This window comes from Lissotriton helveticus, chromosome 8 (genome assembly GCF_964261635.1).
Source record: "Lissotriton helveticus chromosome 8, aLisHel1.1, whole genome shotgun sequence".
Taxonomy (NCBI): Eukaryota; Metazoa; Chordata; class Amphibia; order Caudata; family Salamandridae; genus Lissotriton; species Lissotriton helveticus.
The window spans coordinates 13,723,554-13,867,732 of record NC_136069.1 but is presented as its reverse complement, the minus strand read 5'-3'; the positions used below and the strand labels follow the sequence as shown (position 1 = coordinate 13,867,732).

General features: G+C 44.5%; 1 protein-coding gene across 1 annotated transcript; it reads right to left on the bottom strand.

Annotated features, from left to right (window-relative positions):
- Window positions 1-24,804: 24,804 nt before the first annotated feature.
- MAB21L3 (mab-21 like 3) lies at window positions 24,805-142,411 on the bottom strand. The gene is made up of 7 exons (XM_078655881.1): window positions 142,337-142,411; window positions 128,629-128,769; window positions 120,660-120,731; window positions 66,078-66,369; window positions 61,969-62,150; window positions 27,307-27,501; window positions 24,805-25,038 (listed from the first exon to the last, which is right to left on the bottom strand). The coding sequence occupies exons 1-7, from the start codon at window positions 142,409-142,411 to the stop codon at window positions 24,805-24,807; spliced, it is 1,191 nt and encodes a 396-aa protein (XP_078512007.1).
- Window positions 142,412-144,179: the final 1,768 nt, after the last annotated feature.

Genomic DNA, 144,179 nt, shown 5'->3' with positions numbered 1-144,179 from the left:
TTGAGTGGGTGACGACAAAGCTACATGTCCAAGCTCTAACCCGCTGGCTGCGGTGACATGTCTGCATCTGCTGTACACAGCACAATGTAATGTCATAGGTCCCAGGGCCCCCATGCATACAACAAAACAACAGGGACACACGCAGATATTATGTTGAACTGTCTACGGGAACGTGCGCCCAGCCCCTTTATTGGCTGGGCCACATGTACAGTGACGCCTGTGCTGGATGTGTGTGGGGTGAGTGTAAGCCAGCCCACACGGAGTGCTTGGTGCTGGCAACAACCTGAACAGTGGACACCAGTGCAACAGAAACATAGAAAACTGCATAACAGAGTCAACTGCTGAGCAACATGGAGGGAGCCAGAGCAAGTACAGAGGTCACCCACATACAAACAGAAGTGAGTTGCAGTGCACTGAGGTTGGGGCACTAGAGCTGAGTGCGCTCATGTGAAGAAAATTACTAGGGTTGTGTCCCTTTGGGATATTCCTGATGCTGACACAGCGGGGTGTGTTAGACCTGCATCGTCTTCCACATCAACATCCCAGCTCTCCCACACTCCCTGAGGTGACATTGCTGCGCATCCTCTCCACAGCACAAAAACTCAATCATTGACGGTCCATGGGTTGTGGTGCACTGAGTCAGTGGCACCTGGAGTTCTGAGCAGGGTAACAGGCAGATGATGGCATCCACGACAGGTGTGAGCAACTCCATTAGTCTGTCAGTACCACTATTTCGACTCTGGCAGATCGCGGTTGGAGATCGTCCTGGCAATTGTGGTGTGTGCCTCCTGCGGTGATGCCACATCCCGGCCGGTCAGGACTCGATTGGATGTGTGAGCCCTGGTGGACTGCACATGAGGCCAGAGGCAGTGGACAGCGCAGGGCCACAGACACATGGTGTTGACGACCCCAAGGCCATCGTCTCAGAGGCCATCAAATATTGAATCAAACAGGGTCCCAGACTTGAGCTGCACAGAGTTAGTGGCCCCGGATGCACAGCGGCCGGCACAGGCACCCTCCCATGGGACGGCGACTTGCGGTGCACTGAGGTAGGGTCACACGGACTGGGCGATCCTCATCGATGTCGAAGGTAAATGTGGCGGAGGGTCATGGGGGACAGTGGAAGGTGTCCTCCAGGGCATGATGCGGAAGGTCTGATTTTATCCAGATATTTTTTGCGGGTGCTATCGCAGGTAAACTGGTGCTATGGGCTGTCAGCACCAGCTTGTGAATGGGGTGATAAATTTATCGCAACTTTGGCTGCGATAAAGTGCCGTTAACTTGGCGATAGCTCCTCGAGAATATGCCCCTAAGATGTTTGGTACCAATGACATGGACAACAGGACTTTAACTCTTGCCATCTAAGCATTGCACCATTTACAAAGAGACATGCATGGGAGGGAGTTGCCCCAGAGCAGTAATGGTATAACAATTGGTGATCGAGGCTCCCCCAGTGACAGACTGGTTAGTGTATGTCATTGCTGCCCATTCTCACCTTCATATTGTTTTTGTGTGGTTTCCTACAAGTGCGGGTCTGAGGTATGGGGTAAATGATGTAATTGAGAATTCAACTAGAGGGGGGAATGTTAATATTGATGTTGATGTACGCAATAATACATGCATAAAAATGAAATCGAATCACTGTTGTCAAAAACTCCGGATGCGACCTCTCCATCAACCCTGAGTCTGAAATACGTGGTCAAGCAGGCCCTGCGACCTAGGCCTGTGGTAACAGATTGACAGATCACAGGTGGGGTGACACATAACCAGCAGAACAAACGTGCAAGCAGGAAAACCCCAGATTAATCCCACAGATAGTCAATGACACCACAATGGTCCAGGGAGATGGGGCCCCAATAAACTGCACATGGCCGGAGGCATAAGGATTCCCAAAACACCATAAAGTTAAATGCCACATGAAGTTAAGAAGACTCAGTCAATCAGGACACCGCGCATGCAGTGATCACATGCTTCCCATGATAGACATCTGGACACGTTATCCAATGGCCCTCATTCTGTCCGTGCAAGGTCGAAATAAGCCAGTGGAAGGACACGTCTGAGAGGACCAGATGTCAAAAGATGCCTGAGGCCATTTCAACCTCCACCATGACATCCAGTGGAAGGACATGTCTGAGAGGACCAGATGTCAAAAGATGCCTGAGGACTGCAGGCAGGCCCTTTCAACCTTCACTGTGACAGCCACTGCCACTGGAGAAAGGGTTCAAAGGATAAGACTTTAAAGCAGATGTGGACTTGCGGGCAGAATCCACTCATTTCCTACAGCTGGCAGAGGAAAGGGAGGTACTGCCACTAAGGAACAACCAGACGATCACGTTGTCTCCTCCTTACAAATTTGCGTGTGCCAAGGGCATAGCAGAGAATCTCTCAAGCAGAGTGATAGGAAGGACAGATGTGGATTTGAAGGATCTGCAGCGAGATCTGCTATTAATGTTAATGTTAATGTTATGGGGCATTTGTACAAGCGCACGGCTACTCCGAGGAGTGTCCCGGCGCTAAGGAAAGAAGAAAAGACCCTGGAAAGAGTGACACCGTAATTCCCACTCATACATAAATCACATTATTGCTGAAACAGCCAGGTCTTAAGTTGGTGTCTGAAGCTCAGGAGCTCTGTTTCTTGTCTCAAGGGTAAAGGCAGCGAGTTCCATAAGCTACTCACTACCACCTGGAAGGAGCGTCCCCCCTTCCTTGCCCTACAGAATTTAGGCATTAACAACAGATGTTGGGTTGATGACATCAAGGTCCTAGCTGGAGTGTAGGGAATAATTCTTTTTCTAATATACTGTGGCCCACTGTTGTGCAGCGCCTTAAAGGCCAACACCAAAGATTTAAAATCAACTCTGTTTTTTACTGATAGCCAATGCAGTGATCTCAAGACACTCGCCATGTGTGTTCTTTGCCCGTCCATAGAAATTGCTCTAGCGGCAGAATTCTGAAGAACCTGGAGACGGTTCAATAAGTTCTTGGGGATTCCTAAATAAAGCACATTCACATAGTCTAGCCTAGACATTATCAAGGCTTGGACCGCCGTCTTTCTATGGGTCAGTGGCAGCAGTGGGAGGAAATTCCTCATCATTTTTAACAGCCTAAAGCATGTACCAGCCACTGACTGCACCTGTGTCTTCATAGAAAGATCAGAATCCAGCATAACTCCAATATTTTTAACAGTAGTGACAGGGCTGGAAGGGGCCGGTTGATCCTGAGGCCACCACTTCCGCCATTCATCATCCAAGATATGTCCGAAAAACATAATTTCGGTCTTGGCGGAGTTGCAAGATAGTTGATTCTGCCGAAACCAGTCGAACACAGTCTGTAGACATAAATGTATTTGGCCTTCATTAAACGGCACATCTTTTTCATAGGTAAACAGCAGTTGGATATCGTCTGCGTAGTTAAGAACCTTGGCCCCAAGATTCTCCGCTAAAGATGCAAGAGGTGTCATATAAATATTAAAAAGAGTGGGGCTCAAAACTGAGCACTGAGGCACTCCAACATTTAGCGGAGGGATGTCAGCTGAATAAGGTGGCACCCAGACAGATTGTTGATGGCCTTCCAAAAAGGAAGAAAACCACTTTAAGACTGTGCCCCCCAGGCCGCTTTCCCCCAGCCTCTGAAGGAATCGCCCATGGGGCACGGTATCAAAGGCCGCCGAGAGGTCTAGCAGTACTAAAACTGCCTTGCCTCCTCTATCCAGGATGTCTTTGATACTTTCTGAGACCTCGAGTAGGGCTGTTTCTGTACTATAATTGGCCCTAAAACCCGACTAACTCGAGTGGAGGGCATTGGTAGCTTCAATAAAATTCGAGGTGATCTTATTTACAAGCTTCTCCAAAGTCTTAGCGAAGAAAGGGAGCAATGTAATTGGCCTATAGTTACTGGCTACGGTTGGGTCCGCTGAAGGTTTCTTCAGAAGAGGTAAGATTTTACCCTATTTCCATCTGGTCGGGACCTGCCCACTAGACAAGGAAAGTTTCAGGACTTTATTTACGGCAGGGTTTAGAACTTCAGCAACAGATGCTAATATTTTAGCTGGACATGGATCCACAGGGGACCCAGATTTAAGTGCCTTCATAATGGAGAGTGAGGTATCCAATGACATCGGAGGGAACTCCAGCAGAGAAACTCCCATCGGGTCGCCTCCTCAGAGAACACCCCTCATTCTGATTCTGGGAGACAGGTGTAACAAAGGTTTCCTGGATGGCCTTAATCTTATCATAGAAGAAATCAGCACTCTGAGTGGTCCATTCATAAGTGGGGACAAAGGGACTCTGAATAGCTTTGGGAGAGGAAAAGTCCTTGACAATCTTGAAGAGTTCCCTGCTACTATTTCTACTATTAGGTTCTGAACCTTCAACCACATCTGCACAGAGATCTCCTGGTGGATCCTGAACATTCTACCACACTCACAAAGAGGTCCACTATTGGCTTCTAAACCTTCAGCCATGACTGCAAAGAGATCTCCTGTTGGTTGAAACTTTCTAGACATTCTATCATGTCCACAAAGAGAGATACTATTATCAACTATTGGATTCTGAATCTACCCCCACATCTGCAGAGAGCTCTCCTGTTGAGTTCTAAAAACTCTGCCATGTCCACAATGAGATCTACTAATGGCTTCTCAATCTTCAGGAGCGTCTGTAAAGAGATCTCTTTTTGCATTCTCAACATTCTCCCACACCCATAAAGAGATCTGCTATTGGATAATGAACTTTCAGTCACACCTGTGATTATGTATACTACTCAGCAGAGGAGCTGTAAGGGTGAAAAAAGCCCTTCTGAGATGATATACCCGCATACTGTCTAGTCGTCGTAGCTCGATCACCAAGTCGGCAACCCAAATTCTACACACATCATTGGCTGGAAGCACAGCCTGGCCACTGATCTTGACCCCAGGGCAGACTATTTGTTTATGGAAGACGTAGACACTTTTGGTCATTGTAACCATGAAACTGTCAGATCCTTCTTCTTCAGGTTTCAGGTTTTAAAGTCTTTATTTCGATTCATAAAAAATCATAAAAGACAAATATTGACAGACATTACTTATTTAAAAATACATAGTCTTTAGTTACATAAAACTAGTATTAAATAACATAGAAGACAAACCTGAAGAAAAATTACTAAGATAAAACACAACAATAAAAAAACGAAGGAGCTTACAGTTAAATTCCAGACAGCTTTCGATAGCATATGCAAAAATGGACAGCCTGTTTTTGTGATGCTCAATACATCATGGTGGAGCATTTACATAATCAATACCACGGTTATACTAAGGTTTCGACCTTATTATCCAGGCCCACCCCAGGTATTTAGCCAGGCACACTGAAATGAACTCAGAGGTGTTAGTTGTTAATACACAAATGGCTTCTTGAGATTTTCTTATGGGCAGGCGCTGGAACAATGGCTTTAACCATTTGTCTCTAGGTGCCAAGTATCTAGGACAAGCAAACAGAAAGTGAATGGAGGCGGAGGGAAGGCAGCCAATGACAGTGAGCTGAGCTGGATCCTACCACTTCCCCACCCCTCTGTAATCTACTAGCACCCGTCATGATAACCAGTCGGGCATGGTGAGGGTACCACATTGGGCAGCGGGAGCCACCAGTGTATATACCCCACAGTAATGATGACAATGAAGAATATCTTATGAAGCACAAATGGCGACCCTCAGGGGTTTCCCCGCCAAGACACAGAAACTCAGTGACAGCTGTGCAAAGGGAGGTCGTCTCCCTGAAACCGTCATCTTCACTTCAGTCCTGGCAGTCTGCTCTCCAGTGCACAAGTGTGGGACCCTGCCGCGTAGTCCTGGAGGAGTCACTAATTACAAGGAACTACACATGGTCACTGCTGTCTCAGGCCTCAGCTACTGTTGACCTTCAATGGAATAACCCAGTTACTCCCTTCAACACTTGACTCTCCACAGGTAGTGAGTCGAGTAGCCAAGGGGTCTCTCCAAGAGGTGGTAGAGGATGGGGTATAGCACAAGAACCTAAGGGTGGAGTATTGCAGAAGTAAACACAGATTTGGTATACCACAAGTAATTATAGGTAAAGTACCGCTTAAGTAATATGGCTGGAGTGTTGCAGAGGTACCTACAAGAAAAGTTCTTCCAATTACAGGTATGGCATCAAACATAGGTGTTTCAGTAAAAATATTGTCTCATCCTTTCTGTTGCTGTGATAAAACTGCAATCACAAATTCAGCACTTACACACTTTAAGGCACCACATTTACAAGAATATGGAGTGCTATTGTCACTTTTATCCTATGTTGGAGGCTCCAGGTACCCTGTAAATGTAAATGTATTGCGACTTATATAGCGCACGTATCACCCGAAGGCATCAAGCGCTTGCCTTGGGAACCCGTCCTAGCTTTTCCCTGTGAGATAACCCCTACTGGGTATCCCCAGGGTGAAAGCCAGGCATCCCGCAGCGGGTGGGTCGCCGTAGTGGAGATTAAGCAACTATTGCCCAGAGTTGCAGCGTGGGACCCCATGATTAGAATAGGCACCGAGGCGAGAATTATCGAGTCCGTGGAAATTTTGGGCTCAGGACCCTGCCGCGTCGGGAATTGAACCCTGGTCCCGGGCCAGACCTCTGCATCAGGGTCTGCCGCTCTAATCAGTGAGCCACACCCCTCAACTGTCTTTCTGGGTGTGAGGTTTCACTACAGACTGATCAAATGTATCAACTGTTTGAGTTGTCCTTGCATCACACAGGCAAAATGAGGATAATACAAAGGCTTCAGTTCAGCCACGCAAGGGTCGATTACCACTCCTTTGTGTGACTTTGTAAACAATGTAACGCAACGCAGCAGCTCTTTCTGAGTTGCGTTGGATTTCAGGCTGGGAGGCGTTCCTTGGGTGGAGCATGGACGTACCTGTGCATCCATGAATAGATTTTGCTGCACTTCAAGATTTAAAGCTAGTAAACCTGGGGATGCGTCAACATGCTAGCCCTTCCCCAGTGAGGCCTAGTGAGGAGAAATATCTTTATTTCACCTTGTTATTTACTATTTTCACATTCTGCTGTACAAAGAGAAAGAGGAAAATGCTTCTAAACATTGTTTTTGTGCAGGAAGGTGCCACTACCTCCACAAAATCTATCCTGCCGGTAATGCAGGCACCCTTACACTGTGCTCCCCACACGCGCATAACAACAAAGAGCTCTTCAGCATCATGTACATGTAAATGTGTGGTACTTGTATAGCGCACAAATCACCCATGGGCATCTAGGTGCTTGTCCGTATACCGCTGTGGAACCCTTCCTGGATTTCCCTGTGAGATGCCCCCTCCAGGGCACCCCCAAGGTGAAGCCAGGCATCCCAGCGCTGTTGGGGCCGTTGTGGAGATTAAGCAAGCTATTGCCCAGAGTTGCAGAGTGGGACCCATGATTGGAATAGGCACCGAGGCGAGAATTAGCAGGTCCGGGGAAATTGAGTCCAAGACCCGCCGAGGCGGGAATTGAACCCTGGTCTCGGGCCAGACCTCTGCATCAGGGTCTGCCGCTCTAACCATTGAGCCATGCTTCTCCACTTCTCATCAAAGAGTTTGCCTAACTCACCAGCGAATCTACTGACATCCCTCCCTCACAAGACCTCTGCAAAAGACTCAGCACCATCTTCCACCACAAGCTCAAGAATATCTACAACAACTTCGACAAAGACAACCAACACAACAAACCCTCACCAGCCACCCCAACACCCTAAAGCCAACAATTGACAGATGGACACACCTCACCACCGAAGATAAGCTGAAGACGATGAAGCCAATCCACTCTGGGGCCCCCACGGACCCCTGCCCCCACCACTTCTTCAACAGAGCTGCCAACACCATCGCACCCATGCTCTGCCACACCATCAACAGCTCCATTGAAAACGCCTTCTTCCCAGAGAACAGGAAGCACGCTGAGATCAACGCCCTCCTGAAGAAGCCCGTGGTGGACCCCACCGACCTCAAATACTACACACCCATCTCCCTGTCCCATTCCCAGCAAATGTCATTGAGAAAGCCATCAACAGCCAACTCGCCACCGCTGTCGCTCCTTCCAATCAGGCTTCAGGAAAAACCACAGCACAGAAACCCCCCTCCCCGCCACTACAGACGATATCCTCTCTCTCCTGGACAGAGGAGAGACAGTAGCCCACATCATGCTCGACCTCTCAGCAGCCCTCGACACAGTCTCTCACCTCAACCTAACACGCAGACATCACGACGCAGGGATCCGGGACAAGGCCCTCGACTGGATCCACTCTTTCCTCTCTGGCAGTGGGACAGACTTCCTCCTTTCCTCTGGGACCCTACACAAACCACCTGCCGAATACCCCAGGGATCCTCCCTCAGCCGCATGATGTTCAACGTCTCCATGGCTCCACCCGCCGCCATCATCAGAACCCACGGACTCAACATTGTTTCATACTCAGATGACACCCAACTCATCCTCTCCCTATCCAACTAACCCAACACAGCCAAACACAACTTTAAAGAAGGCATGGAAGCTGTCGCCAAAAGGATGAAAAGCAGCTGCCCACAACTCAACACTGACAAAATAGAAGTACCCACCATGGGACCACACCCCAACGGCTGGAACGACACCTGGACGCCCACCCACCCCCATGCACCACGCACACAACCTTGCTATCATCCTGGACTCTGAGCTCAAAATGGACCACCAGATCAACTCTGTCACATCCTCCTGCTGCCACACCCTGTGCCTCCTAAGCAAGACCTTCAAATGAATCCCCCTTGAGCACAGAAAGACCGTCACTCATGCCCTCGTCACCAGCAAACTTGACTACAGCAACGCACTCTATGCCGGAATAAACAAAAACATTACCGGCAAGCTTCAAAACATCCAGAACGCAGCCGCAAGACTGGTCCTCAACCTGCCAAGACACTGCCATATCTCCCAGCACCTGTGCACACTCCACTGGCTCCCCGTCGAGGCGAGAATCACCTTTAAGATGCTCACCCACGCACACAAAGCCCTCCACAACACTGGACCAGCATACCTGAACAGCCAACTCTAATTTCACGCACCCCAAAGGGCCCAGCTCTCCTACGCCATGGTCCCCAGCACCAGGAAGTCCAGATTGGGGGGACGCTCCTTCTCCTTCCTCGCAGCCAGAGCCTGGAATGCCCTACTGCTCCACCTCAGACAGATAACATCTCTCCCCATCTTCACGAGAAACCTCAAAACATGGCTCTTTAATAGAACTCCTCCTTGATGGACTGGAACCTGCACCTACCCTCTTCCCCAGCGCCTTGAGACCCTCACGGGTGAGTAGTCATGCTCAGCAAACCCATGATTGGTTGATTGGTGCAAGGGTGTCTGCATTGGCGCCAGGCAGCAAACAGAGCCAGTGCAAAGTGAGAGCAGAAATGCTCTGTATCTTTGTAAATGTGGAACATTCCTGCACTCTCCCATTCATGCAACACAACGCAGCAACTTCGTAAATATGCCCCAATGTTTACTGTGCCACTGCAGACGAGGTACCTGACAAAATACTACTATACATAAGCGTGGCTATGCTGTCCTGTGCCCTGGTTTCTCGGGTGCAATGTGTGGAAGGCTAGGTAACTCAGTACACTGGAGCTCAGGTTTCAGGGAATCCAGTAAGATGGTTGGAAAACCAAGTAACACAGACACCCACCACCCAAATATGGGCATCACCTAATGTGTTGCACTGGACACATAAGGAGCATCCATAAAGGACCACACGAGAGCCTGGGGATGACTATCAGCAAAGGCTTCAGCATGCTTTAGAGGAAATGGAATATATTAAATCTAACTCATTCCAACTGGAAGCTTGAGTTGTTCATGTACCTTCAACCAGCTGGTCACCAGGGCATTGCCAAAAGCAGGTAGGAGTCCACCATTTGCAGTCCAGCTGATTCTACCATTGTTTCAGTATATTCGCTTGTGCACAAGTTTACATAGCTGCACCCACTTGCTTTACCCATCCTTTAACCATCACCTAAATCATGCTAGAGGGTTTTGGTTCAAACCTTCATGTACTCACACTTTGACTACGGCAACCCTTTATACCTGGGGCCTTCCAAAGTGCCTAACCTCTGGGCTGGACGTGATCCAGAGCAAGGCTCTTCGCCACATTTTATGACTTAACCAACATATTTAGATCTTGAGCTACTAAGAGAAGGTCCATTGGCTCCCACCATATCGACCTGCGTCCATCATAAGGCGAACACTATTATTCTCCTGAACACACTCTGGGGCATATTATCAAGGAACAGCGCTAAAATTATCTCCACTTTAGCGGCAGGAAACTACCGCTAAAGTGGCGATAATGGTCTTGATAATATGCCCTTATGAATTCCCATAGAAGCCCATGTTCTTTTGTGAACCTGGGCTTCTATGGGAATTCTCAACGGCATATTATCAAGCCAATTATCGCCTCTTTAGCGGCAGTTTCCTGCTGTTAAAGCGGCGATAATTTTAACGCTGTTCTTGATAATATGCCCCTCTATGCTTTACTTGTCCTGACTTACTAGTTCATCTTAAAATACGTTAAGGTTTGCTGGGTGCCTTCCCATTTGTTTAAACTTTGGAACCACCTTCCGCTTCTTAAACATACTTTCCTACACATTTTGTTGATAATATTATACTAGACCCCCATGTTGTAGTGAGCACACACCCAGTTTCCTTAGATAATCTACTGTATAGTCCTACGAGAAGCACCCTTGCCAGAATTTGAGGTTACGACGGTGAAACGGAGAGACCAGAAGGTTCCATCAAAAGCAACTTTCCTCGGATGCGTATCCTCCTAATGTGAGGACATAATCTTAATACTTGGAAAACTCTGCCCCCACTGAGTGCTTTACACTTTCTTTGTGTTTATTTACCCTTGGTGTCTCCGGAGTGCATTACACTTTCTTTGTGTTTATTTAACCTTGGGGTCTCCGGAGTGCATTACACTTTCTTTGTGTTTATTTAACCTTGGTGTCTCAGGAGTGTGTTACACTTTCTTTGTGTTTATTTACCCTTGGGGTCTCAGGAGTGCATTGCACTTTCTTTGTGTTTATTTAACCTTGGAGTCTCAGTGTGCTACACTTTCTTTATGTTTATTTACCCTTGGCGTCTCCGGAGTGCATTACACTTTCTGTGTGTTTCTTTAACCTTTGAGTCTCTGGGGTGGGTTACACTATCTTCGTGTTCATTTACCCTTGGTGTCTCCGGAGTGCATTACACTTTCTTTGTGTTTATTTACCCTTGGGGTCTCCGGAGTGCATTACACTTTCTTTGTGTTTATTTAACCTTGGTGTCTCAGGAGTGTGTTACATTTTCTTTGTGTTTATTTACCCTTGGTGTCTCAGGAGTGTGTTACACTTTCTTTGTGTTTATTTACCCTCGGTGTCTCCGGAGTGCATTACACTTTCTGTGTGTTTCTTTAACCTTTGAGTCTCTGGGGTGGGTTACACTATCTTCGTGTTCATTTACCCTTGGTGTCTCTGGAGTGCGTTACACTTTCTTTGTGTTTATTTACCCTTGGGGTCTCAGGAGTGCATTACACTTGCTGTGTGTTTATTTACCCTTGGGGTCTCCGGAGTGCATTACACTTTCTTTGTGTTTATTTACCCTTGGGGTCTCAGGAGTGCATTACACTTTCTTTGAGTTTATTTACCCTTGGTGTCTCAGGAGTGTGTTACACTTTCTTTGTGTTTATTTACCCTTGGTGTCTCAGGAGTGTGTTACACTTTCTTTGTGTTTATTTACCCTTGGTGTCTCAGGAGTTTGTTACACTTTCTTTGTGTTTATTTACCCTTGGGGTCTCCGGAGTGCATTACACTTTCTTTGTGTTTATTTACCCTTGGGGTCTCAGGAGTGCATTACACTTTCTTTGTGTTTATTTACCCTTGGGGTCTCCGGAGTGCATTACACTTTCTGTGTGTTTATTTACCCTTGGGGTCTCAGGAGTGCATTACAATTTCTTTGTGTTTATTTAACCTTGGAGTCTCAGTATGTTACACTTTCTTATGTTTATTTACCCTTGGCATCTCAGGAGTGCATTACACTTTCTTTGTGTGTATTTAACCTTGGAGTCTCCGGAGTGCATTACACTTTCTGTGTGTTTCTTTAACCTTTGAGTCTCTGGGGTGGGTTACACTATCTTCGTGTTCATTTACCCTTGGTGTCTCCGGAGTGCATTACACTTTCTTTGTGTTTATTTACCCTTGGGGTCTCCGGAGTGCATTACACTTTCTTTGTGTTTATTTAACCTTGGTGTCTCAGGAGTGTGTTACATTTTCTTTGTGTTTATTTACCCTTGGTGTCTCAGGAGTGTGTTACACTTTCTTTGTGTTTATTTACCCTCGGTGTCTCCGGAGTGCATTACACTTTCTGTGTGTTTCTTTAACCTTTGAGTCTCTGGGGTGGGTTACACTATCTTCGTGTTCATTTACCCTTGGTGTCTCTGGAGTGCGTTACACTTTCTTTGTGTTTATTTACCCTTGGGGTCTCAGGAGTGCATTACACTTGCTGTGTGTTTATTTACCCTTGGGGTCTCCGGAGTGCATTACACTTTCTTTGTGTTTATTTACCCTTGGGGTCTCAGGAGTGCATTACACTTTCTTTGAGTTTATTTACCCTTGGTGTCTCAGGAGTGTGTTACACTTTCTTTGTGTTTATTTACCCTTGGTGTCTCAGGAGTGTGTTACACTTTCTTTGTGTTTATTTACCCTAGGTGTCTCAGGAGTGTGTTACACTTTCTTTGTGTTTATTTACCCTTGGGGTCTCCGGAGTGCATTACACTTTCTTTGTGTTTATTTACCCTTGGGGTCTCAGGAGTGCATTACACTTTCTTTGTGTTTATTTACCCTTGGGGTCTCCGGAGTGCATTACACTTTCTGTGTGTTTATTTACCCTTGGGGTCTCAGGAGTGCATTACAATTTCTTTGTGTTTATTTAACCTTGGAGTCTCAGTATGTTACACTTTCTTATGTTTATTTACCCTTGGCATCTCAGGAGTGCATGACACTTTCTTTGTGTGTATTTAACCTTGGAGTCTCCGGAGTGCATTACACTTTCTTTGTGTTTATTTAACCTTGGTGTCTCAGGAGTGTGTTACACTTTCTTTGTGTTTATTTACCCTTGGGGTCTCAGGAGTGCATTACACTTTCTGTGTGTTTATTTACCCTTGGGGTCTCCGGAGTGCATTACACTTTCTTTGTGTTTATTTACCCTTGGGGTCTCAGGAGTGCATTACACTTTCTTTGTGTTTATTTAACCTTGGAGTCTCAGTGTGTTACACTTTCTTTATGTTTATTTACCCTTGGCATCTCAGGAGTGCATTACACTTTCTTTGTGTGTATTTAACCTTGGAGTCTCCGGGCTGTGTTACACTTTCTTTGTGTTTATTTACCCTTGGTGTCTCCGGAGATCATTACACGTTCTTTGTGTTTACTTAACCTTGGCGTGGCCAAAGTGCATTACACTTGCTTTGTGTTTATTTACCCTTGCCATTTCCGGAGTGCATTACACTTTCTTTGTGTTTATTTACCCTTGGCGTCCTTGTAGTGCATTACACTTCCTTGGGGTATTTACCCTTGGAGTCTCCGGAGTGCATTACACTTTCTTTGTGTTTATTTCCCATTGGCGTCTCCGGAGTGCATTACACTTTCTTTGTGTTTATTTAACCTTGGAGTCTCCGGGGTGTGTTACACTTTCTTTGTGTTTATTTGCCCTTGGCGTCTCCAGAGTGCATTACTCTTTATTTGTGTTTATTTACCCTTGAGGTCTCCGGAGTGCATTACACTTTCATTGTGTTTATTTAACCTTGGAGTCTCAGGAATGTGTTACACTTTCTTTATGTTTATTTACCTTTGGCATCTCAGGAATGCATGACACTTTCTTTGTGTTTATTTAACCTTGGACTCTCCGGGTGTGTTACACTTCCTTTGTGTTTATTTAAACTTGGCATCTCCAGAGTGCATTACCCTTTCTTTGTGTTTATTTACCCTTGGTTTCTCCAGAGATCGTTGCAATTTCTTTGTGTTCATTTAACTTTGGCGTCTCCAGAGTGCATGACACTTTCTTTGTGTTTATTTACCCTTGGCGTCTCCGGAGTGCATTACACTTTCTTTGTGTTTATTTACCCTTGGTTTCTCCAGAGATCGTTGCACTTTCTTTGTGTTCATTTAACCGTGGGGTCTCCAGAGTGCATTACACTTTCTTTGTGTTTATTTAACCTTAGCATCTTTGGAATGCAATACACTTCCTTTGTGTTTATTTACCCCTGGCGTCTGCAGAGTGCTTTACACTTTCTTTGTGTTTATTTACTCTTGGCATTTACGAAGTGCGTTTCACTTTCTTTGTGTTTATTTACCCTTGGTGTCTCCAGAGATCATTACACGTTCTTTGTGTTTATTTAACCTTGGCGTCTCCAAAGAGCATTACACTTGCTTTGTGTTTATTTACCCTTGCCATTTCCGGAGTGCATTACCCTTTCTTTGTGTTTATTTACCCTTGGCATCCTTGTAGTGCATTACACTTCCATTGTTTTTATTTACCCTTGGAGTCTCCGGAGTGCATTACACTTTCTTTGCGTTTATTTACCCTTGGCGTCTCCAGAGTGCATTACACTTTCTTTGTGTTTATTTAAACTTGGAGTTTCCGGAGTGTAAAGCACTTTCTAAGTATTTAGTTAGCCTTTGTGTCTCCGGAGTGCATTACACTTTCTTTGTGTTTATTTACCCTTGGCGTCCTTGTAGTGCAATACACTTCCTTTGTTTTTATTTACCCTTGGAGTCTCCGGAGTGCATTACACTTTCTTTGTGTTTATTAACCCTTGGCCTTTCCGGAGTGCATTACACTTTGTTTGACTTTATTTACCCTTGGCGTCTCCGGAGTGTGTTACACTTTGTTTGTCTGCATTTACCCTTGGCGTCTCCGGAGTGCGTTACACTTTCTTTGGGGTTTTATTTACCCTTGGCTTCCCCAGGGTGCATTACACTTTGTTTATCTTTATTTACCTTGGGCGTCTCCGGAGTGTAAATGTAAATGTATTACGATTTATATAGCGCAGGTATCACCCGAAGGCATCAAGGTGCTTGCTTTGGGAACCCGTCCTGGCTTTTCCCTGTGAGATAACCCCTACTGGGTATCCCCAGGGTGAAAGCCAGGCATCCCGCTGTGGGTGGGCCGTCGTAGTGGAGATTAAGCAACTATTGCCCAGAGTTGCAGCGTAGGACCCCATGATTAGAATAGGCACCGAGGTGAGAATTATCGAGTCCGTGGACATTTTGGGCTCAGTACCCTGCCACGTCGGGAATTGAACCCTGGTCCCGGGCCAGACCTCTGCATCAGGGTCTGCCGCTCTAATCAGTGATTCAGAAAAGGGGGTGGTGATGAACAGAGTGTCTGAATTAAGCAGACCACTCTTACCCAGTCCAAAGATCAGGGCTTGATCCATCACCGTTATTTAGCTCACTGCCCCATCCCAGCTCAGAACCTGGCTATATGCAAATTAGTCTGTCCCTGGCCCAGTGCATCATGGGAACAGGGCAGACCAAACTACCAAGCCAATTCTTCACCAGAAAGGAGACAAGCTTCCGGGGACCGGTTTCTGGCATTTCAGCCGTCGTCGGCCCGGCTTGCTTGAATCCTGATGGAGCAGTGAGCAAGGGACTCATGTCTGAGTATACCCTGCCACACCTATAGTGGCCAAAAACGATTCAGAAAAGGGGGTGGTGATGAACAGAGTGTCTGAATTAAGCAGACCACTCTTACCCAGTCCAAAGATCAGGGCTTGATCCATCACCGTTATTTAGCTCACTGCCCCATCCCAGCTCAGAACCTGGCTATATGCAAATTAGTCTGTCCCTGGCCCAGTGCAGGGCAGACCAAACTACCAAGCCAATTCTTCACCAGAAAGGAGACAAGCTTCCGGGGACCGGTTTCTGGCATTTCAGCCGTCGTCGGCCCGGCTTGCTTGAATCCTGATGGAGCAGTGAGCAAGGGACTCATGTCTGAGTGTACCCTGCCACACCTATAGTGGCCAAAAACGATTCAGAAAAGAGTCCCTTGCTCATTGCACCATCAGGATTCAAGCAAGCCGGGCAGACGACGGCTGAAATGCCAGAAACCGGTCCCCGGAAGCTTGTTTCCTTCCCAGTATAAGAATTGGCTTGGTAGTTTGGTTTGCCCTGTTCCCATCATGCACTGGGACAGGAACAGACTAATTTGCATGTAGCCAGGTTCTGAGCTGGGATGGTGCAGTGAGCTAAAAAACGGTGATGGATCAAGCCCTGATCTTTGGACTGGGTAAGAGTGGTCTGCTTAATTCAGACACTCTGTTCATCACCACCCCCTTTTCTGGCTCTAATCAGTGAGTCACACTCCACTAGTGTGAGTGTGTTACACTTTGTTCGTCATTATTTACCCATGGCGTTTCCGGAGAGCATTACAATTTGTTTGATTTTATTTACCCTTGGGGTGTCCGGAGTGCGTTACACTTTCTGTTTATTTACCATTGGCATCTCTGGAGTGCATTACACTTTGTTTGTCTTTATTTACTCTTGGCATCTCTGGACTGCATTACACTTTGTTCATCTCTATTTACCCTTGGTATCTTCCTGAACTGAACATCTTCGGAAGATACTCAAGACGTGGCTATGCGACTGAACGGAGCTGCTTACCCCCCTCCGCCACCGCTTCTTAGCACCTTGAGACCCTTACAGGTGAGTAGCACAGTTACAATTCCCCTGATTGATTGATTGATCACAGGTGAGTAGCACAATTACAATTCCCCTGATTGATTAATTGATATCTCTGGAGTGTGTTACACTTTCTTTGTGTTTATTTACCCTTGGTTTTTCCAGAGTGCATTAAACTTTGTTTATGTTTATTTACCCTGGGCGTCTCCGGAGTGCCTTACACTTTGTTTGTCTTTATTTACCCTTGGCGTCTCCGGAGTGTGTTACACTTTGTTTGTCTTCATTTACCCTTGGCGTCTCCGGAGTGCATTACACTTTCTTTGGGTTTTTATTTACCCTTGGGGTCTCCGGAGTGTGTTACACTTTCTGTTTATTTACCATTGGCATCTCTGGAGTGCATTACACTTTGTTTGTCTTTATTTACTCTTGGCATCTCTGGACTGCATTACACTTTGTTCATCTCTATTTACCCTGGGTATCTTCCTGAACTGAACATCTTCAGGAAGACACTCAACACGTGGCTCTGCGACTGAACGGAGCTGCTTAACCACCTCCACCACCGCTTCTTAGCACCTTGAGACCCTCACAGGTGAGTAGCACACTTACAATTCCCCTGTATGATTAGTTGATATCTCTGGAGTGTGTTACACTTTCTTTGTGTTTATTTACCCTTGGTTTCTCTAGAGTGCATTAAACTTTGTTTATGTTTATTTACCCTGGGCGTCTCCGGAGTGCATTACACTTTGTTCGTCATTATTTACCCTTGGTGTCTCCGGAGTGAATTACAATTTGTTTGTCTTTATTTACCCTTGGCGTCTCCGGAGTGCATTACACTTTCTTTGGGTTTTTATTTATGCTTGGCTTCTCCGGAGTGCATTACACTTTGTTTGTGTGTATTTACCCTGGGCGACTCCGGAGTGCGTTACACTTTGTTTGTCATTATTTACCCTTGGCGTTTCTGGAGTGCATTAGACTTTGTTTGTGTTTATTTACCCTTGGGGTCTCCGGAGTGCGTTACACTTTCTGTTTATTTACCCTGGGCGTCTCCGGAGTGCATTACACTTTGTTCGTCATTATTTACCCTTGGTGTCTCCGGAGTGAATTACAATTTGTTTGTCTTTATTTACCCTTGGTGTCTCCGGAGTCTGTTACACTTTCTTTGGGTTTTTATTTACCCTTGGCTTCTCCGGAGTGCATTACACTTTGTTTGTGTGTATTTACCCTGGGCGACTCCGGAGTGCGTTACACTTTGTTTGTCATTATTTACCCTTGGCGTTTCTGGAGTGCATTACAATTTGTTTGTCTTTATTTACCCTTGGGGTCTCCGGAGTGCGTTACACTTTCTGTTTATTTACCATTGGCGTCTCTGGAGTGCGTTACACTTTGTTTGTCTTTATTTACCCTTGGTATCTTCCTGAACTGAACATCTTCAGGAAGACACTCAAGACCTGGCTCTTCGACTGAACGAAGCTGCTTACCCCCTCCACCACCGCTTCTTAGCACCTTGAGACTCTCACAGGTGAGTAGCAAAATTACAATTACCCTGATTGATTGATTGAAATCTATGGAGTGTGTTACACTTTCCTTGTGTTTATTTACCCTTGGTTTCACCAGAGTGCATTAGACTTTGTTTGTGTTTATTTACCTTGGGCGTCTGCGGAGTGCGTTACAATTTGTTTGCCTTTATTTACCCTTGGGGTTTCCAGAGTGCATTACACTTTCTGTTTATTTACCATTTGCGTCTCTGGAGTGCGTTACACTTTGTCTTTATTTACTCTTGAGGTCTCTGGAGTGCGTTACATTTTGTTTGTCTTTATTTACCCTTGACGTCTCTGGAGTGCATTACAATTTGTTTGTCTTTATTTGCCCTTGGGGTCTCCGGAGTGCATTACACTTTCTGTTTATTTACCATTTGCGTCTCTGGAGTGCGTTACACTTTGTCTTTATTTACTCTTGGGGTCTCTGGAGTGCGTTACACTTTGTTTGTCTTTATTTACCCTTGGCGTCTCTGGAGTGCGTTACACTTTGTCTTTATTTACTCTTGGGGTCTCTGGAGTGCGTTACAATTTGTTTGTCTTTATTTACCCTTGGGGTCTCCGGAGTCTGTTACACTTTCTGTTTATTTACCATTTGCGTCTCTGGAGTGCGTTACACTTTGTTTGCCTTTATTTACCCTTGGGGTCTCCGGAGTGCGTTACACTTTCTGTTTATTTACCATTGCGTCTCTGGAGTGCGTTACACTTAGTTTGTCTTTATTTGCCCTTGGTATCTTCCTGAACTGAACATTTTTAGGAAGACACTCAAGACCCGGCTCTTCGACTGAACGGAGCTGCTTACCCCCCGCCACCACCGCTTCTTAGCACCTTAAGACCCTCACAGGTGTGTAGCACACTTACAACTCCCCTGATTGATTGATTGATATCTCTGGAGTTTGTTACACTTTCTTTGTTTGTATTTACCCTTGGCATCTTCAGAGTGCATTACACTTTCTTTGTGTTTATTTAGCCTTGGCATCTCCTGGCAGAGGGTGACAGAACATACAGTCAGGCAATTTCAGGAGGTTAGAACCCACAATTACAGTTAAGGAAACGTGTCTGAAGACACGTGACTGTGACCCTCCTTCTAATCGGACTATTGCTACAGGAAAGTTTTAATGAATCAGTTTCAAAGGGTTCCTAAACCTCATGTTATTATGTTCGGATCTCAGGTTGGGGCGGAATACCACGTTCTTGTACACCTAGCGATCTTGCATGTTTCGCTCTTGTGTATGGTCCTCGGCTGTTCTTACTGGCGGACAAGGAGTGATTGACTCTCGTTGGGGTGTATCGAGTGGCCAGTTGCCCTTTGTGCTTTTTGAATGTTGCTGATGTAAATGTAAATTGATACTTGTATAGCGCAATACTCACCCGCAAGGGTCTCAAGGCGCTTGTACGAATACCACTGTGGAACCCATCCTGGCTTGTCCCTGTGAGGTGTCCACTCCTGAGCACCCCCAGGCATCCTTAGCGTTGTGGGGGCCGTTGTGGAGATTAAGCAAGCTATTGCCCAGAGTTGCAGAGTGGGACTCCATGATTGGAATAGGCACCGAGGCGAGAATTATCAGGTCCGTGGAATTTTTTAGCCCAAGACCCGCCGAGGCGGGGAATTGAACCCTGGTTCCGGGCTAGACCTCTGCATCAGGGTCTGCCGCTCTAACCATTGAGCCACACTTCTCCATGCTTCAGTTTGATTTTGTCATTGACCGGGATCCCGTAGAGTGCTTTAATCACAGGTTTGATGAGTGTCGTCCACGGAAGAGAAGAGAAAAGAAGACACACTCTGGCTACTGGGTTCTGAAGCCTTTTGAGCCTGGCAATGTGTTTTTTGGGAGGTGAGTGCACATCATGGTAATCGAATCACGACAGGTCAAGCATGGTCCGAGGCTCGAGGGACAGTCGAATGCTAGTAAATCGGACACGGGGTCTCTGGTTACCGCGGTCTCAGTTGTGGTGCTATCCATGTGGGTGATCTGCTTCATCCTGTTGAACATACGGTCAAGCCATGAAGTGATGTTGGTTTAGTTCTCTGGTCTATTGACTGTTGATCATTGGAGGGCTCTTCAATTCTATTATTTATAAATTCTTGAGATCGACCTGTACGTAACTCACACACAATTCTTTTAGACTTTTAATACTTTTTGCAAAACTTTATAAAATGATGGATTGAAAGACAAAATTCATGTGTTTTTATGTAGGAAGCTTAATAATCTATAACTGAAATAAAAAATATACATAATAATCTGCTCTTCCTAATATATGGTGCCAAGTGCAACTGCTAAGCCACCTGGGAAATCCAACTGACTTTGTCTTTACAAAAAGATGAGTGCACAACCTGATGGACTCCGCTAGGAAACCTTGAAAATGAGTACAAGTCACAACAACTATTACTCAATCATTTGTACACATGGGCTTATGCATGTACCGGACAGAAAGTCATGGGGCAAGCATGGACAGACATGCGGGTTGGGGTCATCATAAGACTTCTTAATTCCTAGACGTGCCCTAAACTTACACACCTTTGAGGAGATATTTTAGCGGTCATATAGTCAGCATTGAACTTTGACACATACAAAGGTCCTGGGTACATAATGTTAGGGCTTTGAGTGAAAACACATATCAGTTACTTCTGATAAAGGCACCTTCCTATCACAGATGCTCCAGGCTGTAGAACACTAGTAGATCTGTTATAGGAGGAAGTAAAATCCATCTTCTTGGGATGGTGAATAAACCTTTAAATAAATATTATACATAAAGGTGGGCACAATTCATGGGTTTGTTATAATATACACACCAAGAATTCATCATCGGTCTTGGGGAAGGACAAACTGCTCATGTCCCAAAAAGCAGGGGGCATCTGAAGTCAATACCCGTATGTCACTTGTAAATTCCCCAAGGCGCTAGAGCGCCAGGCAGGGGGTGGAGTCTGATGGCTATGTGTCTGACTTTGAATCCCTGAGGTCTGGGCTCTAATTCAGCATTGACATTTTAAATAAAATCATGTGATTCAAACATTAATCGCTTTAAAACACTGGAGTCTATGAATTAGTAATGTGAATATGCCAACTTGATACACTACTGGTTTCGACTCTTACTCTACACCTTTGGTTGTACTTTTGCTCTACACCTTTGGTCGTACTTTTGCTCTACACCTTTTGTCATACTTTTGCTCTACACCTTTTGTCATACTTTTGCTCTACACCTTTTGTCATACTTTTGTTCTACACCTTTGGTCGTACTTTTGCTCTACACCTTTTGTCATACTTTTGCTCTACACCTTTTGTCATACTTTTGCTCTACACCTTTTGTCATACTTTTGCTCTACACCTTTTGTCATACTTTTGCTCTACACCTTTGGTCGTACTTTTGATCCACACCTTTTGTCATACTTTTGCTCTACACCTTTTGTCATACTTTTGCTCTACACCTTTTGTCATACTTTTGCTCTACACCTTTTGTCATACTTTTGTTCTACACCTTTGGTCGTACTTTTGATCCACACCTTTGGTCGCAGAGTTTTGCTCTACACCTTTGGCCGCATTCTTTACCTCCACACTCTTGCTGCACTAACAAAGCAAACAGCTCTAAGGTAGATATCATGCAACGTCTAACGCCGCGATGGTGATCGTCTGTTGGCAAGCTGGTAGTGTTCGCACTTGTGTAGCTGTTGGCTCTTGGCAGGATACACTGGAGTCTGTCTGTAGGGGTCAGTCTGAGGTCACTTAAGATCCACTTTCAAGGTTTGTAGTCTTGCAGCGGCGACTGTTCAGCTGACAGAGCTGAAGGTGCTAGGGTAGCCGCTTCCCTTCAGCTTGTTACAGACTCTCTTTCAATCCCAGGAAATCCATGTGGTCACCTAATCATTCTGGGTGATGTAGCCTTTTTTCCTTTTAACTAATTAGACCAACCTGCCTCAAATCAATGATTTGTGGATGAGAAGTTCAGGACAGGGGGCTTTGTCCATAAAGACCTTGCGTCGGGTGGTCGCCTTAGAAGGTCTTCAGTGGTACTTGAGTCTACAAGAGGTGGTCGTTGTTTTTCAGCAGACGCAGCCTGAGGTCTGAAGGGGTCATGTTGAACGTTCCATGAGAGAGTCATTTATCACTCAGTGTTTCTAATTTGCACTGCTCACCTTGAGGGTTGATTCTGCAGGAATGTTGGATTTTTGAGGTTTCAAGTAGCCACAGCTGTTAAAACCAGGAGGTTGGCAGTGGCCATGCTGTGTTTCTCTTGTTTTGTCTTTAGGATGCTGTGGCTCAGTACATACAGTTCAAGGTTCTTGTTAATAATACTTCAATTCCTCCACGTGGAGCGCTTGACCATTGGCTTCCAACAAGGTCTGCTATTGCCATTTAAAGGTTTCTGGAGGTGCATCTTCTGGGTCTGCCCGGCTCCCAGTGACTAAAGCTTAATGTTGCACTTGGTCCTTCTGAAGCTCCTGAACGCATATTTGGAGGTCTGCAAAGGTGGACAGCGGGTCCTCTCAGTAAAAGGTTTGAAGAGGTCGTATGGTGATTCTTTTGAAAGTGTATTCATTTGATGTGATTTTGGGAAGTTGTTCAACAGCAGATAAAACTTAAAGTCTCTTCTAATTGTCTGAATGTTTTTTGTGGTTTGCACTGGTGGATGGTTGACTTCCAGGAGATAAAGCATAAGGTCTGCTGCTACTGCACATAAAGTCCTGGCTCTGCACTCGTGCAGGCTCTCAGAACTTCAGGACTGTTGTGGGTACGCGTAGGTTCAGGGTGGCATTATTTGTGGGTCTACAGTGGTGGCCGTTGGTCCAGTACTGAAAGCATATTGTTGTAATATTGCAAGGATCTGTGGTAGTTGAGCGTTGTTCAGAAGTCGGAGGTTAAGGTTAGAGATGGTCGTACTGCAGTTCCTCGATCTGCGGTATTGTGACGGCACAGCAAGTCTGGTGCCTACATTGGTGACTGCAGCTTGTCAGTAGATAGAGCATCAGGCCTAACATCACTGAACTAAGATTTTTGATCGTATGTTTTTGGGGTCTGTAGTTACAGTCCACGGCTCAGCAGTCATTAGAGGTGATCATACAGTTGTTTTGAGAATCTGCAGTGGTAGGCTGTTGGCGGTGGTATGCTGTTGGGGGTGGTATGCTGTTATATCAGCAGTCATTAGAGGTGATTACACTGTTGTTTTGAGAATCTGTGGTGGTAGGCTGTTGGCAGTAGTAGGTTGCTGGCCATGGTAAGGTGTTCAGGGGTGGTAGGCTGTTGGCGGAGGTGGGTTGTTGGCAGTGGTAGGTTGTTGGCAGTAGTAGGCTGTTGGCAGTGGTAGGCTGTTGGCTTAGCAATCATTAGAGGTGATCATACTGTTGTTTTGAGAATCTGTGGTGGTAGGCTATCAGCAGTTGTAGGTTGCTGGCGGTGGTAGGCTGCTTAGGGGTGGTAGGCTCTTATATCAGCAGATATTAGAAGGTGATCATACTGTTGTTTCGAGAATCTGTGGTGGTAAGCTGTTGGCAGTGTTAGGTTGTTGGCGGTGGTAGGTTGTTGGGGGTGGTAGGCTGTTATATCAGCCGACATTAGAGGTAATTATACTGTTGTTTTGAGAATCTGTGGTGGTAGACTATTGGCAGTGGTAGGTAGTTGGCGGTGGTAGGCTGTTCATGGGTGGTAGGCTGTTGGCGGTGGTAGGCTGTTGGCAGTGGTAGGCTGTTGGGGGGTAGTATGCTGATGGCGGTGGTAGGCTGGTTAGGGGTGGTAGACTGTTGGCGGTGATAGGATGTTGGGGTGTTAGGCTGTTGGGGGGTGTTAGGCTGTAGGTGGTGGTAGGCTGTTGGCTCAGCAGTCATGACTTATACTTGGAGGTGATCATACCACATCTCTTGCATCTGTCATGGTAGACTCTGAGTAGTTTGCGCATAAGTCCTGACATAGGCATAGTGGTATTTTTAATGTTCTATTTTTGAGGTCTGCAGTGTTAGCCAGGCTAGAAGTGATTGTACTCTGCAGGAGAAGCTGCCGGCGGTGTTTTTTGCTGTGCTTCTTACTGATAGTCTGATGTTCTAGGTTTGGAGTCTTCAGGGGCGACTAAGAGTTGGAATCTAATGTTAGAGATGTTTGTACTGTACTTGAATCTACAACTGTATACCACAGACAGTCGATGCCTAAAGGTTGGAGGGCATCATACGAATGATGATGAGTTTGCGGTGGTGCACAGTTTAAGTGGGAGGTGATTGTACTGACATTTGCGGCACGGCGTGGTGGAGTTTGCGGATCTCAATAGGTAGATCTGAAGACCTAGCATTGTCATCTTTGATTGTGGGACCATCTTTTGAAGGTCGTCCGTGTTGAATTGTGTTGAGTTTGCCGCCGCCTCTCGTCACATAAGGTTCATTTCTGAGGTAGCAACACTGAGGTTTTGGGTGTCACATTCTACAACCTGCAATGTTAGATTTCAGTGTGTTCGACCTAATGACGATGCTGATGGCCGTGGTACCCACCTCTAGAGGTCAACGGCAGCATGACGTCCCACTGGCTTGCAGCATGGATAGACTAACTGGCCAGAGTCACAGTGATGTTGTCGCAACAATATTTTAAGGAAGGAGTGGACCTGATGACACTCATCGGATGTATTTTGCCGGGTTCTTTATGAATTCGTCCATCTTGGGGACCATGTGGTCCAAGTCTGTGGTGTTTGTGTACTTCAGCAAGTTGGTGCCCCTGACAAAGTAGTGCTTCAGGAAGTGTTGGCTCACACACTTACGCAGCTTCACGAACAAGCGCAGGAAGCACTTCTTGAAGTTCTTCCAGTCCTTCGAACGTGGGTACTTCTCGCAGGACCAAAGCAGCAGCGTCTGCAGGAGACAAGAAGGAAACACATTTTAGGGGGGAGTGAATCTGACTCCTCTCAGTTTAAGATACTCATATGGATGAGCAATGATGGAATATCTGAACATGTCTAGTCTGCCCAATGTTAGCTCAGCAGCCTACATGAATGTATAAATCACTGTGGCTAACTGTACAACACATGATGGCCGTCGCAGGTATGGGGCTAGTTCAATGTCCACCACGTTCTTGGAAGGAGTTGGTACGGTCAGCCTGATCCAGCCAACAAAGGCAGGAGGAAGCAGTCAGATAAACAGGGAGGAGGCGGAGCGGTGCAGCAGCACAGGAGAGCTTGGCCTGCCCGGGGTCTCGGGGCCACATCCGCCTTAGACACAGGATCTTCCCTGGGGATATAAAATGGATGACTAGCTGTGGGAAGTGACAGGGTGGAATCAAGCCTACTAGCCTTGTTCTCTAGGATGCTGACATTTTCAAAACTTCAAGAGCATATTTATGAGGGCTTTGTGTCATGCTTGCACCACGCAACATGTTACATGCACAACACAAACTTCTCAGTCATATTTATGAAGCCGCGCAGAGCCACTTGGCGTGGTTTTGAATGGCTTCACAAATATGCAAGGGAGACGTTCCTTGGTGGTTTTGGTGGGTGTTTAAATGCAAATCCCATGTTTTTTTACACAGTCCCAGATTTACAAAAGCTGATAAACCTTGGGTGGGATGCGCCAAAAGATTCGCCTCCCAGGAGAGGCGTAAAGAGGAGAAATAACTTTGTTTCTCCTCTTTCTTTCCTCTTTCTATGTGTAGTGGATCCTGCAGCTGATATAGAAAGAGGAAAACGCCTCTATGGATTGTTTTTGTGCAGGAAGGTGCACCTTCCTACACAAAAACATTTATAAACAACACAGGCTCCCTTGCACCATGGTGCAAGGGAGCCTGCGATGGCGCTCGGCTGCTGAAACAGAGCAAGTGCAGGTGGAACGGACAAAAATGTACCATATTGGATAAATACAGCGCATTCCTGCCATTTCCCTGATACCCATGGCAGCGCAGCGAGGTAACTTGCTGCGCTGCCCTGCGCCACAATTCCCGTAAATATGGCCCCAGGTATCTTAATGACGTCAGTGGTTGAAGCAATCTCTTCTGTGGGCACCGTGGAGAACCCGGCCTCTGGGCACATCTGAGCATGTCGAGCCGATGCCTTCAAGCTGGGTGGGATTCTTATAGGATGCACACTACACCACCAGCCCTTCACATAGGAACAAACAGGGGCAAGGGAAAGAGATGGCAGTTTGTGTGTGGTCATTTCCCCGAGAGGAGGCATGAAACCAAACAGCAGGGGCTAGCTCAGCCTCTTTCATCTTAGGGGGTCTGCAGGCTGCAACAATATGTCCAGAGTTAAGGGACCCTGTGACAGAGGGCCACAGGAGTTCCAAGTGTGATGAGCCCTTGTGTCTGTCTGTATCCTGTAGAGGGTCTGGTTCTGGGCACTCACCTCCTGGTACAGGCACCTCTTTTTCTGTTGTGGTTTGGTGCGCGACATCCAGTCGTCACTCACCTGGCTTTTTAACTTTTTAATTTGATTGGTTACGTGGTGAACTTGAGTTTGAATGTTTGTGCTTGGTAATGTAAATATACATGGTTATAATTACTTTAAAACGTTGGTTTTACGGTGACTTCTTCTGACCCAGGTGATGGGGTCTAGACAGGCGCCAGTATACACAGAATGGGACAGTGTCCATGAGGGCATTCATGGTAATGGATTAACCCCTTCCCTGAGGGGCACATTCCCCTGCTGTGCTGGGGGGAGAGAGGGCACGCACAGCGCCCCCCTGCTCATGACAAGCTCAGCTCGTCATGAGCCACGGTGGTCGTGTGCTCACCCGTTTCTTTAGAACACTCGCACAGCAGGAGAATTTGCCCCGCGTGCGAGCGTTCTAGCGGTCATGATGAGCCGAACTCGTCGTGAGCACCTGAGCACCGCTCGTCATGAGCATGGAAGGTGCTAACTCCAAGTGCGATAGTCAGATGACAGGTATGGATTGAGTACAATGTCACATGTGACAGTGGATTCCAGCCAGCAGGTAAGACACCGGTCCAAATTAACACTGCCGATTGGGGACCATTTAGCAGGGACATGGCTGGACAATCTCAAACATGTGATTCTGACTAACCCCCTCTAGTTCAAACCGGCGCTTTGCATGCTCCCTTAATTACCCCGCCCCCCACACACATCCCTGGTACCCACACGCCCTAAAATCAAGGTGCCTCCCACTTACCTGGATGTGGTAGGCAGTGATGACCGGCTTGCAGCCAGGGCACCAGAAGTCCTCCTTCAGCTGGCGAATGACCCGGAAGCACTTGAGCCGACAGCCCCCATCCTCATCGATGCCCTCCAAGAGCACCCGCTCCGCCCGCATGAAGGACAGCTGCCAGTGGTAGTTGGAGCGGGCCATCAGGTTAAAGCCGAAGGACTGCACGGGGAGAGAAAGATCACCACTGAGAGGGGAACGAGTAAATAAAACCTGAGCCCTCTCAGGTACGTGACACAAGGGGTAAATAAAACCTCAGCCCTCTCAGGGTCGTGACACAAGGGGTAAATAAAACCTCAGCCCTCCTAGGGTCGTGACACAAGGGGTAAATACAACCTCAGCCCTCCTAGGGTCGTGACACAAGGGGTAAACAAAACATCAGCCCTCTGAGGGTCGTGACACAAGGGGTAAATAAAACCTCAAATCTTTCAGGGACTTGACACTGGGCAAATAAAACCTCAGCACTCTCAGGGACATGCCACTAGGGGTAAATAAAACCTCAGCCCTCTCAGGGATGTGCCACAAGGGGTAAATAAAACCTGAGCCCTCTCATTGACGTGCCACAAGGGGTAAATAAAACCTCAGCCTTCTCAGGAACGTGCCACAAGGGGTAAATAAAACCTGAGTCCTTTCAGGGACGTGACAAAAGGGTTAAATAAAATCCCAGCCATCTCAGGAATGCAACAGAAGAGGGGCGTGGCTTCGATGCTGGCGCAAGATGGCAGCATTTTTTTAGTTCCGGAACGAGAGAGGAGCTTTTTAGTTTCTATGGCCTCTCCATTGCTGTACCAGCTAATTCTGGATGCGGTCCTCAGCTCCGTATTGTCGGCGACGAGTCCGCATTTAGTTTTGCGACATTCAGGTGCAGTTTGTGATTCTAAATTCTCCTCATCTAGTTGCGTCGCTCGCAATAATTCAATATATATTTTGTTCTCTGCTCCTTCACTTTGACAGTTTTTTTGCATCACTGAACTAGTGTTTTCTTTACACACAGCTTTGTTCTGGCTAATGCAGCTGTGATTTGTTGCCCTCTAACCGTTTGATGTCACCTCAGTGAAGGAGTAATTCCCAAACATGCTTTCCCACAAGTGACTGGGTCTGCTTCTTTCATGTTCAATTTGTTGGAAGTCCACTGTGGTCCATTCTCTGTGATGTCTAGGAGCTCTTGAAAAATGTGTCAACACTATGCTGTCAGTCTCCTCTCTAGTGTATATGCCGGATTTGTTCCTCTCAAATCCTTATGTGGCATCCAACTCATCAAGCAAGATGACTTGTGATTTGCATACATCTTCCAAAATGTCTTCCTCAGGGAACAAAACCAAAGAGAGCGAAAAATGACCCTCCATCTCCTATTTTATGCTCACAGAATCCTGTCTTAGACTCTATCTTAGATGAGGTTGATGGTCTTCAACCATGTATGAGCACAACTAATGAAAAATTGCAACAAATTGAGGATCGATGGATTGTTATTGAGGGGAAGATGCCGGCGTTAGAACAACGTATGGGGATCTTCAAGATATAACTACCAACATACCTATGTTGGAACAAGAAATCCAAAAGCTTAAACTACACACTGAAGACCTCAAAAATTGAAATAGATGGAACAATCTTTGTCTTCACAGCCTTCCTGAGAACATTGAGGGCTCTGACCTTCTTGAAGTCATTTCTTCTGCACCGCCTGGATCTTAAATCTTCACCGCCTCTCAACTTTCAGAGTGCACAAAGTTTGGGCCATCATCAACCTCATTCAATTAAACCACGTGGCATCATAATCTTCTTTGTGGAATTCACTGACCTGATGCGTGTCCTGAAGGCTGTCAAAGTTAAGTGTCATCTCATTTGGTCTAGCCATAACGTTTTTATTTCACAGGATGTTTCCAACACAACCAATGCTCATTGAAAATAATTCCTTGCTCTTCATCCCCAGATTAGACACTTGAACATTCAATATGGCAATCTACATTCATGCCTTTGTAAAATCACCCATAAAATCACCTGACGTTCTTTTGACGACCCGGCTAAACTGAAAACTTTTCTGCATAGTATTACATATCATAACATGGAGACTAATGCTTGATACTTTCAAATATACTTAAGTTCTCTTATAGTTTATTTTGACTTCTGCTCAGATTATATATGTTTTTATGTCTATGACTAATCTACTTTTTATTTTTGCTTTCTTGTATTTTCTCTTCCTTTTTCTTTGTATGATACTGATATTCTTAATTTTTTAGCATGATATGTCTTACCTCACTCTTTAGCCTCTATGTTTCCCCTTAGTCTGAGACCACTAGTACACTTTTTTCTTTTAGTTTTCTTCTCCTTTGCTGTTCTTGCTTTCGGTATAAACATGCCCTTCACTTACCTTTTTACCATCTCAATTCAGATCTGGATCTTTATCCTTGATCTGTCTTTCATTTCTCTCTTTCCTATTTCTTTTCCCTCATCCCTCTCTCTCTCGTACTTGACTTTGTTCTTTCTTATCTCCCCCTCTCACTATTCTCATTCTTACATGAGTGTTTCTTTATTTGTTTTTTTGTTCTTCACATATCTATCTGCGTATATTATTTTATGGTTGTTAAATTGTGCTTTTTTTGTCTTATTTATTGGTCTTGCAGCCCATTGTGCCTGTTCCAGTATACTTTCCCTCACACCACAACATATTTAATGTTGTCTCTTGGAATGCCCATGGTCTGGGTCATCCTGTAAAGCGTCAAAAGGTACTTTCTCATTTATTTAAAGGTAATACACATGTTGCTTTTTTACAGGAAACACATTGTAATGATATTGAATCACTTAAACTTAAGCGTCAATGGGTTAATCAGGTTATTTTTTCTCCTGCTGTTATTCATTAAGGTGGTGTGCCCATTCTATTAGTCACTGAATATTCAAATGTTATCAACTGAATGTGATACGAATGGACAATGGGTTTTGGTTGACACTATTATATTCCAAAATCAAGTCACCTTTCTCTATATTTATGGCCCTGTTAAATCTAACCCTGAATTTTGGCATAGTATTAAAGTGAAACTTTCCTCTATTTCTAATCCCAATATAATTCTTGCTGGTGATTTTAATGATTGGTTTGATCCCGTTCCCTGATAGAAAGTCTATCACCACCCCCTTTTGTACAGCTAAGTGTAAGTTTAAACCGGACAAGTCTCACAAAGTTTTTCAATCCGCCATTTTTTCTCGTCTATTCTTTGATTTATGGAAAACGTGTAACCCTGATATATGTGAATTTGTTTGTCATTTTAATAATACTTTGTTGTCAGACCAAACCTTGATTTTGGACGCAACTGCTTTTTTTAATGAATTTTTTAAACTAATCAGTCTAAAGATACGTCTGTTCACAATAACTGGGATGCTTTTAAGGCTTCCTTCAGGGACTTCATTATTGCCTACTCAGCCAGAAAGAAAAAAGCATTAAATGCTAAGTACCTCTCAACTCTTCAACATATAAAGGCTCTCGAGCATACCTACTTCACCTCCAAATCCTCTTCGAGGTTATAGGATCTGATTAATGCCAACTCTGCCTTGAGTAATATTGCTATGGATGACGCTTGTAATACCTTCCTGAAAATTAAGTCCAAATAGCATGAAGGCCAAAATAAGGCTGGTAAAATGTTAGCCAATTATTTAAAAATCAAATAGGAATAAAAAACTATTGGACCTATTCGTTGTGAACATAGTAACAAGATTCTGCCCTCTGATTCTGATATTACAAAATGCCTTTCAGTCTTATTATGAACTGTTATATACAGAAAACACAACCCCTTCTGAATGTGTTATCAAATCTTTTTTCCAGGGACTCCCCAACCCTCTCTCCATTCCTGATACTCTAATACCCCTTGAAAAATATATTTTTCTTGAGGAAATTTCTGATGATCTTATGTCTTTAAAAATAGCTAAGGCTCCTGGCACTGACGGTTTTTCCGTCAAACTTCTCTCATTTTGCTCCTCCATTTTTACTCCCAAATTACTTGAACTTTTAAATTATTTTTTGTCTAGCTCTAAAGCCAGTGGATCTTTTCTGGAAACCCTTATTGTCATTATCCTCAGGCAAGATAAAGACTTAAAAAAAATTACCGGCCAATCTCACTAATCAATTCCAATTGTAAAATATTTACAAAAATGTTGGAATCTCATTTGGAGAAAATCATCCCCCTTCTTATTAAACCTGACCAGGCTGGTTTTATTAAGGGCTGGCTTGCATCCGATAATTCCAGAATGTTCTCCAACACTCTTTGCCCTTGGGAAAAAATATTCCTCTCCCCTAGCAGCCTAGTCTCTTGATGCTGAAAAAGCGTTAGATCATATAAGTTGGCAATTTATGTTTTTTACTCTTCGTTGGTTTGGTTTTGGCTGTAAATGTATTTCTTTTGTGAAATTGTTATGTGATGAACCACATGCTTGTGTGTTTGTTAGTGGTCATTCTATTTTAAGCTACATCAAGGCACTAAACAAGGTTGTCACCTCTCCCTGATACTTTTTCGTCTCTGTTTAGAACCCTTTCTAGCATATTAAATGTAACCCCAATATAACTGGTTTTAAATTCAATTCCCAGGAAATCAAAAACTCTGCTTATGCAGATGACAGTCTAATCTATATGTCTAATCCCTCAACTTCCCTGGATCCTTTTTTACTTGTTTTATATTCCAATATCTCTGGTTACAAGCTAAACTTTTCTATAACCGAAACTTTACCGCTAAATTTCTCTTGTTATTGCTTTAGGTTTCACAAGACTAACATTACTTAGTGTCCCCATAAGATCAAATACCTGGGGGCTTTGTTTTCCCCCACCATACCTGATACACCAGCTCATAATTGTACTGCTTTAAAACTTAAACTCCAAAAGTCACTATCTTCTTGGTCTCCTCTATCCTTGTGAGGCTGATTAGACATCATTAAAATGATGATTGTCCCACATGTTCTTTTTATGCTTTCTATGTTATCCTTTAAAATTCCTAAATATTATTTTTCCCAAATCAATTCTATTTGTACAAAATTTCTTTGGAATCACAAACTTGTTAATATTATTTTGTCTAAGCTAACCCGACCAAAGACTGGAAGTGGTGTACTGTGGTAAATAAATAAATAATACCTCTATTTTTGAATGGATAAATGAATAACAGATAGCTCAATAAATAAGAGTCAAGATTCGAGGTAGTAGGAGTTTGCAGGTTTAATACAGCATAAAGGACAGGAACAGGACAACCTGCACGGGCAAGATCTGGGATGAGCGCGCTAACTTTTAATAACAATACACAAACATATATACTAAAACAGTTGCATTACAATGCATACAATAGGCGGAGCAGTGGGTGTGGTCAATAGCAGTCGCGAAAGATAAGGCATAAAAGTGGGTGTAACAGGGCGTATACATAGACATGTGATGCAAACGTAACAGAATATGTCATAAATGGGGCGGAAACATGGAGGGGGCTACCTAAGGAGCCGGGACCTCTAACCTGATGGTGCGCGCAAACTGACAATGACGTGTCACTAGGAGAAGCTGGGGGCTATGAACTCTGTGCTAGGAGCAGAGACTGAAGTCTGGAGAGTCAGGGCGACATGTACCTAAACAGTATCTAGTATCTGATGTTTAGAGAACATGTTGATATAAACTAGAAGTCAGGAGGGGAAAGGCTAACGGACTCTAAGACTGGAGCATGCATTATTCTACATGTAGTGCGTTATGAAGAATATTAAATGACCATTAAATGCAGTATTTCTCTTACATGGAGACGTAAAGGCTAGACAATGACGGAAACTATTGATGCAATTCAGTAGCTTAGGAATGCAGATAAGGAGGGCTGGACTGATAACTAGAATCATAACATACTCTTGGCAGACTCGTAGGCAGAGCCAGGCTGAGCCGGGCACTGTGAGGCAGGAAGTAAGTGAAGGGTCGAGGATACGGGTGGGGGCTGTATCGCTCCTCAGCGAGGGCTCAGGAGACAGGAGCTGAATCTGGTGTCCGGGCCCTTTTGAGGCCTAGAAACGGGGACTTTACAATGAAATAACGTGCACACTGAAAAACGTGGCAACGCAACTTTACATAGGCCTAATACTCGTAGCTTTCACGAGAACTGGAAACTAGCATACTAGAGATGGACACAACTGTAATTGCGTCTTTAATCAAACATGGGGGATACATATGCATATTAATCATGCACACATAACATAAGATGGAGGACACGTAGGGACACAGAACATGGCAAAATTTACTTTTCCACATTCCCTCCTTGTCACTACGTTTCCATCAGGAAACATCAATATTCATGATACCATCTATCATTTCATACAGTATCATTTGCTCGTCTCGAATTGTCTTGGGACTGGATTTAGAACGGGACTTGGGACTAGGAATACAAGAGGTAGCACAAATGCCGCAAATCGCAGGGCCACATTGTAAACAGAGGCAGCAACTGAATATGATCGCTATTGCAATACCCAGAAATGATAATACTTTCCATCCCCAGGCGGAAATTATATTCCAGAACCAACCGGACCATGTCCAGGTGCCTGGATCTTGGTGTAACATATGGGCAATTTTATGGAGTCTGGTTATAGCTGAATAAACAGACGGCGCGTTATTAGGAATGAAAATGCAGCAACTAGATCCGATGACTCTACATGCTCCTCCTCTATCGGCCAGTATGACGTCAAGAACGAGACGATTCTGGAGCACGACAAATCTCATAGCAGATTGCTCTTCGGTTAAGTTACCTAGGGCAGAGGCAGTCTCATTCACTACTGCTTCAAGGGTTCTTGTTAACCTACGGATTAACTTACTATTCTGGACAGGTCCTATAAAGAAGAAGAAACCTTTATTGAAATCTGTATACTGTTCTAGAGCAGTTTCAGTATAATCGACAATTGGGGACTCGATCTCCCTTTTATGTCTAATGTGTACTAGATGTGTGTTTCTATGATAATCAGATGGGGCTAGGAAAACAGGTGGCAGTAGGAAGGCAATGTAACAGGTACCCTCCCAATCGAGGGGCAGACGAACATATGCGGTCTGACCACAAACAAAATAAGAATGACGTGAAGCTTTGAAAATAGATTTCCCACTGTCACTATACTTGACAATAGTAGTACAATCACTATGGCCTACATGTATGGAACCATTATTTCTGACACATAATTCACCTTTGACTGGTAATACTGATATAGCAGGTAAGTCTGGAGTAGAATCAGACTGGACATTCAGGACCATAAAATTCGAAGAATAATTACCTAAATTATAAACTTCATTTTCTAGATCTAACCCTGTTCTGTGGGGAAGACCTTGCTTGTCTGGAAAACATGTACTGTTAAGTAGGGACATATCATTTGAGGATGACGTTAACGTGGACCATGCTCCACACGAACCATTATGTGAAAATGGATAAGGAAAGAGTGGCAGAACTCCCTTCGGTGTCTGGAAAGGGGGGAGTCGACCACACACCCAACAATTAGTGGCATTGCTGGTCTGGTGTGAATAATGTAACATGCGGATAAAGGAATTATTTCGCATAGCAAGACGATAAGAGAGTTCATGAGGAGGCAGATCACTAAACGTGTGCTCTACTGTAACATTAGCAGACTTATTTACATGAGAAACTGAAAAACACAAATAAAATGCATAACTGGTGCAGGAAATCATAATGCTGAAATATAACAGAAAACATAAAATAATAGTGCAATTTTTAGAGTTCTCACTAACTCTCTCTCTGTGGGGGTCTATTATATACATGTCAGAAACCGGTCTAACCGTTTCACCTAGGGGAGGACTTAGACAATCAAACTGGCTGACTTATTTTACTAGACCTTAATTTAAGCTTATACTCCTGCTGCGGAGTTTTCTCTAACGGGGAGGAATCTGTAGCATTGTCTTTTGCGGGACAGTCCTTAAGAATAGTACTTTGGCAATCTTTAATATCCTCGGAAATGTTCTTTGAAACAGGTTTCAGTCCATAAAACTTCTTTATATGCGACAGATGCACCCAGCCTTTTCTCCCCTCCAACTTCACGGCTGTACGGGTGGTTAGGAGGACCAGTCGGGGTTCCTTCCAGCGAGGCTCCAGCGGACTTGAACGATCAAAGTTCCTCACAAGAACCATGCATCCGGGAACGATTTCATGCGGTGCCACCTCGGTATTGTCTGGAAATGCGGCGGCAACCTGTGAACGACAAGAGTGTAGGGCAGACATCAAGGAAGCTAGGTAATCTGTCAGCATATTACTTGAAACATCGGTAATACTTCGGGGTCTAGGTGTACCCCACATATTAGGGGGGCGGCCGAATACGACCTCGTACGGGGACAGACCTGATCTGGAATGTGCGACCATGCGCATATAAAACAAAGCGACTGGCAGAGCTACTAGCCAGTCCACACCTTTCTCTTTACATACTTTTGCAATGCGGATTTTCAGGGTCTGATTATGTCTCTCTACGAGACCGGCTGCTTCAGGATGGCGTACACAATGGAACTTCCACTGGTACCCTAACAAAAGGGAAATATGTTTCATGAGCTCAGATGAGAATGGCTGGCCGTTGTCAGAATACACGACCCTTGGGAGTCCATAACGGGGGAAGAATTCACGAACCAACTGCTTGGCAGTGGTCGCGGCTGTGTAATCTGGGACTGGATATGCCTCTGTCCACCTGGACAAAGCGCATACAACTACAAGGACATACTTGAAACCTCGACATCGCTCCATCTGAATATAATCCATTTGGAGGACTTCAAAAGGGTGGTCAGGGGGCTGGAATCCACCTTGTTCCACCGGGACACTTTTACCTGGATTGAACTGGCAACATATCATACAGGTACGGACTTTCTGCTTGGCTGCAGCTCGTAAATGCTTGTTGAACCAAATGTTCTGGATACTATCTAACATAGCTTTTTCTCCTAAATGTGCTGGACTATGTGCGGTATTGATAATGACTTGAACCATAGAGTCGGGGAGAAACCATGTGGCTTTTCCCTTCGTTACCCATCCCTGATCTGTCTGGACCCCTCCTTGTTCGGACCATTTCTTGATTACATCGGGAGTAGCATGTAACTGGATATCTATGACATCTTGAGTAGGGTCCTTAACTGTCATACAGGTAGTTGGATCTGGAGTGTGTGTCGGTGTCTGACTAACTGGAATGTCTGGTGTCTGTGCTGTAAGCTTGGCTGTGCGATCTGCTAGATCATTACCTTGGGAAATAGTGTCAGTAACTTTCGTATGTGCTTTGCACTTCATGATAGCAATGGATGTCGGTAAGTGTATGGCATCTAACAGAGCCTGAATAAGGAGACCATGCTGAATCTTGGTTCCATGAGAAGTCATGAAACCTCTCTCCTGCCAGAGCACTCCAAAGTTGTGTACGACTCCGAATGCGTAGCGTGAATCTGTGTAAATGTTAACTTTCAGGTTCTTAGCGTGTATGCAGGCTTGTGTCAGAGCAACTAGCTCTGCTGCTTGAGCGGACAGAGTGTCAATACGATGTGTTTCAATAACTTCAGTGTCTGTAGTCACTGCATACGCGGCTACTAGATCTCCTGTACTTGTTCTCATACATGAACCATCCACATAAAGTGTCAGGTCGGGATCTGATAATGGAATATCTGTCAGATCTTGTCTTGGCTTTGTCATAGTATTAACAACTTCCACACAGTCGTGTGTGGCAGGATTTGAAGTAACTGACGGTAACAGTGTAGCAGGATTTAGAACGTTGCAGCGTCTGATTTCTATGTGTGGCTGGAACAGTGTCAGTTCATAACCTGTTAAACGTGCAATTGTCAAGTGCTGAGTCTGTGTTCGGTTTAAAAGAACTTCCACGGAGTGTGGGACTTGTACTGTCAAGGAATGTCCTAATACTATGGAATCACTTTGTCTGATAGCTAGTGCTGTGGCTGCAACTGACTTGAGGCACGCAGGCAGAGCCTGGGCTACAGGATCTAATGTGCTTGAAAAATAAGCACAAGGCTTGTATTGTCCTGCTTGATCTTGTGTAAGAACAGATAATGCTGTACCTTCACGTTCAGTGACGAAAAGTGTAAAAGGCTTACTGTAGTTCGGTGTTGCTAGAACTGGAGCTTGACATAGAGCTTTCTTTAATTCATTAAAACTAAGTGTATGTTCAGATGTCCAAGGGAGGACAGTCGATACGGCTGCCTCCTGTGTCGTTAACTGTATCAGTGGCTTGGCTAGAAATGCATACTGAGGAATCCATTGTCTGCAATAAGAAGTAAGGCCGATAAAAGCACGTACCTCCTTCTGGGTCTTGGGCTGAGGAAGACTCGCTATTAACTGGATACGGTCAGGTGTCAACTGCCTACCCCTCTTGGACAGTAAGTGGCCTAAATAGATCACTTGCTGGACACAGAATTGAAGCTTTGAGGGGGACACCTTGTGCCCCATCTCGGCTAAGAAATACAAGACTGTAAGGGATGCTCGCTCGCAAGCACGTTCAGAACGGGCTGTGATCAGTAGATCATCGACATACTGGAGCAGGGCGGTGTCAGTTGGCATGTGAATGTTGTCTAGTTGTCTCTTAAGTGCTTGACTGTAAATACTTGGACTTTCTGTGAAACCTTGAGGAGCTCGTGTGAACATATAGCTCCTTCCATTTAAACAAAATCCGAAAAGAAACTGGCTGTCTGGATGAATGGGGACACTGAAAAACGCGTTCTTGAGGTCTATGACTGTGAAAAATGACGCTTCTGAATCAATGGCTGTCAATAGGGAGGAAATGTCTGGGACAACTGGGTACTGGGGAATAATACATTTATTAAGCTCTTGGAGATCAATCACTAATCGATATACTGGGGGTGCATTCGGATCAGTACGTTTCATGACTGGAATGATCGGAGAATTACATACATTGGAGTCAGTTTCTACAACTACTCCTTGAGCCATGAGCTCATCAATAATTTTGGATAAGGCTGCTACAGCCTCAGGTGGCAATCTGTACTGTCTGATTCGTGGTAACACTACACCTGGCTTGAGAGTCACACGATGGGGTGTGATTTGCATATAACCAACATCAGTTGGACCTTGAGCCCATAGATGCTGCGGAACATTAGACAATCTCGGATCAAAATCTCGTAATACATAGTGACCCTTGAAGTCACGTAAGAACAGACGTATTCCCTCGGGGGAGCAGCAAATAACTGCACCTAATTCTTTCAGTGTTTTAATGCCTAACAAATTTTCTGGACAGGACTTCGTAAGTAACAGATCAGTAGTTCGGGACAATGGACCTACTTCTAGAGTAACTGGCTTAGATATCTCGTTTATAATAGGCTTTCCTGAAAATCCAAGGGAAACATTTCTAGAGCCTGAGAGCGGAGCCCCTGGAACTTCGGCGTGACTGATGGTGGTCCTACTTGCCCCTGTATCAATCAAAAACTTTCTGTCTTTCCCTAATACTTGACTGTGAACATAGGGGCCTTCTTGATCTACCGGAATCTCGATGAGAGGCAAGCCTACCTCCCTCTCTAGGCTGTTTCATGAATATGGCTGATACTCTGGATACTCGGACTGTGCATACTGGTACATCTGCTGTGTAACATGCTGTGTTGCAGCAATAGGCTGCGGTGCTGGAACTGTCTGTTGTGCATTCGGTGGCTGAGGAATCTGTGAAATTTGTTCTTGTCTAGGCGGACGTGGTCTTTCTTTAGTCTTACCGGTAGCTATATTGTGTTTCAGAACTGCACACTCGTTTATAAAATGACCTGGCTGTTTACAATAATTGCAGGTCCCTTTAACGGGAACTGCAGGATGACTGGCTTGATTCGTACCCCTCTTCTGACTGTCTTGTGGAACAGATTGTGCAACTAGCACTTTCATTTTCGTGTCTTTCATACGTTTTCTCTCATGATCTTGTTCTTCTCTGATTCTATTCTGGTGATATTGAAGCATCTGTAACATCTGGGACGGGGTGTTAGCTTGCCAGGTACTTTCGACTTTCAAAACTCTTAACTTGTGGACTTGAATTCTCGACTAGTTTAGTAACGAAAAGATGAGGGTATGACTCGCTACTTGTCTTGAGGCCACTGTTGATACTAAAGCATTTCTCAAATCTAGAATAAAAATCACTAGTGTCTTCATCTTGTTTCTGTTTACAGGCTGAGATTGCATCCCAGTTGTAGTGTAGCTCCTATTTTCCCAATAGGCTCTGCGCATTGGAATAGTACCTACAGCAGTAAAGGCCTAGACCAGACGTTAACTAGGTCTACTACTGTCGATACTAGACTTAATTTTTGGGTTTGCCAGCTAAGCTCAGAGTTCGCTAGAAACTTTCTCGAATGTTCAAGAGAGAATTACCTCCCCTGATTAGACAAGAAGGGATTTAGTTTCTGACAACCATAGAACATGACAACTTTGCTCTCCCCTAATCAAGAGTCAATCTCCAGAGTCGTGTGAGCACAAGGCAATTATTTTACTCAGTCAGTACGTGCATTCTTAGTCTCATCAGAATGTAGAGAAAAGGAAGAGACGGGCGTGTTCAATAAAAAGGTGTTATTTATTGATCAGTCTCTTTTCTCGTACAAGAGAAATGGATCGATATTATTGCAATACTTATAGTTAAGTAAAGTGCATACATTAAAAGCAATAGTATAAAATAATACTGTAAAAACATTGATATGGTTTCTGAGCCATATGATGTTTTAAAATGATTAAAATATATTTACATACACATATACATTTGACTAAACGTACTCAACTGGTGTTTCTAAATACGCCTACCCCGGGTACCTGACCTAAGTCTAATGCGTGGGCGGGAATAGAAAGTTACAGTTTAAGTTAAGTTTGTTTTTGCCAAGTGAATAACTAAAGAATTCTCTGTGAGGGGTTATTCAGTTCTGTACCTGGAAGTTTGGATGAATGAGGAATGGTATCTCTTTCTCTGCTCTCGATATTCCAGGCTGCCTGCGAGGGCTACCCGGAAGCGCCGGTGCTGGGTGCTGGGTCTCTCGGCTTGAGATAGCAGCGCGTCTCTCAGCGCGTCAGGAAGGCGGGGCTGCTGCCTGCGGGGTCTGCTTCTGCTCTCGGCTTCGGCAAGTATGGCTGCTTCGTCTTGTCACCACGCGTGTGTTTGCATAGGGCAAGGTCGGCAATATTTATACCTTAAAGGTGCCGGGATTGACGTAAGGATGGACATAGGTACGTCAATAAAGATGTCATACGACTTGCTCGTTAGCACATTCTTTTGCAAAAGTTCTCTGTGAAATCAAAACAATGGCCGCACGGATTGTCCAGGTTGTCATAGGTTTGATTTGTTATGAGAACGTCGTATGCCTTATCAGGGGCTGGAGGAATGTCGCTTGTCTAATTAGATCTCAAGCGTTATGACCTAATCAGATAACACGTTCCTGTGCCGTAGTGTGACTGCGTCAGATAACGGTATCTGCATCATGGGGGCTTTCTTGCCTCATGGGCTGACTGTTAGTTAACTAGCTAGTTAGTTTAACCAGAATAGGGTCAGGAATAGGGGGATCGATTCAGAACCTATAGAAATACACGACACCCACTCCACGCTAACTATGGTCATAATTACTAATCTATGCATAGTATAACATAGTACAACATACTATAGAGTATAGTGTATACCTTACCACCCCAAAATACATAAATGCATTTTGAAATTTTCAAATATACTGAAAAATTGCAGTCATATATATTGTATGCACTTAAGCTATGAATTAAATGCAAAAGTAAGCACGCATTTTATGCATTATTGCTTGTTGGTATATGAGAAATACACATGAAATGGCTCTTAATATGGCTATACAGAAAGAAAAGTCGAAACCATTTCATCACATAATATATTTTGTGAACATACCAGCGGGCAGCTAAAGTCTATAAAGTATCTAAAAATAGAAATCTTAGTTCTCTAGGAATAGTTTCTTACTTTAAGCAGAAGATCAGTGTCCCGGAAAAAAAATATATAGAAAAATATTTTAGGGGCTTTCTGAAAAAATTGCTGTCCGTGAACTGGATTGTAATTGTTCATGTGACTTTATTTTTAAAGTTGAAGGCCGAATTCAGGGAACGCCGTGTGCGAGTTTACTCAAAAGTCTCTATTTCTGTTCTGGAGAGAACATCATATCATTCAGGCTTTCGAAAAAACTGTCAACAGCTTCATGGGAAAGTTCCTCTAAGTCGGAAATAGGGGTAACCATGCATTCGTGCGCATGATTGTCTCCATTGACATTCTGATTTGCATTGCTGACAGAAGGTCGTACCTGTTCGATGCTGCTTTCATCTTGAACTTCACTACCCTTCAATCGCAGTGGTGAAGATTCCAGGAATGCCGTCATCAGAATTGGCAGCCTTTGAGGGCAGCACAGAGCGTGAACCTTGGTAGGGACCAGCAATGTATCTGCATCCACCGGCGCATCCGATTGTAGCGTCAGACAGGTGTCTAACACGCATTCTTCTCCGCATAGCAGACACCTTAGTACAGGTAAAACACACCTTTGCCACATTGGTCGAAATGATAGAAACCAAGTCATGTTTAGGTCTCTAAGCCGGGAGAGTCCCAGGATTTTTGATATCCGGTCCCGGTATCCAATGGCTAGGATCGTATCTTCCATTGTCGCGAGAGTTTGATCTGTGACATGGGTTGCCATAACGAAAAATAAGGACTAGGAATAGGATTCCTGCAATTAGTCCCAGGATCAGGGGAAGTCTGCCAAAAATCGAATGGACGAAATCTGGAAAAATACCCAGTATGGCTTTGAATGGTGGTAATGCCATCGAAAATACTGTCTTAAATACCTTTGAGACCCCTGTGGTATCAGAAATATTTAAGATTTCGCTCAGGATTTCCGCGAAATGTACGGGGGAATTGGTTGATAATAATGTATGTATCTCTGCAGTCGTCCTTGCGACTTGTAGATCATACGTTTCTTTTGATGACGTGAGCCTTGTAGGCGTCTGAAGAAGCACTGTTTTCATTCTGCTTAAAGTGTCTATTCGAATAGAAGTAATTTTCAAACTGGGCCATGCCCTCGCCTCCCTGTCTGGAAAGGAGCTGGGGAACAAAGAACGTCCACAGCACTTGACCTTCGCCGTCGTAGTGACGAGATAAGGAGTCCCGGGCATAAGACTACAACATCTGCGGTCTACAATAAGAATGTAACTCCCATTATAGAGTCTTTGAAAGAATGGTTCTATTTCAGTTGCAGGTGCGCCTTGCTGGTGACATGAAAGGTTGTATGAATTCCCTTCACAGGCTCCATGCAAACTAATTCCGTTACACAGAAGCGTGCCGCTTAGTGACATAGCACAATTGTTGCCACTAAGAAACACTTTCTGTCCTTTTTTACTGACACATGCATGTGAATAGGGCAGGTTCCATGTTGTTTTAAGGTACCCCTTTCCCAATTTCTCGTACATGCCAGCCTGTATATATTTTTGGCAGTATTGAAACCTGAAGGTTGAGATTGGAATATTTATGATTCCGTGGATTATCCATTCACTGACAGGTCGTTCTGACATTGTCATTGGTAATCTTTCAAGTTTTTCAATGCTCAAGATTGTATAATCAGCACCCTTCTGCGCCATACCGATATGTCTATCAGTAAGGTTAAAGATTTGGAATAGTGACGTTGTGTTGATTAAACGCCAAGGCACATAGCCTGAACGCAGATTTTGTAACGTCCAGCCAAGCTGTACAATAGAACGCAATTGTGACTGACCATGTTGTAATAACAGTAAGTCTTGCGATAATATATCGATTGCTGAAGACACAATGCTGTCCAATGAAAAAATTCTGGAGGACAGAGTCATTAACCCATTGTCCACTACAGAAAGTGATTTTTCCAAATTAATACGATCAATTTCACGTATTCTCTCTGCTGTTTCAATTTGAGTAACCTTCCAGGCCTCATTGTATGCTGCATATACAGAGGCTGCTATGAAACGCTTTTGACGCTGTTTGCGTGGTCCCAGTATGAAATCACGCAAGTCTGCACCATCAGTAAGTAGAGTTAGGTGTTGCTTAATTTCAGGCAGTGTGGAAGTCTGTAGCCATTGAAGGCATAATTTGCCCACACTGTAGGTTGTTATTATCCCTGGGTGATGTCTTTGAGGATATCTAGGGTCTGGCCTGGTCATTTTGAAACCCTGTGTTTTATTCAGGAATCTATCTTGACAGTGATTTGTATCTGTGGGCCAGATTAACCATTGTTTCCAATCAGGATGTGTTCTGTTTTGGTTAAGTATATGGTTTATGTCTATTTCTTCATCTGTATCAGAGTTATTGCTAAACATTGTTGGCTTTGGAATAGACAGGTTATTTAAATCTTTGATTTTGGCTAAGCCAAGACAGGTGGTTTGTTGAACAGTGTCATTTAAAAATATCATTTGTTCTGGGATCATGCAGGCTCTAAACAAAGCTTCTAAACCCTGTACTTGCCATTCTTTTGTACCCCAAACACTTTTCAAATCAACATTTTTGTCCCAATAATCAAATCCAAAAGTATTCATCTTTTCAAAGAATGAATCTGAATATATCAATTTTGTGTTGGTTATCATGGTTTTCATCCCTGTCTTGTTTGACAATTTATAATAAAATGTTTCAGCATTACTTGTGTTAAAACCTGAAAAATATGAATATTTGCCATACACGGTTCTAGAGCTCCCTTTTGGAGGTGTTGCACAATGTTCCCATTGATTATAATGTAAAACATTTCTAGGTTGTGCAGATTTATGCAAGAAATGGTTACCATAATGGTTATAGTAATACATACTATCATAATTTGTAGAACCTTGCAAATAATCATGTTTTGTAAATTTAGCAGACATTACTAAGTCAGACATCATATTGTTTATACTTTCAAAGTCCCAATCATCAGCAAATGAGTTTGGTTTTGCAAAGTCACTCAAGGAGATCTTGATTTGGTGTGGGTACTTAAGGATCTCGACAGGACCATAAATTTCATAGTCAGTGTTGTCCCAGGCTACCCCACCAGGTATCGGAATTGCTGTGAAGTTGGCTGAAGAAAGTTCTGAAGAAAGTTCTCTTTTCTCGATGTGTGAAGATGTCTGTGGTTTGAGGACCAAGTTGATGTTCTGACTTGCTGTGTCCATTTTAGCATATTTTCCCTCAATGAAGCGTCCCAAAGTAAATACCATGATGAGCCAAAGTATGAGGATAAATGCACCAAAACCCACCCAAAATTCAATCCATGGAGAAACCAGATATGTTTCTTTCAGTTGTTTCAAAAGTTCCTTCGCTTTGTCTTTAAAGGATTTTGATGATGGCTGTGTCTTTGATTCACTGAAGCCGTCAGAGGAATCATCGAAGTTGATGAAGTAACCGGATGCAGTTCTGTCAATTGTTCCAATTGGTTCAGGATTTTAGTTTTTTGCATTTTCACTTGGTACTTCAGTATAGATTGGTGTGTCTCTGCTAAATGTTTTTATTTGGGTTTTCAGAGGTCTTAGTTCTATTGCATTGTTGCATAGTCCTTGTTGTTCTTCTTTAGGCGTTTCGAATGTGATGAGCCTCTTTGTTAGGACCTCTGTACTGGTAGCAAACCTTGGTGTTCTGCTACTTATTGGGAGTCCACTTGGCCTACTGTTTGTTATCGGCCACATGTTGTGGTTTTACCAGGTCGATGGATACAACTCGGTTCTCCTTTTTTCCAGCAAGTGGCGGTAGTACAACTGATCTTGTCCCGTTGACAGACAAGACAGGAACTGCTTTTCTGTAAGAAGGCCCAAATTCCTTCTTTACCGCGATCTTTTCCCTGACTAGATCCCCGACTTTTGGAATCCAGACAGGTCTTGCTGGGACAGGTGGTGATTCTTCAGTGGTTGTTGGCTGTTGTTTCAACTGTATGTTGCTCAGGTCTTTTCTTGTTTTGTTTAAGTCCTGCAAAATAGCCAAACGGTCTTTGACATCAAAGGTTTTTTCTATTACCACTGAAGTCTGACTATCAAGGTCAGAGATCAACATCCTAGTTCCGAATAATAATTCGTACGGACTGAATCCCTTCAGAGAATTTCTTGGCAAGTTATTTAGACTACGTTGGACACTTATTAGATGTTTGACCCACCCAGCTCCCGAACCTAATACCTTTGCCGTTATAGATTGCTTTATGTCACGGTTTTTTCTTTCAACAATTCCGTTCCCCTCAGGGTGAAATGGACAAGAGTACCGCAATTGCACGCCCATGCTGACCATGGCCTCCTTATAAGCCCGAGAGCTAAAAGCAGGACCATTGTCCGAATGCAGAATGCCAATTGCGTATGTGCCGATAAAGACCCGCAAATCTTTTATAACAGTTCTGGCGTCAGCCGTTCGCTGGGGCCACATCCATATGAATCTCGTGCATGAGTCCACTGCGACCAAGATATATTTATAGTTACCATCCCTTTGTAAGGGACCGCAGTGGTCTAGATAAACACAGGCTAATGGTTTATCCGAGATTAGAAGGGGCGTCTGTGCTGGACGTCTCACAGTTGATACTTTCAGTTTTTGACATATTTCACATGCTAGAACATAGTTCCTTGTTTGTCTTCTCATTTGTGGCCACCAGTATCTCTGTTTTAATAATGATACTGTGGCTGAGACGCCAGCATGGATAGAAGCAAGCCCTTCGTGTGCCGCTATTATTAGTCCTAACCTATGCTCCATGTTTGGAATTGCCCTATCCCCCACTCCAGGGATTCGAGCAAAAGGAACATTGTTTGCATCAGTTATGTATGAGTATTTTACTGGAAAGCCTTTAGGGAGTGGTTCTATCGAATCCTTTTCTGAAGCGCTGACAGCTTGTAATATTTCGCTGTCTATTTTTGTTTTTGACCGGGTGACGGCGGCTACGGAAGCCGTTTGCACAGCTGCCTTCGCGGCCTCATCAGCCAATGAATTCCCTGCAACGTGAACGCCATCACGTTGATGACTCAGTGTATGTATCACGTGAGTCTTTGGTAGTTCTTTTTGTAAAAGAGCTACTTGTTCCCAGAGCATTTTATGCTTGATTGTGCCACCCTTTGCATCCTTGAAACCGTTTTGAAGCCAGATCTGCAAGTATTCATTATAAGATTGAACGCAATAATACGAATCGCACACTATGAGTGTGGGGAATTCTCGATCGGTATTTTCAAGCGCCATCTTGAATGCTAGTAATTCAGCTCGCTGAGCTGTGCAATCTCCTAGAGATTGGGTCTTAGTTAGGGTTGGTTTAAATTTCCCTTCGTGCCAACGACCTTTAACAATCGCGCACGCAGCACTGTAAGCTTGTTTACCCCCTACTGCGGGTTGTGCTGATCCGTCTGTATATATTATACAGCCGTATTGGTCTAGAGGCAGAATTTCGGTTGGCGGAGGACATTCAAATTCATATTGGAGGAATTCTTGTGTTTTTAAGTAAGGATCAAATTCGTACACCACGTCTGTTGCAGCAAGAGAGTTAGCCCATTGTATCCATCTCGGATGGAGTGCTTTAGCATTTGGAATGCTTGCCTTTGTTACCGCCTCTAAGGCTGGTATTGGTGTAACGATTATTATTCGTTTACCTTGCGCCAGGGCCCGTTCTTTTGCTATAGCTGTCTGTGTTGCTGTAAGAATTTTTTCCGTTGGGCTAAATTTCATTTCAGCCTTAGTGTACAAGTGTGATTTAAATGCAATTGGTACCTTATCTCCCTCATTGGAGGTTAGGTATGTGAATCCGCATCTCCCTGGGATGACTCGGATCACAAGGTTGCGTGTATTATCACGTGTTTCTAATTTTGTTTTAATTAGCATGTCTGTTTGTAAGGATCTCAAAATTTCTGTGTGTGTTTGAGTCCAACTGGATCTTTTAAAGTCTGGTTTAATTAGATCGTAAAGGGGTTTGACCCTTTCTGCGTAATTTGCAATGTATGTTCTTCCGAAATTTAGGAAGCCTAGAATTGACTGTAGGTTTTTTTGTGTTTTAGGAGCTTGGATTACGGCACATTTCTCTAGGAAATTGTCTGCCAGGCTTTTACCTTCACTTGATAACTCATATCCTAAGAATAGGACTGTCAGATGGGCAATTCTGGATTTTTTAAAGTTGAATTTGTAACCCTCTGCAGCGAAACCAAGTATTATGGTGTTCACTCTTTTCAAGTGAGTCTCCAAGTCATCGTCTGTTAAGTAAATGTCATCGACATAAGATAATGCTTCATCATCATATAGTTGTAGTAATTCTGTTACTCTCGCTGAGAATACCCCCGGGCTGTTCTTGTACCCCTGGGCTAACCGACAGAATTGTTTTTGAGTGCCATTTACTGAGAATGCAGTTAAATATCTGCTCTCTGGTGCTATGTTTTGACAAAAGAATCCATTGGAGATGTCCAAGGTTGTTTTGTATTTTTTGCGCACTATGTTATTCATTAGTGCAGCACTGTGTGAGTTTTGCACTGCAAAAGTTTTGCAACATGTGTTAAGGTGTCGGTAATCCAAAACTAGACGGTATGAATTGTCTGGTTTGGCGACCGGAAACAAAGGATTGTTCATTTGTGAGGTGCAAGTTTCAATCACCCCCTGGTATTCTAGCTGATCTAGTATTTCATTTACTTGTTTTTTAGCTTCTTGCTTAATTGGGTACTGCCTTTGTGCAGTAGGTTGTGATTTTAACTGGATTTTGTGAGGAGGAGAATCCTCATCCCATCCTACATGATTTTTATATAAAGCAGGTGCTAAGGCCACTGCCCACTTTCTAGCAAGTGTATATTTTTTATGAATCGGTATTTGATTCGAGAAGGCAGGCATAATTACTTCTTCCCCATGAGGGCACTCCCTGACAAACTCTGGTGGCCAGTCTTTTTCAGCTAGAAGGATGTCATAGCCTTTGGATAGGTTATCCCAAAATAGTCCCCTTATTTTCCTAGTCTTATCTCCCTCTATACGTAATGTTATCTCGTATATCTTGTGGGGCTTGCTAACTCTGGTATCTGCAGTTTCCACTTGAAGATATTCATTCGTGTCCACTGTCTCCAGATGATTCATAAGGACTTTGCGAGCTATGCTCACCTCTGCTGCGCTGTCTAGCATTGTCTGAGCCCACTCTCCGTTTTTCAGTTGTGTCCTCAGTATTCTCGGCATTGTTAACTACCTTGATACTGGCTACCTTCTTTTTTGGAAATTGTAATTTCTTTTTCAGTTGAGCAGGTTCCTTGTCTTTGGACTTGGCGTGCTCTTCTGATCGTCCTCTTCTTTCCGATTTCTGCGAGGAATTCTGAAAAGATTGAGAGGGACGCGTATCAATGTCTTGATATCTATCAGGTTTTTTAATATTATCCCTATTTCTAAGGTTATATCTATTCCCAGAGGGGTCACTCTGCGGTGACCTCTGTCTTTGGTTTGGAGATTTCTCTCTTCGCCTAGGAGACCTTCCTCGGGACTGGAATTTCTTTTCTTTAGAATTGGATTGTTTGTTTCCATCCCAGTTCTTTTTTGGTGAATTATTATTATTAAAAAATATTTTTTCTGGACTAGTAGTCAGTTGCGGTTTTACTGGTATTCCACCTAGACTATCTCTGCCTAGTTCTTCATAGGATTTTTCTATGATTCTGGCTATTTCAGCTGGTTGGTCTGCTATATCTGTCTCTTTTAACCTCTGGCGGATCGCCACGTTTGCTGCTTCACCTTTTATGTTGGCTAGTAATATAGCCGAGACCTGCTTGAAGTCTTTCAGTAATTTCATACCAAGAGTTAAAGCAGGTTCTGGACCGTATTCATCTTGAATTTGTTTTAGCACATCTGGTATTACCGAAATGGATGGAACACCGTGCGTTTTTGTGTAGATGGAAGCAAAGACTGTACCCCAAGTGTCACAGTCCTCAATGTGTGGTGCGATTCCCATTGGGAGACATATAGTCAGAATCCTGTGTTTTTCTAATGGGGTGGTGTCAGGAAACACCGCCTCTATTTGGGTGATTTTCTGTGCCAACCAGAATGGTATTTGTTCCCGTTTAGCTGGAACTTTACCTAGGCAGGATTGGATGTTCTGTGGTGTAATTTTATTTGTGTTCCCCTGGTGAGGGGTCAGCTGTGGTAGTTTAATCGCTGGCTGAATTGTTGAAGTCCGCATTACATACTGAACTAATTGTCTATGAATTTTTAGTAGTTGTTTTAGCTGTATTACAGCTCTGCTGCAGGCATCCTATCGATGTCTGGATGTGGTGTGTATCCGGCTAGGACCGGCCACGTTGCTCCTGGTCTTCCTAAAGGACCGAGCCTTGTAATGTGATTATTATGTTTTAGGGTGCCATCAAATAAGAGCAAATGCTCTTGGAATTTGAGTGGTACTTCCACCTCCTCGAAAGGAGTGTACATTTCAGGAGGTTCCTCTACTTTGTAATAGTGGAAGTACTTTGTTACAGCATTCGCTGCTGGAAAATGTATCCATGAATAGTATACCTCTGTCTGCCGATATTCGTGTGCCTCAATTACGAATATGACTGTGCCACCTCTAGGTGTCAGTCCATTTTCTATAAGTTTTAAGGTTATAGATCTCCTTTTGGCGACCTGGATGAGTATTATATCTGGGTCTGCTGTTTGCATGGTAGCATCAGCATCTGCTATTTCAGTAGCTAATCTAATTGCCTCTCTTTCATCATCACTCTCTGCCATTTTACAGAAAGGATGGTATTATGTTTGTTTGCAGATCAGGTTTCTTATGGAAACAGAGATTAGATGCATAATATTCTGGAACACTGTTTATCCTTCAACGTTGACTAGACCAAGAACCATACATAGGAGTTCCCTCCTGCGAGGTTTTGGAGGATATAACCTTTCACCCACTCCAGACGTCTTTGGAGTATTTGGGAAAAGGGGTCTGAGTGAGAAAGCACGACTGAGTTACTCTAAATGTCTTACGTTAGTTTTATCGCCCTTTCCAAACGCGTTGGGCGCCATGTAGTGTAGCTCCTATTTTCCCAATAGGCTCTGCGCATTGGAATAGTACCTACAGCAGTAAAGGCCTAGACCAGACGTTAACTAGGTCTACTACTGTCGATACTAGACTTAATTTTTGGGTTTGCCAGCTAAGCTCAGAGTTCGCTAGAAACTTTCTCGAATGTTCAAGAGAGAATTACCTCCCCTGATTAGACAAGAAGGGATTTAGTTTCTGACAACCATAGAACATGACAACTTTGCTCTCCCCTAATCAAGAGTCAATCTCCAGAGTCGTGTGAGCACAAGGCAATTATTTTACTCAGTCAGTACGTGCATTCTTAGTCTCATCAGAATGTAGAGAAAAGGAAGAGACGGGCGTGTTCAATAAAAAGGTGTTATTTATTGATCAGTCTCTTTTCTCGTACAAGAGAAATGGATCGATATTATTGCAATACTTATAGTTAAGTAAAGTGCATACATTAAAAGCAATAGTATAAAATAATACTGTAAAAACATTGATATGGTTTCTGAGCCATATGATGTTTTAAAATGATTAAAATATATTTACATACACATATACATTTGACTAAACGTACTCAACTGGTGTTTCTAAATACGCCTACCCCGTGTACCTGACCTAAGTCTAATGCGTGGGCGGGAATAGAAAGTTACAGTTTAAGTTAAGTTTGTTTTTGCCAAGTGAATAACTAAAGAATTCTCTGTGAGGGGTTATTCAGTTCTGTACCTGGAAGTTTGGATGAATGAGGAATGGTATCTCTTTCTCTGCTCTCGATATTCCAGGCTGCCTGCGAGGGCTACCCGGAAGCGCCGGTGCTGGGTCTCTCGGCTTGAGATAGCAGCGCGTCTCTCAGCGCGTCAGGAAGGCGGGGCTGCTGCCTGCGGGGTCTGCTTCTGCTCTCGGCTTCGGCAAGTATGGCTGCTCCGTCTTGTCACCACGCGTGTGTTTGCATAGGGCAAGGTCGGCAATATTTATACCTTAAAGGTGCCGGGATTGACGTAAGGATGGACATAGGTACGTCAATAAAGATGTCATACGACTTGCTCATTAGCACATTCTTTTGCAAAAGTTCTCTGTGAAATCAAAACAATGGCCGCACGGATTGTCCAGGTTGTCATAGGTTTGATTTGTTATGAGAACGTCGTATGCCTTATCAGGGGCTGGAGGAATGTCGCTTGTCTAATTAGATCTCAAGCGTTATGACCTAATCAGATAACACGTTCCTGTGCCGTAGTGTGACTGCGTCAGATAACGGTATCTGCATCATGGGGGCTTTCTTGCCTCATGGGCTGACTGTTAGTTAACTAGCTAGTTAGTTTAACCAGAATAGGGTCAGGAATAGGGGGATCGATTCAGAACCTATAGAAATACACGACACAGTCTTCCTTTTTAGTGGCTAATAATCTTGGCAAAACTTGTATTAACAGTTCAGGTAATTCTTTACATTTCTCTCCTAGACCGGTACCTGGTACTCGTGAATTTTCTTCAGCTTCTAGAACTGCCCAGTCGATCTTTTTCTCTCCCACCTCCCATTCTTTTTCCTTGAGTTTTTCATATACCCCTGCGGGCAACAGGACCTTTAACATTTTAATTATATCTGGATACGTGTATTCTCCCATACGGAGCATGTCTTTTAATTCTCGGTGGAACCCTGCTGGATCTTTATCATGACAGGGAATTAATTTCTTCATCTCTAAGAGTTCCATCTTTGTGATCGGAGTGTAAACAAACACTCGTTGCATTTCACCATCTGCTGTCCTGACTGGGTGTACTTCTCGTAACGGATTCTGTCTGTCTATGTAAAAGGGTTTACTTTCTGGGGGTGAGACATGAACAAAATGCGGGTTCAAAAACGTTCTATATTTGTGGCGCTGTTCTAGAATGACACTAATTAAATCGGTACCTAAACCTTTCCATCTATACTGGAGTAACTCATTCAGGACATCGTGTAACGGACCTGGATCAGAATGTTGACCCTCATACAGGGTAATGAGGTGCTGGATCATATACATACCCACCAGTCTTTGCTCGGCTGGGGGCAGTTTCAGAAACATTTGTGCCACTACTTCGTCTGGAAAAGTGGTAGAATCAGTAATCCATCGGACTGCTGATCGGGCTATTTCTTGTTCATGCATGGTACTTAACTCACTGTAACCGATTCGTGATTTCAGAATGTGATCGGTAGCTTGAAATACTTTTTCTAGAGAACCTTGTTCTGGTGCTGGATGAGGAACAGTTTTCTTGTAATCTAGACGTGAATATCGATCGGAAAGTCTAGTTCTACCTACATACGCTATTCTGGTGGGATTCTCGTCGTCTACCTCTTCAGTAGAGTCATTTTCTTTCTCGCTTACTTGTGCTGCTTTACGTTGTTCGTGTAACTTTAGTATTTCCTTACGAATTTTCTTGTACATACTCTCTATACTACTGATGGTCTTGTGCTTACCCTCGGCTATATTATCACTCCACCTTGTCAGGATTCTCATTTCGGCCGGGTCTTTAGTCGGGTAATCTTGTTCTCTTATTAGACAATTAATCAGAAACTTTAATAGCATGAGCTGGATCTCAGCTTTCCTTTGAGACATGGCTTCGCCAATACTTTCTGGATCATCCCCTGTACGGATGAAACGATATATTCTGTCTAGATCTCCTTTCATATCCGGTAGGGTGTCCAAATACCCGGTCACCCGTCTTACACGGATGGAATATATAACTGTACTATCGTCACCTGCAACTGGATCATAGCGGCATTCAGTAAGGGCTCGTCGGATTTCTGCAACGGACTTGTATTTGGGCGTACGCTGTAACGCACATTCATGTAACTCGGCCAACGTTCTACGTTGGTGTGGTGGCGGGGTACCAGGAGGACCTCCTCCTGCGGCCCCTAAACTAGAATCGTCGACTGACATTCTTCGTGCTGGCAGAGTGGGAAATTGTAATGTTGGCTGGACCGGGGGTACCGTAGCAGGTACTGCAAGAGGTGCCCCGGTGTCTGGAGGAGCTGGATTTACATTATGTACAGGGACTGGCGGAACAGGATTCGCATATTCCGGGACTGTGTCGTCCAAATAGGATGAGATAAAAATATCAGCTGCGGTCGGTTTGTGACGTAGCTTGATCGGAACTAATGGTGGCGGGAAATTACTGGATGCCTCCGGGGTTGCTTTTGGCAAGCCCTCGGCAAGAAGAGGATACATACCCTTAATGAGGGCATTCCTCTGTCTGTCTGACTGTTCTGTTTTAACTCGTTCACCTATCTCGATTAATTCCTTTTCTTGGGCTCGTTCTAAGGATTCTCTACTTAGTTCTGACTTTCTGATTTCTTTTTCGGTTCTTTTATGAGATTCTTTGCGCCATAACTCGATGGCATCTTTCTGTGACTGTCTGGCTTTCTTCTTCCATAATGCTTCTTCTACTCTCATGATGCACTCGGCATCCCACATACCTGATACGGGCCATCTATACTTTTCTTCTAACTCTTTGGTGTATTCCACCCATAAATCTAGATATAATATGGCACTTATGCCATGCTTCTGATACATAAAATGACCTGGACTGTCCCTAGGCGGGACAGGAACTGCTGCTTCTAGCAGACCTTTTCTAGTTTTTAACTGACGTAGTTTAGAAAATAAGGGCATGACTGAATTGTAATCTAGACACAATACAATACACAATGAACACGATAATTACTCCACATTCATACCACGACATTAAAATACATGAAGAACATTTAAAATAACAGTTCGCACAGAATACTACCTGGAATACTGAAAACGGAATACATGAATTTTCTCGAGAACAGAACTGACTAGAACAGAAACTAGATGCACTGCTAAAACAGTATGAAACTTACCGGTCTCATAAAGAGACACGTCAGGACCCGCATCCACCGAAGTGGACACTTCGTTTTGGGTCTGTGTACCACCAAAACCCACGGACCAGAGACAATTAAATTGACCCTGTCTAGATACTACCCCAGCAACGGTACTCACCGGGCAGCAAGAACGGAAGGCCTCGGACTGGACTGGACTGCTTCGACGCCGGACGGACGAACTTCGGACTTCTGTTACGGGTGGACCTCCGGATACCTCGGACCTTGGACTCTCGGCTTGGGCTCTGGTCGGGACTCGCCGCGTTCCTCCACCGCCTCGTCTGGATGCTGGACCGCCTCCTCCGTCTCCTCCGTGGGCCTGAGGGATACTTGAAGCAGAAATATCTGCCGGTGCGCAGAAGAGTTCCGTCACGGCTGCAGAGGGTCAGGGGGGCCGGCGTGGCTTCACCGGCGCGTGGGGAAAGGGCAAGTCCCTATTCGGGCGCCATTATGTGGTAAATAAATAAATAATACCTCTATTTTTGAATGGATAAATGAATAACAGATAGCTCAATAAATAAGAGTCAAGATTCGAGGTAGTAGGAGTTTGCAGGTTTAATACAGCATAAAGGACAGGAACAGGACAACCTGCACGGGCAAGATCTGGGATGAGCGCGCTAACTTTTAATAACAATACACAAACATATATACTAAAACAGTTGCATTACAATGCATACAATAGGCGGAGCAGTGGGTGTGGTCAATAGCAGTCGCGAAAGATAAGGCATAAAAGTGGGTGTAACAGGGCGTATACATAGACATGTGATGCAAACGTAACAGAATATGTCATAAATGGGGCGGAAACATGGAGGGGGCTACCTAAGGAGCCGGGACCTCTAACCTGATGGTGCGCGCAAACTGACAATGACGTGTCACTAGGAGAAGCTGGGGGCTATGAACTCTGTGCTAGGAGCAGAGACTGAAGTCTGGAGAGTCAGGGCGACATGTACCTAAACAGTATCTAGTATCTGATGTTTAGAGAACATGTTGATATAAACTAGAAGTCAGGAGGGGAAAGGCTAACGGACTCTAAGACTGGAGCATGCATTATTCTACATGTAGTGCGTTATGAAGAATATTAAATGACCATTAAATGCAGTATTTCTCTTACATGGAGACGTAAAGGCTAGACAATGACGGAAACTATTGATGCAATTCAGTAGCTTAGGAATGCAGAGAAGGAGGGCTGGACTGATAACTAGAATCATAACATACTCTTGGCAGACTCGTAGGCAGAGCCAGGCTGAGCCGGGCACTGTGAGGCAGGAAGTAAGTGAAGGGTCGAGGATACGGGTGGGGGCTGTATCGCTCCTCAGCGAGGGCTCAGGAGACAGGAGCTGAATCTGGTGTCCGGGCCCTTTTGAGGCCTAGAAACGGGGACTTTACAATGAAATAACGTGCACACTGAGAAACGTGGCAACGCAACTTTACATAGGCCTAATACTCGTAGCTTTCACGAGAACTGGAAACTAGCATACTAGAGATGGACACAACTGTAATTGCGTCTTTAATCAAACATGGGGGATACATATGCATATTAATCATGCACACATAACATAAGATGGAGGACACGTAGGGACACAGAACATGGCAAAATTTACTTTTCCACAGTACGATTTCCCGACTTTAAGTTATATCATACCGCCTTTTTAATTCAACAATTTTATGCTATGTCTAAAGAATACTATGACTCTCCCATACCAACATGGATTGTTTTTGAATGCTCTTTACTACATGAATTTTCTTTTCAAGATGTTGTCTTCTTGTCCAATTGTACATTCATATCTAAAAACCCAATTTTAAAGTACTCCCACTATCTGTTACACACACTTTTTACCCAAGGATATGATTTTTGTCAATCCTTCCTTGCATCCTCTATTTAGTACAATAAATATTTTAAATTCTGTCACAAATCATTTTACTTCAAACATTGGAAGTAAAAGGGTATTTTTTATGTGTATCACTTGGTCTCGCAAAACTCCATTTTATCCTTCCCACAATTGCAGGAGAAGTATGGCCTCCCTGATTCCTGCCTCCCACAATATAATCAACTAATTCCTGTACTTGAATCTTTTTTATTAAACAATACCTTACGTCTGATGTCATTCCATTCAACCCGATGACACCGTTAAACAATATTGCTAATGATTTCACCCCCAGAGCTTCCTTCATATATAAGTCTCTGTCCTCCCCTATCTGTATAAGAAATAAATCCGCTATCAAATTTTCATGGGAGAAAGATCTATTTCAATCATTATCTATCCATCAATGGGATCTATTATGGCGTAAAATGCTTAGTACATCTAAAGCTGCCAATATCACACGATCTTTATTTTTTGCATACAATAAGGCTGTTATTATTCACTCTTTTCTTCATATAATTGACTCCTCTGTCTCTCCCTTATGCTGATCATGTCTCTCCTCTGATGGTATTTTGACTCAACTACTTTGTTATCACCCTAAGTCAATGACTTTTGGAAAGCTATTTGGTAAAAATGTTTAATGATGTTCTAATGTAATATTCTGTTATCTATCCAAAATATTTTTCTTGGTACTTTATCTGCTTAACTTGATGTTCAAAACCTGTTTTACTTGACCTTTTTGTTGCTCTTGCTTTCAAAGTTATACTTACTTGTTGGAAAGATAACTCTAAATGATTTACTTTGTTTTGGTGGAACCTTATTTGTGATGAACATAGAATATCTACCATTTCTTCTTCACTATCTCCAAAAATTGAATCGCATCTACTTTGGTTCCTTTTTATCACTTTTCTATCTTCACTCTCGTCACCTACCTAAAACTCATGGTTTTCATTTCTGATTTTGGTATTTCTCTTTCTCTCTTTTGTTTCTTCTTTGTAATCTCTCCCTTTCTCTGTCTCCCTTTTTGTAAACAATACATAAAACATAAGTAATCATTATTGGTTCATTCCATTTAACACTAGATTTGTATTTCATTTTTTCACTATCTCCAAAAATTGAATCGCATCTACTTTGGTTCCTTTTTATCACTTTTCTATCTTCACTCTCGTCACCTACCTAAAACTCATGGTTTTCATTTCTGATTTTGGTATTTCTCTTTCTCTCTTTTGTTTCTTCTTTGTAATCTCTCCCTTTCTCGGTCTCCCTTTTTGTAAACAATACATAAAACATAAGTAATCATTATTGGTTCATTCCATTTAACACTAGATTTGTATTTCATATTTTCATTTTCTTCCAGGATTCATCGTTCAAACAAGTTTATTAACTTAGTACTCTGTTTAGTCTGTTATATTTTGCTTAACTACTATACTGTTTACTATCATTTCACCTTTTAATAAAAAATAAAAAAAGAGGAATGTGGCACAAGGGGTAAATAAAACGTCAAATCTTTCAGGGACATGATACGGGATACATAAAACATCAGCCTTCTTAGGGATATGACACAAAGGTAAATACACCTAATCTCTTCAGGGACGTGACACAAGAGGTGAATAAAACGTCAGCCCTCTCAGAGACGTGGCATAAGTGGAAAGGCTGCAAATATCACATCTGCAAATTTCAGTAGTGATTTATAGAAATATCATTCAGAATGTATGTCACCACAGAACCTGCTCATCATCATCCAAGTGGTGTCTGGCCTCAGGCTCGAGCTCCCACCTCAGGACATATGTGAGAGATGGAGTGATATCAGGGGCAGGAAGAGAGGATGAAGAAAGATGACGATGGAAGATTAGGAAAGATGAAGGAACATGAAAACGAAAAGAGAAGGAGTGAGAGGAAAGAGGGAAGATCGACAGGGACAGTGAAATGCTCTGATAGAGAAAAAGAATGGACAAGAGATGCGATCCTTGAGTTTTTGTTGGGTAATTGTTATTGTTTTTCCGGAAACATCCAGAAAGTGAAAGAGTGAAAAAAGTGAATATACTAATGCAAGACCACTGCAATAGTGTGGTATAGGATTAGCGACAAAGTGAAATTGGATACAGAGGAGAGTAGCTATGAAGAGAATGGTGTGGTCATGTGTGCTGTGGGCAGCAGAAGAGGGATAAGAAGTATTGGTAGGTTCTGAGCATGGACCAAAAGAGGGCTGTAGCCCGTTGAGATCAATCTCCATGGTGGCATCTGGGATTCTTCTTCCTCAATCCGAGAGTTCACAGTATGTTTTTGATTATTGCAAAGTCTCAATTCCTCCAAAGATTCTTTAGCAGGGTCAACAAAGTTTCATCTTTGCCAGTTTTGGTTCCGATGCTAAGATGTTGGTTGAGTTCAGTGAGTACGGCTCCTGTGTTTGAAGGTGGGAGTCCTTCAGAAGGGCGTGATCCATCTCAAGGCGATCACCATTATTTTAGTCAAGACTTGGATTCTGCTCCTCCGAAAGGGGGTGGTGGGGGGTGTCTGCGTCCAGAGCTGAGCTGAGTAGCGGCTCTACCAGGACCGTACAACCAAGAGGAAGGATGTTTGACGTTACGATGGAGACACTTGTCCTCTACGGGTCTTGTTGCTGCCATGTAGTGGATCGCATGCGCTTAATCGTGACATCAAAGCCTTGGCAGCACCACCATGCCCTTGCGGCCGAGTGATAGGGGCAATCCATGGTCCAAAATTGCCCCGGCGGAGTTAACAACAGAAAGTCTACACTCAATAGATATCTTTTGTATGAGTGACAACGCTCGTACGCTCATGACGAGCTCGCGTTTTTTTTTTTAAACGCAGCGCAGCGGGAAAACCGCTAGCGCGCATGCAGTTAAGCCCCAAGAACTCTGGCCCATAGCATTTTTGTTGTGGATATTCTGCCATAACAAAGAATGTTGAGACGCTTGAGATCCTTTTGTGGTATTCTTTGGATTGTTTGATTGCCCTTAAAAATGTGATTAACTTGTCACATTCAAATCTTTACTGAATTTGGTAACAAACAGCAATCAGAGTGAGATTTGGTAGCGTTTTGTGGTTGTTCGTGGTGGTTTACGTCATCTGAGGTCCCGGTTCCTCAAGAAAGGTCTCAAGGGTGACCTGTAGTCTGGTCAGTGGGTCGATCTGGAGCGAGCGCTGATAACAAACTTGGTTCAACCTGATGGTCTAAAGGGATGTTCACTGATATGATCCCTCCTTCAGTCTTTTGAGAAAATTTGAATTTTGGGGGATTTTGGGAGTCCTTCCATTCCATAGGAAGCACAGAGAGTCCAGTTAAACTCACGCAAGATAAATGGCGGTTACGGGATGAAGAACACGTGAGTGGAGTTAGTGCGCATGACCGGTGAGGTCCAATCTGCCCAGCGACCATGTGGTTGATGTTCTTGTGCTGTATACATCTAGACTCATGTTTCAGCCTGAAGGGAAGAGGGTTTTGATATATCTTGAGAATTGATTTCCTGCATCAGCAGTGTGTTAGGGGTGCATTTACATTTCCAGGTTTCAAGATAAACATGAGATTAGTTTTTGTCACTGCCTGTGAAGAAGTTTCATCTCTGGTTCGTTTGTACTCAGAGTTCCTTGGAGAGTTCAATTTCTTTCCACAATCCAAACTGCAGAGCAGGAAATCCAATTCTTAACATATTTGTAGATTTTGCATTCATTATTTCTCTTAATAAAAGTTCTTCACAAACATATTTAGTATGAGATGCGAGTTAGTTGGATGATAATGCTCAGTATTTTTTTAATCAACTTGATAGGTGGACCCCCGTATGTTCCTGTCTCAAATCATTTCTTCTTCCAACAAGTTCCTTTTTTTGGGCGCTTTCATTTCCCTTTCTTCTGCTTTCTCCTCCTTCTATCCTGTTACTTTTATCACATTAATGGGAGACACCCTTTGGGTCTGAACCCCCGGGTCATTGACGAGACTTACAAGGAGTTACAAGTGAACATTTTACCCTTTCAATCACCCTTTAGTTGATCAGGCTGTATCGTCCATACAAACACTGCATCAAATAAAAATAGTTTTGATGAGAAAACACTTACTTATATTAGACTTTGAAGGAATCCCAGAAAACATTTAGAATACAGGAAAAGTGTGCAGGTGAGGTTAGGCCTGGGCAACATCTGCATCATTTCCTTTGCAGAAATTAAGTGAAATGCCCCCAAAAATACAAGGAATTAGGCATTTGTCTGAGAAATGCTGGCTTGGGCATTTTGTGCCATGTCTTAGTGAGAAATATCTCCTCGCGCCCATTTGTGTAATGAGAGGGGTGGGGGTGAAGTGGAGGAGATGAAAGGAGCGCACGCAGAAAGAGAAAGAGACAGGGCAGAAGAGGGTGAGAGAGGCTGAAACATGTTGATGGGGGGACTTCAAAAGCAGGTGTGAGGTTAAAAAACTGTAAGTGGCCAACTCACAGTGAGAAATTGCAGATGGATGAAATGTGAAGGGAAAATTGGAGTTGTTACTCAGTAATCTGATATTAAATAAAAATCTGTGTTATTGAGCAGAGCTAAAGCCAATAGACAGGTCTGGTGTGTTGTAAGTGTGGGTGAAGTGTGACGTTTCTGGCTGCTCTTATCTAAAACACATATGGAGGTACCCGAATACTGGTTGGGGTTCACACTGCATTACAGACATTATTCTAGTTCATATGTTTTTAGAGCCCCCATATTCACACAGGGCAGGGCTCTTGTGAAGGGTTCTACTGATGGCTGTGGTAGGACCCTAACCTTGGAGGGGACAAGGATGCACTGGTTTTTACAGAGGAAGGGCAGGGCAGGACATCTGGGGCCTCTGGGCCTAGAAGGAAAGAGGCATGCGTGTGACTGGACAGACAAGGGTTAACAAGGACACCACACTTCAAGGGGCTGCCAACAGGAGGGATTAGCATGTGTCTGTGCCTTTTGTGTTTCTTAAACACAGCCTGTCACAGCCCAGGCATTATCTTGGTGCTAAATCCAGTCGAAGACCACAGGTAGGGGAAAAACAACAATACCAGCAGTGAATGAACTAGATTGCACCTTGAGGGGACCCCAAGACAGTAGGCCCGATTCACAGAACTAACGTAAGACAAAATCCTAAACTTACTACTTTTGGTATTCACAGAAGACATTTCGTAGTAGTAAAGTTAGGATTTTGTCTTAAGTTTGACTTAAGACAAACTTAAGACATACTTGAGAGAGACTTAAGACAGACTTAAGACAAAATCCTAACTTTACTACTACTAAATACCTTCTGTGAATACCAAAAGTAATAGGACAGACTTAAGACAGACACAAGACAGACATAGGACAAACTTAAGACAGACTTAACACAGACTTAAGACAGACTTAAGAAACACTTAAAACAGACTTAAGACAAACTTAAGACAGACTTAACACAGACTTAAGACAGACTTAAGACAGACTTAAGACAGACTTAAGACAGACTTAAGAAAAACTTAAAACAGACTTAAGACAGACTTAAGACAGACTTAAGACAGACTTAAGACAGACTTAAGACAAACTTAAGACAGACTTAAGACAGACTTAAGACAGAGTTAAGATAAACTTAAGACAGACTTAAGATAAACTTAAGACAGACTTAAGACAGGCTTAAGACAGACTTAAGACAGACTTAAGACAGACATAAGACAGACTTAAGACAGACTTAAGACAGACTTAAGTTAGGATTTTGTCTTAAGTCTGTCTTAAGTCTGTCCTAAGTCTGTCTTAAGTCTGTCTTAAGTTTGTCTTAAGTTTGTCTTAAGTCAAACTTAAGACAAAATCTTAACTTTACTATTACTAAATGCCTTCTGTGAATACCAAAAGTAGTAAGTTTAGGATTTTGACTTAAGTTAGTTCTGTGAATCGGCCTCTAAGAGCCTGTGGACCACCAGAGGAGCATCTACAGCACAAGAAGGGGGGTCCTTTTCCTCAACCACACAAAAGCGTTTCCAGCCCCCCTGAGCCCAGTCATATCCATCCCCACCCTCCCCTCCTACCTTGACAGACCGCACTTTGTCGTTGGACGGCCATCGTTTCAGGAAGCGCGGCCAGCGGGCCTTCTTGGACCAGCAGGTTGGGACCTCCACCGTGGGGACCAGCTCCACCTCCACCTGATGTTCTGACGTTTCCACGGCGACCCGGACCACCGGTCCCAAGGTCTCAATGATGGCCACCCTATCTGCAAGAACCAATGGGAGGCGTCAAGAGAGGCGCATTAACAGTGAGGAAGGGTCAGCTCTCAGGTAAATGCACCTTAAATGGCCTCCATCTCTGACCAGCATCTATTGGTCTGCAGGAGCTGATGCTCGCTACGAGGCCCTCAGCGTGCCCTTAAGATATATGCCATACTGAATGTTCAACGGAAGGACATCTGGTCCCACACCAGGTTATTGGATCAAGACACAAATATGGTGGCGCACGAATGAGGCGCCAAGACATGGAACACCCACCCTACCAACCTACGACAGACCCAGGACCTACTGGCCTTCAGAAGACTCCTCAAGACCTGGCTCTTCGACCAGTAGCAGCATCCCCTCCCCCAGCGCCTTGAGACCCTCACGGGTATGTAGTCCGTTCTATAAATGCACTGATTGATTGATTGAATGCTGACCCTGGCATCTATCTGGTCTTCTCACCTTCCCTGTCTGCAGTCAGAGTCCTGGAGGGACACTTCTGTCCCTCAGCTCCAGATCTGTGGCAGCTAAGAGAAATCACAAAGGGAGTGAGAGGTGACCATACATATGGTGGACCCTACAAATCTCTTCTCCTTTTATCTGATCTGACAGGGCTCCGGCTCAACCCCTCCTTGATTGGACAGGGCAATATCCTACATGAAGAGTAGGCTTCTTGTACTTACCCATCCTTATAGCCATGGAAACGCATCAAACCCATAGTCTCAGGGGCTATCAACCCAACCTTGAGGACCTGGCCTCTCGCTCACTAGGAGTCGGCCTGGGTAAAACCTGCTGTGGGCTTCAGAATGCACGTGATCACAAGTTTACATCATTTCAGGTTCTACGGGGTTTGCGTAAACGCCCCTATGCCACAGGCAGCTTCCTCGAAGGAGTCCTGGGGACCAGGGGTCATTCCACACCTCTCTGGGTTTCTAGAACCAGCATGTACGGCTTCTGCACATGCTCAGAACAAACGAATCACAAATGGCATGCACAATATACAGGAAAATCTGTAGAATAATCAGCAGTATTGGTGGGATTTGTAGGGAATTTGTACACCATCCTGCAGAATAGATTTGGCCCATTGTACCAGCCCTTCCTAAAAGCACCACTGCTCTCCCAAGTGTCAATATATCTCCTGATTCTAAAAGGGGCGCTTTGAGGCCGCTCTCTCCACTGGTTGGTTTAGCGTAGTTATTGCTTGTTGGTACCAAGGTAGAGGTCCCAGTACAGAGCACTGACGTGACTGCTCTGGACTCCCGTCTGCAGGAGCATCGAGAGGGCGTTAAGTATTTCATTGGGTGATTGGTTGATTCACAGGACTCTTTCTTCACTCTTCCTTTCTAGAATAAGGCACTAGACCATATCACAAAATACCCACTGGACTTTGTCTTGAATGAACCACTAGACCACGTCTCAAATGAACCACTAGACCACGTCTCAAATGAACCACTAGACCACGTCTCAAATGAACCACTAGACCACGTCTCAAATGAACCACTAGACCACGTCTCAAATGAACCACTAGACCACTCAAATGAACCACTAGACCACGTCTCAAATGAACCACTAGACCACGTCTCAAATGAACCCTAGACCACGTCTCAAATGAACCACTAGACCACGTCTCAAATGAACCACTAGACCACGTCTCAAATGAACCACTAGACCACGTCTCAAATAGACCACGTCTCAAATGAACCACAGGGCACGTCTCAAATGAACCACTAGACCACGTCTCAAATGAACCACTGGGCACGTCTCAAATGAACCACTAGACCACGTCTCAAATGAACCACTAGACCACGTCACAAATGAACCCTAGACCACGTCTCAAATGAACCACTAGACCACGTCTCAAATGAACCACTAGACCATGTCTCAAATGAACCCTAGACCACGTCTCAAATGAACCACTAGACCACGTCTCAAATGAACCACTAGACCACGTCTCAAATGAACCACTAGACCACGTCTCAAATGAACCACTGGGCACGTCTCAAATGAACCACTAGACCACGTCTCAAATGAACCACTGGGCACGTCTCAAATGAACCACTAGACCACGTCTCAAATGAACCACTGGGCACGTCTCAAATGAACCACTAGACCACGTCTCAAATGAACCACTGGGCACGTCTCAAATGAACCACTAGACCACGTCTCAAATGAACCACTAGACCACGTCTCAAATGAACCACTGGGCACGTCTCAAATGAACCACTAGACCACGTCTCAAATTAACCACTGGGCACGTCTCAAATGAACCACTAGACCACGTCTCAAATGAACCACTGGGCACGTCTCAAATGAACCACTAGACCACGTCTCAAATGAACCACTGGGCACGTCTCAAATGAACCACTAGACCACGTCTCAAATGAACCACTAGACCACGTCTCAAATGAACCCTAGACCACGTCTCAAATGAACCACTAGACCACGTCTCAAATGAATCACTAGACCACGTCTCAAATGAACCACTGGGCACGTCTCAAATGAACCACTAGACCATGTCTCAAATGAACCACCAGATCATGTCTCAAATGAACCACTAAACCACGTCTCAAATGAACCACTAGACCACGTCTCAAATGAACCACTAGACCACGTCTCAAATGAACCACTAGACCACGTCTCAAATGAACCACTAAACCACGTCTCAAATGAACCACTAGACCACATCTCAAATGAACCACTAGACCACGTCTCAAATGAACCATTAGACCACATCTCAAATGAACCACTAGACCACGTCTCAAATGAACCACTAGACCACGTCTCAAATGAACCACTAGACCACGTCTCAAATGAACCACTAGACCACGTCTCAAATGAACCACTAGACCACGTCTCAAATGAACCATTAGACCACGTCTCAAATGAACCACTAAACCACGTCTCAAATGAACCACTAGACCACGTCTCAAATGAACCACTAAATTAAGTCTTGAATGTACCACTAGACCACATCTAAAAGGGTAGACTAGCCCACATGTTACCAGAGCCACAGAACCCCAGTTTAATATAATAGCAAAATCTCATAATCTAATCATCAGACTACATATCATCATAGCCATAACTTTACATTTCATCCTAGCAAAAAGACTACATTTCAGCTGAGACACAAGACACATCTTATTTTAACCACTAGTTTGAAGCTTTACACCTCTAGCTTATGTCTCAACTACACCACTGATGCACATTTCAATTTCACCACTGGAGCAAAACTCAACTTCACCACTCACACACCTTTAAATCTCATCACTGGAACACATTTCAACTTCACCACTCAGGACCTTCCAACTCACTATTCACACACACTTCACCTTCACCACTCACGCACATTTCAACTTCGGGAGTCAAGTACCTTTCAAACCAACAACTGGAGCACATTTCTCCATCACCACCAGAGCCTTTTCTCTACACTAAAAGAGCATGTGTTTGCAGAAGGTAGAAGGGCACTTCCCTGTTGGGGACATTGTCCTGAACTCCACACCTGTGCTACTCTGAGCCCTTGTCTATGATGTCCTCCTTGTGTATGCAAATACACCATCACCGGCACAGGCAGACACACCATCACCGGCACAGGCAGCCAGACCATCACGGGCACAGGCAGACACACCATCACTGGCACAGGCAGACATATCATTACCGGCACAGGCAGACACACCATCACTGGCACAGGCAGACACACCATCACTGGCAGCCCGGTTACTCATCGGACAGGCAGACACACCGTCACTGGCAGCCCAGTCACTCATTGGACAGGCAGACACACCGTCACTGGCAGCCCGGTCACTCATTGGACAGGCAGACACACTGTCACTGGCAGCCCGGTCACTCACCGGGCAGGCACACACACCGTCACCGGCTCGCCGGTCACTCACCTGTCAGGCAAGCACACTGTTACCGGCTGCCTGGTCACTCACCGGACAGTTTGCAGGTTGCAATGGACTTCTCCAGCAGGTTCCGGAATATCCCAATGATCTTGGCAGGGATGAGGTCTCCCTCCACGTTGACGTCGCTCTCGTGCCAGAGGCGGGTGGTCTTGGGGAACTGCTCCACCTCCAGCCACTGGTGCAGCTTCTCCGGCTCCATCACCGGGGACAGCAGCTTGGTGCCGCTGAGGGTGTAGTAGCGCCAGCGCCGCGCCTTGCGCTGCCGGAAGCCACCCAGGCCGCCGAGGGGGACAGTGATGAGGAACTGCCCAGGAGCCAAGACCTAGAGCAACCAAAGAACAACAGATGAGGGACACAGGCAAGCTGGTGGCTGTGCCGCCGGTGAAGACCTGGGAGCATTCAAGAGAGGCATCAAAACCTCTGTTGGTGATGACTCTTAATGGGTTATTATTCAGCCTGTGCACCCTTCCTCAGCCCTCGTAGATCCCAGTAGCATAGCTAGCCCTCTGGCTGCCCATGGCGGACCCTGCCTTTGCAGACCCGTGGCGGCCACAGTGAAGAATAGGGGGTGGAGTGGGTTTTTAGGTACTGGCGAGTATACTCAGTTTGCTACCCGCAGCAAACGCATTGAGGAGCGGGGGTGAGGGTGAGGCTTGATGTTGCCGCTGAGACGGCATGTAATACCGGGGGGATGCCGATGTCCCCAAAACTTGCGATCGGCAACTTGATGTTGTTGATCGCGAACGAGGAAAAAGTCTCGCCAGGATGTCATTTTGCTTGCTCACGGTTGCCAACTTGATGTTGAGGACTGCGAGCAAGCAAAAAATTACCGCTGCACTACTCTGCGCTACGCTACGCGTGTTCGCGCTGTGCTATGTGCAGTTCGCTTAGTGCGAAGTCGAGCAAACTTCGCAAACTACACGAGCGTAGCGTAGTGCTTTGCCCAGGGTTAGGACAGATATCCTATCCACTGAAATATAAATTCCATTACAGCCTACTAGATTTATAGCTCAGTGGAGGGGATATCCGTCACCGTTGTGACAGATAAACCTATCCGCCGAACTATAAATCACAGGATAAGTGCCCTGACAGAGGCCACCTTAGACGATCTCTATGCTTCTTCCTGCCCCAGCGGCCAGACAGACTCCCCTGTGCCCTACCTCAGGCCTCGACTAGCCCCAGTTACTACTGGACAACAATGGTTCTCGTTGGTATAATTTGATCCAAAATATAATGATATCAGTAACATTTACGGTTCACTATCAAAGCTTTGACTGTAACACAAGGCCAACATCCTTTCATGATTGAAGGTTTTATATTTACTTCATCCAATTAAAGGTCTGACTGAACCAAACAACGGGGAAAACTGCAATGTGCTCGAGTGAAAAAAAACAATCTAACAACTAACAACAAGGAGCCTGAATTGAATGCAACAGACTTTTGAAAATCGAAGAGACGTCTGTAGTAAACATACAATTTTATCTTGTCACTGTTTGAATTGTTTTTCTATTGCTTATTTAGTTCTTTCACTGTTTAATATCAAATATACACAATATGTAGATAAACTAGACAAATAATATAAACAGTAAAAAACCAGATTGAAAACAGTTCTATTACAAAATATTTAATCTGAATAATGAAGCAAATAGTAAAATATTAAATTGCCAAAAACATTTTACTTAACATATTTTATTTATTTATTTATTAGTTTGTATAGCGCTAGAATCACTCCGTCAGGAGTATCTCTGCGCTTTATGCCCAGTAAATTAGCAACTACACAGTGGAAGATAATTAGATTTCATTTTTAAACAGAATAGTTTTTAGCTGTTTTCGGAAGGTTAAATGCTCTTTACATAACCTTAGGGCCAACGGAAGCTTGTTCCACATCTTGGGGCCCATAGTTGACAGGGCTCTGCCTCCATGTCTAACTTTTTTGATATGCGGCACCACAAGGAGAAAATTATTGCTTGATCTAAGGGACCGTAGAGGGACATATGGTCTAAATTTCCTTTCCAGGTAGGTGGGTCCTAGTCCATTCAAGCATTTGTGGATTAGGCAGCATATCTTGAATTTTGCCCTTTGTCTAACAGTAAACCAGTGTAATTGCTCAAAGAGGGGTTTGGATGCAGTTCTTGGGGGGGCATTCAGGACCAGGCGAGCCGCCGTGTTCTGCACAACCTGCAGTTTATCCAATAGCCCTTCGTTGACAGAAAGTAACAACCCATTACAATAATCAATCCAGCTCAGGATAAGTGCCTGAACCAGAATCTTTCTTGTCGAGTTGGGTAAGAGTGGAATTTTTTTTCGGAGTAGACCAATGGTGTGGAAGCATATCCCTGAAATGTAGGTGACATGTTGTTTTAAGGACAGGTCGTGATCAAGTCGAATTCCAAGATTCTTCACGACCTGTTTGGGTTCAGGGACTGCTCCCAACTCCGGTGGCCACCAATCAGGGGTCCAAAGTATCTTAGCTTCCCCAAATAGCATGATCTCCGTCTTGCTGACGTTACATTGGAGATAGTTGTTAGACATCCAATTGGCCACTTCCTCCATACCAGATGAGAAAGAGTTCCTAACCTCAGCGGAAAGAGTTTTAAAAGGAAACAGGAGCTGTGTGTCATCTGCGTAGGATACGGGAACAAACCCGTATCTACGCAGCACTCCTGCCAGGGGTGCCACATAGATATTAAAGAGCGTCGGGCTCAAGCATGAGCCTTGTGGCACCCCCTTAGAAATCTCTGTTTCCGCTGAGCGAAATGCACCCATGGTGACTGTCTGGGTGCAATCTGTTAGGAAACTCCTTATCCAATCTAGGGCTTTGTTCTTCAGGCCAGCGTTCGACAACCGTTGAGTCAAGATGGAGTGTGACATGGTGTCGAACGCTGCCGATAGATCTAATAGAACAAGTATGACAGAGAAACCCTTGTCCTGGTAGGCGTGGAGGTCATCGGTAACAGACAGCAAGGTGGATTCGGTGCTATATCTGGGGCGGAATCCTGATTGGGATTCATCAAGGGCTTGCACTTGTTCAATGTGGCTGGACAGGTGTTTGTTAACATGTTTTTCTATAACTTTCCCCAAGAAAGGTAGCAGAGAGATAGGCCTTAAATTACTCAAGTCAGACCAAGGTATGGTGGTATTTTTCCTGGTCGGTCTGACGAGTGCTCGCTTCCATTCCTTGGGGACAGTGCCTGAAGTGAGTGATAGGTTTACTAGTTCTGTAACCAGTGGACTTAAGTGTTCTTCCAAAATAGGCATGAGCTTAGCAGGAATAACATCCTCTGGACTTCCACTCTTAATTCGTTTTAAAAGGGCAGAGGTTTCTAGACATGAAATAAGGGGAAAGCTATCCAGGGATTGCGTGTCCACGATGGAATTCATGGGATCAGAGGGAAGTGTCTCCTTGGAGGATCTGGATTGATTTGTACATAAAATCTTATCATAGATTCTGTCAATTTTGCTAGTAAAAAAACAGGAAACTTCGTCATACAGTTTTTGAGATGATATGTCAGGGGCTTCACATGCTGACGGTTTAGCCAGCGTCTGCACTATCTGAAAGAGAACTCTAGGCGAGTTCCCAGCCTCCTGTATTTGAGTAGCAATGTGTGCTTTCCGTGCACCCCGTATTGCTTTATGATAAGAAGATAGGGCAGCCCAGTATCTTTCTTTATCTTCAAGGAGATGGGAAGTTCTCCACTTTTTCTCCAGTTTCCTGGCTCCTTGTTTAAGAGTTCGTAAATGGGCAGAGAACCAGACTGCATGCTTTTGTACTGGCCTAGGTTTAAAAAGTTTTAAAGGGGCAATTTTATCAATGGTTGTCTTTATTTCGCCTCCGAATTTCTTGAGAGCTACTTCAATATCATCCGAAGGCCGAAAGACAGGAGAAGTAAAATTTTCCATAAAAGTGGACATGTTAACTTTGTGCCACTGTCTACGAATGCAAGGCAGAGTGCTGGAGTATGCTAGACTAGGTTCTCGACGAGGTGTGGTAAATTCCACGATAAAGTGATCGGTCCAGCTCATCTGAGTAGCGGGTGGGCATAATGTCGCCTGAACATTGGAGAAGACTAGGTCTAAAGTGTGGCCAGCCTGGTGAGTAGGGCCACTATTTTTCATCAATAAACCTAGACTTGATAGGTCGGTTATTAGTGAATGGGCATCACTACAATCCGTTTTCTCACAGTGGACATTGAAGTCCCCAACTAATGTGAACTCATCGTTATCAGCAATATATGGGGCAAGTAGTTCAACTAAATTATTACTGAATTGTTTATATGGACCCGGTGGTCTATAAACTAAGGCACCTTTGTAACTCTCTTTCGAAGCTGATTGTATTTTGAAAATCAGGATTTCCATGTCGGGGGAGCTAAGTTCCTCCAAAATCGTGGCTCTCAATTCCTCCTTATACACCACAGCAATGCCACCGCCAGTTTTCAAAGGGCGGTCCAGTCTCAATATTTTATAATTGTCTGGAATAGCAAGAGTAATGGCAGGAGTACAGTGAGGCTTGAGCCATGTTTCTGTGAGAAAACACAGCTCAGGTTGATTAGAAACGATCATGTCCCAGACCTCCGCAGTATGTTTGGAGAGGGACCTGATGTTACATAACAGATTTTTCCTTCCAGGCAGGGTGGTATCTGTGGTTAATGATGGTGAGAGTGTCACAGAATCGTGACGCAAAGTGCCATGGGTCAATGTCTGATCACAAGAGAATTGAGTGTGGCAAGAACGACATGAGAAGGGGCCCTCAACCTCCAAATGGACCATGCAGGCAGCATCAGGAAGGGAGGGAGCATTTAGCCGGCGCAATACCTTGGAAGTATAGGTGACTATCTTTGCAGCAGGGGAATGTCGAGAGACAGCAGGACTCGCCATAGACCTTAGCCCGTTCTAGCGCGGATGGGCGCAGACGGGCAGGTCTTTGGCTTGTCTTCGGCGCGTCAGAAGGCGCCCCCCTGCGCGCAACCGCTGCGCGCCTGTACCGACGAGTGGCTAAGTAGCCCCTGTTGCAGCAAGGCTAGAGCGCTAACCGCTCGAGTCTAGGGCGTGTACCAGGAAGTGTGTGCCTCAGGCTCGTACCTGCCCCGCCCTCCGCTCAACGGTATTGGATACCGAGTCGGAACGGGGCGGGCAGGCTGTAACACGGAGCAACTGAGTAATCACTGTTATGGAGCCCCTATTAGCGCTAAGGGTTAGCGTTTGATCCAAATAATAATGTATCACAATTTGCAGTCAATTATAATACAATTCCTAAAAGTTTGATTTTGCAATTCAAATCAATAAAAATGCAGTTTTAAAATTATCAGTCGCTTAGCATTAGCGTTTTTATCTTCCACAACTCCAACAGAGTAAGAGTGCAGTCTGTTACCGTTTTACCTGGCAAAGAAGCGGGGTCGACAGACACTGCCACTGCCTGCCTTACCTAACATAATAAAAGGATTAAAAAAATAATAAAAACAAAAAATAATAAAAAATAAATAATAATATCAATCTAGTTTCACCAAAAGTAGAGAAATGTTGGACTGCGGAGGGGTTAGATTTACTATTCACACACCAATCTAACCATCAGTAGGTAAGGTGTTTGACTACAAAGGGATTATAAATAAGAATACAAGTCCTTTGGTTTCGTTTTGTGTGCTTTTATGGGGGAACAACCTTTACAACGAAGGTTTTACAACGCGATACTGTTACCACGCAACTTTTACAACACAAGTCGTTACAACGACTTGCGCTGGGAGGCGCTACAGGATAGTAAATAGTTTAATTTACTATCCAACTCCTTCCCTACTATCCACGGGGACTGGAGTTGGAATAGTAAATTAAAATATTTACTATCCAGCGCCCCCCAACGCAAGTCATTGTAACGACTTGCGTTGTAAAAGTTGCGTAGTAACGGCACGCGCTGTAAAAGTACGCGTTGTAATGTCGTACATCTGCTTTTTATGGCCTACGGCCGAATAAAGTTTATCTTGACTTAACTTGATTTGAATACATGTCCTCATTTACTTCAAATTTTTTTAATACCGAAAAGAATTATTAAATTGTGGTACCTTGAAAAAATATTCTTTTATTTGAGAAAAATATCACAAAAATATATATACAAAAGAAAAGTAAAAAAAATAAAAGTAAAATTGCTTATAACATTCACATGCCTATTACAAAAAATAAAAAAATAAAAAATAAGTACATTATTTAACATAAATTAAGAATTTAAAAAAAATTAAAAACAAAAATAATTGTACAGAAAAGATTTCAAAGACACTTACTATTAAATGAATTAACAATTCAAATAAAACAAAAATGACATGTAATTATCAATTAATAAAAAATTATTATAACTTGAATATCTTTCCGCACTATTCCCTGTCAAAACCCCCAAAAAAGGGTCCGATTGTGATATTGGCAGGCGGGGTAATCTCTATTGGCCTGACAGCCAAAATGATAAATGACCACCAGTAAAGCATTGGCAGAAATCGCCGTCACGGAGCTTCCTGTCAATTCAGTTTCCTGTTTTGTGCCTGGCTCCTTCAGCGGGCAAGAGCCCTGCACTGAACAGTGTACTTTCTTTATTTAAAAAGAGAAAATCCTAAAATGAGATTTTATTTTCGAAATAAAAAACTCAAATGTTCCCCACACCTTCCACTGTTCCTTGCTGGCACAGCTTTCCTGGCTGTGATGGGCAGTGAAAACTGACATGTAATTCCGCCCATCTAAGGGCCCGATTACGATGGCGGACGGACTGGAGTCCGTCTGCCATTGCGGTGGTGACCGGGACCGTCTGCAAGACATGCGGCGGTCTCGCACACCCAATTAGGATGCGACCACCACCATGGTGGTCACATTTTGCACTTTAACATAGCGGAGGCTGCTGATGACTGCAGCACACGCCGGGATGATCAAAATGCATGTTGTGCATTTCAATGCACTACGTGGAATGCAACACACAGTGCCTGCCACATGGTGCAATGAAATGTAGGGGGGTACCATGGGCACCCCACCAGTGCACATACACCACCCCCAGACACAAGGAGGGCCCGCAGCCGGCCCCCAAAACCAATCCCCGCCAGCCTTTCAAATGCGGTTTACCCGCCATGGAAAGGCTGCCTGAAGACAGCATCCTAATTTGGCGGACGCCACCATTTTATGGATGCAGACCGCTCCACCCGGCAATTGTAACGATTGCCTGTGGCGGTTCCGTGACGGACTGTATTTGAGGCTGCCACGGTAGCCGTCTGGATCCCCCTGCCATCGTAACATGGCGGGGGGAATATCGCGGTCCGATAGCGGAAGGCCCGCCACCGCACGGCTGGCAGTGGCGGTCCTTCCGCCATGGTAATGACCCTCTAAGTTAGGTGAGCGGAAGTAGAGGACTGCCTCCAATGGCCTTTACTCGGCAGGGCCGCTGCAGATGATTGGGTGAGACAGTAGTCTCCGCTGTGATTAATCCTTAGGGGAACAAAGGACAAGGGAACCCTACTCACGGGGAGCCTGGGTAAGTAAGTTAGCAAGGAAACAATGGCTCCTGTGGACTGATAAAGGATTTTATAATAAAACGTGCACAATGGCAATGTACAGGGTTGGATTGATGTCAAAAAGAAAGCTGGCCACAAAACACCAAGGACGCAATCAATTTGGAAAATTGTTTATATAGTAAGTAAGGGAAACGATATATACATGGTGCTTGGGAGTCGAAATACTTTTCTACAACAAACAACAATTAATCAATGGTGAGGGGTGTCCCAGTGAAAAAACGTTTGGAACCTAAACTAGTGGTGACATATTATGTGACATGTGAGCAAGGTTTCACTTTAGAACATTAAACCCCTGCGCCACATTATACCTGCGCCAGGGGGCGTATTGACGCAAGAAAGGGTCGTAGAAGTGACGCAGTGAAATCAATGAGATTTCACGGCGCCACTTCTAGGACACAAATGCGTCAATTTCTTACGCCTGCCTCACAGCAGGCGTAAGACTGACGCAGGCCCTTTCACATGGGGCTTTCTCTATGTGAAAGGAAGCATTACTGGAGTTGCGCCATTTTTTGACACACTCCAGCAATGCGTCACTTTTGCGCCATACAGATACGTCAGAAATACTGACGTATCTGTAACTCCTTGCGCAATGATGCGTCATACAGTAAATATGACGCATCATTGGTGTCGCAAGGAGGGCGCAGTGAAAAGTGATGCATCGCTGTTTTCACGCAGTAATGCGCCACTTTTCATAAATGAGGCCCTTGAATTCTGTTAATTTCTCAACGGGCTGTAGCTCTGTGACTACAATTAGTATGAGGCTTGATGTCCATGAGTAGAACTCAGTGTTTCGCGTATCTAAGGGCAAAGAGTTGTGAACTATCTGTACCTTGATCTGGCTGTATTTTGTTTGCTCACGATTGTCACTTTTGCCTCATGTAACTTAACGTTCGCTTTTGTAATTTGTTCACTTGTAATATTATCATGTATCAGTTCTGTTCCTATTGTGAAGCGCTCTGACACCTTCGGGTAAAGTCCGCGCTATATAAAAACGCATAAATAAATAAATAGTCGCGATTTGTAAGCTCCCCAAGTGCTGCTGGAACAGAGGAGCGTCCGTCTCCCTGTTCGGTACGATGACAGCGAGATAATGGATGACTAGCGGTAGATAAGGAAACTATTCTCGCCAATTGGCGAGAAGCAGACAAGGCTGCGTGATCTGGTGCGCCGATATGATCTATTGTTCTGTGAGCCATAGTAGATGTGAACAACAGACTACCGGGCTATTATAAGAAAGATGCTCAATGTGAAAGTGAGCTCTTGTGTACATGAGTAAGTGCCTTCTGTGAATACCGAAATGAGTGAGTGTCTTCTGTGAATACCAAAATGAATAAATGCCTTCTGTGAATACCGAAATGAGTAAGTGCCTTCTGTGAATACCGAAATGAGTGAGTGTCTTCTGTGAATACCAAAATGAATAAGTGCCTTCTGTGAATACCGAAATGAGTAAGTGCCTTCTGTGAATACCAAAATGAGTGAGTGTCTTCTGTGAATACCAAAATGAATAAGTGCCTTCTGTGAATACCGAAATGAGTAAGTGCCTTCTGTGAATACCAAAATGAGTGAGTGTCTTCTGTGAATACCAAAATGAGTAAGTGCCTTCTATGAATACCAAAATGAGTGAGTGTCTTCTGTGAATACCAAAATGAATAAATGCCTTCTGTGAATACCGAAATGAGTAAGTGCCTTCTGTGAATACCGAAATGAGTGAGTGTCTTCTGTGAATACCAAAATGAATAAGTGCCTTCTGTGAATACCGAAATGAGTAAGTGCCTTCTGTGAATACCAAAATGAGTGAGTGTCTTCTGTGAATACCAAAATGAATAAGTGCCTTCTGTGAATACCGAAATGAGTAAGTGCCTTCTGTGAATACCAAAATGAGTGAGTGTCTTCTGTGAATACCAAAATGAGTAAGTGCCTTCTATGAATACCAAAATGAGTGAGTGTCTTCTGTGAATACCAAAATGAATAAGTGCCTTCTGTGAATACCGAAATGAGTAAGTGCCTTCTGTGAATACCGAAATTAGTAAGTGCCTTCAGTGAATACCGAAATGAGTAAGTGCCTTCTGTGAATACCAAAATGAGTAAGTGTCTTCTGTGAATACCGAAATGAGTAAGTGTCTTCTGTGAATACCAAAATGATTAAGTGTCTTCTGTGAATACCGAAATGAGTAAGTGCCTTCTGTGAATACCAAAATGAGTAAGTGGCTTCTGTGAATACCGAAATGAGTAAGTGTCTTCTGTGAATACCGAAATGAGTAACTGCCTTCTGTGAATACCGAAATGAGTAAGTGATGAGTAAGTGCCTTCAGTGAATACCGAAATGAGTAAGTGCCTTCTGTGAACACCGAAATGAGTCAGTGCCTTCTGTGAATACCGAAATGAGTAAGTGCCTTCTGTGAACACCGAAATGAGTAAGTGCCTTCTGTGAATACCGAAATGAGTAAGTGCCTTCAGTGAATACCGAAATGAGTAAGTGCCTTCTGTGAACACCGAAATGAGTAAGTGCCTTCTGTGAATACCGAAATGAGTAAGTGCCTTCTGTGAACACCGAAATGAGTAAGTGCCTTCTGTGAATACCGAAATGAGTAAGTGCCTTCTGTGAACACCGAAATGAGTAAGTGTCTTCTGTGAATACCAAAATGAGTAAGTGTCTTCTGTGAATACCGAAATGAGTAAGTGCCTTCTGTGAATACCAAAATGAGTAAGTGGCTTCTGTGAATACCGAAATGAGTAAGTGTCTTCTGTGAATACCGAAATGAGTAACTGCCTTCTGTGAATACCGAAATGAGTAAGTGCCTTCTGTGAATACCGAAATGAGTAAGTGTCTTCTGTGAATACCGAAATGAGTAAGTGGCTTCTGTGAATACCGAAATGAGTAACTGCCTTCTGTGAATACCGAAATGAGTAAGTGCCTTCTGTGAATACCGAAATGAGTAAGTGCCTTCTGTGAATACCAAAATGAGTGAGTGTCTTCTGTGAATACCAAAATGAGTAAGTGCCTTCTATGAATACCAAAATGAGTGAGTGTCTTCTGTGAATACCAAAATGAATAAGTGCCTTCTGTGAATACCGAAATGAGTAATGCCTTCTGTGAATACCGAAATTAGTAAGTGCCTTCAGTGAATACCGAAATGAGTAAGTGACTTCTGTGAATACCGAAATGAGTAAGTGACTTCTGTGAATACCAAAATGAGTAAGTGCCTTCTGTGAATACCAAAATGAGTAAGTGGCTTCTGTGAATACCGAAATGAGTAAGTGTCTTCTGTGAATACCGAAATGAGTAACTGCCTTCTGTGAATACCGAAATGAGTAAGTGCCTTCAGTGAATACCGAAATGAGTAAGTGCCTTCAGTGAATACCGAAATGAGTAAGTGCCTTCTGTGAACACCGAAATGAGTAAGTGCCTTCTGTGAATACCGAAATGAGTAAGTGCCTTCTGTGAACACCGAAATGAGTAAGTGCCTTCTGTGAATACCGAAATGAGTAAGTGCCTTCAGTGAATACCGAAATGAGTAAGTGCCTTCTGTGAACACCGAAATGAGTCAGTGCCTTCTGTGAATACCGAAATGAGTAAGTGCCTTCTGTGAACACCGAAATGAGTAAGTGCCTTCTGTGAATACCGAAATGAGTAAGTGCCTTCAGTGAATACCGAAATGAGTAAGTGCCTTCTGTGAACACCGAAATGAGTAAGTGCCTTCTGTGAATACCGAAATGAGTAAGTGCCTTCTGTGAACACCGAAATGAGTAAGTGCCTTCTGTGAATACCGAAATGAGTAAGTGCCTTCTGTGAACACCGAAATGAGTAAGTGTCTTCTGTGAATACCAAAATGAGTAAGTGTCTTCTGTGAATACCGAAATGAGTAAGTGCCTTCTGTGAATACCAAAATGAGTAAGTGGCTTCTGTGAATACCGAAATGAGTAAGTGTCTTCTGTGAATACCGAAATGAGTAACTGCCTTCTGTGAATACCGAAATGAGTAAGTGCCTTCTGTGAATACCGAAATGAGTAAGTGCCTTCAGTGAATACCAAAATGAATAAGTGCCTTCTGTGAACACCGAAATGAGTAAGTGTCTTCTGTGAATACCAAAATGAGTAAGTGTCTTCTGTGAATACCGAAATGAGTAAGTGCCTTCAGTGAATACCGAAATGAGTAAGTGCCTTCTGTGAACACCGAAATGAGTAAGTGCCTTCTGTGAATACCGAAATGAGTAAGTGCCTTCAGTGAATACCGAAATGAGTAAGTGCCTTCTGTGAACACCGAAATGAGTCAGTGCCTTCTGTGAATACCGAAATGAGTAAGTGCCTTCTGTGAACACCGAAATGAGTAAGTGCCTTCTGTGAATACCGAAATGAGTAAGTGCCTTCAGTGAATACCGAAATGAGTAAGTGTCTTCTGTGAACACCAAAATGAGTAAGTGTCTTCTGTGAATACCGAAATGATTAAGTGCCTTCTGTGAATACCAAAATGAGTAAGTGGCTTCTGTGAATACCGAAATGAGTAAGTGTCTTCTGTGAATACCGAAATGAGTAACTGCCTTCTGTGAATACTGAAATGAGTAAGTGCCTTCTGTGAATACCGAAATGAGTAAGTGCCTTCAGTGAATACCAAAATGAATAAGTGCCTTCTGTGAACACCGAAATGAGTAAGTGTCTTCTGTGAATACCAAAATGAGTAAGTGTCTTCTGTGAATACCGAAATGAGTAAGTGCCTTCTGTGAATACCAAAATGAGTAAGTGGCTTCTGTGAATACCGAAATGAGTAAGTGTCTTCTGTGAATACCGAAATGAGTAACTGCCTTCTGTGAATACCGAAATGAGTAAGTGCCTTCTGTGAATACCGAAATGAGTAAGTGCCTTCAGTGAATACCGAAATGAGTAAGTGCCTTCTGTGAACACCGAAATGAGTCAGTGCCTTCTGTGAATACCGAAATGAGTAAGTGCCTTCTGTGAACACCGAAATGAGTAAGTGCCTTCTGTGAATACCGAAATGAGTAAGTGCCTTCAGTGAATACCGAAATGAGTAAGTGCCTTCTGTGAACACCGAAATGAGTAAGTGCCTTCTGTGAATACCGAAATGAGTAAGTGCCTTCTGTGAACACCGAAATGAGTAAGTGCCTTCTGTGAATACCGAAATGAGTAAGTGCCTTCTGTGAACACCGAAATGAGTAACTGCCTTCTGTGAACACCGAAATGAGTAAGTGCCATCTGTGAATACCGAAATGAGTAAGTGCCTTCTGTGAATACCGAAATGAGTAAGTGCCATCTGTCAATACCAAAATGAGTAAGTGCCTTCTGTGAACACCGAAATGAGTAAGTGCCTTCTGTGAATACCGAAATGAGTAAGTGCCTTCAGTGAACACCGAAATGAGTAAGTGCCTTCAGTGAATACCAAAATGAGTAAGTGCCTTCTGTGAATACCAAAATGAGTAAGTGCCTTCAGTGAATACCGAAATGAGTAAGTGCCTTCTGTGAACACCGAAATGAGTAAGTGCCTTCTGTGAATACCGAAATGAGTAAGTGCCTTCAGTGAATACCGAAATGAGTAAGTGCCTTCTGTGAATACCAAAATGAGTAAGTGTCTTCTGTGAATACCGAAATGAGTAAGTGTCTTCTGTGAATACCGAAATGAGTAACTGCCTTCTGTGAATACCGAAATGAGTAAGTGCCTTCAGTGAATACCGAAATGAGTGAGTGTCTTCTGTGAATACCAAAATGAATAAGTGCCTTCTGTGAATACCGAAATGAGTAAGTGCCTTCTGTGAATACCGAAATGAGTAAGTGCCTTCAGTGAATACCGAAATGAGTAAGTGCCTTCTGTGAATACCAAAATGAGTAAGTGTCTTCTGTGAATACCGAAATGAGTAAGTGTCTTCTGTGAATACCGAAATGAGTAACTGCCTTCTGTGAATACCGAAATGAGTAAGTGCCTTCAGTGAATACCGAAATGAGTAAGTGCCTTCAGTGAATACCGAAATGAGTAAGTGCCTTCTGTGAACACCGAAATGAGTAAGTGCCTTCTGTGAATACCGAAATGAGTAAGTGCCTTCTGTGAACACCGAAATGAGTAAGTGCCTTCTGTGAATACCGAAATGAGTAAGTGCCTTCAGTGAATACCGAAATGAGTAAGTGCCTTCTGTGAACACCGAAATGAGTCAGTGCCTTCTGTGAATACCGAAATGAGTAAGTGCCTTCTGTGAACACCGAAATGAGTAAGTGCCTTCTGTGAATACCGAAATGAGTAAGTGCCTTCAGTGAATACCGAAATGAGTAAGTGCCTTCTGTGAACACCGAAATGAGTAAGTGCCTTCTGTGAATACCGAAATGAGTAAGTGCCTTCTGTGAACACCGAAATGAGTAAGTGCCTTCTGTGAATACCGAAATGAGTAAGTGCCTTCTGTGAATACCGAAATGAGTAAGTGCCTTCAGTGAATACCAAAATGAGTAAGTGCCTTCTGTGAATACCAAAATGAGTAAGTGCCTTCAGTGAATACCGAAATGAGTAAGTGCCTTCTGTGAACACCGAAATGAGTAAGTGCCTTCTGTGAATACCGAAGTGAGTAAGTGCCTTCTGTGAACACCGAAATGAGTGAGTGCCTTCTGTGAATACCGAAATGAGTGAGTGTCTTCTGTGAATACCAAAATGAATAAGTGCCTTCTGTGAATACCGAAATGAGTAAGTGCCTTCTGTGAATACCGAAATGAGTAAATGCCTTCAGTGAATACCGAAATGAGTAAGTGCCTTCTGTGAATACCAAAATGAGTAAGTGTCTTCTGTGAATACCGAAATGAGTAAGTGTTTTCTGTGAATACCGAAATGAGTAACTGCCTTCTGTGAATACCGAAATGAGTAAGTGCCTTCAGTGAATACCGAAATGAGTAAGTGCCTTCAGTGAATACCAAAATGAGTAAGTGCCTTCTGTGAACACCGAAATGAGTAAGTGCCATCTGTGAATACCAAAATGAGTAAGTGCCTTCTGTGAACACCGAAATGAGTAAGTGCCTTCAGTGAATACCGAAATGAGTAGGTGCCTTCTGTGAATACCGAAATGAGTAAGTGCCTTCAGTGAATACCGAAATGAGTAAGTGCCTTCAGTGAATACCAAAATGAGTAAGTGCCTTCTGTGAATACCAAAATGAGTAAGTGCCTTCAGTGAATACCGAAATGAGTAAGTGCATTCTGTGAACACCGAAATGAGTAAGTGCCTTCTGTGAATACCGAAATGAGTAAGTGCCTTCTGTGAACACCGAAATGAGTAAGTGCCTTCTGTGAATACCGAAATGAGTGAGTGTCTTCTGTGAATACCAAAATGAATAAGTGCCTTCTGTGAATACCGAAATGAGTAAGTGCCTTCTGTGAATACCGAAATGAGTAAGTGCCTTCAGTGAATACCGAAATGAGTAAGTGCCTTCTGTGAATACCAAAATGAGTAAGTGTCTTCTGTGAATACCGAAATGAGTAAGTGTCTTCTGTGAATACCGAAATGAGTAACTGCCTTCTGTGAATACCGAAATGAGTAAGTGCCTTCAGTGAATACCGAAATGAGTAAGTGCCTTCAGTGAATACCGAAATGAGTAAGTGCCTTCTGTGAACACCGAAATGAGTAAGTGCCTTCTGTGAATACCGAAATGAGTAAGTGCCTTCTGTGAACACCGAAATGAGTAAGTGCCTTCTGTGAATACCGAAATGAGTAAGTGCCTTCAGTGAATACCGAAATGAGTAAGTGCCTTCTGTGAACACCGAAATGAGTCAGTGCCTTCTGTGAATACCGAAATGAGTAAGTGCCTTCTGTGAACACCGAAATGAGTAAGTGCCTTCTGTGAATACCGAAATGAGTAAGTGCCTTCAGTGAATACCGAAATGAGTAAGTGCCTTCTGTGAACACCGAAATGAGTAAGTGCCTTCTGTGAATACCGAAATGAGTAAGTGCCTTCTGTGAACACCGAAATGAGTAAGTGCCTTCTGTGAATACCGAAATGAGTAAGTGCCTTCTGTGAACACCGAAATGAGTAACTGCCTTCTGTGAACACCGAAATGAGTAAGTGCCTTCTGTGAATACCGAAATGAGTAAGTGCCTTCTGTGAATACCGAAATGAGTAAGTGCCATCTGTGAATACCAAAATGAGTAAGTGCCTTCTGTGAACACCGAAATGAGTAAGTGCCTTCTGTGAATACCGAAATGAGTAAGTGCCTTCAGTGAATACCGAAATGAGTAAGTGCCTTCAGTGAATACCAAAATGAGTAAGTGCCTTCTGTGAATACCAAAATGAGTAAGTGCCTTCAGTGAATACCGAAATGAGTAAGTGCCTTCTGTGAACACCAAAATGAGTAAGTGCCTTCTGTGAATACCGAAATGAGTAAGTGCCTTCTGTGAACACCGAAATGAGTAAGTGCCTTCTGTGAATACCGAAATGAGTGAGTGTCTTCTGTGAATACCAAAATGAATAAGTGCCTTCTGTGAATACCGAAATGAGTAAGTGCCTTCTGTGAATACCGAAATGAGTAAGTGCCTTCAGTGAATACCGAAATGAGTAAGTGCCTTCTGTGAATACCAAAATGAGTAAGTGTCTTCTGTGAATACCGAAATGAGTAAGTGTCTTCTGTGAATACCGAAATGAGTAACTGCCTTCTGTGAATACCGAAATGAGTAAGTGCCTTCAGTGAATACCGAAATGAGTAAGTGCCTTCAGTGAATACCGAAATGAGTAAGTGCCTTCTGTGAACACCGAAATGAGTAAGTGCCTTCTGTGAATACCGAAATGAGTAAGTGCCTTCTGTGAACACCGAAATGAGTAAGTGCCTTCTGTGAATACCGAAATGAGTAAGTGCCTTCAGTGAATACCGAAATGAGTAAGTGCCTTCTGTGAACACCGAAATGAGTCAGTGCCTTCTGTGAATACCGAAATGAGTAAGTGCCTTCTGTGAACACCGAAATGAGTAAGTGCCTTCTGTGAATACCGAAATGAGTAAGTGCCTTCAGTGAATACCGAAATGAGTAAGTGCCTTCTGTGAACACCGAAATGAGTAAGTGCCTTCTGTGAATACCGAAATGAGTAAGTGCCTTCTGTGAACACCGAAATGAGTAAGTGCCTTCTGTGAATACCGAAATGAGTAAGTGCCTTCTGTGAATACCGAAATGAGTAAGTGCCTTCAGTGAATACCAAAATGAGTAAGTGCCTTCTGTGAATACCAAAATGAGTAAGTGCCTTCAGTGAATACCGAAATGAGTAAGTGCCTTCTGTGAACACCGAAATGAGTAAGTGCCTTCTGTGAATACCGAAATGAGTAAGTGCCTTCTGTGAACACCGAAATGAGTAAGTGCCTTCTGTGAATACCGAAATGAGTGAGTGTCTTCTGTGAATACCAAAATGAATAAGTGCCTTCTGTGAATACCGAAATGAGTAAGTGCCTTCTGTGAATACCGAAATGAGTAAGTGCCTTCAGTGAATACCGAAATGAGTAAGTGCCTTCTGTGAATACCAAAATGAGTAAGTGTCTTCTGTGAATACCGAAATGAGTAAGTGTCTTCTGTGAATACCGAAATGAGTAACTGCCTTCTGTGAATACCGAAATGAGTAAGTGCCTTCAGTGAATACCGAAATGAGTAAGTGCCTTCAGTGAATACCGAAATGAGTAAGTGCCTTCTGTGAACACCGAAATGAGTAAGTGCCTTCTGTGAATACCGAAATGAGTAAGTGCCTTCTGTGAACACCGAAATGAGTAAGTGCCTTCTGTGAATACCGAAATGAGTAAGTGCCTTCAGTGAATACCGAAATGAGTAAGTGCCTTCTGTGAACACCGAAATGAGTCAGTGCCTTCTGTGAATACCGAAATGAGTAAGTGCCTTCTGTGAACACCGAAACGAGTAAGTGCCTTCTGTGAATACCGAAATGAGTAAGTGCCTTCAGTGAATACCGAAATGAGTAAGTGCCTTCTGTGAACACCGAAATGAGTAAGTGCCTTCTGTGAATACCGAAATGAGTAAGTGCCTTCTGTGAACACCGAAATGAGTAAGTGCCTTCTGTGAATACCGAAATGAGTAAGTGCCTTCTGTGAACACCGAAATGAGTAACTGCCTTCTGTGAACACCGAAATGAGTAAGTGCCTTCTGTGAATACCGAAATGAGTAAGTGCCTTCTGTGAATACCGAAATGAGTGAGTGCCTTCTGTGAATACCGAAATGAGTGAGTGTCTTCTGTGAATACCGAAATGAGTAAGTGCCTTCTGTGAATACCGAAATGAGTAAGTGCCTTCTGTGAATACCGAAATGAGTAAGTGCCTTCTGTGAATACCGAAATGAGTAAGTGCCTTCTGTGAATACCAAAATGAGTAAGTGCCTTCTGTGAACACCGAAATGAGTAAGTGCCTTCTGTGAATACCGAAATGAGTAAGTGCCTTCAGTGAATACCGAAATGAGTAAGTGCCTTCAGTGAATACCAAAATGAGTAAGTGCCTTCTGTGAATACCAAAATGAGTAAGTGCCTTCAGTGAATACCGAAATGAGTAAGTGCCTTCTGTGAACACCGAAATGAGTAAGTGCCTTCTGTGAATACCGAAATGAGTAAGTGCCTTCTGTGAACACCGAAATGAGTAAGTGCCTTCTGTGAATACCGAAATGAGTGAGTGTCTTCTGTGAATACCAAAATGAATAAGTGCCTTCTGTGAATACCGAAATGAGTAAGTGCCTTCTGTGAATACCGAAATGAGTAAGTGCCTTCAGTGAATACCGAAATGAGTAAGTGCCTTCTGTGAATACCAAAATGAGTAAGTGTCTTCTGTGAATACCGAAATGAGTAAGTGTCTTCTGTGAATACCGAAATGAGTAACTGCCTTCTGTGAATACCGAAATGAGTAAGTGCCTTCAGTGAATACCGAAATGAGTAAGTGCCTTCAGTGAATACCGAAATGAGTAAGTGCCTTCTGTGAACACCGAAATGAGTAAGTGCCTTCTGTGAATACCGAAATGAGTAAGTGCCTTCTGTGAACACCGAAATGAGTAAGTGCCTTCTGTGAATACCGAAATGAGTAAGTGCCTTCAGTGAATACCGAAATGAGTAAGTGCCTTCTGTGAACACCGAAATGAGTCAGTGCCTTCTGTGAATACCGAAATGAGTAAGTGCCTTCTGTGAACACCGAAATGAGTAAGTGCCTTCTGTGAATACCGAAATGAGTAAGTGCCTTCAGTGAATACCGAAATGAGTAAGTGCCTTCTGTGAACACCGAAATGAGTAAGTGCCTTCTGTGAATACCGAAATGAGTAAGTGCCTTCTGTGAACACCGAAATGAGTAAGTGCCTTCTGTGAATACCGAAATGAGTAAGTGCCTTCTGTGAATACCGAAATGAGTAAGTGCCTTCAGTGAATACCAGAATGAGTAAGTGCCTTCTGTGAATACCAAAATGAGTAAGTGCCTTCAGTGAATACCGAAATGAGTAAGTGCCTTCTGTGAACACCGAAATGAGTAAGTGCCTTCTGTGAATACCGAAATGAGTAAGTGCCTTCTGTGAACACCGAAATGAGTAAGTGCCTTCTGTGAATACCGAAATGAGTGAGTGTCTTCTGTGAATACCAAAATGAATAAGTGCCTTCTGTGAATACCGAAATGAGTAAGTGCCTTCTGTGAATACCGAAATGAGTAAGTGCCTTCAGTGAATACTGAAATGAGTAAGTGCCTTCTGTGAATACCAAAATGAGTAAGTGTCTTCTGTGAATACCGAAATGAGTAAGTGTCTTCTGTGAATACCGAAATGAGTAACTGCCTTCTGTGAATACCGAAATGAGTAAGTGCCTTCAGTGAATACCGAAATGAGTAAGTGCCTTCTGTGAACACCGAAATGAGTAAGTGCCTTCTGTGAATACCGAAATGAGTAAGTGCCTTCTGTGAACACCGAAATGAGTAAGTGCCTTCTGTGAATACCGAAATGAGTAAGTGCCTTCAGTGAATACCGAAATGAGTAAGTGCCTTCTGTGAACACCGAAATGAGTCAGTGCCTTCTGTGAATACCGAAATGAGTAAGTGCCTTCTGTGAACACCGAAACGAGTAAGTGCCTTCTGTGAATACCGAAATGAGTAAGTGCCTTCAGTGAATACCGAAATGAGTAAGTGCCTTCTGTGAACACCGAAATGAGTAAGTGCCTTCTGTGAATACCGAAATGAGTAAGTGCCTTCTGTGAACACCGAAATGAGTAAGTGCCTTCTGTGAATACCGAAATGAGTAAGTGCCTTCTGTGAACACCGAAATGAGTAACTGCCTTCTGTGAACACCGAAATGAGTAAGTGCCTTCTGTGAATACCGAAATGAGTAAGTGCCTTCTGTGAATACCGAAATGAGTGAGTGCCTTCTGTGAATACCGAAATGAGTGAGTGTCTTCTGTGAATACCGAAATGAGTAAGTGCCTTCTGTGAATACCGAAATGAGTAAGTGCCTTCTGTGAATACCGAAATGAGTAAGTGCCTTCTGTGAATACCAAAATGAGTAAGTGTCTTCTGTGAATACCGAAATGAGTAAGTGTCGTCTGTGAATACCGAAATGAGTAACTGCCTTCTGTGAATACCGAAATGAGTAAGTGCCTTCTGTGAATACCGAAATGAGTAAGTGCCTTCTGTGAATACCAAAATGAGTGAGTGTCTTCTGTGAATACCGAAATGAGTAAGTGCCTTCTGTGAATACCGAAATGAGTAAGTGCCTTCAGTGAATACCGAAATGAGTAAGTGCATTCTGTGAATACCAAAATGAGTAAGTGTCTTCTGTGAATACCAAAATGAGTAAGTGCCTTCAGTGAATACCAAAATGAGTAAGGGCCTTCGATGAATACCAAAATGAGTAAGTGCCTTCTGTGAATACCAAAATGAGTAAGTGCCTTCTGAGAATACCAAAATGAGTAAGTGCCTTCAGTGAATACCCAAATGAGTAAGTGCCTTCTGTGAATACCGAAATGAGTAAGTGTCTTCTGTGAATACCAAAATGAGTAAGTGCCTTCTATGAATACCAAAATGAGTAAGTGCCTTCTGTGAATACCGAAATGAGTAAGTGTCTTCTGTGAATACCAAAATGAGTAAGTGCCTTCTGAGAATACCAAAATGAGTAAGTGCCTTCAGTGAATACCGAAATGAGTAAGTGTCTTCTGTGAATACCAAAATGAGTAAGTGCCTTCGGTGAATACCAAAATGAGTAAGGGCCTTCGATGAATACCAAAATGAGTAAGTGCCTTCTGAGAATACCAAAATGAGTAAGTGCCTTCAGCGAATACCGAAATGAGTAAGTGCCTTCTGTGAATACCGAAATGAGTAAGTGTCTTCTATGAATACCAAAATGAGTAAGTGCCTTCTGTGAATACCGAAATGAGTAAGTGTCTTCTGTGAATACCAAAATGAGTAAGTGCCTTCTGAGAATACCAAAATGAGTAAGTGCCTTCAGTGAATACCGAAATGAGTAAGTGCCTTCTGTGAATAACAAAATAAGTAAGTGCCTTCTGAGAATACCAAAATGAGTAAGTGCCTTCTGTGAATACCAAAATGAGTAAGTGCCTTCTGTGAATACCGAAATGAGTAAGTGTCTTCTGTGAATACCAAAATGAGTAAGTGCCTTCTATGAATACCGAAATGAGTAAGTGTCTTCTGTGAATACCAAAATGAGTAAGTGCCTTCTGTGAGTACCGAAATGAGTAAGTGCCTTCTGTGAATACCGAAATGAGTAAGTGCCTTCTGTGAATACCGAAATGAGTAAGTGCCTTCAGTGAATACTGAAATGAGTAAGTGCCTTCTGTGAATACCAAAATGAGTATGTGTCTTCTGTGAATACCAAAATGAGTAAGTGCCTTCGGTGAATACCAAAATGAGTAAGGGCCTTCGATGAATACCAAAATGAGTAAGTGCCTTCTGTGAATACCAAAATGAGTAAGTGCCTTCTGAGAATACCAAAATGAGTAAGTGCCTTCTGTGAATACCAAAATGAGTAAGTGCCTTCTGTGAATACTGAAATGAGTAAGTGCCTTCTGTGAATGCCGAAATGAGTAAGTGCCTTCTGTGAATACCGAAATGAGTAAGTGCCTTCAGTGAATACCAAAATGAGTAAGTGCCTTCTGTGAATACCGAAATGAGTAAGTACCTTCTGTGAATACTGAAATGAGTAAGTGTCTTCTGTGAATACCAAAATGAGTAAGTGCCTTCTGTGAATACCGAAATGAGTAAGTGCCTTCTGTGAATACCGAAATGAGTAACTGCCTTCTGTGAATACCGAAATGAGTAAGTGCCTTCAGTGAATACCGAAATGAGTAAGTGCCTTCTGTGAACACCGAAATGAGTAAGTGCCTTCTGTGAATACCGAAATGAGTAAGTGCCTTCTGTGAACACCGAAATGAGTAAGTGCCTTCTGTGAATACCGAAATGAGTAAGTGCCTTCAGTGAATACCGAAATGAGTAAGTGCCTTCTGTGAACACCGAAATGAGTCAGTGCCTTCTGTGAATACCGAAATGAGTAAGTGCCTTCTGTGAACACCGAAACGAGTAAGTGCCTTCTGTGAATACCGAAATGAGTAAGTGCCTTCAGTGAATACCGAAATGAGTAAGTGCCTTCTGTGAACACCGAAATGAGTAAGTGCCTTCTGTGAATACCGAAATGAGTAAGTGCCTTCTGTGAACACCGAAATGAGTAAGTGCCTTCTGTGAATACCGAAATGAGTAAGTGCCTTCTGTGAACACCGAAATGAGTAACTGCCTTCTGTGAACACCGAAATGAGTAAGTGCCTTCTGTGAATACCGAAATGAGTAAGTGCCTTCTGTGAATACCGAAATGAGTGAGTGCCTTCTGTGAATACCGAAATGAGTGAGTGTCTTCTGTGAATACCGAAATGAGTAAGTGCCTTCTGTGAATACCGAAATGAGTAAGTGCCTTCTGTGAATACCGAAATGAGTAAGTGCCTTCTGTGAATACCGAAATGAGTAAGTGCCTTCTGTGAATACCAAAATGAGTAAGTGTCTTCTGTGAATACCGAAATGAGTAAGTGTCGTCTGTGAATACCGAAATGAGTAACTGCCTTCTGTGAATACCGAAATGAGTAAGTGCCTTCTGTGAATACCGAAATGAGTAAGTGCCTTCTGTGAATACCAAAATGAGTGAGTGTCTTCTGTGAATACCGAAATGAGTAAGTGCCTTCTGTGAATACCGAAATGAGTAAGTGCCTTCAGTGAATACCGAAATGAGTAAGTGCATTCTGTGAATACCAAAATGAGTAAGTGTCTTCTGTGAATACCAAAATGAGTAAGTGCCTTCAGTGAATACCAAAATGAGTAAGGGCCTTCGATGAATACCAAAATGAGTAAGTGCCTTCTGTGAATACCAAAATGAGTAAGTGCCTTCTGAGAATACCAAAATGAGTAAGTGCCTTCAGTGAATACCCAAATGAGTAAGTGCCTTCTGTGAATACCGAAATGAGTAAGTGTCTTCTGTGAATACCAAAATGAGTAAGTGCCTTCTATGAATACCAAAATGAGTAAGTGCCTTCTGTGAATACCGAAATGAGTAAGTGTCTTCTGTGAATACCAAAATGAGTAAGTGCCTTCTGAGAATACCAAAATGAGTAAGTGCCTTCAGTGAATACCGAAATGAGTAAGTGTCTTCTGTGAATACCAAAATGAGTAAGTGCCTTCGGTGAATACCAAAATGAGTAAGGGCCTTCGATGAATACCAAAATGAGTAAGTGCCTTCTGAGAATACCAAAATGAGTAAGTGCCTTCAGCGAATACCGAAATGAGTAAGTGCCTTCTGTGAATACCGAAATGAGTAAGTGTCTTCTATGAATACCAAAATGAGTAAGTGCCTTCTGTGAATACCGAAATGAGTAAGTGTCTTCTGTGAATACCAAAATGAGTAAGTGCCTTCTGAGAATACCAAAATGAGTAAGTGCCTTCAGTGAATACCGAAATGAGTAAGTGCCTTCTGTGAATAACAAAATAAGTAAGTGCCTTCTGAGAATACCAAAATGAGTAAGTGCCTTCTGTGAATACCAAAATGAGTAAGTGCCTTCTGTGAATACCGAAATGAGTAAGTGTCTTCTGTGAATACCAAAATGAGTAAGTGCCTTCTATGAATACCGAAATGAGTAAGTGTCTTCTGTGAATACCAAAATGAGTAAGTGCCTTCTGTGAGTACCGAAATGAGTAAGTGCCTTCTGTGAATACCGAAATGAGTAAGTGCCTTCTGTGAATACCGAAATGAGTAAGTGCCTTCAGTGAATACTGAAATGAGTAAGTGCCTTCTGTGAATACCAAAATGAGTAAGTGTCTTCTGTGAATACCAAAATGAGTAAGTGCCTTCGGTGAATACCAAAATGAGTAAGGGCCTTCGATGAATACCAAAATGAGTAAGTGCCTTCTGTGAATACCAAAATGAGTAAGTGCCTTCTGAGAATACCAAAATGAGTAAGTGCCTTCTGTGAATACCAAAATGAGTAAGTGCCTTCTGTGAATACTGAAATGAGTAAGTGCCTTCTGTGAATGCCGAAATGAGTAAGTGCCTTCTGTGAATACCGAAATGAGTAAGTGCCTTCAGTGAATACCAAAATGAGTAAGTGCCTTCTGTGAATACCGAAATGAGTAAGTACCTTCTGTGAATACTGAAATGAGTAAGTGTCTTCTGTGAATACCAAAATGAGTAAGTGCCTTCTGTGAATACCGAAATGAGTAAGTGCCTTCTGTGAATACCGAAATGAGTAAGTGCCTTCTGTGAATACCGAAATGAGTAAGTGCCTTCTGTGAATACCGAAATGAGTAAGTGCCTTCAGTGAATACCGAAATGAGTAAGTGCCTTCTGTGAATACCAAAATGAGTAAGTGTCTTCTATGAATACCGAAATGAGTAAGTGCCTTCTGTGAATACCAAAATGAGTAAGTGCCTTCTGTGAATACCGAAATGAGTAAGTGCCTTCTGTGAATACCAAAATGAGTAAGTGCCTTCTGTGAATACCGAAATGAGTAAGTGCCTTCTGTGAATACCAAAATGAGTAAGTGCCTTCTGTGAATACCGAAATGAGTAAGTGCCTTCTGTGAATACCGAAATGAGTAAGTGCCTTCTGTGAATACCGAAATGAGTAAGTGCCTTCTGTGAATACCAAAATGAGTAAGTGCCTTCTGTGAATACCGAAATGAGTAAGTGCCTTCTGTGAATACCAAAATGAGTAAGTGCCTTCTGTGAATACTGAAATGAGTAAGTGCCTTCTGTGAATACCGAAATGAGTAAGTGCCTTCAGTGAATACCAAAATGAGTAAGTGCCTTCTGTGAATACCGAAATGAGTAAGTACCTTCTGGGAATACTGAAATGAGTAAGTGTCTTCTGTGAATACCAAAATGAGTAAGTGCCTTCTGTGAATACCGAAATGAGTAAGTGTCTTCTGTGAATACCGAAATGAGTAAGTGCCTTCTGTGAATACCGAAATGAGTAAGTGCCTTCTGTGAATACCGAAATGAGTAAGTGCCTTCTGTGAATACCGAAATGAGTAAGTGCCTTCAGTGAATACCGAAATGAGTAAGTGCCTTCTGTGAATACCAAAATGAGTAAGTGTCTTCTGTGAATACCAAAATGAGTAAGTGCCTTCTGTGAGTACCAAAACGAGTAAGTGCCTTCGGTGAATACCAAAATGAGTAAGGGCCTTCGATGAATACCAAAATGAGTAAATGCCTTCAGTGAATACCAAAATGAGTAAGTGCCTTCTGTGAATACCGAAATGAGTAAGTGCCTTCTGTGAATACTGAAATGAGTAAGTGCCTTCTGTGAATACCAAAATGAGTAAGTGCCTTCTGTGAATACCAAAATGAGTAAGGGCCTTCGATGAATACCAAAATGAGTAAATGCCTTCAGTGAATACCAAAATGAGTAAGTGCCTTCTGTGAATACCAAAATGAGTAAGTGCCTTCTGTGAATACTGAAATGAGTAAGTGCCTTCTGTGAATACCAAAATGAGTAAGTGCTTTCTGTGAATACCAAAATGAGTAAGTGCCTTCTGTGAATACCGAAATGAGTAAGTGCCTTCTGTGAATACCAAAACGGTAGTAAGTTTAGGATTTTGTCTTAAGTTAGTTCTGTGTACGCCTGAGATGGGACTTTTAGTAGAACTGTTTGTGAAGCTATTGTCATGGGTTCAAGCTGTCAGTGGGGCTCGCCCTGCCAGCTCTCAAAAAGAGCAGTGATTTAAAACTGACTTTCAAAGGAGTCCTTATCAGGCCATTTATTCATTTCCATTACTTTAGAGACAGAAGCACAGATCAGTTTCTCAACAGTGACTCTAGAAAACCTCAGGCTTTCCATGTCAGTGATGGGGACCCTCTTTACAATGTACCTGCTACTTTATCTTGCAACATGTTACCGGGGCCGGACTGGTCGTTGTGGGCATTGGGCGCTTCCGTGGCAGGCTGGAAGGGTGACGGCCGGGTTTGCAGCGGTGGGGGCCGGATTTGTTACTGGGGGTGGGAGAGCGGTTTTAAAGGGGTGCTGCAATATCGGCCCCAGTAATAAAAGCAGCAGTGCCTCATAAACCCCTACCTACCCCTCCCCACCCCCGGAGGGGCAACATCCTTTACAACGCAACATTTACCCCGCACTACCATTACAACGCAACCATTCCAACGCAAGTCATTACAACGACTTGCACTGGAGGGCGCTGTAGGATAGGGAATAGCTTAATCTTCTGTCCAACTCCTTCCCTACTATCCACGGGGACTGGCGTTGGAATAGTAAATTAAACTATTCACTATCCAGCGCCCCCCAACGCAAGTCGTTGTAACGACTTGCGTTGTAATGGAATGCGTGGTAAAAGCATGCGCTGTGATGTCATACAACCCCCCGGAGGGCAGGGAGAGGGCTGGTAGGACAAAATTGCTGGGCTGCTTTGAGTTCCCAGCCTGGCCCTGCACCATACTCCTGTATCCTGCACACCGGGAACTGGGTCGCCGGGTGTGAGTTTATAATGGGCCACGATTCCGAGCTCTCGGCCCTCTCTGCAGCGTTCACCGTGGGGTGTGTGAAGGGCAGGCTTTAGCTCTGCTAGTGTCTGGTGCCACCATTTTCTTTTGGTGCCAAATCCCCCCCACCAATTAACTGCTCCTCAGGTTCCCTCACTACCAACTGGCTAAATTGTACTGCGTCCCTCCCTAGCCCCTCTCTCACATACTTTTCACTTGTTTTAACACCTTCGCTGAGGTGGTAATTCCCCAACGGTGCGGGTGGTGGGGGGAGGAAGCACGGCGCCGCAGTGCTTAAGACGAGCCCAGCTCGTCATGATTCACGATGGAGCTGTGCTCACGATGAGCTGGGCTCGTCACAACCTCGCCCACTAATTGATTCTCCCACACAGGCGGGGAATCAGCCACGCGTGGACGGGCCACGGCCGTTATGACGAGACTGTGCCTCATTTCGAGCTGGGCTCGTCATAAGCATGGAAAGGGTTATTAAAGCGCTGGTAAAGGCTGGCTTTACTAATCCATTCAGCTAGCCACATAAATTACAGATCTGTTCTTTGCAGCAGGCGCATTAACCCTCTGTGCTACTTTATGGTGAGTCAAAATTGCACTACACAAAACACCATCACTCTCTCTAGCAGGAACATTAATCCCCAGAGTTATCTTGGTTTCTCATTGCTGCCTGAAAGCTGGACACACAAGGGACTCTGCAGCAGGGACTTTCAAGTGGATGTTAAGCTAAACACAGCGCCCCCACCAAGGACCTGAGCAATGTTTAATTCACAGTCTCATATTTTCAGGATTTAAACACTTTCAATTGTAATTATTTGCAAAAAAATCATTGTTATTTATTTACTACTGCTAACAAGCATTGACAAAGCCAAATTATATGGTTTTTTTTTATGCGCATGTCTGATATTTTGTGATATGCCTGCCTGTAATAACAGAAAACTCACAAAGCGGCACCCAAGTACTGACCAGGTGACACTTTGTATGAAGCACAGGACTTTAGTTAACAGAGTTTAAGCCACACCCTTAATTGCACAGGCCACACCTCCTAGAAAAGCTCTGTGGTTATGCTTCTTGGACCACAAAGTGTCAGTCCTCCGCCTTTTTCAGTCTGCTTAAAGTGCTGGGAGTGAGATATTTGTAGTCAGGACAAAGTTACAAAGGAAATCCTCCATCTGATTGAACCTGCAGCTCTGCGCACTGTAAGACCCAACCCACTCCTCCCTCTCCGAAGAATAACCCCCGGCTTGCAAGTCCACCTTGGTACAGCCAAAGCACGGTCCACCATCCACACCCTCCACCTAGGAATTATGGGCCACATGTATGAAACTGTTTTGCTTTTGCAAACAGTCTGAATGGCAAAATTCAGCCATTTGCGAATTCAAAATGGCCTCCGTGAAATATAAGATGCTTTGTGGTTGAAATTTTAGGTATTCACAAAAATCGCAATTACCTAAACCTGCAATTACAAATAGGGAATCGCAAATTGCAGTTCCCTTGGCACATGTACCATGCATTTTCTAAATGCAAACTCTGCATTTAGAAAATTTTTATTACTTTCGACTTCAAGCCAATGGTAACCATGTGCAAATTTTGAAAAATGAACAAAAATGAATTTTTCAAACTGTCATGTAGCGCACACATGTGCACATTTTTTTTATGGGGGGGGGCTTTGTACGCCTTAGGCCCCTGGGACCCTTCATTTTGCATTTTTTAATTTGCAATTACCAATTATGTAATCACAAATTAGCTATTGCACAACCATTCGCACCTATATGCCTTTAAGCTCATGGGAAGGAATGGAGAAGTATTACTTAACCCCTTCGGGGCTGATGAGCGTAACGTGCCGTGCACTAATGACGAGCTGTGCTCGTCATGTAACGCGGTAATTTAAAAAAAGCAGCACGCAGCGGGAAAACCGCTAGCGCGCATGCGGTTAATAGTGATGACCTATTTACCGAATCGCTATTTGATAATATTAAGGAATCACTCAATCTTTGGCGATTTCTTACATACATAGCATTTTGCGATTAGCAAATAGCGATTCGGTAAAAAGCGCTACTTGGTAATCACAGGCTGCTTTTTGATATGCATGCCCCAAAATGCTTCCTAACCTCATTGTGATTCCCACTGAGCTCCCCAATTGCCGTCTCTAACTAGTTCATTCCACTCTGCGATGTCTGCTCCATCGACACCGATCTGTAGTTAAGCGCTGCCTGGAGCTTTCAGACATGATCCGGACCCTCAAGCTTGATATCAAAATCCTCACAGAAACCGGGCTCAATGACGCTTTTAGCTGGACGTTCTTATCCCCCACGTAATCCCATTCTCCGCTGCGACAGGAAGTCCAGACAAGGCAGGGGAGCAGATGCAATTCCTAGGAGCGCACTGGGTGCAAACTTCTTACCATCACACAGATCGATTTCTTCCAAAATGTGTCTCCTATCATCTCTGGTGACAAGGTCTCTGATCTTAGACTCAATGGGGCAGATTTACAAGCCCCACACGCCACATTTGCACCGATGTTGCGTCACTTCTGTGACGCAGCAGCGGCGCAAATGCGGCGCCATGCTGTGGGGTATTTACAACGTGACGCATCTAGGGAGATACATCACGTTGTAAAGCCCTGCGCCACATATGGGCGTTCTGGCATGGGAGGGGCATTCCGCCTTGGAAAAGTGGCTGAGTGAAATCTACAAGATTTTACTCAGTCACTTTTACGGCCATGCTGCGTCAAAACCCTGCGCCTGCTTGAAGCAGGCGGACGGATTGACGCAGCATGTGAGGCATAGGGACACCCCGAGCCTTGCTGGAGCTGCGTCGCACTTGCGAAGCGACTCCAGCCATACGCCGCCTTTCCGCCGGGGGATGCCTGCCTATCCGTGCGCCACGGTGTGCCGCATTGTAAATGCGGCGCATCACTGGTGGTGCACGGGTGGTTTGGCGTGTCGCAACTGTTCTGGCGCAACCCTGCTGATTAGCAGAGATGCACCAGAAGTTGTAAATCTGCCTCTATGTCATTTACCGTCCTTCAGGCTGAGGCAACACATTCATCGAGGAATACACGGATACACGGATACTCTCAGATTCCCTTGTTTTCCTTGGAGACTTCAACCTTCACTGGAGTAAAGATAACAATACATCTCATTGCAAATTCTCTACTCTTGAGCTTGGTATTTCATGGATATACTTTTGAACCCCGAGGACCCCATCCCAGTGCATTGGTCAGCCCACCTACAAATTCCTTTTGAGCTTTTCTTTGTCCACCAGAAAGTATCAGGCCAATTTAAGAGAGAAAACATCATGGTTCTGTGACACAAAAAATATTGACATCAACAGTTGCTATCAGGAGCTGTTGTAACATCCCACCCCTGGACCCAAAAGCCACATTAATGCCACAAAAGAAGACTATAGTAACTGCAAGGAAATCCTGATCAGTGAACAGGCCCCACTGAAAAGCAAGTGAAAAAGGCCTCCATCGTCTCCCCGCTGATTCTCAAAGAATCTATACACCAGAAGAGTATATCTGAAACACCCTTGAGAAAAACTGGAGACACCTTCCCTCTCTCGTCTTTCGATGATCACGGCCTCCGGATAAAAAATATAAATGAAAGATCTTCAAATAGAAATCGAGTCCGATTGAATCCATGACTTGATGCTGCTAAAAATCATCTTAATCAATCAATATGTACTGAGGGCAGCTGCTCACCCCTGACAGTGTCCAGGAGCTGTGGTCTCACTGGTCCCAGTCAAAAAGCCAGGTCAGGAGTCTGTGAAGGAGGGCGACTTCCGAAGGTGGCGGAGGAGGTCGTTTCAGAACTTAGCGGCAAGGTAGGAGAAGAAATGACCTCCACAATCGCTTTGGCGGGTTTAGGGAGAGTGTTCAAAGGTGCGGGAGGCGGAGAGGAGGTGTATGGCAGGTGGGTGGAAGTTCAGGCGGTGGTTGATGTATGCTGGTCCCCGGTCATGGAAGGCCTCGAAGGCATGTGTAAGCATCTTGAACTGTCAACTCCTCTGGACGGGGAGCCAGTGGAGGTTCCTGAGGTGGGGTGTGATGTGGGTGTGTTTGGGAAGGTTGAGGTTGAGCTGGGCAGCTGCATTCTGTATAGTTTGGAGTCTGTTGAGTTGGGTGGTGATTCCAGCGTAGAGAGTGTTTTCGTAGTCCAGTCAGCTGGTGACGAGGGCTTGCATGACCGTTCTCCTTGTGTTGACGGGGATCCATCTGAAGATTGTTTGGAGCATGTGGAGGGTGTGGAAGGAGGTTGAGGAGACTGTGTTGCCCTGGTGCTTCCTGGTGAGTTTGCTGTCCAGGACGATGTGGTTGATCTGTGTGGTTCCGGGGTCGGGGTTCCACCAGGTGTTGTCCCACAGGGAGGTGTTCTTCCCAAAAATCTTCAGTTCTGATTGGACTGTGTTGAGCTTCAGGCAGCTGGCCCTCATCCAGTTGGCAAAACTCGTCATGGTGTTGTGGAAGTTTGTTCTGGTGGTGTGCGGCTCTTGCATGAGTGAGAGGATGAGCTGGATGTCGTCTGTGTAGGATATGATGTTGAGTCCATGGGCTCTGGTGATGTCGGCCAGTGGTGTCACGTAGGTGTTGAACAGATGATGGGCTGAGGGATGAGCCTTGGGGGACACCACAGATGATGCTCTTGGGCTCAGAGGTAAAGGCTGGTAGGCGGATTCTCTGGGTGCCTCCTGTAACGAAGGACTCGATCCATTTAGAGGGCGTCTCCCTGGACGCTGGTGTGGTGGAGTCTTCTGATGAGGGTGGGGTGGGATACGGTCTCAAACACAGCTGAGAGGTCGAGGAGGATCAGGGCTGATGTTTCACCTCGGCTGAGAAGGGTTCTGATGTCATCGTTGGCGGCAATCAGGGCATTTATGGTGAACACAATGTCACACGCACACAACCTGCATATATATTCAACAGTTAAGTTTGGTATTCATTTGATGGAAAGGATAGGATCAAACTCCAATGTCTTTGATTCGTAAGGTATTTATTCAATCAATTTCAATATTTGTTTCACAAGAGAAACCAGCCGACACGTTTTTCGTCAACACCGGGATGAACCCGTGACTCTTCAGGGCTGTAGGGTATGATGAAATAAGCTGTGTCGTCGGACCGGTGATAGTTCCAACCCGGTCCTGATCGGGTGTGAGAGACGGAGGACGCGTGGAAGAGGTGCTGTCCGAGCGTCACGGTAATCAAAGAGTTTGGGAAAAGTCCGATGCCGGATAAGCGATCGGGAGGCAGAGGGAAGCAAATCTGCTATCCCTAGCCTTAAAGCTAGTGGTCGTAGTATCAAGCAAAAAGATGTCCGTTCGTCAGCGAGTAGAATCAACCACTTATGGCATTTATGGTGCTGCGATTAGCGTGAAAGTCATATTACGAGTCATCAAGCAGGTTGTTTCTTTCTAGGTGTTTGTTTGTGTAAGCTTTATTTTGACAACTTGTGTCATAAAAGCTATAAAAGGAGCACCAATTATAATACAAGTAAAAATATAAAAATGGACAATTCATGTAACACCTATTAAAATAAACATACATGCAAATTATTCCTTCCACAGTAGTGTTGGTGCGATATACTGGTTCTGGTGCCAGAGTGATGTGTTAAAGTGGCATATAATAGTAACTTTAAGCGCACGGTACAGTTGCATAAGATGCCTCTAGTAGGAGGCGGCTCAAATCAAGAAGCAGCCGAGGGGTTCCATGCCTGTTTGGCATATGCCTTACAAGTTGTCGAACAAGCTTATTCCTACAACAGGGAGAGAATTAATTTGGCACACAACTACGACAATTTAAAAAGAAAAAAGATACAAAATTCAAAAAGTCGCTATTAAAACCAATTAGCACATCATTAGAGGGTTAAAAAGTACTTAAAATGGTATGGAGGGAGAGGAGAAAGAATTGCAGAGCTATCACACTTAGAGCCATATGTAGGTGGGGTAATACCGGTCGGTAATGGTGAAATTCAGTAAACTTCACCATTACCGACCGGTATTTAGGGATTTGAGATGTAGGAGGCTGCAAATAAGGAATCAGTAATTTACCAATTCATTATTTTAAGTGGTATATATTATTATATTATATTATATAAAACATTATCTTGGTTTCTCATTGCTGCCTGAAAGCTGGACACACAAGGGACTCTGCAGCAGGGACTTTCAAGTGGATGTTAAGCTAAACACAGCGCCCCCATGCCCCCCCAGGTGAGTGCTCCCCTCTAGGTCAGCGCCCAGTGCACCGCCGTAATGCCGGCCCTGTCTGTGTATGGGGGATGAAAGGAGGAGATGAAAGGAGGTAAATGCAGGAGAGAGAAAATATAGTGCAGAAGAGGAAAGAGATGGCATGAGATGGCGGATTTCAGAAAGATGTCGGGCGTAAGTGTCTAACGGAGCGCGAGACGCCGAAGGACGTGGTCCGAAGCGGAGATCCGTAGCGTCCCCCCTTCCAAGGACCTGAGCAATGTTTAATTCACAGTCTCATATTTTCAGGATTTAAACACTTTCAATTGTAATTATTTGCAAAAAAATCATTGTTATTTATTTACTACTGCTAACAAGCATTGACAAAGCCAAATTATATGGTTTTTTTTTTATGCGCATGTCTGATATTTTGTGATATGCCTGCCTGTAATAACAGAAAACTCACAAAGCGGCACCCAAGTACTGACCAGGTGACACTTTGTATGAAGCACAGGACTGTAGTTAACAGAGTTTAAGCCACACCCTTAATTGCACAGGCCACACCTCCTCGAAAAGCTCTGTGGTTATGCTTCTTGGACCACAAAGTGTCAGTCCTCCACCTTTTTCAGTCTGCTTAAAGTGCTGGGAGTGAGATATTTGTAGTCAGGACAAAGTTACAAAGGGAATCCTCCATCTGATTGAACCTGCACCTCTGCGCACTGTAAGACCCAACCCAACTCCTCCCTCTCCTTCCCTCGATCCATCTCAATCCGGGTTTCGAGCCAAACACAGCACCGAAACCGCCCTCATTGCAGCGACTGACGACATCCGAACACTACTGGACAACGGTGAAACAGTGGCCCTCATTCTACTCTACCTCTCTGCCGCTTTCGACACAGTCTGCCACAGCATCCTTATACAACGCCTCAGCAACATCGGAATACAAGGTAAAGCCTTGGACTGGATCACCTCATTCCTCGCTGGGAGAACTCAAAGAGTCCGACTTCCCCCATTCAACTCTGAGGCCACTGAAGTCATCTGTGGCGTTCCACAAGGATCGTCACTCAGTCCCACCCTCTTCAACGTCTACATGAGTCCACTCGCCTCCATCGCACGTCAACACAACCTTAACATCATCTCTTACGCCGACGACACCCAGCTAATCCTTTCCCTCACCAAAGACCCTAACACCGCCAAAACCAATCTTCACGAAGGCATGAAAGAAGTAGCCGAATGGATGAAACATAGCCGCCTTAAACTCAACTCAGACAAAACGGAGGTGCTCATCCTAGGATCTTCCCCCTCTGCCTGGGACGACTCTTGGTGGCCTTCCGATCTGGGCACAGCACCCACACCCACAGACCACGCACGTAACCTTGGCTTCATCCTAGACTCCTCTCTCTCGATGTCCAGACAAGTCAACGCCGTCTCATCCTCCTGCTTCAACGTACTTCGCATTCTCAAAAAGATCTTCCGTTGGATCCCCCTCGAGACAAGAAAGACTGTCACCCACGCACTGGTCACGAGTCGACTGGATTATGGTAACACACTATACGCCGGAATCACAGCAAAATTACAAAAAAAACTCCAACGCATCCAAAACGCATCAGCGAGAATCATATTAGACATCCCTCGCCAAGATCACATCTCCGGACACCTAAAAGACCTCCACTGGCTTCCCGTCAACAAAAGAATTACATTCCGCCTTCTCACCCACGCACACAAGGCCCTCTACAATCTAGGACCCGAATGCCTCAACACCCGACTGTCCTTCTACAATCCCACCCGCCAACTAAGATCGTCCAATCAAGCCCTCGCCGCTGTCCCGCGCACCCGAAAATCCACCATGGGTGGCAGATCCTTCTCCTTCCTTGCTGCCAAGACCTGGAACTCACTCCTCACTCACCTCCGCCTTACTCAGAACCACATCTCCTTCAGAAAAGAACTTAAAACCTGGCTATTCGACAAATAATGAACCCCTTACCCAAGCGCCTTGAGACCCTCTGGGTGAGCAGCGGCTATACAAATACCTGAACTTGAACTTGAACTCCAAAGAATAACCCCCGGCTTGTAAGTCCACCTTGGTACAGCCAAAGCACCGTCCACCATCCACAGACCTCCACCTAGGAATTATGGGCCACATGTATGAAACTGTTTTGCTTTTGCAAACAGTCTGAATGGCAAAATTCGGCCATTTGCGAATTCAAAATGGCCTCCGTGAAATATAAGATGCTTTGTGGTTGAAATTTTAGGTATTCACAAAAATCGCAATTACCTAAACCTGCAATTACAAATAGGGAATCGCAAATTGCAGTTCCCTTGGCACATGTACCATGCATTTTCTAAATGCAAACTCTGCATTTAGAAAAATGTTATTACTTTCGACTTCAAGCCAATGGTGCAAATTTTGAAAAATGAACAAAAATGAATTTTTCAAACTGTCATGTAGCGCACACATGTGCATATTTTTTTTAGGGGGGGGGGGGGGGGCTTTGTACGCCTTAGGCCCCTGGGACCCTTCATTTTGCATTTTTTAATTTGCAATTACCAATTATGTAATCACAAATTAGCTATTGCACAACCATTCGCACCTATATGCCTTTAAGCTCATGGGAAGGAATGGAGAAGTATTACTTAACCCCTTCGGGGCTGATGACGAGCTCAGCTCGACATGAGCGTTACCTGCCGTGCACTAATGACGAGCTGTGCTCGTCATGTAACGCGGTAATTTAAAAAAAGCAGCGCGCAGCGGGAAAACCGCTAGCGCGCATGCGGTTAATAGTGATGACCTATTTACCGAATCGCTATTTGATAATATTAAGGAATCACTAAATCTTTGGCGATTTCTTACATACATAGCATTTTGCGATTAGCAAATAGCGATTCGGTAAAAAGCGCTACTAGGTAATCACAGGCTGCTTTTTGATATGCATGCCCCAAAATGCTTCCTAACCTCATTGTGATTCCCACTGAGCTCCCCAATTGCCGTCTCTAACTAGTTCATTCCACTCTGCGATGTCTGCTCCATCGACACCGATCTGTAGTTAAGCGCTGCCTGGAGCTTTCAGACATGATCCGGACCCTCAAGCTTGATATCGAAATCCTCACAGAAACCGGGCTCAATGACGCTTTTAGCTGGACGTTCTTATCCCCCACGTAATCCCATTCTCCGCTGCGACCGGAAGTTCAGACAAGGAAGATGCAATTCCTAGGAGCGCACTGGTTGCAAACTTCTTACAATCACACAGATCCATTTCTTCCAATATGTGTCTCCTATCATCTCTGGTGACAAGGTCTCTGATCTTAGACTCAATGGGGCAGATTTACAAGCCCCACACGCCACATTTGCACCGATGTTGCGTCACTTCTGTGACGCAGCAGCGGCGCAAATGCGGCGCCATGCTGTGGGGTATTTACAACGTGACGCATCTAGGGAGATACATCACGTTGTAAAGCCCTGCGCCACATATGGGCGTGCTGGCATGGGAGGGGCATTCCGGCGCAGGAACGCCTTGGAAAAGTGGCTGAGTGAAATCTACAAGATTTTACTCAGTCACTTTTACGGCCATGCTGCGTCAAAACCCTGCGCCTGCTTGAAGCAGGCATACGGACTGACGCAGCATGTGAGGCATAGGGAAACCCCGAGCCTTGCTGGAGCTGCGTCGCGCTTGCGACGCGACTCCAGCCATACGCCGCCTTTCCGCCGGGGGATGCCTGCCTATCCGTGCGCCACGGTGTGCCGCATTGTAAATGCGGCGCATCACTGGTGGTGCACGGGTGGTTTGGCGTGTCGCAACTGTTCTGGCGCAACCCTGCTGATTAGCAGAGATGCACCAGAAGTTGTAAATCTGCCTCTATGTCATTTACCATCCTTCAGGCGGAAGCAACACATTCATCGAGGAATACACGGATACACGGATACTCTCAGATTCCCTTGTTTTCCTTGGAGACTTCAACCTTCACTGGAGTAAAGATAACAATACATCTCATTGCAAATTCTCTACTCTTGAGCTTGGTATTTCATGGATATACTTTTGAACCCCGAGGACCCCATCCCAGTGCATTGGTCAGCCCACCTACAAATTCCTTTTGAGCTTTTCTTTGTCCACCAGAAAGTATCAGGCCAATTTAAGAGAGAAAACATCATGGTTCTGTGACACAAAAAATATTGACATCAACAGTTGCTATCAGGAGCTGTTGTAACATCCCACCCCTGGACCCAAAAGCCACATTAATGCCACAAAAGAAGACTATAGTAACTGCAAGGAAATCCTGATCAGTGAACAGGCCCCACTGAAAAGCAAGTGAAAAAGGCCTCCATCGTCTCCCCGCTGATTCTCAAAGAATCTATACACCAGAAGAGTATATCTGAAACACCCTTGAGAAAAACTGGAGACACCTTCCCTCTCTCGTCTTTCGATGATCACGGCCTCCGGATAAAAAATATAAATGAAAGATCTTCAAATAGAAATCGAGTCCGATTGAATCCATGACTTGATGCTGCTAAAAATCATCTTAATCAATCAATATGTACTGAGGGCAGCTGCTCACCCCTGACAGTGTCCAGGAGCTGTAGTCTCACTGGTCCCAGTCGAAAAGCCAGGTCAGGAGTCTGTGAAGGAGGGCGACTTCCGAAGGTGGCGGAGGAGGTCGTTTCAGAACTTAGCGGCAAGGTAGGAGAAGAAATGACCTCCACAATCGCTTTGGCGGGTTTAGGGAGAGTGTTCAAAGGTGCGGGAGGCGGAGAGGAGGTGTATGGCAGGTGGGTGGAAGTTCAGGCGGTGGTTGATGTATGCTGGTCCCCGGTCATGGAAGGCCTCGAAGGCATGTGTAAGCATCTTGAACTGTCAACTCCTCTGGACGGGGAGCCAGTGGAGGTTCCTGAGGTGGGGTGTGATGTGGGTGTGTTTGGGAAGGTTGAGGTTGAGCTGGGCAGCTGCATTCTGTATAGTTTGGAGTCTGTTGAGTTGGGTGGTGATTCCAGCGTAGAGAGTGTTTTCGTAGTCCAGTCAGCTGGTGACGAGGGCTTGCATGACCGTTCTCCTTGTGTTGACGGGGATCCATCTGAAGATTGTTTGGAGCATGTGGAGGGTGTGGAAGGAGGTTGAGGAGACTGTGTTGCCCTGGCGCTTCATGGTGAGTTTGCTGTCCAGGACGATGTGGTTGATCTGTGTGGTTCCGGGGTCGGGGTTCCACCAGGTGTTGTCCCACGGGGAGGTGTTCTTCCCAAAAATCTGCAGTTCTGATTGGACTGTGTTGAGCTTCAGGCAGCTGGCCCTCATCCAGTTGGCGAAACTCGTCATGGTGTTGTGGAAGTTTGTTCTGGTGGTGTGCGGCTCTTGCATGAGTGAGAGGATGAGCTGGATGTCGTCAGTGTAGGATATGATGTTGAGTCCATGGGCTCTGGTGATGTCGGCCAGTGGTGTCACGTGGGTGTTGAACAGGGTAGGACTGAGGGATGAGCTTAGGGGGACACCACAGATGATGCTCTTGGGCTCAGAGGTAAAGGCTGGTAGGCGGATTCTCTGGGTGCCTCCTGTAACGAAGGACTCGATCCATTCAGAGGTCGTCTCCCTGGACACTAGAGTGGTGGGGTCTTCTGATGAGGGTGGGGCGGGATACGGTCTCAAACACAGCTGAGACGTCGAGGGGGATCCGGTCTGATGTTTCACCCCAGTTGAGGAGGGTTCTGATCTCATCGGTGGCGGCAATCAGGGCTGATTTGGTGCTGTGATTTGCATGGAAGTCACATTCGCAGGTTGTTTCTTTCTAGGTGTTTGTTTGTTTGTATAAGCTTTAATTTGACAACTAGTGTCATAAAAGCTATCAAAGGAGCACCAATTATAATACAAGAAATAATGTAAAAATGGACAATTCATGCAACACCTATTAAAATAAACATACATGCAAATTATTCCTTCCACAGTAGTGTTGGTGCGATATACTGGTTCTAGTGCCGGGGGTTTCGTGTTAATGCGGCATCCTATAGTAACTTTAAACGCATGGTGCAGTTGCTTAAGATGCCTCTTGTAGGAGGCGGTTCGAATCTTGAAGCAGCGGAGGGGTACCATGCCCGTTCGGCATATGCCCTACAAGTTGTCGAACAAGCTCATTCTTACAACAGGGAGAGAATTCACTTTGTTCACAGCTATGACAATTTAAAAAGAAAAAAAAGAAAAAATTCGAAAAGTCAATATTAAGAACAATTATCACATCATTAGAGGGTTAAAAAGTATTTAAAATAGTATGGAGGGAGAGGAGAACACATCGCAGAGTTATCACACTTAGGGGCCAGATGTAGGTAAATACCATTTACCGATACTAAAATACCGAATTTTACCGATTCGATATTTTAGAATGAGTAAATGGTATGTAGGTATTAATTCCGTAATTTTTACCGAATCTGTAAAATTCGGTAAATACGGATTCGGTATTTACCGAATTGGTATTCCCCATTCATTCCTATGAGCCTGCAGGCCCATAGGAATGAATGGGGAATACCGATTCGGTAAATACCAAATCGGTAAGGGGGGAAGACCTACAAGGGTGGCAGGGTATCACATTGACACCCTGTTTCACCCCTGAATAGTGCATGGGTGCACATGTGGCACACAAGCCACATGGCACTGTTAAGAAAGCACAAAATTGCTTTTTTAACGGTTTTTGTTATTTACCACCAACTTGTAGTTGGTGGTAAATAGCGAATCCTTACAGGTGAAAAGCACTCACTTGGGTGCTTCCTACATTTCAGATTTTACCGAATTCTTAAATACCGATTTGGTAAATTACCGAATCTGAAATGTAGCCACCTACATCCCAAATGTCTAATACCGGTCGGTAACGGCCGAAATTCGATAATTTCGGCCGTTACCGACCGGTATTAGGGTTCCTACATCTGGCCCTTAGAGTCTCCTATATAAGTCTTCATACCCAGCAGTCATATTGATTTCCTTTTTGACCCTCTCAGGACAGGATTACAGGGTGATTATATACAATAAAGTGCAGGTGCGTAAGAACTCGAGGAATCGAGAGTTTTGTGGGTTGGCGACCTAATGAACCCTTGGCAGCTAGGCATGAAGATCATGCTGCTGGCTGCTGTGGCACTCCTGTTGGGGCATTGCAGCTTGGGAAATTGCTTCTGGTCGGGTGGTGTGGATGCCACGTCACTGTTACCTCACAAACAGGGAGAGTGCCAAACCTAAAATGAATGTATAACATCCTGTCCCGAGCGAGCTGGTGGTTGATGGCCTTCTCGAGGACTTTGCCCGGGAATGGGAGCAGCAAGATGGGGCACTTCTATTGCATACCATTAAAAAATGGAACTACCATTCCTTCACCAGCATGACACCTACACTGGAAAATGCAAAAAAAGGAAAAGAATGTGAGGCCTTCTTTGAAGAGAAAGTAAAGGCTATTGAACAATCGCTTCCACCGAGCTCCAACATGCCAGATGACTCCTAAATGGACGGAAAAGCTCAATGGACTTGGTCGCACCTTGACATGGTCTCTGAGACAGAGTTACTTGAAACCATACCAGGTTACAATGATCACTCTTCGGACATATTTCGCGGCACCATGAGCTAGGAAATGTACATATGACTGCTGCTACATTGAACTTCCCAGGTTAATTTGTTCAGGAAACAACCTTTACAACGCAACTTTTACAACGCACTACCATTACACCAAAACTTTTACAACGCAACATCCATTACATCGCATGCCATTACAATGCAACCATTACAACGCATGACACTACAATGCATACCACTACAACGCATGTCATTACAACGCATACCATTACAATGCATAACATTACAACGCATAGTACCCTTACACTATCCAACACTTACCATACTGTTGCACCCCCTGGAGTTAGAATAGTAATTTTTACCCCTACACTATCCAACACTTACCCTACTGTTGCACCCCCTGGAGTTAGAATAGTAATTTTTACCCCTACACTATCCAATACATACCATACATGCAAGGTAATGTTATACGTTGTAATGGTATGCGTTGTAAAGGTAGTATGGGTGGTAATGGAATGCGTTGTAATGGTAGAATTAAAAATTTGTTGTAATGGCATGCGTTGTAATGGAATGCCTTGTAATGGATGTTGCGTTGTGAAAAATGTGTTGTAAAGGTATGCGTTGTAAAAGTATGCGTTGTAGCGTCATACATCTATTTGTTCACTCACTGAAGAAAGGGTTTTTTCCCCACAGTTTGAAATTGGCCAGGTCTCACCCATCCTAAAAACCTAAGTCTTAACAACAGTGACTTCCTTTCTTTCGGAAGATGTTAAAACGTTAAATAGCCTCTCAACTACCTCTCCATATTCAATCAAATAACCTCCAGTCGGTATTGGGAGCCACTGGGATCGATTCTTTCCAGAGTCCTGATTCATTTGAACCTTGTTCCACTTGCAGAGATTTTGAGGCAATCTTGGATTCTTTGCTATCAATGTACAGATGAACCCCAGATCTACTCCATGGTAACATCCCCCAAAGACTTAAGATCAACCTAGTCTCCTGTACCCACAAGAGTCAAAACTGGACATCAAGTGATCATCCCTTGAAATTCAACCCTACAAAACTGAATGTTCACTCATCCCACCAGACTACCCAGCCTCCCTGTTCGAGAGCGATGGGAACAATTCTTCCCCTGGATTGCGATCTGGAGATTGTGGAGAATGCCCCACCGCGGGGCTTTATCCTGGACAAGCCTCTGGGCCTTCGGAAGCCCTGGTCCAACTGCTCCAGCTAAGACCACTCCGTGGCCTCAGTCAGCTCATCCCAGAGAGGACTTCAGACCTCTGGCTCTGGTGTTGGTTCTCTCCAGACTGGACTATGGGAACTCACTCGTCTCTGGTCTTCATAAAGCGCATCGACCACCACAGAGCCTGCAGCCGCCTGCTTCACGACAGGCCACCGGACGTCTGACCACAGCCCCCCTATTCTTTCTTCCCTGTAACACTGAAAGTGGGGGTACATTTATTGATCTTCTTTCACTGTTTTTCTTTTTAAATTCTATTCCTTAGTTAAAATGATAACAACTGGTGAGTTGATGAATATAATAGTCAATAAAAATCTATTTAAACCTACAGGAGGCTGAAATTCCCCTTGGATTGCGCTTTGGTTGAAGGGAGGTCTGTTGCTGTGCGCGTTGTTTTCGTCTCTCAAACCTGGGCGATCTGTTTCTTCTTTCTGTTTTCTTTGCTACTTTGTGGTTTTTATGTTATGACGGGTATCCAAGTATTCCTTTTGCCTGGACTATCTTTGCAGCAATAATGTGTATTGTTCCTTTTACTTCTGTCATGTTTATTGTTTGTTTTATGATGTTTGCTATTCAAAATGTGTTTCTTGTTCTTCTGTGAAGCACCTCAAAGCCTTTGGGGCGAGCACATGTCATAGAACAGCAGTAGTAATTATATGTACATAATACACTCCCAGAACTGGCCAGAAGGTGGCAGCATCGGCCACGATTTAAAGTCCATTCTTTGTGCTGATGATTTGGGACTCAATTGAATCTCCCATAAGTAGTGTATCACTTGAAACCGAAGGGATTGTATTGCATCGGAGCATTTGTGTCGTGTTTCTTAACCTTTGTGGGGCACTGAGGCACTTATCTAAATGTAGAGCCAGCTACGTGGGATGTGTGGTTGGAAGGATGCTGTCTTTGTTGTGATACCGTGGGAAGTCTTTCCACGGGCAGAAACATGTTGACATAATTGGGATAACCTGAACCATTGCTCTCAAATTCTGTCTCATAATTGTTTTTATAAGTACCAGAGGCTTCCAGTATTAAAGGTGATAACCTGGGTACCTCCAGGTATTTTTAGTTTATCTGGATCCCTCACTGTTCAAAAATGCTGTTTGTAAGAACTCCTTCACTCCCTCTGTTTTGAGGACAAGTCCGCCCTGGCGGTACTACCCTAGTAGGGTGTTGAGAGGCTGCCTGTGTTGAAGCATGACACATACTGTGGGCGAGGCTGCCTCTTCCAAAAGACTGGTCTTGTATCCTTCCAGAACCCTGAAAAAGCCCAAGTAGGCTCCTGATGACTTACAATCACTGAGGGGTAACGTGTAGTTTCTTACCTTTCGGTGTAGTTTTGCAGCTTGAAGACTTTCTGGATTCACTAGAATTCCCTCGTAGCTGTCCAACTCAGTGGCACGTGGTTCAGAGAGAGGGGACAGCTACACGAGGGCCAGGGGAGTGGGTGTAGATCTCCCACGCCTGCTCAGTACCCAGAATTCAGTGTGATCGAAGGATGGGAAGGAGATAGACACCTCAGGCTCGACACAAAGGCGACCATCATTTGTGCAGCAATGCAAAAGGCCTGATTTACAACTTGGCAGATGGGATTTATATTTCAGAGGACGAGATATCCGTCATATTGTGACAGAGTAACCCGTCCGACGAGATCAAATAAGGCCCAAAGAGTAGAAATGGCCCAACTGTTCACCAGTCTACCTGTGAATGCCACATGCCACTGACATACATGCTACATACCTGTCCCAAAGCGATACCATAGGGGATGATGGACGGAGCGTTTGAGCAAATCAAACACTCACCCCCAGTCAACTGATCTGGGTTTAATCCATCACCATTCGTTAGCTCACTCCTCCACCCCAGTTCAGACATAGCCATATGCAAATGTCCCAGGCATGATGAAGACAAGGCACTCAACGTATGGGAACTGGATAGATTGGGCAGTGTCTCCCAAGAGTGAAGGTGCCTGTGCGCTAGACTTATGCTGCCAACAGCGGGGTCACCTGTGCCTCGTTGTAAATGGATGAATGGATAGCACTTAAAAAGCGCTGCAGCGTCTTGTAGTCCGGGAACCACGGAGCATCCCCACTCGGCTTGAAGAATTGTCACTGGAGTGTAAACACAGGCTTCACCAGATGAACACAAAGGGCAGGGTGATAGTATTATGACAACCCCCCTCCAAAATCTACAGGTACCATTATATATAGAAAAACTAAACACTACAGACAGTCAGACACCAGACCAGCAGATCGAGGCACCTAGGAACTATAAAAGGGCTGCTACTCATCCACGTACCTACCAGTGAAGCAGTTATCATGCAAAGAAACTAATAGATACCATTGTGCAGATAACTATGCACACAACTGCTGGAGATGAAGATATCATGCACAGAGACTCAAAGATACTATTGTGCAGATTGCAACGGTCCTGTGCACACATAAAAATCAAGACTTAAACAGTGTAAGTTTGTATCCAACACATCAAGACAATATTCGCTGTAGATTTCTTGGTTCCTTTAATGTGTATTAGCACAGAGAACAGCCAGCCGACACGTGTTTCATCAGAGAAACAGTGGTCTCCGACTCTTCAGGGCCAAAGTCACGGTAGACGGTATGTATAATCCCTGCACCAGTGATAATTCCAACCCGGTCGGGTTAAAAGAAAAGACGGTAGTAATCAAGTATAATGTTTCAAGAATGTATCCAATACTATGCGTGGATGCTACAGAAACTATGTGGACTCGGGATAGCGGTGTAAATTGCAAACCGGCATCCACGTCGGCGAGGTATAGTAGCACAAACGAAATGATGGTGACTTTAGTATATATTGTGAAGCTCGAACGCCAATACGGGGTCAGAAGGAAAGGATAATTCCAAACAAAGGGATACGTCTAAGACCGCAAAACATCCAAAGTCGGTCCCCAGTGACACGTGTAAGTGTCTTTCAAATCGATAATCCGGCGTAGACCCCGTCTCTACGTCTTAGACGTATCCCTTTGTTTGGAATTATCCTTTCCTTCTAACCCCGTATTGGCGTTCAAGCTTCACAATATATACTAAAGTCACCATAATTTTAAGTGTGCTACTATACCCGTCAAGAGACGGGTATAATTGTGTAATTAATTTTAGGTGTAGGTTTTGAGTTTTATAGGGATAAAGGGTGGGAAGTATTTGTGTTTTAATATTGATTATTTGTTAATTGATATTAATTAATGTAATTAAAATGTAATTATGGTAATTGTGTAATTCATTTTAGGTGTGTGTTGTGGTGTTCATAGGGTTAAAGAGCAGGACGTAATTTGTGTTTCATTAATTAATATGTAGTTGTTAATGAATGTTAATTATTTCATACTTGGAATACTTTTGGGATACTTGTGCACACAGCTACTGGATATGCAGGTGTTATGCACAGAGACTATCAAATATTAATGTACAGATGCTCGTGCAAACAACCACCTGAGATGCAACAATCATGCACAGAGACTAACAGATATTAATGTTTCATCCGTTATCAATGTGCATAGATTACATGGAACAATAGTGTGAAACGCACATGGGCGTGTGCTGACTCACCTATGAGCTGTTTCCTGCTCTGTTGATAGGGTTTGTGTGCGGTCATGACAAAAAAAATTGAAATGTAAATAAAGAAATTTAAAAAAAAAAGAAAACAGGTACCATTTTGTGTGTAGATACTTGTGCACACAGTCACAGGAGCTGCAGGTACCATGCACAGAGACTAAAAGATTCTAATGTGCAAATAATTGTGCACACAGACACCGGAAATGAAAGTATCATGCACATAGACTAACAGATATTATTGTGAGTCTGAGCTCAGCTGTGGAGACAGGGTCAGGGGCCACCTGGGCTCACAGGCTGATGGCACACCCAGTTTCCTCTGGGACTCCGCAGGGCACGCAGGGCGCCCCTCCCTGGCACTGCCACAGCCCACACTTGGGGTGAGCTGTAGTGCGTCTGTAGTTGATGTTTTTAATGTTTTCGTTCGATTGACTCCAAATATTGGCCTGTGTTATCTACACTAAACCCTTGTTTATGTTCACAACCCTGGCTCGGGCTGGCTCAGACGTTCATCACACCTGTCACAACCTTCACCTGGTTCACAGGGGTCAGACAGAGACGTGGCTTTGTGTGTGCCAAGTTGCTGCTCGTGTTTTTGACAAAAGGAGGCAACACAAAAAAAAAAATTGATTAACATGGCATCTAGTTCACCCTCGAAATTCAAACTGTAGAGAGTTTACACTAAACAGTTAATCCTTTAAATCCCTCAGGGCCTGGCATGAAATCCGGGTAACACAATATCTGGCAGATTTATAAATAGCTTTTAAATAAAACAAACTTTCGTTCTCCACAACAATGGGCTTGTTTGGGTTCCCGCGATCGGTTTACTGATGAGTATTTTAGTGTTTTCTACAAAACATGTCAGGTATAAATGGGAAATTGAAATTAAGCCACTTTACAATTCATAACAACATGAGTTCTCATTCTGCACCTCAAAACAGAAACATCTAGATTTCAGAATGTTAAATTAACTTTTTGTCATAAATAATATATGAATTGCATTTTTAGTTTCTAAACAAATCAATTTCAGTTTACTTTCTTAAATATTTTACAATGTAAAAGAACGGGAGGTACTTTTTATCACACAAAAACAGAAGTAGTGGGATTTGCAAATGTTAAATTAAACTGTTCTTTAATTTATTTAGGATTAGGGAGTTTTGTAGATTCTCAAAATAATATCAGGTTTAGAATTCCGAATATAAAACACAAATGTATTTACGTTCTGGGAAAAGCATTATGTTGCTCACCACAGTCCATCGATAAAGCTATATTTAGGCTTATGATGTTAGGATTAGCTGTTTTATTTAACTGTTTCTTAAATTCCTGCCTTCTTAGAATCCTCGGATGGAGGTCTGAGGGGCATATTACCAAGCCCCTATCGCCACCTCAACGTCACTTTTTGAGACGTTGTGGTGGCGATAGGACCAGCGTCCTATTACCCAGGCAGCGTTAAACCATATAACGTGGCTAAAAGCCACGTTAAGTAGCTTAACGCTGCCTTGGTAATAGGGCCCCTTCCACGATAAACTCATCGTGAAAGGGGGCGTGCAGTGGGTGTTGCTGTGGGCGTTCCACCGCAACACCCATTCACTTTGACGCTGCCACCTATTATCAAAAGAGGCGATAATAGGTAACAGCGCAGAACTTAAGACCAAAAAAACCCTAGTCTTAAATTGGCGAAACGAGGAGAAATGATTCATTTCTCCTCGTTTTTGCTATTTCCATGTGTGTTGCCTTGTGCAGCAAACATGGAAAAAGCAAAATGCCATTGGTTTGTTTATTTACAGGAAGGTGTCCCTACCTGTACATCAACAAACCTTTTTTTTAAATGCTGTTTTGTAACTTTCATGTGTGTTGCATGAAGCAGCACACATCTGGTGCAGCCTGCCGCTTCCGACGTGGCGATGGAAGGCGTTAAGCCGAGGAGTCTAACGCCTCTCACCTCCACTTCCTAGATAAAATGCCCCTAAGTCTTTTAGCACTTGGGGCACTTTACTTTGACATTGTGCAAGCACATGTGAACTCTTTCATGAGTTTGGTATTAAAGAATAAATCTGCCTTTGTTGTGTGTGTTTGAGCTGTCGAGCTGTTGCAACATAACGATCGACCTCGTTTTAAGGATCGGTCAGTGGACTAATGCATCCACTGCAAGGGCTGTGTTCGACCTCATGGTCACAGGTTCAAATCCTGGCAGATCCTCTCATCCTTTCTGAGGTTGATAAAATGAGTACCATGGAGTTGGGTAACAATAAACATCTGTTTAGCCTTAGAAGCTCTCCCTGGTGACTTCTACTGGGGCTGCGAGCTTACCGTTTGCTACCTATTAATGAGAAAATCGATCGCACTATTTTAGAAGCTTTTATATATCTGTAGGAAGTTTTTCAGACCGATCTACAAATTGTTCGTTGGGGGCTTTAATACCAGGATAATTTGGGAATTGTAAGATAGGAACTCTAACACCCTTGACACACTTTCATTTCATTCCTCCTACCGATTTAGACGATTTGTTCAGGCGTCTGGCGGCGGTGGGCGCCATCTTGGGAGTACGGGGTGAGCGCTCTAGTCGCGCCGGACTCCCGCCCTCCTCACCCGACATAATGTGTGTCATGGCCAGACGGCGCAGCGGGCTGGCGCAGCGGGCGCGCCAAAGCCAAGCCCGTCTGCGCCCGTCCGAGCCTTGACCGAGCCCAGGGCCACTCCCCCTGCACCTTTTGAGTCATCAAGGTTAGTTTATTCATCTAATGAACTTATTACCTTAAACAACACTCTATGCAAGGCGCATGACCCGCCGGCATGCTTATATGCTGATCCTATCGGAGGCCCGTTTATTTGTACTCTCTGTAAAAAAAAACACTCAGGAAATATCGACATCTCAGAAACTAATACAAGCGGCACTTGTAAATGTTCGCTCGCTTCCTTGCCATAAAATTGACATATTAGAGCTGCTTAATACTTATGCTATCGACCTCCTGCTTCTAACGGAAACTTGGGGAGACGATGCATCAGGACCAGACTTCAAAGCTGCTATGCCAGAAGATTACTGTGTCCATAGGCAGGATCGCATATCAACAAAAAAAGGTGGAGGGATTGCAATAATATACCGCAACAGCCTCCGTGTTAAAGCTATTGATCTAAAGCATGCGAGCTGTGAGGCATTTGCATTCACTGTTACGCTTGCTACCAATCAAACATTTACGGGTACCCTTTTGTATCGACCCCCAGGCTCTCGCATGGCATTTCTATCACAACTTCATCAACTGAGTGAGTTAGCTGTTGAACATAAATATTTCACCGTATTAGGTGACTTTAATTTCCATCTAGAATCCCTGACTGATAAAGACACCGACCAGCTCCTCAATGATCTTTCCTCTGTGGAACTTGGACAATTGATAACGGTTCCAACACACAAGGCAGGACACACGCTTGATGGTATTTTTACCAACAATCCATATATCACCATGAACAAAATATTACCCCTCACATGGTCTGACCACTCCGCCATCCTATTTGACATTAAAATTAAAACAACGGCATGTAAAAACACATCACAGAACCCTTATCAAATTACTAGAGACTGGAGAAATCTAGATCATATTCATCTCGCACAGATTCTTACTGACGCTTTTGCGGGCACAGATATTGAAACTGATCCAAATATTGCAGCCACCAGATACACTTCCATTCTGGAAGGGGCATTCGCAACACTAGCTCCACCCAGAACATCCAAACACAATAAGAAAACCCCCTCGGCCCCTTGGTTTACTGAACAACTTAGACTACAACGACAACACTGCCGTAATTTAGAGCGCCATTGGCGCAAACATTATAATTCATCGAATAAAATAATATATAAAGCTGCACTTCATAACTATAAGCAGAGAATAGCTATAGAAAAAAACATCTACTTTACCACCCAAATAGATCAGGCTAAATCCAGCATGAAGAAACTGTTCGAAGTAGTAAACCATCTTGCTGAACCATCTATCCCGCCCATCGAAACATCTCAAACTCTCTGTAATACACTGGCTGACTTCTTCTCTGAAAAGGTTACATCTATATTTAAGGATTTCACCCCAAATTTCAATATCATTGAACCAATTAACACACAAACAAACTTGAACTCAACAGCTCTAATGGAATTTACTAAGATACATCCACAACACATCCATAAATTAATTTCGTCAATCAAATCTGGCTCCCCATTGGACCCCTGTCACCCTTCTATACTCAACACTATCCCAGACATCATTACTTTACCACTGACACACATTTGTAACGTCATGTTTTCAACAGGTTCATACCCAACCATTTGGAAAAACACCATAATCAAACCACTTCTCAAAAAACCATCGCTTGATCCCTTATTACCTTCCAGCTACCGTCCCATCGCATCCTTGCCGTTCCCAGCTAAAATCTTTGAATCCGTCATGAATAAACAACTGTCTGATTACATTCAAAGCAATGACCTTTTAGATGATACTCAGTTCGGCTTCCGACAAGGTCATGGGACAGAAACTGCCCTGATCAAGGCGGCAGATGAAATAAGAACCACGATGGACAACGGCGGACAGGCTGTGTTGATTTTGTTGGACCTATCGGCGGCTTTCGACACGGTCGATCACTCTACTTTGATCGGCCGTGTCGAAGCCATCGGTATTAAACACAAAGCCAGAGATCTTATTACATCCTTCTTGGCTGACAGCAAACAGGCAGTTAAGTTAGGCACATTCACCTCTCCTACCTTCATCCTTCCTTGTGGAGTTCCACAGGGCTCCTCGCTAAGTCCGACCCTTTTTAATATCTATGTTTCGGACTTAGCTAGGGTAATAAAAGCCTATAACATCAACCTAACAACATACACCGATGATACCCAGTTGGTATTATCCATACATAAAAACGGTCCCAAGATAGCAGCAAACTTCAAAGATGGCATGAGGGCCATCAGCAGTTGGATGGCTTCCAACTGTCTAAAACTTAACTCATCAAAGACGGAAGTAATGCTGTTTGGTAAGATTCAGCCTTTGTGGTCTCCCTCATGGTGGTCGGAGGAAATGGGCACTCCACCTGAACCAGTCAGTAAAGTCAGAAACTTGGGAGTAATATTTGATGATAAACTCCTTTTCCACCATCATGTGAACGCTGTAGTTTCATCATCATTTAACATCTTAAGGAAAATAAAGAAACTTCTTCCATATCTTCCCACAACTACAGGAAAAACACTAATTTCAAAACTGGTGTTTTCACGCACTGACTACTGCAATGCCCTCTTCCTCAATGCACAAGAAAAGGTCATCTCCAAGCTTCAAATGATACAGAATGCCTCAGCTAGAGTTTTACTGGGCATTCCAAAATTTAGCTCTGTTTCTAGATATTTGGATCAACTGCATTGGCTTCCGGTCAGAAGTCGCACGAAATTCATGTCCCTTTGTATTGTCTACAAGGCAATAAATAATACTGGACCTGAATTTCTTAGGAGTTCACTCAAGCCTCTATCAACCCCCAGAACGCTTCGTTCCAATACTGCTCATCTCCTTCATATACCCAGAACAAGGAAAGTCAACTGGGGAGACAGACGTTTTACCATCGCAGCTGCAAAATTATGGAACTCCCTTCCTTTTAGCATAAAATCCAGTCCCACGCTGATTATCTTTAGAAAGCAACTAAAGACATGGTTGTTTTCTCAATGACTTGATTATTCATAAAATACACAAAATACTGCTTTAGAGATTTACATTACAGGTATCAGATTTAGCTTACAGCGCCGAGACACCTATGGGTAATTGCAGCGCTTTAAAAATCGCATAAATAAATAAATAAATAAATGTTATTCAGTGCCAAGATACCTCCGGGTGAATGTGCACTTTACAAATACACGTTCTGTTTAGATCGACTTTGGGCGCCATTTTTGATTAGCCATCTTCTTGCCACAGATGACAGCCTGTTTAAGGATGCCTGTAGTGCGGCTGTGCTGACAGCGCTCCAAAGGCAAGCCCGTCTGCGCCCTTCCGTGCCGGTCCGTGCACAGCACCACCCATGCAGCCAGATGCCCAGCAAGATCCAGCACCACAGCAAAGACCGAAGGCAGCACCAGCTGAAGGCCCATCAGAGACAAATGGGAGATGCGTTCTTAAATAATCATGGTGGGGGCTGAACTGCAGCATCTTGTGGACTGTAAGGGTCTTCCAGCCATGTATGGCGCCCCCCAAGCTGGAAGGTGGTTTCGTTCATGGGTTGATTAATGTCCCGTTGATAGAGAAACACTCCTCTGAAATCCACCTCTTGCTGCACTTGTGTGGAAATTCAACCTATCCCAGGCCACCCTAAGCTATAATAATGGTGTGAGGTAAAGATGTTATTCATGTTTAATCTATATTGACTTATTAGATACTGCTGTTTCTTATCTCAAAGTCTGACAGACAGCGCCACCATGTGGTGAACTGTCATAAGTGTCGATGTTAACAAATAAGTGCTGCTGCAGAGCACCGGAAACCACCAGCTCAAATTAAGCACTGACTGCTCCACATGCCTCAGCTGATTTGGCACATAACTCAAAAGGCTGCTGCAGCTTGAGGTGAGAGCTGGTCTGAGCCACAATGCCAGCCACATTCATTTACAGAACGACAATGGACAGGCTGAGAAGGCACAGCATGTGGTGTAACTCCTCACGTCCTTCAGGTGGTTGTTTGAGCAGCAAAATAAACAAGTTTTTGGTGTGGGGAAAGGGCCTTTGTCCCTCACAGCTGGCCGGACTGATACCCAGATGAGCTGAAGGTGCCTGCTGCCAGCATTCTTGGATTCAAATTGGGAGTTTTGTTTCAATGATGCGCTGCGGATAGCTCAAGAGCAATGGAAGCAGAGAACAAGCATTGTCAAAGCCAGTAGGTCTTGCCTGTGCAATCTATTGGCTTATTCATGTTTTTATCCATTTTACAAAGGAGCGGGATTTGCATGGCTTTACGTTAAAAATAAAGCAGATTGCAGGATGGCGCGGAAAAGGTATATCAGAGGAAGGGCATGCAATATGAAGGCTTTATATGCCTCCCATCAGCAATAAAAAAGCACTAACCATGTCATAGCACTTTAATTTTTTTTTTGTGGGGGGGGTGAAAGTTCATTGTTTTTGTACAACCTGGCTTAAAAACATCGACAAAGCCAATAGTTCACATGGTCAAAACATATTGGCTTTTCCAATGCTTGTTTTTTCGGGTGGGCCAGAAGGGTGAGAGGTGGCAAGCAACAATATGGGTTCAGGTGAGAGGGTACAAGCAACAACGGGGATTGGGTGGGAGGGGTCAAGCAACAATGTTGGGGGGGGCTGGATGTTGGAAGGGGCAATAAACAATGAAGAATGGGGTGAGAAGCAAGCAGCAATGAGGGATGGGGCAAGAGGGGGCAAACAACGACACAGGTTGAGGTAGGAGGGTGCACACTCTCTAGAGAGCCAGACCTAGAAAGTAAGCCTCAGCAAGCATTATATGGGAAATAAGCAGGTTTTCAGGGCCTTCCTGGAGAAGAACAGGACCTGAAGTGCTCTCAGAGAAGGTGGCAGGCTGTCCACAGTTGTGCAGCTTTTACCGAAAAGATCTACCCACCAGATCTAAGTTAGTGATAGTTAGAGATGCAAAGAAGATTAGCCTTCGAGGAGCGCAAGGCTCTAGGAGGCACATCACGTTTAAATTTCCTTTGCTAAAAGAGAGGACCTTCCTTCTATACAGCTCTAAAGGGGATACAAAGAGAATCTTTGATAACCCTGGGCATAGGACTACGCTACGCTTGAGGTGCGCGCGTAGTTTGCGCTACTACGCCCTACGGGAATTGCACGTAGCACAGTGCAAAAACGTGTAGCGTAGTAGGCATTTTTTGCTTGCTCGCAGCCCTCAAAGTCAAGTTGGCGAGCGAGCAAAATCAACATCCCGGCGAGACTTTTGCCTCGTTCGCAATCAGCTACATCGAGTTGCAGATCACGAGTGTGGAAAATAAACCTTCCGGAGAGATTCTCAACGCAGGGGGGGGTCAGGTTTCTCATTGCGAGTGGTCGCGCATGCTCGCGACCGCTCGTGATGAGAAACTACCAGTCCGTGTTGAGAAAGCTGCCGCTCGAGTACAAATCTACTAGAGCGGCAGAAAACGACTGCTTGCACTGTGCAAGATGCCGTTTGCGATGATTTTACAGTGCGGACAAGCATCCGGCACTGTGCAATCAGTGCGAACAGCATTTTCCTACCACACTACGCACTTCGCACTACACACGCGTAGCATGCGTAGTGCGAAATGCACTTCGCGAAGCTACGCGTAGCGCTACGACGCAAACCACGCCCAGGGTTAATCTTTGACCTAGAGCCAGCATAGCTCTGAAAGAACTGGAGCGGATGAAGAGTATCTTGCCAAATTCAAGGCCAATGCGGCCACCACAGAGTTGAGCCTGCTGCAATCTCTTGAATAGATCATCTGGGCAGCATAGAATCAGTGAATCAGTGTTTATTGATTTGGCTATTGTTGTATGTGCACAGCAGATACATATCCAAAGGTTTGAGCAACCTGAGGGGGCTTTGGCAGGTCTCTTCTCCCAACCACAACACTTGTCCCTTCCATCAACGACTTCCTACTAATGTTCAGAAGATCCAGGGACAGACACAGGCCGCCCTTTCTCACCATCACACCCCCTGGAGCTTGTCCATGTAAACCAGGGCAGAGAGGAGAGCCATGGAACACTAACAGAATATTGAGTTTTAACTATCCCGCCACCAAGATATCATCCCCCGAAGACCTACTACCGCAATATCGAGAAGGTAAATATATGTAGGTAATTATGGATTTGCGATACTTGCGCCCAGATGTATGTAGTTTGATGATATACATATCTTTAAGGTTTGCAGATGTGGAGTTAGAATATTAAACGGATGTATGACGTTACAACGCATGCTATTACAACGCATGCCTTTACGACGCAAGTTTTACAACGCAAGTCGTTACAACGACTTGCATTGGGGGGCGCTGGATAGTGAATAGTTTAATTTACTATTCCAACTCAAGTCCCCGTGGATAGTAGGGAAGGTGTTGGATAGTAAATTAAAACTATTCCCTATCCTAGAGCGCCCCCCAGCGCAAGTCGTTGTAAAAGTTGCGTTGTAATGGTTGCTTCTTAAAGGTACTTCGTTGTAACAGTTGCGTTGTAAAGGATGTTTCCCATATTAAACCTATACTTACCTATATATACACTCACCTACAGAACCTTTTGGTAGTTTATATTTTAACTACAATACTTTGATTGCAAAGTAATGTTATAATTTTTCTGAGGATTATATGTGTCTGTCTTGATTAAGATAGAACCGTAATCATGAAACTGAGTGCGGATCATGGATCAGGAAAAGGACAGTGAAGAGGGTGGAGGAGCGGTGTTACATGAGCGGTCTGGGTGAAGTGGGAAGTACGGGGGCGGGCCCTGGAAGGGACCTCCCTAAAGGGTCAGTTTATGAGGGGTGAGGCTCGATGGGTGTGGAGGAGACCGGGCATGCCCTGGAGAGAAACACAAAGGGCTGGTGACTCTGGGAGAAGGGTAGTCATTCCCACGAGGGGCTTCCACTCATACCTGGATGGAGGGGTGAAGCAGGCGCTTTCCACACAGGAGGGAAGTCCACTTGGCCACTAGATCTGGAGAATCCTGTCAGCAGCAAAGTAGGAGAGAAAGCAAAGATAAGACACAGGCAGTATGAGAGAGAGGAAGAATGGACTGAGGAGTGAGTCCCAGTTTGTCGCGTGTGAGCCACAAGGGATACCACCGGTGGCGACCAAGGTGAGGGAGAGTGGCGGGGAGGACACCCACCATCATCCTTCCCATTACCAACTCCACCCCAATCCCCCAGGGTTAACACCCAGAAGGAGAGAACAGCAGCTCTACAGGGGGACACACAGCCCCCCACATCAAATACACACAGCAGAGCAAAAGGGGGCCTGTACTACAACCATACAGAAGTTGCAAAAGATTTTAAACTGTTTATGCGCCATGAAATTATTTATTGATGCTCATATCTGAGTATATGTATTTAGGTAAATAAAAGCAAGAGTTACTATTCAATGGGCAATGAATACTGAAAACCAGTTTGTGGTTCTTGAAGCTGCAGACCGCCTTGACCCTGAAGCAATGAGCAGTGTCTGGAGTCCAAGGGCCATATGTATCAACATTCCATTTTGCAATTTCTAAATAGTGATTTTAAAGGAATCGCTATTTAGAAATCGCAAAATGGTATGTATCTAGAAATTCGCTTTTTTTTGTGATTTCATAAAATTCCTTAATTGCGATTATCAAATTGCTCATCGCAATTAAGGAATAATTTCCCATTCATTTCTGTGGGCCAGAAGGCCCGTAGGAATGAAGGGGAAATTTGCGATTCGCAATTTTCATAATCGCAAATTGAGAATATTTTCAAGGGTGCAGGGGTGTCCAAAGGACACCCTGTTGCACCCCTGAAATCTGCATGGGTGTACATGTGGCGCACATACATGCCCTAAGGGCAAGTATGTGCGTCACATGGCACTTTGAAAAATGAAAAAATATGCATTTTGAAAGGAAATCGCAACTTACCACCAACTAGAAGTTAGTGGTAATTTGCGATTCCTTAAGGCCAATTTGCGATTTTTGTGGCTTCTTACATTGCATGTAAGGAATCGCAAAATGTGCGATTCCTTAAATGCAATCGCAAGATAAGGATTCGCAAATTTTGCGATTCCTTAGTTTTCAAGCAGATTTCCTTGATACATACCATTAATCCAAAATTGCATTTGCAAACACCGAAATTCTGCGAATTTCGGCGTTTGCGAAGTCAATTTGGCTTGATACATATGGCCCCAAATCTCTCTATTCTCTCTTAATGCAACTCCTTTTCCCGCTTCTCCCACTGGCTCTCATGCTCGGGTACACGTGGTCCTTGGCGGGCGGTGAGAGACGGAAAAGAACACGCCTTCCATTGGAGTGCGTGCAGGAGGTTAAGGAACAAGCATTTGCAATGCAATAGGACTCGCATTTACGCAAATTTGAGCTATTGACATTATAAATGACAATGCCTTTTATTTTTGTTTATATTTTTAAAACATAAATAAAAGGCAATGTCTTTTTCAATGACAATAGCTTAAATTCGCGTAAATGCGAGACCTATTGCATTGAACATTTTTGTTATACAGAAGCAAGCTAGAGGTGCACAATCACGTGAGTCGCAAAGGCCAACGCCCCCCCACACCCCTCCCATCATAAAATGGCGTGCCTCTCAAAAAAATTATTTAAAACAACCAAAAACAGGCTGACACAGAGCAGCAGCTATAAACTGGAATAGGGATATGTATCGCTGAGAACGTGTGGGCATGCCATTGGTGTCGCGAACAGTTAGGGGTGGGAGATCGGGTAAAGGAAGGAAGAGCGCAAGCAGACGTGCACATGTACGAGTCAGAGACCTCGTAGTGGCGCATTCTGGTGTCCTCGAGACAGCAGTGCACAGCAGATCAAGGGAACTGAGTTGCAAGGAAAACCTTGTGGCACCCCAACCGTTAGCAGACCTAGCTGCAGCTTCTTTAGTGTGACACTAACAGTTAACAGTAGCACATGTGGAGCGATGTGGTAGCAAAATATGAACAGAAACATCACAAAGTACAGACACCACTCCTGTGTTCCGCAGAATCACTATTTACATGCCACTCCGTGCCCGTCTGGATCCAGAGGAAATCAAATTAGCAAAAAGTATTGACATACGTCACCTCTCTCCCCCATGGACCGGCCCATCACCTCGTGCCCAGACAGAGAGTCTATCTCGCTTCGCAGTGGAATACGCAAGTGAAGGGACATCTAACCACCTGAGCACCCCTGTATCGCCCGGAACCGGCGACCTTTATGTGCTCCTGGGGACTGACCTTGATTTACTCGTGCCGTGCGCGCCGTGTCAGGGACAGCTCAGCGGCCTACGATAATCCACATATATATAAATAAAATGGGAGAGAGGCACGCCGCTTAGCGGCAGGGAATCTGATGACCACGTGGAGAGGCATGGCTGGTGCTGATATATATATAAATAAATTGGGAGCGAAGGACGCTGCTCAGCGGTAGTGCAAACGCAGAATGAAACACGCTGGAAAAAAGTGCTTACCGACTAATTAAAGGAGACTGTATAACGGCGCAGGTAAAATATCCTGTCCGGAAGGGCTGTCCGAAAAGCAGACAGGGCGGTAACAAAGAAGCCTCATTTTCAATCGGAAGCCAGTGTTTACCATAAACGATGACGCAAGCCAATCAAAAAGATGGGCGGGATTAAACTCCACTTCTGGAATATCCCGATTACAAGAAGCCTCGCAGAGCGAGCAGCACATGTGTGCTGCAATGCTAGGTGAGACCTAAAAACCGGCATGGGGACTACTCAGTCTGGAATTATCTGATGTCCAAAAGGAATCGGATGACTGCAAGGGCCTTACGACAACCACTACAACAAAGAGGAGGCGGCCCCCTATTGCGAGGACAGGAAGCAATGTAAAAATGGCCGCCAGAAGCGGAGGGAACCCTGGGCTGCAATGATAATACATACATGAGACACTCTTTCATAGCCTTTATAAACAGCAATCAATTAGACAAGGTGTTTAATTGGCCATAAAACGAAGAGGCAAGTTAAGACAGTGTTTCCCAAACTATGGGTCATGACCCACTGGTAGGTCACAAGACTCTTTTTTGGTAGGTCGGGAAAGTCCACGCAATAAGGATGCCTTTACATTTTGTTTATCTTGTCACATTTGCAGTGCACAACGATAGAGGTCAAATGTTAGGCTATGCCTCCTGATAAGTTGCTGCTTATCCTTTTAACATGGGACTGGCGTTTACTTTCTTTCTCCTACTACAAAATGAGAGGCGCTTTTAAAATTATGTTATGTTAAATAATATTTATAAAGCGCACGTACGCCCTTGGGCTTCATGGCGCTGAGGTACGGGAACATAACAAAGAAAGGAAAAATAGACAGCCGGTTTAGGAATAAACATTATTTGAAGGCCTGTCTAAAAAGCCAAGTTTTAAAGTGATGTCTAAAAGTGAGAACGTCAGGGCTCTGTCTGAGGGGCAGAGGAAGCGTATTCCAGAGGCTGGCGGCTAAAAAGTCAAAGCAGCAGCCGCCTGAACGTTTTTTGTTAAAAGAAGGAACAATTAAGAGATCCTTCTTTGCGGAACGGAGATTAAGTGAGGGGGTGTACCTGAGTACCAAGCCTTCAATAAACTTAGAGCCAGTGTGTTGAAGAGCTTTAAAGACCATGCAGCCCGTCTTAAACATGACCCTCTGCGCCACCGGGAGCCAGTGCAGTTGTTCCAGGCCAGGGGTGATAGATTGCCACTTTGGCTGCTTGAGGATCAGTCTGGCCGCTTGGTTTTGAACTCGTTGTAGTCTCTTAAGTTGGCCAAGCGGAAGTCCCAGGTAGATGCTATTAGAGAAGTCCAATCTGGACATAACCAAAGCAATGACCACCTGGATCAGGGCTCAGTGGGTGAGGAATTGGGAAATCTTTCTTATTTTCCGGAGCTGAAAGAAAGCCCCGGAGACAACAGCACCAATTTGACCCTTAAGAGAGAGGTCGGCGCTGATTATGACTCCCAAGCTTTTCAAAGAGGAAGATTTGCACGGGGGCTGGCCCATGATGCTAGGCCAGAAATGAGGACCCCAACTTAGCTCACTTTTCCCCGGCAAGATCAGTTCGGTCTTGCCGGGGTTAAGTTTGAGGTGGTTGAGGTTCATCCATCTATGGATGTGATCCATAGCATTGTGGAATTCAGTAACTGAATCTGGGGTATTGAGGGGGAAAATCAGTTGTAGGTCATCAGCATAATTAAAAATGGAGACCTGATAATTCTTTAGTGAGTGAAGCAGAGGACGAAGATAAAGATTAAATAAGAGAGGTGACAGTGAGGACCCCTGTGGGACCCCACAAAATGAAAACAATTTAGGAGCAGAAAACGGACCAAGTGTGACGGATTGTGATCGGTCAGAGACAAAGGAAGTGATCCAATTCAGGGCCGAGCCCCTGAGGCCGGCCTGCTCGACACGGCTGACCAGGATGGAATAGTCAACCGTGTCGAACGCGGCCGACAGATCGAGGAGTATCAGCGCCTGATGGATGCCTTTGTCAGTATTCGAACGGAGCTTGTTCTGGACAGCCACGATGACGGCCTCCGTCGAGTGGCCGGGTCGGAATCCTGCCTGGTTGGGCTCCAGATACTGAGTTGTCTCGATGAAATTAGACAAACAGTTTGTTACATGAGCTTCCAGTACTTTTGAAGAATAGGAATTATATGACAATCTTAGGATGTCATGTTTGGCAAAACATAACAAAATGTAAATACCTGTAAACTAAGGGCCCAATTCACAGAATGAACTTAAGACTCAATCCTAAACTTACTACTATTTTGGTATTCACAGAATGCACTTACTACTTTTGGTATTCACAGAAGTTAGGATTTTGTCTTAAGACAAACTTAAGACACACTTAAGACAGACTTAAGACAGACTGAAGACAGACTTAAGACAAATCCTAACTTCTGTGAATACCAAAAGTAGTAAGTACATTCTGTGAATACTAAAATAGTAGTAAGTTTAGGATTGAGTCTTAAGTTCATTCTGTGAATCGGGCCCTAAGTGCATGCATTCAGCAGTTAGGAAAGCAAAAATAATGTACATTTTTGGGGTAATTCTGAAGTGCAATGGAAACAGAGCTTTTAATAGCACAAATGATAAATAGTCACTAACACCCCATTTCCACACATTCTCATTTGAGTGCTGTATGATATAAGGTTTTATCAGTCAATGTGTGTGTGCAAAGTTAGCGGCACTTTAAATTGAGAAAGTGCTGTCTGTAAATGATAATGCATCGCCACATGATGCTTCAGCTACATTCAAAAACTGCCCCTCCTCGTGTCCATTAAAGGTAGATCGGTCGATCTAAAAAGTGGGCTGTGATTCTAAAAAGTTTGGAAACCACTGAGTTGAAGACAAACAAGTTTTGCATCAGAGGTGAAGTCTGAATGAAACTCATGAGGACGGATGAGGCCTGTCACAAGAGCTGATGGACCCATAAGTGATCCCTGGGATCCCTAGCTCACTGAGAGATGCCAAACAGATGTCAGTTGGACTTCAGCGTATGACACACACGAGTGAGGGGAGACGTCCTCGACTGAGTGCAGAGGGGGGTGGACAGAGTTCAACAATGTTACAGACATGGGGGAGAGATAGGGAAACAAGGCAGAAATATCAGGGTGATGGTAGGCTCAGAGATTGGTCAGAAAACAAAAGAAGACATTGCAAAGGGGAGGTTTGGAGCATGCTGCCCCCTCAGAGCCACAAAGATGTCAAACTTTAACATGCATCGAGTCTCCAAACTCTGCTGTACTGTAGATGAGGCACAGCCAGGAGAGCTCTGCACTGGCTTCCAGTGCATGAATGAGTTGCATTTAAACTCGACAGCCGAACAATCTAACATCTGCACAGACTTGCACTGGGGTATTGCAGCGCCTTGAGACCCCCAAGGGTGATTAGCGCGCTTCACAAATGCTGAGTGATTGATTGGGGTATCTGGTAACAGAATCAAAGTTTACGTACAATGGAAGCAGTGTCTTCTGGCCTCCAGATCTTCAGCACCCAAAGGAGCCTCCCTACAAACTACCCAAGCGGAGGCCCCCAAGGGCCACAGTTCCTGAATCCTCTGTCGTTTGAAGTTTCCCAAATCCAGTCTTTGTTGGTCATCATAATCGCTGAAAACTCAATTATTTCAGGATATAGCAAGACCAACACTAAGGGCCCGATTCACAGAACTAACTTAAGACAAAATCCTAAACGTACTCCTTTTGGTATTCACAGAAAGCATTTAGTGGTAGTAAAGTTAGGATTTTGTCTTAAGTCTGTCTTAAGTCTGTCTTAAGTCTGTCTTAAGTCTGTCTTAAGTCTGTCTTAAGTCTGTCTTAAGTCTGTCTTAAGTTTGTCTTAAGTCTGTCTTAAGTTTGTCTTAAGTCTGTCTTACGTTTGTCTTAAGTTTGTCTTAAGTCAAACTTAAGACAAAATCCAAACTTTACTACTAGTAAGAGCCTTCTGTGAATACCAACAGTAGAAAGTTTAGGATTTTGTCGTAAGTTAGTTCTGTGAATCGGCCCCAAAGAAACTCTGTCGGAGTAGTGGCTGTGTTACACCTGTAAAGAGTTAGTCAGCTGGAAGTTCTAACCATGTCCCATGACCAAGCCACCACCACCACCACCTAATACAGGACCAGGCAGATGTGACAGGCTTTACAACTCAATGTAGACATACATAATATGATGGTGAAACCCTCTTGCCCTTGCAGATGTGCAGGCTCAGCAGTTCCAGTCATTAACAAGCACTGGCAAAGCCAACAGATCTCGGATTCACTACCGAGTGCTGACCTGTTGGCTTTGCCCCAGATGTCCACTGAGTATACACGTGCATGCACAACAGCAGCCATGTTGTAATGACTACATGTGGAGACACGCATGGTGGCCACCATGTAAAAAAAATCCATTACAAAATGGCTACTGTGAATGAGGCCACATGCACAATAACCATCTTGGAAAGGTTTAGCTCATTCCTTGCTTCTGAAGCAATTCAACAAGCATTGTCAATGCCCAAGGCATGTGTGTGTGCCAGTGTCAGCTAGTTGTCAGTGGCACGGGAAGCAGATCAACGTGGGGCCATATCCTTCAGTGGAGCGCGAGTCAGAGATTCAGCGAGGGAGGCATCAGCACAGAGACAGCGAGGGGAGGCATCACCACAAGGGACTACTTAAAACACCATGTAACCTTCCACAAAATGCCAGAACTTTAAGGGCAGCCCACCCAGCCAACAGAAACTAGTAAATGAATACCAACAGCAATGGCTGAAGAGGGCTGACCACAAACCCAATCTTTTATATTGTATGTGTGTTTGTTTGTGTTGTTAACATGAGGTCTCCCACAGGCAGCTGCAGATCTCCTAGATGAGACCTAAAAAGGATCCAATCAGTGTTTTTATTTTGTTTGCTGGCAGGAGGGTGCTGATAATGACACAGAGGGGTTGGGTTTGGAGTAATAGACTCATCTTTAAAGGTGTCTTTCCTATCTAAAACCTTTGGTGGGTTCCATAAGGATCATCACCTCTCAGGACGTGACCATCGACAGGAAGGTGTTTAGCGCCACAGAGGCCACTTTAGACGCTCCATATTTACCGGGGTGGATGAATCTGTTTTGTGAGGTCCTGGTTGATCCGTGCAAGGATTCCCTCGCCTGATCTGAGCCAGGTCTGACCACCAGTTCACGGCTGTCTCAAGCAGAAGGGGCCACACCCTGGAAGCTGGGAGCCTGGGTCACCACTACAAGTCCTGCAGATAGGGGGTGGATGGGATAGGCTTGGACTGTCTCCCAGCTACTCATCATCCCTGAACCCTGGCAGGTGAAGCTCCAGGGAGCATCTGGAGCTTCCGTAGGAGGCCGCCAAAGCGCACCCAGACCTGGTCCGGGGATGCTGGACTTCAAATGTTCTGGTTTCTGCGCCTTGGCCCCTACCTTGATATTGTCATTGTGGATTCCGGCGTTGGAGATGGATTGGAAGCGGGAATCTTTGACGCTGATCTCCTCGGTCAGCTGCTGGATCATCTTCTGCACCTCCTCCACCATCTTGGAAACCACTCGGTGTCTCAAATCAACCTGCGGACAGAAGAAGCAGATGTCAGAGACGAACGATGAAGCAACTGGAGTCACTGGATGTCAGGGAGGAGTAAAGAAGCGCTCGCTGGGAGCGGAGTGACAGTGACTTCACTGCCCACATGTGTGAAAGCCAGATGTTGACCACAGAAGACATGGTTGTCATTGTCCAAATATGAGGAAACATAACATACAGGGAGGACACTGCCCAGATATATAATGAGAGACACTGGCAAGTATGCAAGGAGGAGAGAAGCATGTCTAATCTATCGAGAAAGAGAAGGGAGAGCCTTTGTACAGCTGTGAGATGCAATAACCTGTGGGAAGAGGAGGTCCCCGGTCCCTGTGTGCAGACTCCTGTTATCTAGAGCTGAACAAAGCACAGAGCACAAGAGGCTACTAAACTTGTAACTTACTCCTGGTGCCTGGATGTCATTGTCAAACATAAGGCCCTTAAGGGTAACTAACAGAAGGGCAATAATCTCAACCCTCACTGCCACCCAGAGCTGGTCCCTCACCCCCTTCGCTCGTTCAAAGATGCAGCCTCCAGCCATTGCCTTGCACACTTCCAGGCCTGTTGAAAGGAGGGGGGAGAAGAGGGCCACACACTGAGGTACAGGTGTCTGCAGTTAAGGGCTCTAATGGCATAAAAGAGGCACAGTGCTGCAATTCCAGGATCCCAGAGGCACCAGTGACAAGGCTTCTTAGGGAGCATCACATCTTTTGAGTAATACAGGCGACCTCATCACTGCCCACAGAGGCTGGAGTGTTCATGCCTGCTTACAATGAGCATATGAAATATAAGAGAAGGGTAGGCCGACTGGAACACAATAACAGGGACAGTCACTGGTCTCCGCAGGATGCCTTTATTGGCCAATTTAGAGTACAGTGTTCGGTGAGAATATGTGATGTTACAGCGCGGTCAAAATGATTGCGGTATGTAACACTGCAGTTTTTACAACGACTTTGCTATTCCAAAACCAGTCTACGTACAGTAGGGAAGATGTTGGAATAGTAAATCTTACTATTCCTTAGGTTATAGCGCCATCCAGCGCAAGTTGATGTAACAACTTGCGTTGTAACGGCTGCGTTCTAACTGCATCGCGGTGTACTCACCGCAATGTAAAGGATGTTTCCAGTTCGGTGAAGAGTCTAGACCCTTACTATGGGAAGTCAAGGGGCTGGTGTCTGCTTTATTATTTTTCCATTCATGGGAGCAGCCCAGGCCTATTTCAAGGCCCCGAGAAGCTGTAATGGCACGATTCCTTGAGGCAGCCCAGAAAAGTATCCTCCTCCTGCTTCAACACCCTCTGTTTGCTCCGTAGGATCTACAAGTGGATCCACACTGAAACAAGAAGAACAGTCACCCAGGCCCTTGTTAGCAGCAGGTTGGACTATGGAAACGCCCTCTACGCAGGAGCCTCGGCCAAACTCCTGAGACGGCTCCAACGCATCCAGAACACCTCTGCACGACTGATCCTCGACATCCCTCGCAGCAGTCACATCACACCCCACCTGAGAGACCTGCACTGGCTCTCCGTCAACAAGAGGATCACGTTCAAGCTCCTCACCCACGCACACAAGGCACTCCACAACACCGGACCAACGTACCTCAACAGAAGACTCAGCTTCTACACACCCACCCGCCAGCTCCGCTCTGCCGACCTCGCCCTCGCTACAGTCCCCAAAGGCTCAGCATCCAAAGGAACAACACACCAGTGACTAAACACAGAATCTGAGGCAGCCTAATCAGTAAAATACGGATGTACGACGTTACAACGCATGCTTTTACAACGCGTGCCGTTACTATGCAACTTTTACAACGCAAGTCGTTACAACGACTTGCGTTAGGGGGCGCAGGATAGTACATTTTTGAATTTACTATTCCAACTCCAGTCCCCGTGGATAGTAGGGAAGGAGTTGGATAGTAAATTAAACTATTTACTATCCTGGAGCGCCCCCCAGCGCAAGTCGTTGTAATGACTTGCGTTGTAAAAGTTGTGTGGTAACAGTACCGCGTTGTAAAACCTTAGTTGTAAAGGTTGTTCCCTGTAAAATACCCGTGAACCTGGTCCCTGCTGTAGATTGTTGTCAACTGTTTGCTAGCTGGAGACTGTGTTGATGTTATGTTATATTTATTAGTATAGCACACTAATCACCCAAGAGGGTATCCAGGCACTTGGGCAGGTAGGTGCGTAGGTGTGTGGTCCCCAAGGTGCTTATATGAAGAGTCAGATCCTCAGCTTCTTGTGGAACTCAGGAATTGAGGAGGAGGCTCTGATGTGTTGAGAGAGGGGGCTCCATTCTAGGGTGCGATGTAGGAGAATGAGTGACCTCAAGTTTCGCAAGGACTGTGCGCAAGTGAGAGTGAGACAGAGCGTAGGTGCCTGGTGAGTTGGTAAAAGTGTTCAGGTATTTTGGTCCTGTGTTGTGTAGGGCTATGTATGTGTGTGCGAGAAGTTTGAATTGGCTGCCCTTCTGAATGGGGAGCCAGTGAAGCTTCCTGGGGTGCGGTGTGATGTGGGTGCACCCTGGGAGGTCGAGTATGAGTCTTGCAGCGGTCTCCTAGATGGTCTGGAGTCTGTATGGGAGTTGTCTGGAAATTATGGCCTAGTGAGTTTTGCCGTAGTCCAGCGTAATGGTGATGACTGCGTGACGGTGAATCTGGCATTCTGGGGCAACCATTTGAAGATCTTTCATAGTATGCATGAGGTGTGGAATCAGGAGGTGCACACTGGTTGACATAAGTCGTCATGTTCAGCTTGGTGTCTAGGATGATCCCTAGATTTCTTTCATGATCGGTGGGTGTGGTGTTGGTCCTAGCTCTGACTGTCACCAAGTGAACTCCCACGGGGAGATCTAGTTGCTGAAGACCAGTACTTCCATCTTGTCGAAGTTGAGATGCAAGCAGTTTGTACGCATCCAGTCTGCCACCATGGACCTTCAGTTGGTGAAGTTGTCCTCCTGGTGATAGTCTTGTCCATCAGAGAGAGGTTGAGTTGGGTGTCATCAACGTAGGAGATGATGGTGATGTCTTGTGATCGAATGATATTGATGAGCAGAGTGGGGCTAAGTTGATCTGTGCTGAGGGCGTTGAGCCAGTCCACTCTGTCATTTTGCCCCAGCTGCACCTTAGAATGCTGAACTTGGTAGGAGTGATGATGTGATGTGTGTTAATTTGGAAGTGGAAGATAGAGTGATAAGTCCATTTAAGTAATGCTGTTGATTGTTGTGAAGATGGGGTCCACTGTGTGTCCTGCAGTGTGTTGGGTCTGAGATGAGCCAGGTGAGTCCGATGTTGCTAAAGCTTGATTGAATGATTACGCACTTATATAGCGCACGACTACCCGTAGGCATCTCGGCGCTTGTACGAATACCGCTGTGGAACCCTTCCTGGCTTTTCCCTGTGAAATGTCCACTCCTGGGCACCCCTAAGGTGAAGCCAGGCATCCCAGCGCTATTGGGGCCGTTGTGGAGATTAAGCAAGCTATTGCCCAGAGTTGCAGAGTGGGACCCATGATTGGAATAGGCACCGAGGCGAGAATTATCAGGTCCGAGGAAATTGAGCCCGAGACCCGCCGAGACGGGAATTGAACCCTGGTCCCAGCCAGACCTCTGCATCAGGGTCTGCCGCTCTAACCATTGAGCCACACTTCTCTACTTTCGAGGAGGGCTGTGAAGCAGGTGTTGTTTTGGTCTTTCAGGTGAAAGCTGAGGTCACCAAGCAGAATGTTGGCTCAGAAGTCAATGGTGAACTGGTTGGTAAAGTTGCTCTGGGTCCAGGTGGTCCGTAGGTGAGGGTTCAGATTAGGGTGAAGTTTTCATCAATTTACAGCAACAGCTGCATGTGTTTCATGTATGGGGTGGCATTCTTTATGGATGTTGTGCATTTGATGGAGTACTTGTTGATAATAGCGAGTCCTCCTCCTTGCTTGTGAAGACGGTCCTGTTGAGAGATCAAGTAGCCTTCTGGGATTGCAGTGGTGATGTCGGGAGAAGATGAGGTGTTGAGCCAGGTCTTTGTGATGAAGAGAACGTTGGGTGCATCGCTACTCAGCAGATCCCATATTTCGGTTGTGTGTTTGCTAAGTGATCATGTGTTGAAAAGCATGCATGCAAGTGGGTTTTGACAAGCAGGTTTGCGGTGACTTGTGGTGTAGGTAGGGAGTGTAGGGTCATTTTCTTTGTAAATGAACATGCGGTATTTTATTTATTTATTTTGAAAGTTTTATAGAGCTTGAACAAGATCCTTACGGATATCAGAGCGCTTTACAGACAGTGTGACTAAACGTGCAAATGACTAAAGATTAAACAAAAACGATTGACAAAAATATATAAATGGTTACAACATAAAGAAAAAACAATGTATGGAGGAAAAGATGCAGGAGGTCAATAGACATACAAAATACAATATAAAATAGTCTCATGAAGAAAGTATTGAGTTACCAGATTACGTACAAAAATACAATCAAAATATTCTAAGGAGGAAAGTATTGAGTTACCAGAATACAATAGTCAGAGTTCATGTAAATTTGGCTAGGAGGAGAGCTTTTACTTCTTTTTTGAAGGATGCTGTAGATGAGATAAGTCTGATTTCTGGAGGGAGGGCATTCCATATCCTGGGCGCCATTCTTGAAAAGGAGCGTTTGTAGTTTTTTTTCTTGTGGAATCTCTTAGGTTTCAAAAGAAGATTGTCTGCGCTTCTTGTCACTCTTGATCCACCAGATATTGTCAGTTTCTCTGCGAGATAACTGGGGGAATTGTGGTGTAAAGCTTTGTGGGGCATTTAAAGGTATCCCTTTATGAAATATTCTGCTCATGTGTGGAGTTCGATGCTGTAGATCCCAATACTGGGAAGTTTCATACATAGCGAGCTGCTTCTCCACCAGCTAATTATGAGCCCCTATCATCAATCAGAAGTCCCGCTAGGATATCTAGAACATCAAGCATGGTTTGGTGGTCAGTTACTCCATGTAGTTCAAAACATTGTAATGGGTCCCTCAAGTAATGACGGGGATGTCTAGGCCATATTGGGTGGGTATACATCATATGCTGACACAGCAAGTCTGCCAATGCAGAAGTAAGACTATTATTAGATCAGGTTGTGCCCATTTATAGGAAACTTTGACAGTATGTCTTACAATCACCTGCTGTGGGAGTGGTCCTCGGCAAACTCCTTACAAGTATTACGTAAGCTGAGAGTTGTGTGGCTGGGTGTAGTAAATAAAGTTTGTGGCACCTTGCGTTCAGTTAACGGTGCATGCTGAAGAATAAAGATGTGGAAACCAGAGCTCCGTGTGTGGCATGGTCTGTTACATGCTCCGGGAATGGAGAGAATGCTACAACTGGCGACGAGATAGGGAATACGTGCCCCCCAACGATGCAAGACTGCTCTCCCTGACAGCGTCCGTGGTCCAGCATACTGCTCTTGTAAATGTATTTGAGCTTGTAAAGCGCACTGCTACCCGTCAGGGGTTTCCTGGCGCTGTATAACTCCGGGGAACCCGTCCTGGCTTTCCCTGTGGGATGGTCCCTGCTGGGAGTCCCCAAGGTGGAGCCAGGCATCCCCGGAATTGATGGGGCCGTTGTGGAGATTAGGCAAGCTAATGCCCAGAGTTGCCGAGTGGAAACCCTGATTGGAGTAAGCACCGAAGCGAGAATTATCGAGTCCGCTGACCCAAGTCCACGACCCTGCCGCGTCAGGAATTGAACCCTGGTCCCGGCCGACTTCTGCTCCCGGGTCTGCCGCCTCTAACCAGTGAGCCACACCACTCCACAATGTATGTGCCATTTGCACCTCAAGATGTGGTTTACAGTTGGCGTATGTGGAGTCAAAGTACAAATCCAGCTTTTGAGAGGCCCTCGAAGAAGGTGAAGGTCCTATAAAGGAGCCCAGTCAGTGAGCCAACCAAAAATCTACTGAAACGCTCAAACAAGAGATACTGCACCGCAGCATAACACACAGCCAGCATAAATACAAAGCAGAAACGCTTAAGCCTGTGATAACCAGGTACAAAGAAGTAGCAACAGCCAGGTATAATGCATAAAGTCGAGCGTGGTGAAGAACACATGAAAGAAGCAAAATCATTACTCACCAAAGACGGAAGATGGTGCCCGCCAACCTCAGCTCGGGCGAGACGAACCGAGCACCAGCGAGCAGGCAGTTGCTTCAGAGGTACTATCAGGCCAAGTGATGCTGAGGATCAAACATTGCCAGAACAGAACACACTCTCAATGTCAGTCAGAAACAGCACAAAATACGATGCCTCTGTGTTCCTGAAACCACCACATCCATGCCTTACCACCAAAAAGCTGAATATTGGGACCAGATGGACTGCCTGGAATGAAAAGATTGATGACTTCATAGATGCGATAGAAGAAGCAGATGTCAAAAAGATCATCAAATACTTGAAGAACCTCGCAGGTGACGGAGTAAAGGAGGTGATAAAGAAGATATCACAAGCTGGTGAAATATCATACTGTCAAATCAAGAAGACGTTGGAGACCAGGTTTTATCCAATGCTGAATGTCGACTATGAAAGGTGCACTTTCAACCAAGTAAGACAGCAACCTGGTGAGATGATGGATGAGTTTGTTAAGAGACTTAATACGCTCATAAAGCACTGCAAGTTCAATTAATTCAAAGATGAAGAAGCCAAGAGTCTTAGAGTTATTTATGGTTGCCTTTTCGACTCATTCTATGACACATGCTGAGAGAGACGCTCGGTTTCGAGAAAGGACTCATTGCTGCAAGACCAGAGGGACGTGCCGATCAACAAGCTGCTCATATCGAAGCGAGAACAAACTAAAATTAATCCGCACTGAGCATGAAAAGTAAGCAGAAACGCAAGGCAGAGGCCCACCAAGTGATGTCTCAGAAGAAAAATAAATTGTGTTTTCACTGTGGATTCTCCTATCCGCATGAAGGTAAATGTCCTGCTATCAGCTAAATATGCAAAGGCTGCAGGAAGCAAAACCATTTTATAAGTTTGCAAAGCAAAAGAGAAACTTGGTGCATCACAAAGAGATGAGAAGATCGATGCCAGAAAGTTCTTGAAGCACTCTAACAATTCCCACAAGGCCCAAAGGCACCATTGACTAAGGCAAGTGGAGCAGAAACAAAGTCAATTGTTATCAAATTCATCATCCAACGGTTCAATGATGTCATCATTGAGTGACGATGAGGAAAATGGATGTGCGATCATGAGGTAAGTGTGCATGTCGGATTGGCGGCCTGCAAGGAAAGACACAAGTCTGAAAAGAATCACTGCATGAAGCACCAAAGTTCCTTTGGAAATTGTCCTAAAATCACATTCAAGGTGAATGGCTGCCTATAACTTTCATTATAGACAGTTGTGCGCCAATAAACATCATGCCGGCAGAAAAGTACAAAGAACTGTCTCTGCTACCAAGTCTCACACTGTCAAGAACCAAGGTGTATAGCTGGGCAGCTTCTACACCCTTGTGAAGTAAAGGATCCTTTGTGGCGACCATGCGACAAAAGAAAACAACAGTGCAAGCGCCGGATTTATGTACTCCTGGGTACTTTGTTGAGTGCATGCTTATTAAGTTTTGACACTGCTGCTGACATGGGACTGATTTCTATTAATTAAAACTTGAATGCCCATTCGGAAATAGTGAGTCAATTTCCCACATTGTTTAATGGACTTGGGAAACTTAAGACAATGAAGGTACATATTCTCATTAATGAAGATATTTGCCCTGTTGCAAAGCAACACCGTTGAATTGTTTTTCACTTACAATTAGACATGGGAAAAGACCTAAAGACACTGTTAAACCATGACATCATTAAGTGATCTACTGGTCCGACACCATGGGTTTCACCCATTGTGGTGGTGTCAAAAAAGGACAGTGGAGGTTCAGTGCACATATGTGTTGATATGCGACGGTCCAACAAAGCAATCGAAAGAGAAAGACATCCAGGTCCACAAATTGCAGACATGATCACACAGCTGAATGGTGCCAAATTCTTTTCCCCCCATGATCTGAACAAAAGTTACCATCAATTTGAACTGAAAAAGAAAAAAACTGCAGGTACATTACTACTTTTTCAATGCATATTGGTTTGTTCATGTATATGAAAGACTCCATTTTGGTGTGTCATCAGCTGTAGAAATCTTTCAAGATGTAATTTCTCAAGGAATTCAACCTGTAACACATGTTTTTAACTACAGTGATGACATACTGGTATTTGGGGCTACACAAAAGGAACATGACAAAGCAATCACACAAGTATGCTGTCTGTTTGCTGATGCAGGTCTCACGCTAAATGCTGAAATGTGTGAATTTCACAAAAAAGACTTAAATTGTTTGTTCATATTTTCTCTGAAACAGGGATGACTCTTGACCCAGAAAAGGTACAAGTGTGATCATCGACTTGCCTCCAGAAGATGTGGCCATACTGTGATCCTTCTTAAGAATAGACAGCTACCCCTCCAGGTACATTTGTGTCTTTGCCACAGTGAGTGCCCCTCTATGGGAACTAATAAAGCGAGATTTTCCGTTTGAATGGTCATGTGAATGGACCGAATTTTTAAGAAAATAAAACACGCAATTGAAAATGCAACCAAAATGGCTCACTTGGATCTGAAATTGCATACGGAGATTGTAGTAGATGCAAGCCCGGTGAGACTGGGAGCGATCCTTGCCCAAAATTTTGGACAAGTAGCTGCTCAGAGACACAAAGTGGCCTATGCTAGCCAGAGTCTATCTCAGAATGAACGTGCTTATTCTCAACCGGAAAAAGAAAGCTTGACTGTAGTGTGTGAGTGTGAACACTTCCATATGATTCTGTACAGAAAGCATTTCACCCTTGTCACAGTTCATCAAGCATTGTTCACCATTTTCGGAAATCAGAAAACTAAGATGTGCCCTCACACTGAGAGATAAGCGTTGTGTCAGCAGGAGTATGATTACACTATTGTGAACAAACCGGGGAAGGATCAAAACCCCGCAGACTATTTTTCACTAGTGCTGCTCATACTGACGATACGCTTCAACACAAGGAAATCATTACAACACAATCCTGAAGGAAACAGTCTTTGATCTCTTACAGATGATGTTGAGTACCAGAAATTCAAGAATGTTTGGGAAGAACTTTCTGTTACCCATGATGGTGTCATACTAAGAGGCTCAATATAACCGCTATATCGCTAGACTACTAACTGGATGTATATGGCTAACGGTCTCTGCCTAAATGCAATTAGTCTTACCTCGCGTGCGGTTCTAACGTGTCCTCCTCTCTCCTCACTGTGTTCGTGCGGTCTATGTTACAACGCCGGTTTAAGACAGGTATTTCACGCTATGCGTGTTACGCGCGTGGGTGTTGGCTGTTACGTTGTTTTTTATGTGTCCAACTTTATTGGCTATTGTGTGTCTGTACAAGGATATGCATCACATTGCGCGTGTTCCTGCCAGTAACTATGTCGAAATTAAATATCGTTTCATAAATGGAAGATTCAGTCATACGAGGATATACAAATTTCACCATTAACTTTTGAAATTTGACAGTTACAAATAACAAAGAAATTCAGTCCGATCATTGAGACCGTTTGGTTTGAGACTATTGAGATGGTAAATCCAGTAATTTTCTCTTTTGAGTAAGTTCTTTTTGTTGTGATTGTGTTGTTTAAGATAATGGAGTGTTTAAACATTTAGAGCAGCCGTTACATGTACCTGGACAATTAATGCGCGCGCTAAAAGGGAAGGATAGAGTTTACGCTATTAAGTTTGTTTATTTGCAAATTTCAGTTTTTCCCTGATGAAGGTGCCGGGGGCACCGAAATGCATTGGAAGGAATTATACATAAGCGTTAAAAGATGGTTAAAAAATGTGAATAAAGATATATGAAGAAGAAAAAAATCTAGTGAACTTTGTTTAAAACTACGTGAAGTTTGGAGTGAAAGTAATTGACAAAAATTTTCGCTGACTATAGTTCAGCCCCTACACCCGTGCCAAGGGTGAGAGACCTATGGCGCAATAGGTCTGCTACATTAGAATCATTCGTTCACACTCCTGGAGGGAAGTGATACCCTTGATAAGCACGACAAAACATTTGTAAAACAAGAGGCGGTGCACAACCCAAAACTTTGAGGTCATACTAAGAGGCGTAAGAACAGTTTTCCCTGAAAGCCTGAGGCAACAAGTTGTTGAACTGGCACCTGAAGTTCATCGTGGCATTGCTGCAACTAAAAGAGCCCTCAGGGATCGAGTGTGCTTCCAGCGTCTTGACAAACGAGTTCAGAGGGAGCTTAAAGCTTGTCATCTGTGGAACTGCCTGTCCCCCAAAAAGACTCAACACCCATTGAACATGGCTGAGCTACCTAAGCAAGCTTGGATGTTGATTTATTTGGACCTCTCAACAACGGACATCATCTTATGGTAGTTGTCAATGAGTACTCAGGTTTATCTCTGGTGGAAGACTTATCATCAACCACACATGACACAGTCTTCGAAAGGCTGGATGACATTTTCACAACATGGATGTTTCTCTCCATTCTCAAATCTGACAACAGTCCACTCTTCATCTGCAGAGAGTTCAAAGACTTTCTTTATTGTTTGAACCGCAAACATCAGAAAAGTTCCCTTCTCTGGCATCGTGGAACAATTTATAAGTACTTTGAAAAGGGTGGGTCAGCGTGCTGCGCTGAAAGGCATCGACCTCAAATTTGCTCTGCACCCAGCCCTTTGTGTCTACTGCTTCACTCCTACTTGCACGACAGGAGAACGTCCTGCTGCCTTGTGGTTCAGGAAAGCTCTGGGAATGCAGATGACTCAATGGACCACCAGTTGGTCAATAGACCCTGATGCGATTTATGTCACTGACACCTCTCACAAATGCAAAATGAAGACCTACGCCGACAAGCAATGACATGCTCGAGACTAGGGGTGGGCGGAAGTCGCGTAATGGACTTTCGCGGAGAGGCACAGAAATTGAACCAATTTCTTTGCCTCTCCGCAAATTTCTGTTACTTGACACCCGCCCGCCTGGTGCCCGCCGCCCACCCGCCTCCCGCCCGCAATATTAAAAAGATTATAGCTGAAATAAGAGTTAAAACACTTACCTTATCGCGGGCAAATCTCTTCCTGTCTATTGCACCTTCTTCTTTGAAACTGCGCATGCGCGGGAGCCCTTGCATGCACATTCCTCGCCAGGAATGCGCATGCACAGTTTCAAAGAAGAAGGCGCAATAGACAGGAAGAGAAGTCCCCGCGATAAGGTAAGTATTTTAACTCTCATTTCAGCTATAATCTTTTTTATATTGCGAGCGGGAGGCGGGCGGGCGGGAGGCGGGCGGGCGGTGGGCGGACATTTCCCTTCCGCCCCTGAGTATGTGGAAATTTGCCCTATTTTTCCGCCTTCTTTGCGGAAGGCGGAAGGGACAAATTGCAGCACATTCCGTGGGCAGAATGGAAATGTCTGCCCACGCCTTCCCGAGACACAGTTTTTGAGGAAGGAGACTGGGTTCTTGTTAAGCAAAAGCAGACACACAAGACGGGCACCTCTTAAGAGTTGTGGCAAAGGACATTTCATAGCTGCTCAACGACCTGGAAAATCCATAACCAGAGACTCGTCAGACTTTAAGCCTGTGCCATGATGTTCATCAGCTCCAGACCTCACGAGTGAGGTAAGACCACCTGAGTGCCCAAGTCAAGCATCCGACTGTTCTCCAGAGAAGCCAGATGCATGCACCCTCCTCTATCTCATTCAACTAGATGTGGAAGGCTGATACGAGCCCCTCGACGAATCATCGAGGAGTTGTTATGTGTATACATGTCTATGTATTTTATATTTAACAAAGGGGGAGACGTTGTGTCCTGTGTTGATGTGCATGAAGACGCTAGTGGTCGTCGGCAGACTCCTTACAAGTATCCCGTAATCTGATGGGTGTGGCTGGGTGTAGTTTATAAAGTTTGTGACGCAGTGTGTCAGTTCACGGTTGCATACTGAAGAATAAGGATGTGCAAACCAGAGCTCTGTGTGTGGCGTGGTCTGTTACATGCTCCCGAGCTGGGGAGGAGGCTACAACAGCCATGCATTTATATGTGCCCTAGAATCACCGCAGGAACTGCTCTGCTCAGGCTGACAAGCATGGGAAACATCCTTTACAACGCAACTTTTACCACGCAGTGCCTTTACAACGCAACTTTTACCACGCAGTGCCTTTACGACGCAACTTTTACCACGCAGTGCCTTTACGACGCAACTTTTACAACGCAAACCTTTACAACGCATTGCGCTGGGGGGCGCTCTAGGATAGGGAATAGATTTAATTTACTATCCAACACCTTCCCTACTATCCACGGGGACTGGAGTTGGAATAGCAAATTAAACTATTCACTATCCAGCACCCCAAAGCGCTATGCGTTGTAAAGGCATGCGTTGTAAATACCGCGTTGTAAAGGCATGCGTGGTAAAAGCATGCGTCGTAATGTCATACATCCGACAAGCATGCCTACTCCAGGGCCCGGATTTAATACCCTTTGAAGCCTATGAGACATAAACCACACCCACGCAGAGTCAACAACTGTCGAAGGTGACATGACTGTGCACAAAAAGCCTCTGGGTCTTGGCAGAGCTGTGGCAGTGCATGCCAGGTGTGTGTCCAGGGACCGGGGCAGTGTAAACACATCTAAGATTCCACGCAAAGCCAGATCTACTAAAATAGAGCGACCGTATTTGTGTAAAATACTAGAACCTGTCTCAACAGGACTGGAACCAAGATGGCGTCACTGCTGCAGCTGCAATAGGCAGATAGCTTCTGCTGAGCAGGCCTCACAATTAAACACAAGACAGATAGGGGCAAACAGGGACAGACGGACAAACAGAGGCAGAAAGCGACAATCAGGGGCAGACTGGGACAAACTGAGGCAGAAAGATAGAGACATACAGACTGGAAGAAATAGAGGCAAACAGACTGAAACAAACTGAGGCAGAAAGACAGTGACAAACAGGGGCAGAAAGATAGGGGGCAAACAGACTGGGACAAACTGAGGCAGACAGATAGGGGAAAGCAGGGGACGACTGGAAAAACTGAGGAAGAAAGATAGGGACACACAGAGGCACACTGGGGCAAACTGAGGCAGAAATACAGAGACATGCAAGGACAGAATCGACCAAATGAAACAGAAAGATAAGGACATACAGACGGGAATAAACAGAAACAAACAGACTGGGGCAAACTGAGCCAGACAGATAGAGATGAGCAGGGAAACATATACTGCGACAAAGTGAGGCAGAAAGATAGGGACAAACAGGGTGAGAAAACTGAGGCAGAAACACAACGACAAACAGGGGCAGACTGGGACAAACTGAGACAGAAAAACAAGGACAAACAGGAAGAAGCAGAGAAAAGTTCGGAAGAGAGGCAGGGGCCAAACAGGGAGAGGCTGTGAAAACTGGACAGACAATAATTCATCGAGAGACAAACCAGGAAAAGGCAGAAAAAAGGCCAACGGGTATTGAGAGACAGAGGAGGCGCAGCAGGCGCTTGAAGGACAGAGAGACAGACAGACAGACAGACAGACCCACAGACAGGCTGCCCCTCACCTTGTTGTGCAGGTAGCTCTCCAGGTCTTCCTCGGTGATGGCTCTCATGACCTGGCGCTCCTTCGACCCGAACATCCGAGCTGCCTGCGGGGCTGGGGCCGTGGAAGGGCCGGACAGACGGCCGGACACACAGCCGGGGCACTGCCGGACACACGGCCGGACACACAGCCCGAGCTCCTCCCTCGACGCTCAGAGGCTTCTAACAGAGAAGACAAGAGAAGCCCGGTTGAGGGTTCGAGGATGCCAGGTGGACCCTGGGACCCTCTCACCCCAGGCTAGGAGGGATGGTCCCTCTCACTGAGGCCTCTCGGAGCTCACTCCCTCTTCACTCCCTACGGCCTTCCCTCAGTTTCTCACTCTCTTCACTTTCTTTCTTTCTTCCTCACTGTTGCTTACTTTTAACCTCTTGCCCTCCTGATATCCGTTTTCTCTCTCTGTCACTCCTTTCCAGTGCTTAATTTGAGCCGGAGCTCAATTTTACAAATTAAGCACTGCTCCTTTCCCCCCTCTCTGCTCTTTTTTCTCTCGCTCTTTCTATCCATCTCTTTCTCTCCCTCTCTCCATTCTCTCTGTCTTCCCCTCTTACCGTCCCTGCCTTCTCTCTCTCTTCCTTTCCTTCTCCTTCTTTATTCTCTTTCTTTCTCTCCTCGTCGTCCTCTCCTTTCTTTATCTCTGATTTATGTTTCGTTTCTAGCGCTGTGTTCTTTTCTGCTACTGCCGTTAATTCCAGTATCTTAGTTTTCTCTGGATCGATATTTTCTTTATTACCATTTTATTCTTTTGCTGTTGCTGCCTTCTTCGCCTGCCTCCTTTCCGCTCTCTTTTTCTCCTTTGAACTATATGTTTTACAATCTTACTCACGATCCCACTTACCTTACCCTTTCTCCTCTTCTCCCGATCTTGCTTCTTTCTCTCTTTGCTCTTCTTTTTATCCTGATTTCCTTCTTTCTTTCGCTTCAATTTTTTTTCTTTTTCGTCTGTCTTACTTCTCTTTGCTTCTGTCTTACTTCACTGCACTTTCTTTATCTTTTCTCTTTCACTATCCGTTTCGATCTATATTTTCTGTGATTCTTGTTTTCCTTCCTTTTCTCCTTTCTGTTTGTGCCTCCCTGTCTCTGTCTCTTTCTCCTTTTCTCCTTTCTGTTTCTGCCTCCCTGTCTTTGTCTCTTTCTCCTGTTCTTTCCTTTCTGTGACCCCCCTCTGCTCCTTGCTTGTGGCTGTGCTGATAGTAAACAGGCGCTCACCTGCCCCGGCCGCAGTCAGCCCCGTCTCTTTACAGTAAACAGGCCACGGGCAGACTTCACTGCCCTCGGACTCCCGGGGTGTCATGGGAAGTCCAGGTAATCAATTGCTTCGATTGGTTCCGATTGCTGCCGCTCCAGTTCACACGCAGGACAGGCCCCGGCTGGTGGCCCCCAGCATGCAGTGCGCACAGATCCCACCCTGGCATACAGAGCTGCTGACTTTGGAACTGGGGAGCCGGGTTCGAGTCTCGGCGTCGGCTCAACATCCCGTGATTCTGGGCAAATCACATAGGGGCAGATTTACAAGCCCCGTACGCCACATTTGCGCTGCCGTTGCCATGGGCGTCCGCAGGGACCCCCCCTCCCATCGCCAGTGCATCTGGTGTGGTGGAAGGGGAGAAGGGTGCAAGGCGGAGGGGGAGAAGGGTGCAAGGTAGAGAAGGGTGCAAGATAGAAGGGGAGAAGGGTGCAAGGCGGAGGGGGAGAATGGTGCAAGGCAGAGGGGAGAAGGGTGCAAGGTGGAGGGGGAGAAGGGTGCAAGGTGAAGAAGGGTGCAAGATTGAAGGGGAGAAGGGTGCAAGGCAGAGGGGAGAAGGGTG

Bases quoted from the DNA above. Each gene is read 5' to 3' on its own strand.
- MAB21L3 (XM_078655881.1), bottom strand. From the start codon at position 142,411: ATGTTCGGGTCGAAGGAGCGCCAGGTCATGAGAGCCATCACCGAGGAA. The intron at 62,151-66,077 runs GTGAGTGACCAG...TGGTTCTTGCAG, and splicing joins TGCAACCTGCAAACTGTCCG to ATAGGGTGGCCATCATTGAG. The intron at 27,502-61,968 runs GTAGGAGGGGAG...CTCCCCGTGCAG, and splicing joins ACAAAGTGCGGTCTGTCAAG to TCCTTCGGCTTTAACCTGAT.